Source organism: Echeneis naucrates, chromosome 12 (assembly GCF_900963305.1).
Source record: "Echeneis naucrates chromosome 12, fEcheNa1.1, whole genome shotgun sequence".
In the NCBI taxonomy this organism is placed as follows: domain Eukaryota; kingdom Metazoa; phylum Chordata; class Actinopteri; order Carangiformes; family Echeneidae; genus Echeneis; species Echeneis naucrates.
In genome coordinates this window covers 15,841,361-15,985,539 of record NC_042522.1, presented here as the reverse complement: position 1 = coordinate 15,985,539, position 144,179 = coordinate 15,841,361, and the positions used below count along the sequence as shown (strand labels likewise).

At 41.5% G+C, this 144,179-nt stretch overlaps 1 protein-coding gene across 1 annotated transcript; it reads left to right on the top strand.

The window, feature by feature from the left end:
* The first annotated feature begins 49,668 nt into the window (after positions 1–49,668).
* Positions 49,669–134,710, top strand: fibcd1b (fibrinogen C domain containing 1b). The gene is made up of 8 exons (XM_029515023.1): positions 49,669–49,740; positions 71,469–71,552; positions 75,999–76,478; positions 83,592–83,751; positions 89,110–89,246; positions 104,113–104,209; positions 132,038–132,217; positions 134,445–134,710. The coding sequence occupies exons 1-8, from the start codon at positions 49,669–49,671 to the stop codon at positions 134,708–134,710; spliced, it is 1,476 nt and encodes a 491-aa protein (XP_029370883.1).
* Positions 134,711–144,179: the final 9,469 nt, after the last annotated feature.

Genomic DNA, 144,179 nt, shown 5'->3' with positions numbered 1-144,179 from the left:
TAATGATATGCTTTTTTATGTAATGTAATGCATGTTGCGCTATGATATGAAGTAAAACAATGTGAAAGACTGACAGGCACGCTAATAGCTCTGAGACGTTGTACTTGAGAAGAGTGCCCAGTGCTAGAGCCAAACTCCGACGGACCCAGACGTTAGACTGCAAACTCGTTTAAGAGAGACAATTTTCATCCTTTTGAATTTAACATCTAACTTGTAAAACGACAGCAATGCTATTTGCTCTTTCAGAGGTTGCATGATCTCGCTTTAAGACTGTAGTTTATTAAAAAATTCTATCACGCGGTCAAATTTCACTTGATTGATCCATCACATGGGAGATGCTGGTATTTGTAAATACCAAACTTTAGTGGATTGATATTTGCGATTCTGTAACATAAAAAAAAAAATAAATATATCAGACAGCCAGGCGTGTCTCTACTTTACAGATTGGCTTTAAATTATCCATTCCCAATGAATAATTGAACAGAGGTCAGTTGTAGCCTTTTTTTTTTTGGTGGTCAACCACATGGCCTCTGGTGTTAATGCACATTGTCACAAAGCACAATTAATTATGCAAAAATATGCAGGAGCAAAACTAAAGCAGTAGACAGGAGATGTACACTGACATCGGAACCATAAAAAGCAGAAAGCATTGGAAGATTTGGTCAAAAGAAAAAAGATCTCATTGAAAAACCGCAGAAGCCTTCCTGAGAGAAGAGGCAATTTCTAGAGAAAAGTGTTTTCACTGTGGAGACATACAGCAGTATTTGTACTTAAAGTATGTGCTGCCATATGTGAAGGTATTTTGTCTGCTAACACATGGAAAGGGGCGGTGGGGGGGTGGAGGGGGTATTAAAATGGGTTTCGACGGTGAGGGAAAATATATGAGAGGAATTTTGGACATGCATATAAAGTTAGATGGTCTGAAATTAATTTTATTCACTCACTCATTTTATGGTCCATAACAAGTGGGCACTTTTGTTACTGTCCATAACATTAATGTTTCACCGGGTCAGACTCTGACAGAATGTGTATTGCGCTAATGGTTTGCTTTCCATTGCGCCTGAATACTATTTAATGGCGTTTTTATGGTTTTTGTTTGGATGAGTTACAATGTGTTTTCCCACAGAAAGTAGTGGCTCATGCATAAGCACATTTCACCGATGTCCTGTTGATCAGTACGAGAGTTATTAAAACAGGGTTGCATCAGAAGTCATTATCCACCACTGACTGTGGTGTGCTTTTCTGCAGCGAGAAGTATAAATAACCGTAAATACGCGTGGAGTGCTTGAAAGAAAGTCGAGATGAATGTTTTCATCACACACTCCATTGCAGCAGGGAAACTAAGACGACGCACTGAGCCTCCCAGCCGGTGACAGGCGGTTTAGATAAATGTAAGTTGTGTGTGCAGTTGAGGGTAAAAAAAAAAAAGAGTTGCGTGATACCACCGGTAGTTCCGGTATGACGAGTGCGCTTGATGAGGTGTGATGGACCTCAATTCAAACCTCATCAGGCAGATGGATGGACAGCCGCCTTCACACAGTGTTTGACTTGCACTTGTTTAATCGCCCTGTCCGGGTTTGCGCAAGCACACGGATCAAAGTACTGTGACAGTTTGTGTTCGGGAACAATCCTTAAGTATATCCACTGAAGGTTTCTTTTCTTAGTTTTAAGTGTAATGCAAACATTTCAGTGTTTGGTTATTTTTGTCCTGAAGAGAGGAAGTGAAAAACGAAATAATAATAAAATGAACAGAAATATACACTAGTCTAAAATTAAAATTATGAATATAGCAACTGTCAGTAAAAATAGATGTGTACATCAACAGTAACATCACACACACACACACACAAACTTGTGTGTAATTGAGCTAGTGCCATGTACTGGTGCAGAACATTACACCTCTGTCTTTTAACCAACTGAGCAGAGCGAGGGAAATGAAATCAGCAGGCTAGGATGTGGGCTGTCTGTAATCAGGTTTCGCCACCTTTTCCCCATCGACTGCTGGGTCAAGATCACATAAGAATGCTGCTCTGTCTGTCCACCATCCTGCCATCTTGTCCGTCTCTCAATTCCTGCGTCTCCTTCTCCCTCCAGTCTGTAGTTCTGCTATTTCACTTTGAATATTCCAGCAAATAAAATGTATTTTTAGCAGCAATCAGAGGCGGAATAGGATATAATTTAATGAATTATGAACAAAGAGACATGAAAGCTCTGCTTTTTGTTGTTTTTTATTTATTTATTGATTACTACTTTGTATTATGAAGACTGTACTAAATGCATTTTGGGTAACACATTGAATAGCATTATTAACAGTCTTACAAAGACAACTTTGCACCCTGACTGAGGCCATTTCCTTGCACAGATATAACATCGGAAGAATTAAATTGCATTGTGAGAGGCACTCACTGACAACAATAGCAAATGAGTGTGATTATATACATGTTGTGATATTGCGTGTTTCCAGTGAGGGATTTTATAGTGCACAGGAGATGACATAGATTCAGCATGTAATGAGCCTTGATGAAACTTAATAGCAGCATTGTGATATGGGAAGCGCTCCATTTCACTGTGATGGAAGAGACTGTCTCTTAAAGATCCATTTGTGTCTTACCAAGGTCAGCGTTTTGTCTTTAATGAGTGTAATCTAAGCTAGGTACAAAAGACACTGGAGGTGTCACCTGCCACACAGCTATACCCAAAAATGTATAAAATAATATATCAGCGCCACACAAATCAATGTACACAAAAGTAAATGGCTGTGCGGGCGAGACCGCAGTCACAAATAATTTGATTTTGAAGCACTAATAAGAATTCGCAACTTTCAAATTTGTACATGCAATGACTCCTTCAATCTCCCCTTCAATGTTTACAGCAGTACCAAACTATGATGTGGACTGCAGGTCTACAAAAGTAGGTCAGACCTATGAGCCTCTTTGGTGTAAAGAGTCTGTACAGCGACATGAATGTGAAGCAATCTTAGCATGTGTCATTTTTCACACCGCATTTCGACATCTCACCCTGATAGTACTGAGACAATGATGTCATAGTAGGAAAAAAACTGTCAAAACACTATTCGATTATTTCATTACAGTTCTCCTCATGGTGAGATATTATGGATACATGCATCTGATATGAATACAGGGAACTGTCAAAGGTGATCTCATTAACGGAGTTAAGCATCAGCTCTGCTCTTGTTATGGAGCCAGCGAGCATTAACAGGTGTTTAACCTACCAGTTAAACGGGAACATCAGACCTCATTCTCTTACGTAGTTCCCTCCAGTGGGGAGGAAATTATGCCAATTTTGCCTCGGCTGAAGTGACCATGCAAAGCAGCCAGGCACTTCCTAATGGTGACTCAACAAAGCCTGCAGTCTGCCTTCAGGAGATGGCATTGCTCAGAGGATGTATTGTGACCTCTGGGATTAAAGAAAAAAAAATAAATCAATGACGGCCAAAGTTTTCGTCAGGCGACAAGCTAATGAGTTTGGTTGTGTTAAAAGCCAAACTGAGTCTACAGGCACGCAAGCAGCTTGATGAAACTTTGGTTTAGATGTGATTTGAGCTATAGGCTAATATTATTCATTCATTTAGAATTTCATTACTGTGGGCTTCATCTGATCCAACTTAATTTATCTAGCATCATATGGGTCAAATAGTGATGACTTGACTGGATAAATAAGTCACTTCCCTCAGACTTTACTTCGTTTAATTGCAGTAACTCTTCAGATCCGTAGAACACATTTAGGTTCCTCTAGCTATTAATACAGAAAGCGTCCAAATGACTAATAGCCCGATGACATGTTGTGTATATATATCATGGTATATGTGCAGTTTTGCTCTAATACAAGCAATTTAAAGATGCATTTCATAACTGCATATAACGTCTCCCCTGGGGGAGCAATAACGTCACTGAGACAGAGTTTGTCAAGGTTATTCAGTCCACCTGAGGATTTTCTTCAGCGAAATAAAATTGGCAAGGTATCGAGTGACGTCTAAATCCTTCTATAAACAGTGAGTGATAACACAGAACAATGTGTATGTACAGCCATGTCGCGACTCAATTATTCTACGAAATACTTTAGAGAGTATATCCAGCGCCAGTCTGAGCTGCATGGCATACACACACTGCAGATTCATTTCATGAGTGCCACTGCACATCGGTGTGTGTGGGAATAGTATCATACAAAATTCATGAAGCAGGCTGTGTGTAGAATTTCTGATTCCTATTAGTTGTGCTATGGCAAGAGAGATTAAAACAGAACAACCGTCACAACAGTTAATCTGACTCTGGGTCCCATTGAACTCTTTCTCACTTTCATGATGTTCCAATCCGTGATGAGAAATCAAGCACTTTTTTCACAACTGTGCTCTCATACATAACTTGGCGTACAGGTTAGAGAAGAGAGTTACATTTTTGGGAGTTGTATTGTTCAACTGGAGGAATAAACTGGACATGGAAAGCAAAAAAAAAAGAAACAAACAAACAAACAAAAAAAAAAACAACAAAAATCTTCATCGATTCTGAGGTGCCATTGAGCAAGGCCATGAAAACACATCTACTCCAGTGGAGCTGCTCGGTAGCCATCAAATCAGACTCGGCTGTGTTGCAAAAACATCCATGTGTGACTGTGTGTAACTGTGCAGATGTGTATTGTGAGTGTTCCTGGAAAAGACAGAATTGCACAGAACTAATTAAAATAGCAAGAAATAAAATTACACACAAATGTTATCATCTTGACTTCAGATAAGCAAAATTGGAAAAAAAAAAAGCTTTAAGGATTTCAGCTGTTAGAACCGACTTAGTCATTCCAAATAGATAGATAACAGTTTCGTAGTAGGTTGTGCCATGAAATCCTGGAGTCTCCGTTTGATCTGAGGTTTAGAAGATAAAGCAGTGTGCAGATTTTTGAAGCGAAGATCACCTCGTCGTGTCACCGCTGCTGCAAAAGCACTTTAAAAAAGAGGCAGCCCTCATTCCTCCCAGACTGCCTACCTGTCACCTGAAGCGCCGTCAAACGTGCTGTGGCAGACTGACACGAGAGATGTCTGGAAGTTGTCTTCCAGCCAGACAGTCGTGTCATCCTATCCAACTCTGGCACGGCAATCGGGGGAAGCAGGGGATTAAACCTAATGTTAACTCCACAAGCAAAGAGCATGGCAAAGACGACACTGCTGGGGGAGACAGCCCCGTAACAAGTGGGGTTTGTTTATAGCCGTCATGGTGGCGTGTGCAGTGTCAATGACATCGTCGATCAGAGTCATTGCAAGTGTAATGACCCGTGCCGATGAGCCTTATCAACACGATTATAACCATTTAACAGCTTTAAGGATAAACGACAAAACATCATTAGCGCTCATACAATTATTTCTTATTGATCCTCCAACGAGCCAAATAACCATTTACACACACTGCACATAGCAAAGATTAAGGGTAGCATGTTGTAGTTGGCCCTTTAAAAGTGATTACGTCCTGTCTCGGTTTGGCCTGATAGGCCGTGCTGTGTCGCAGCACCTGTGCAGCAGGGAATACAAAAAATGACAAAAATTAACTGCAGACATGCAACAAAGTGAATAAAGTAATTGCTTTACTGATGATCAGTCTCTAACACGTCCATTTGTCTTGGAAAAAAAAAAAAAAAGGAGGAAAAATGAGGGTGAAACTCGGGCCTGACTACAGTGAAATGAGCCACCATAGCTCCCTCTGAGTGACTCAGCATCAATGAAATGAATTCTTCAAGTCTACAGCACGGTCTCTGTCTGTCTCTGTGATGGACTGACCCCGCCCCTCGCCCAGAGTGAGCTGGGATTGGCTCCAGCAACCCCCGTGACCCGGAAACGGAGAAGCCAGAGGAGATGAATGAATAAAAGTCTACACCACACTATCAAATAACGCTGATGACTTTTTTTTTTCTTTTTTTACATATCCATTACAACGTACTATAATAAGCCTCAGACCTGCTTCTGAAACCATCATTACCATGAAAAATGAGACAGACAAACAACTTGCACAAGAAAGTCACACAACAAAATGACGCAGCAGGAAAGTTTCATATTAAACCTAAGTGGCCAAAAAGGAACAAATTGGTTGAAATTAGGAAATAACAGACTAATATGTAATTATTTCTGACAGATCTGAGCCTGAGTTCAAAGCAAGTTTTAGCAGAGGTTAGTTTAGGGTGTTTTTCTAGGCAGTTAATTTTCTTGGTGACAACTCTGCTGTGAGTTATGCCCATTTTTGTAGCATATTCCCCTAATATTTTTAATTTCTATGTATATACTTTTCCTTTTTTATTTCTTTTTGGCTTTCCCTTGGTTAAGACAGAAACACCGCAGTCAAATTACTGAATTTCTGATTCTGACACCACAAGACAGTTTAATTCCAAACAGCCAAATTTCGGTACACTTACTGCAAAGCGGGACGTCCCCTGAGGAAGGCGGCACCGTCTAACTTTTTGTCATATCCCATCTGCACCAAGCTTCTCAAAATTCATTGAACTTAAACACATTTCCCCAAGTGCACTCTCATTTCCTGAAGTTGCCTGAAGCTGGAGTACCCTGCCCTCGCCACACGTCAGCTGGGATTGGCCCCAGCGCTCGCACCACCTCATAACCGTGGCAGATAAATTATACAGATAATGGATGGCTGAATGGGTTTCCATTACGGTTGCAAGCCAAAGCTTCTTGTCTTATACGATGCACTTATACTAAATCTGCTTTGTAATGTCATTTCCTTTCGTTCTTTATTGTTCTTGGTTCAGGACAGTTCCTCTCTATAAGCTGCTTGCTAAGCTTAAATCAAACATTTGGAGCTCTGTCACCGCAGCAAAACAGAAACTGCAACAACACCTCAATTTGAGGTAAATTCACAGACCTGTGTATCTGCTGGTGATGGATTTTCAGTCAGACAGTTCTCTGTCACATTGAGAAACCTGACTGGATAAAATCGTCTAATTGATTAGAGGAAGTCAGAAGAAGACAGAAATGTCATCATGGGTTCCCTCTCTTGGAGAGAGAGACCGTTTATTCGGAAAGACAATTTGAAGGGCTTGTTATATGATGCTATAGCATAACATGTTTTTAATTTTGAATGTTTGGTTGATCGCCCATAAGGAAGGAGTTTGGATCAAAGTCTTTGCGATCACTAGAATATGTTTTCCACTAAAAATGCAGGTAAGATGTTTGATCTCTTCATTCAGGAGAAAGCCCAACTAAAATGTCTCAGTGGAAAACTAATAAACTCTCTGAGCTGAGGTTTTAGAAGTTGTATCTTCACAGTCCTTTTTGTAAATAGCTTGAAAGGAGGGGAGCAACAAAAAAAACCTCTTAATGGTGTTGAATAAGAGCCTCGCTGGCACTCAACTAATTGTTAGTGCCATTTTTATTAGATGAATTTTAAAGACACGTCTCTAGGGTTGAAATGACCAAAAAAAATAAACAAATTAATAAAACAAAGACACAAAAGATGACAAAAAAGAAAGATAATTTGACTGAGAATGACATAATTCTAAATGCATTTATCACTGAGCCTGCTGATCATGTATATTAAAAGTGCCATTAGGCACCACAAATGATTGTTCATTAGATGTGGGAGTTTTCTGATAGCCGTGTGTGTGTGTGTATGTGTGTGTGTTGTTAATATCTCCCATGCTAAACAAGTTTAATGCACTTTGTCAAACTTGGATGAACTTGCTTTTGTGCTTTTGATGTAACTGCTCTTCCAACAAAATTTGCATGCTAACCAGCAAGCTCTGATCCACTTGGTCCATCTAGTGGCTACCAGTCACTGAGGGGTGTACTATGGCTTCTGTACATGCAATGATGGTGGAAATCCTTGCCAAGTATGGGAAATAAAAAGTTTTTTAACCCTCTGTAGTAATAATAAACTTCATATAAGAAGACAGACAAGCTGCAACAGTTTGCATGTTCCAAGTTATCCTGAGCTTGACATTTAACCCAGTAAGAAATGAGAGAGAAGGATGTTTATGACCTGGAGTCTGGATGTAACATAATTATTGTTGTGCAGAGCGCAGTGTTGTTCTTCTTTCTCCTAGTTAAAATTGGACTCTGTATACAGTGCAACACATGCCAAAGGAGACAAAAAAAAAAACAAAAAACAAAAAACAAACACTGAATATTGTGACAGTCTTTCTCCTTTGCTCTTCATTCCAGTAACTGGGGGCTTTTTCTGTCTTTCCAACACGCTTTACCATCCACCTTTTATCCAAGCACTCATCCACTCATCTTTCAAGCCTGCTTTAAGGTTGTGTTGCTGTTTTCCAAGTCCTGTGCAAACAGTGGAGCTGGAATAATTCATATGGCAACTGGGATGCATTTGGGTATAACGCCTCCTCGGGCTCTTCCTGCATTTGGGTTCCATAGACTTTACTGAACATGCAGCTGGAGAGTGAGATACCCTTCCAGCTCATTTCCACACTCTCCATTCCTCTCCTCTCTCCTCTCTCATCTCTCCTTTGTACGTAGACTCGAATTTCTTCACATTTTTGCAGCACCGTCATCTTCATGAATCTCACGATCTCTGCTCTGGAAGCATTCCTTATCTGTATATTTTTTCATAACAATTAGATTTTCTGCTAACCTGGAGATTTTTAATTCATCAGGTACTCCTCAAACTTTGGTCTAATTGCTTACCATAGGGAAATAAACCCAAATATGCACACAATCTTATTACGGGTGTTACACTTTTTGTCATCATGACAGCATGCGTTCATGCTTTATTTGGCTCAGTATACTCCCATTGTAGCCAATCCAATCATCTGAGAGCAATAAATCAAAGGAGCCAATATGAATAGAGGTCCCGTGTTATTGAGTCATAAATTAAATACACATTTCCTCAGATTTCATCGATGCTCTGAAAAGGACCTTGTATGTTATGCATCATGGACGTGACAAAAACAAGTAAATCAATTTATGGCAGTCTCTCCTAACATGCGTAGAGGGAGCCAATTCATCTGTATGCATGCATACAGAAACACTACGAGATAAAGAAGGGTAAGCATCACCAGACCTACAATCTAGCAATTTAGTGAGAGTAATTTCGCCCATCTTAAATTAATCTCAAAGAGGCCGGTTTTGTTTGTTTGTTCCTTTTTTCCCAGTTCATTTATATTTAAACATTTCTTATATTTATATTTAAACCACTCATTAACATCTATCAGTCAGACATGAAGCACTTATTTTAAAGTGTACGTAAAAATAACTTTTACGTGACAAGGTGCTGGTTTAGCCATGGCGGGTACGACACGTACTTATTTATTTTGAAGGGAGTTGCCGACCCTAGTTTAACCACACACAACGCTTCTCAGAGCAAACAATCGCATCGTGGAGCTGTGACTGTCCGGCAATGCTTTCAATTCACAGCTCAACTCACATCCACTCCGAAAGCTTTGATTTTCCATACCATCCATGAGATTTTCATAACATTTCTGGTGTAGAGCTCTGATGGTGAGGATCCAACTGTTTACATATGAAAACCACTCCCTCAAAAATTGTAAGCATATCAATAACTGAATGCCAAAATCACAACTGAATACAATTTTCGCACAGACCCTCAGTCATGGGCTGGTGATAACCAAAAGCTATCAAGGATTACGAGTTATTTCTAGAAAAAGAAGACACCCTAGGAGAGACAGAGATCTCAGGACACCAGCTAGTGATGTGAAGGTCGGCAAGTTGTGCAAACTTCTCACCCTGAGAAAGACGTATGAAATGCTGCCAACGGTCTTGTGAGTTTGTGTTTGTGGAAGACAATCAGCCGGTGCTTCTCTGGAGCCCAGTCCAGCTTCTATAAGTCTCCATTGTCCATGTTAATCACAAGGTGTGCACATACTACTTATACACATGAATGAGCACACGATCGCACAATTCTGAGTGCAATAAATTCTTCTGTCACCGTACTGAGTGTGCTCATTAAACACAGGAGAGTATGAAGCTGAACATGTAGCAGGGGATGAAAATTCAGCCACCCATCCCCTCTGTCTTCGATTGCAGTAACAACAGGAAGGAAGGAAGGAAGTCCCGGTCCACTGGAGGGCCATCAAATGCAGACAAACATATTCACATTTAGACCAATTTAGTGATGCCAACTAGTATTTTTATATGTTTGGACGGCGGAAGAAAGTCGGCGTACCCGGAGAGAACTCACACAGGCGAAAGGGAGAAATCACACACTTCTCGTTCAACCCAGAGCCTTCCTGTTGTGTAGAGGCAATGCAAATTACCCCAGAAATACCTGTTTTACAGCGGTATTAGCAGTGTGTAAAGCTAAATTACCCAACAAGGTCCTACAGCAAAAGACTTTTCAAAATCAACATTTCCTTTCACAAGACTTTTTTTTTTTTTTTTTTGATTCAGTTATTTTCTGTCAGTAATATTAAAATCCTACACAGGAAGGCTTTAACTGAAGAGCTTGATTGATGAAGGGAGATTCACAGACGCGTCTAATAGAAATCCTTGTAGCAATTTCATCACAATTCAAGATGCTAGCTGTAAAGTGAAAAGCCCTTCTAAGTAGAAAAATACAGTGACCCGTCAACATTGTTTTGACTGAGAGAGTATTCAAAAGGATGATGTTGCTTTGAAGGATAGAATATTAAAATGAATATGTAATTCATCTAAATGTGTAAGGCCTTCATGAGTTTTTCCACTTAGAGTGAGAACAACTTGTTGTCCTCTTTTATGTGAGCTCCTAAAGTCACACAAACACACACGAAAAGCGCGGTTTAATTTGGATTTCATTTCCTTTAAAACAGATATTTTCAAAGAGTGGTGAGTGACTCGCTCTCATCTTGAAATCGTAGCAGGCTCAACATAATATACATCTTCAAACAAGCTCACGCAACTTCACAGCACTGATAACAAAACATCTGACACATCTGGCAAAGCCGAGATTTTCATGTAGGATTTTTTCTCTCATTTTTTTTTTTATTTTGTATTTGAATGGACTACTTTCATACCGCACACCCTCCATGTTCCAGGCTTTTGTGGGAGACGTCAAGTGATTATTGTCTGCTCCAAAACAAAGGATATGCTATTGGCCCCTCTCACTGTTGCCCTGGCAATGCTACACTATTATCGATAGAGTTGATAAGGAAATGCTTGGGCATGCACCTGACAGATTAGACCTGAAATCCCCCTGGGTGGGGAAAACTAGACAACAGATTGTGCCCCTGACAATCAGCAGCTCCCACAGACGTTTGGCTCAAGTGCACCCCAGGAGAAGAATGTAATTTTCTGTAGATTTGTTTGCTCTGGTTCGTCTTGTTTGTAATGCTGCTTTTAGATAAGTGTTTATGGCAGACGTAGAAGGCGTGAGCTGAAAAAAATGGAGAGAGCGCTTTTGTTTGCTTCGAGAGCATTGATTTGACACAACCAAGTATTGACTGGAATTTGAGAAACAGCTCAACAACAACTCACCATCAGTCTAAAGACAAAACAGACTCGAGATCTAACTAAACTAATGTTTACGTTGCGTCCCCACCGGTCCATGATGAGAACTTTCAGAGGCAAATAGAGCAAAGCCATGCGATTACTCACATAACAACACACCCGACTGGATCTGTAAAAGCTTTTCTTTGAGCTTTGCCGAATCACCTGCAGTAGCTTGTATGCAGAGTAATAGTGAGTATTGAAAATATCTTTGGAAGACATGAATTATAATACTTCATGGATTGGGGTTATAATTTGTATGTGCCCTCAGAATACATTGTAAATGTACAAAGGCAATTGCGTGTTTTATTAAACATCCCAAAAGGTATCAGCATCTTTGCAGAGAGCGTAGGCAAAAATTCATTTATACTTCAAAACGAAAAAACACATAAAACATTGAATATTTTCAATTCAATTATTGAATACGTTTCACAATTAATCCGCAACATCTTAAGCAGCCTGAGCATGAAGTATGGCCTTGTTCTAAGCTTTGTGTGTAAAATCTATTTAACTTTGTGAACTGCCGCAGAGCCTTGGGCAATAATGAACCCATTTCACTTTCTACTGAAAATCAAATGAATGTCCGCCAATCTATAAATGTAGATAGGTATTTCATCTGTCAGTCATGCTGTTGGTTTAATGACGTGGTTAGTAAAAGCGAGTCTCGGGCATAAATATTCAATTTCTTAAATGGTTGCAAAATATTATGTGCAAGTGGTTTCAAGCAGAAAATGGAAAAGTAACTAACTTGAAAGATTGAAAGAGGTGACAGGTGACTTTTGTTTTAGTGCGGCTTTTTGATGTCTTAGTATCACATGTGGACCGCAGCAATGTTTCACAGCTCATGTGCTGTGACCCCAGGGGTGTGATCAGCATATTCACGCAATCATGTATCCAGGGTGAGAGCCGCTTATCCTTTGGTAGCACACCAAATACGACACACACTAATCTGATTTTGTTACCAGCAAATATTTTAGTAATCCTGTGGCGTGTTAGCAGTGGGTGTAGGATCATGTCTTAATATGATGCCAATCATAATTAGCAGTGGTTATTATTAAATACTAACAACTGGGCTGGAGCAGGCTTTTATTTAAATTTTTTTTTTTTTTTTTTAAAGTAAGTGAAGTGCACATTCCAAGCGAGCAATGATAAATCACAATTTGCCATCGAACAGCAGATTTTGGAAGTTAATCAGGAGCAGTTTCTTAAGAAGGAGGTCAGTGTGCACGCCGCTGCTCCACAGATATTGTATCCAGGAACTGGTTCATTAACGTAGTATCATTTGCTATCAATGATCTCAATTATCTGCACTATAGTCCTTAATTCCCTCACAGTTATTAAGCATCTAGCTGTCATCGATTCATTAATGGCTATTTTCTGACTCCCTACTTTCATTTTTCTTCTTGTGAACACCAGAGGAGGTAAATTACAGCAAAATGCAGCAGCTCAATCCATCATACTTAGCAAAAATTCTTCCAAGGCTGCAGAAGAATTTGTTTTGATCGCTGCCCCTGCAGGTTAACAACACGGATTGTGCGTTTTTACAGGTTTTTTTATTTTATTTTATTTATTTATTTTTTTTACAGGTGTTAGTTAACTTGTATTTGAGCAGCTGCGCCCTTAACCAACCAATGCAGAGGTGAAATCTTTCTGTGTTAAGGTACCAGTCCAAGATGCTTCATGTCTGATTCTTGATAGTCTTGAGGGATGTGGGGCATAAAGCCAGGCGAAGGCCAAGCATTTGTGGCAGAGCAATGAGGTGGCAGGTGTTGTGTGGTCTGGCAAGAGGACCCCGGGCTGTCTGCCTGCGGGTGTTGATTGACAGATGGGTAAAACAGTGAACCCTGTCTGGAGAATACCCACCGTGTGATGGATGGAGGTGTGACTGTGGAGCACTGGAGCACATTTGGATGCAGGGTATTAATCTAGTTTGACAGAGGAGGAGTAGGAGTCAAATCTGCCAGCTAATATCGCTGTAGTGCTGGCTTTAAATCTTTTATATTTCACATCTATATGCAAGTTTATCCATTCCATTAAAATATTGAGACTATGATATAGCCACATTACACGTAAGCAGCATCTTCTACTGTTTCTTAAATCAAGAGGAAGGTTACTTGGATCCCCCATAGCATCTTGTACATCTTGCCTGGTGTTTGTTTGTTTGTGTTTTTTCTACCATTTCTTATATCACATGCTTTGATTTTATGCATTTTACGCATTTAATTGTGAAACATCTTGTGACTGTGCAAAATAAAGTTTACTTCCACGTATCTCTGGCAACATAACTTATCAACGTCAATGTCATTTTTCATCCTATTTGTCCCATCCATGCAGTCACATGTCCATCCATCAGCAGCAGCCAACCAGACAGACAGCTGTTTGCTGTGTGCATGCAAGCTCTCAGGCTATTCATTAACTTTTCTATTGAGCCTGGAAAGAAAGGCAGGACTCAAACTTGAAAGAACACACAATCAATATTGAAAGCAATAATATAACCTCACCAGTGGTGTGTAACTTATATATTAGTCAATTACATGGAATGAATTACTAAATAGTTTCTCTGAGCACTGTTTTGAAATTCACATTATAGGACTATATCACCTGCTGGCTTAAATTATTCACTATGACTTCAATCGTTGCACATTTCTACACAGTTTAAATCCAGAAATGAACATTTGCAAACTTAAATTTCCTATATCCTTAGAAGAGTACCCCATCTGTAAATATCTCTTATAACTTTAATCACCTTTGAGGTGAAAACTACCAGTACTGGAAAAAAAAAAAGAAGAACCGCACACAAAAAAGAGAAAAACAAAAAACTGTTTTGTTTTGGGGTTTTTTTTCTACTGCAGGTGTGACAGTATCTGTCTGTGGAAGGGATTTGACAAAGACACTCTTCATGACAAAGCCACAAATGTACTTTTTCTTGATCTTGTCAGAGCAGACAGAAGGTCTCTCAGCAGGATCAGTTTCCGACGGTTCACCTGTCTCCTGGGTGGGATGGATGTGCCTGCATCAGTCGACTCGGCAGATGGGGATTCCCTGGGTGCTTTTGAAAGAACACGGTGCGGCCGAGCCGGTTTTATTCATTTTAATTTTCTTCACGTGGGATTTAATCATGTGAAAAAACACATTCCATTCCATTCCATTATCCTAACGGGTGATTAGCCCGTATTTTGCAAAGGCATTGTTAAATAGCCAGAGTGACCATCAGCTGTCACAAATCAGGGAGTCTGTGCTGTGACGTCGGTGAAACTGGCTGGTGAGACCCAGCAGCTGATCAACTTTTCCTGGGACGGGAAACTGGAAAGATATTTCTTTCTTACACTATTTCCACAAGATGTATCTTGCATTTGATTGTTTTTGTATTTTGAAGCCCCTCCCAGCTCAGACCGCCAAGACCAACTCATCCCCTCATCTGAACCAACCAGCAGGAGTCACTAGTGCAAAAGATGAGGACATCAATGTGTTTGATCAGGATGGGGATGGATCCTGAGATGCTGCGGCAGGGGGTGTCTTTTATCACCTGGGAACACTTCTGAATCATCAGAAGTTTAAAGGTTGAACTACTGGGCTGCACATACACAATTACAGCACTCAAACACAAAATAAATGAAATCGCTGGAGATAAAAAGAGATCTGGACTTATAAAGCTGAGGACAGACAAATATGACTTTGAATACATCAAATAGAAACAGCAGAAAGTTTTAAGAAAAGGCACAGCAGAGGAGGGAATAAATTGCTCTTGGTCCACGCATGAATTTTAAGGATTGTCTCATGTCTAAATCAATGTGAATCAAACACAATGCAGTCCTCAAGCAACCTCACACTGCCTTATCATTACTGCATCAATGCAATTAGAAAAATGTAGTTGGGTCCAATTGATATCAGATGCAGTCGTACCCACCCTGAAGTTCAACACTCTACATCACAAGGTTGCATCATTTTTCATGTCCTTAGGAATTAATTTAATCACCCGACTGTGTAGTTAATATTCAATCTCCAAAATAGATCTTTTCATAAACCGCACTCATATATTTGTTCATTTATTTATTCGCTCTCACATATGAAGATCAATCGGAGCCTGTTTACTGTTTATTCAATTAGCTTTAATTGAAAGATCTTTCAGAAGATTTTTTATCTGACATGATAATCTGAAGGTTCGACTGTCAGTGAAAACTTATACTGCATTCTGTTAGAGATGACAGCATGCATGACATCATGGCAATCAGAGCTATGATAGCTGTCATTTCTAGTAAACTAATAAAAACTCAACAACAATTTCTCCATCAGCATGAGCATGGTAAAACTGATTACTGACTTCGGTCCGGTCTGGATCGTTTCTCAAAGTGACAGGCTTATTCCAAGCAACGAGCGGACAAAGTCCAGCTTCTTGTCCTTCAATATGTCCGTTCCTCGCCTCCCCACTTACTTTCCATGTTGTCCTGTGCGATCCCAGCAGGATATAGTGTCGCACAGCAATGAACCTTCCCCTTGCACAAGCTTCAGCTGATTTCACGGTGTCTTGTACGACACCAGACCACGAGCCATCTGTGTCCTGCGGTTGGTTTCAGTGAGGTGGGCAGAGACCACTGGCCGTGCTCGGACTACTGAGGAAGATTAAACCCTTCTCCCTTTGATCTGGAATCTGCTGCATTACACTTGGAAAAGCAGACAACTGTATATCAGCCGCTATTAAAATTAATGAGCCAACTGTCCGTGGGTCTTGTTGAGTTTTGATTGATTTCTGCACTACTCACCCATTTCCTTAATGCAGTATGAAACAACTGACCCTTGTTAATATTCTCCACAGCGTCCGCCCCTAATGCCCTTCTGTGCACGCAAAGCTTCTTAGTAGCCAAATGAGAAAAATATCATGTAATTTTGATGAAGGTGACTCCAGGCTGTGCGACCTCTGTTTGGTGTGTCAATGAATCTCCATCAAGATAAAACACTTATTTGTGTCTTTCCGATGCTATTTAAATTTTCTCAATTCAGGATCCAGTATTCTCCTATTACTAATGCTGACACGGCTGCACACAGCGCACACAGAAACGCACAAGCATACCAGAGATCGTTAGTTAGCCTCTCTGTTATTTTGAACCACTAATACGAGGAAACATTTTAAGTTTCTGAAAGACCATCTAACAAAAGAAAAATGGTTATGTCTCTATTCAAGGGTCAGTCCAGTTAAAAAAAAAAAGAAAGAAAGAAAGAAAGGAAAGGAAAAACATCTTTCCTGGATGGGTGAAGGTGTCCTCTATGGCTATATCAGATTGCCTGAACACGTAGGCAAATCACACAGTCTGTGAAGATCTGATTCTACCTGCTGCCAAAGTCATTATTCAGGAAATACTGTGTGATGAGGGTGCAGGGAAAGTTGATATAGTGCTGTTCACTGAGAAAACAGTAAATGGCGACATCAATGAGGTGGCCCAGGACGTTTCACTTCAACTTTTGTAAGCTTTGGGAGGTGATATTTAATATTGTTCCTGAATGAGAAACAAAGATGGAAGCACTTGTTCATATAATGTGTCTGAATGACGAGCATTTGTAGGATTTGTCACCATCCCACAAGGACAGGACAGTCAGTATGGTATACACACTTTTGTAGAGATTTATTAAACATGTTTACTGATCAGGCCTTCGCTGGGAAAGGAAAACGGATATCTGGTGGATAAATAAATACTTTCCACATTTCCTCTCTGACAACAGGTGTAGTGATTGCTTTCCATCCCCAAAGTGGTTCTCAAAGATGTGGGAAATTAACCAAGAACACATTGCTCATTGCCTCATCGCCATTAAAAGCACTGACAGCATTCGCAGTAATTTCCTGTGATGACTTCTAGTGCGCGATCTGACGGTTGTTTGGATTAGTTGTGCTGTCTCGTGGCCCTAGCTGCTGTCCCTTCATCACCTCCGTCATCATCATTGTCTGATTCCTCAAACAGATTGGAGCTGATTGGAACCGGCCTTAATCGGGGGGATCCACAGTACAAATGCAGCTGCTAGCCGGCTCCCGGGGCTGGCACCAGCACCTTGTAATGACCACGACAGCTGCTGGGGTACAGACTCACAATGCCTGATCGTTCTACAAGGGACTCAACCTTGATTGCTACAATAAATCAGAGATAAGATAAAAAGTACAGGTATGCAGTTCATCAGTACTGAGCTTGTCCTTTGATTTTACTCTCCACCCATTAAATCCACTCTCCTCCTCCGTTCTCTCGGCTGTCACGGTGCATGCCCTCTCTTGGACTGCGCCGCGGCAGATGCTTGCCGGGCTGAAATCTGGATGGATTACAGGATCTAACAGATGCTGCTGCTGGTTCTACCAGGCGTGGCGGCTCCTCAAGTCAATCAGAACACACACATGCACACGCCAGTTGTTCAAAGGTTGTATATATTGAATGTGATAGTAAAATGTAGTATATTAACGAAACAATTGCACAAACGCATCATTATTTTTTTTCAAACCTCGAACTGACCTACAGGAGTTTCTCTTTAAACCCGCTACAATCAGCTCCATCAAGAAGGGCGTACATACCCTCATCCTCATGCTTACTGTAATCTCGGTCATTGCCTAATTAGTTTTAACCACAAAAACTAGTTGATTATTATCCTCCTATTACTCTTTCCAGATTTGATTGTCTTTGTTGTCATGGTAACAGTAATAAGAAAGATTAATTGTAATCTATAATGCATACAACATGAACTGCTACTTCCATATGGGCATCGGTAGACGGCGCCGCACACAGTTTGGAAAAGGGAAGCAGAAAACGGAAAAGCAGAAATGACCGTGATTTTAAAATAAAAACAAAAATGGCCCAGGATCCTGTTTGTTATTCCTGAAAAGCAGAGGCTGGTTTACACCACGCACGGCGGGTAGTTGAACTGAGTGGTGGCTGTAAACAACAAACCGAGGTGATGTGACAGCTCCTGGATATGTAGCCTGACGGCTAACAGCATAGTCAGGGCGACGTCCTGACTCCCAAGCCTCAGAAAGACAAAGTTTTAGAAGAAGACGGCGGCACAATCGTCAGTCTCGTCCCTTCACACCGCTTGTTTCTGGGGAAAGCATTTCTTTCCCTTGTTCCAGCGCAGTTTAGAGTCCCCTGCAGTGAGAGCCGTGTATTACAGTGCAAACACAAATACAAAACGTTGTTCTGATCTTAATACTTTCATCCAGCGTCCCCCTTCATGCAGTCCAACCTTGAAATATGAGAATCCTGAACCTCTCTGCCTCCTTCCATCCTCTCACTTATTTTCTATTGTTTTCCTCTGAGAGAGAAAAAAAAAAAAAAAAAGAGGCAACACTGGCCACTCAATTACAGTCCATGTCATCCTTGGTTTCAATTTTTCGAGCCTCTCCTAAAGTCTCCATCATACCGAGGGAGACTGTGAACTGTAGATCCCGTAGATTTAATGCAGCCTTCACACAACAATCCGACAAAGAGCAACTCATCCATATTCATAACCAATTTACACATTTGAGGATGAAGAACTATCTGAGAGCACATAGAGGACATATGAAAACCTTATTGTATCATATTAGTGTGATCTTCACTACGCACTGACAAATTTACTGAAACAGCGCTTAGCAGTTGTTTTTTTTTAAATCGCTTGTCCTCTCTCAATGGTGTGTTGTGTGCTGCAACAACTGAACCATCTGAGTTATACTGTTTAAGAAATCTGGTAATAACAGAGGAAAGCATGATGGCACAGGCAGTATTGATCGCCTCTACACACTGGAAATACATTATGATTTATAGGAGCGCGTGTTTGGAAACAATTTGTGTCTTATCTGCTGCTGTTATTTTCTGTGAGAAAAATTCATTTCACAATCCAAAAATAACACAATGACAAAAGAGATAAAGAGAGGGAAAAAAGATAAACCTCACAATGCTTATATTTTCAAAATAAGCCGTTGGAGAATTTAAAAACAAGAAATTAGGAAATCTTCTTGTTGAACTAAATTTCCAATAAAACTTTTTTGACTCATCCTGCAGCCAAACACACTTCTGCTCTTTTCAAAGTCAGGTTTATTTGTACGGTGCCAATCCAATTTGCTTTACATACTCGAAAGGAAGCTAAAACTGCAAGAATGTGCCTATACACAGAAACTAACATGTGCCTATACATTTTGGAAAAAGATTAACAAAAAACAAAACAAAAAAAGAAAAGAAAAGAAAACAATCCAGTTTGGATTTCAAAAGAAGAGGTTAACCTCAGCAGGCAAACTGTTCTCTCTTGTAGATGCACACTGAATGCCATCTCACCAGACTTAAAAAGTGCTCGAGGCACATGGAGATTTCCAACAAGTGACCTGAGAAATCGGAAATCAGCCATGGATGGTACACTGACAGCGAGTTTGATATGTTCTGGGAAACCGATCATGGACTGGTTTGTAGACCAAAAGGAGTATTTTTAAACCCTGCTCTGGAAACAACAGGTAGACTGCGGAGGTTCCAGGGAACCGCTATGATCTTTTCACCCCTGTTTCAGCTCCTGTAGATGAGGTGTAAGGCGGATTCTCTCGTTTTCTTTCTAAAATGGAAATCAAATATTGCTTGGAGAGGAGTTGCTCTGATATAGCTTTCCGTCTGGCTCGCTTTAAAGCTATGCGGCCAAGAGAATGTGTCACTCTTCCGTCATGATGTCGGCATTTAGCGTTCCACTTTCCCACCCACTGTCTTAATAGCAACACACTGAACAGCCCCCGACAGATTACTGCTGTCCTGATTCACCTACAGTAAAATGTTGCTTGGGGAAAGTAATTTGCCACAAATAGCTAGATGTGATTTTAGATTGAATTGCTAAAATACAATTCAGGGAAACAGATACAGAGAGGAAGAATTGCTTGATGCTGAGATATAGCGGATGTGCTGGCAGCCAGGAACATTTGAAAAGGCTTCAGTCAGGTTATGTGCATTTTTGGGTTGGAATGAACACTGCAAATATATGTTTTGAACATAAAACTATACAACTGTGTCAACCATATTTAATTGAGATGGCATAAAGGGTAACAGACTGATGGTAGAATAACATTATCAAAGTATTTATTTTATTTATTATTTATTTATTTTGGGACAGGTTTGATGCATTTGCTTTAAATCCAAGTTCATTTCCAGGATGCAAGTTGTGCGTTGTCAGCCATCTAACAATTTCCTTAACAAAGTTGCTATACGTTCAATGAGCATTGTAAATATTCATGGAGGCTCTAATTTCTAATTTGCATTTAGCAAGAAATAATCACTTCTGTAAATGACAAGTACTGACATCCATGCAAAAAAAAAATAAAAAATGTTGTGAATTGCAGCTGCCTGAGGGTCCCTGTGACAAACTGTCTCGTTGTGCTTGCCTGGACATTTCATATGAACAGTAAAATGTATAATGCATATTGGAATAAATTCCAAGTCTTGACGTACTATTTTATAGCAAATCGTATAATGTGTACGATGTATGCCAGATAGATCCTATTCCGCTCTAGTGTCCTCTCAGTCTGGTGGTTCATATAAAATCAAATATTTAGAGCTAATAGCTCGTATTCTCTTTTTCTGTGGATCTATGCTGGCCGAACGACTGCGAGGCAAAGAAAGCACCCTCGTCCACATATGTTAACAACAAGTGTACTCAGAAGAGAGTAGGAGGGAGTTCAGAAGAGACGCAGCAGATGCGTTGCCTGAGATAAATCAAACTTTTGACTGATATGAGGAGAGAAGAAAGGAAAGGGGAAAGGGACAGTGTGAAAAGAGAGAGTCTCTCAGCAGAGACTAGGAACACCTGTTATGTTTATATGAACAGCTGTCCCAGCGGCAACCTCTGGGATAGCGGAAGCCCACAGGCTTTTGGGACCGAGTTCAGTTCTGTTGTAAACATCTATAATATATGCACCGAAGGTGTGTCTCAAAGCACAGATTACAGCCAGTAAAACATATGTGTGGGATAAATCTGGGGTTTTGGGTTACAGCACACCACAGATCGTTGAATACAATGCATTGATCTTTATTTGGCCTCGTTTCCCTCGTCTTCCTGATTGATTTAAATCACAGAAAAGCTGTTGTGCAGCTGGTTATCCGAAATAATTATTGCATTAAATTATCACAGATGCAGTTTTATGCCCACTCTCTGTGTAGTATGAGTCATTGGAGGGTGACAGTTATAGAGAGGGACAATTAAAATTTAATGCTACTGCTAATTCACTCAAAGAAAGAAAAGAAAATGTTTTATGAATTACTGGCTTTGAGCCATTCCATTGCATGAACTCAGGGCGCTCTTTGTTTTTTCAGGGTGACCATGAAAACAAGTTGTTAATTCAGAAATTGTTAAATAATGAAACTATCTTGGACCTGAGGCTTCACAGGTAAATTGGATCTTCGGTGTACTTCACAAAAATCAAGGCGCAGATAGATATCATCCTTAACACTCTGCGGGCAGATGCCACTATTTATTTTTTTTACCTGTCAGCATCTGTGTGACAGCTCACCCTCGTGCTACGCATACTTCAACCCTCGTTTATTTCAAGTTTAATGAAGAGTTAAGTGATTGAAGTTGGAATTTCTATCTCGTGTGTCCAATGTTTCATGTCCAGCTCTTACTTTTTTTTTTTTTTTTTTGTAGGAAGGCTGCAGTCTTTTCAGTCGCTCTCCACTTTTACCACACAAACATCAAATACCATGTCTCACTCTAACAGACCAATTACAAAAAGCTGCATAGTTCTCCTCTATCATATTCATTAACTGCAAACTGCCCTCAAGTGATTTCCATTGTTTTCTGCTTTTCCTCTTCCAGTATTGCTTTTGTTCCCTCTCCATCAATTTTTTTCCTCGTTATTTTGGAATCCTCATTCAGTTTAGCTTTTATAAATCACTTATTATTGTTTGAGCTCTCTGTTTGTGTTTACATCTTCATTCTTTTCCCAAATGTACGCACGTACACACGCAGCACAAAAAGTGGATTTGAGCCAAACAGGTGGAACCTGCTATAATGCCTGCTCTCCGGTCCCCTTTTGAGCTTCAATCAGGTCTGACTCATGGAGAATAAAGGCTTGGAGGACAAATAGAAATCACAGTGAGCCGTCACATTGACAAGTCTGACATCTTCTTCTCCTGTAATTGTCTTTCCGTGTCTCAGTAGGTCAGTGGAGGCACAGCTGAAACGTGTCATGTCACATTTATGTCTCCCTGACATGTCCAAGGAGGGAGTTCAAAAAAGGTGATGAAGAGATTTCACTCACATCTGCACATCTAGCAAAGATGAACTTTTAACCATAAGTGCTCAGCTATTCAAATTTTTTCCACACAATTACAAGCCATTGGTGTCAACGAAGGACTCAGGATGTCTGTATGCGCTAAGATTCAACGTGACAATGGTGTGTGATCAAGCAGCTCTTGTTGAAAAACCTCTGTGATCGTGTTCATTTGTGATCCAGGCAGGTAGAACTTGTGTCAGATGGCTAAAACTGGCTGCCGATTTCAGTGGAGGAGCAAAGCCTGAATAAATCCATTAAAAGTGAGCAGAGGCACACTGGTCTGAGAGCCCGGGTGTGTCCAGAGTTAGGGTTCAGGTTAACTCTAACCCTAACCCTGGGTTAACCCTAACCCTAACCCACGGCATTACAGACCCGGTTAACAACCACGACGGCAGCAAGCAGTTTTCTTAATATAATCTTACTTATGGTCTTTGCATTTGCTTTTGTTTTCAGTAAGATTTATGGATTGTTTTTTTTTTTTTTTTAAAGTCATAACATTTTTTTTATTTTTATTCTGATCTGAATAAAAATCAAGGCTATTTGTAGAAAAGTATATATATACGCTGGGACCTTCACCTCTCTCGTTTCTGCTGAAGTGATGATAATTTGGCATTACAGTTGAAGTGTTGTGAAGGGAAGGCAAAGGCAAGGCCAGGTGTGACGCTGATCATACATCAATATGAACACAACTCCTCTGTGATTTATAATGCGTTGAGAGTTTGATTTCTCCTGTGAAGGAGTGAAAGTGAAGTGAAGAGGACAGAATACAGAAACATTTTATGAGATGAAGATGATTTATGCACCAATTAAAAAGAAGATGCTGTGGTAAGGAGCTTTGAAAGAGAAAGAGAGAGAAGTTGTGTCCTCCTGAGAACGGTATGCTGTGATGAATGACGAAATCTGCCTTTGCAACAGTCCAGGAGGTTTTGAGGGACTATCGCTGTTATGATTGACAGATCTTAAGTGAAGCAGTAGGACAGTCAATGTTATACTATAAATAAAGAATTTAAATATAATGATCTGAACGAGGAAACACCCATCTATTGGATTTTGAAGTGTTTATGGATAGGGTAAAAAAAAAAATGGCTGCTTGCTCAAAGAGCAAAGGTATGATAGCATTTTCTTTGGTTTATATGAGACTTGGAAAGTTATGATGAGATTTCAGAATTATGACTTAACACACACACGAGACGTGATCTGATAAATTAATGAATAATAGATTTACATTAAAAAAAATAAATAAATAAATCACAAATTCACATCAACTTTCCCTCCAACCTCTACAAAATAAGCATAATTATGGTGTATGGCTGACCTTTGACCTTTCATTATTTTTGACCTTTAGGGCTACCTTACAGCATTATTTCAACACTAATGGCTCCCCAAATACGGGACTAATGCCACTTACATACTTAGATGTCTCCCACCCATGACTTTATTCAGGAGGATTGATGGTGCCAGCATTTAGGCGTTGTAATCATCAGCCTGTGATTCACTGTGATTTAATGGAAAGGTCGATAACGGATTAGACTGACCCTCTCCACACTGTACAACCAGCAGGTGGCCCAAACCTCTCTTCTCTCTCCCCTCTTTGCTTCTCCCTTTCTTCTTTGCTCTCTGAGCTCCTTCCTCTCTCTCACACGCTCTGCAGTGGCTGCAGCTCACTTAGATGTTACCCCCCATGTCCTTTGCCATGGAGCTGTATTCATACGGTGGCTTTTGATCTTATGATGAAATGAATCCTAAATGTCTTCACTCTGTGGATGCCTGGGATGACTCTCTGGCTGTATCTCTCCATCTCTCCTGGCTTTGGGATTTCTCTGGGTAGATGATAATGGCCCACGACTGTGCATCATCAGTCTAGTCATTACCTCTGAAATCTACCATAAGATGGATGCCTTACCTGACAACTTTTGATGCTTTCAGTATATTACGATTCGCTGTTTCACAGGCCAGTGAATCCTGCATTATGTGGGGAGATAATTTTTTCTCCCGTTTTTATTTCATTAACAAAGGAAAATGAAAAGATTTGTTCATTCATCTTCTATCGGTTTCCGGATCACGGGGGGTTCTGTAGCCAATCCCAGCTCATAATGGGCGAGGACAACAATTCAGAATTAACCCAGACATCATATCTTTGGACGGTGGGAGGAAACCGGAGTACCTGCAGGAACCCCACGCAGGCACGGGAAGAACATGCAAACGCTGCACAGAACGGCCCCAGGCCAGGAACTGAACCTACAACCTTCTTATTATGGGCCAACCACTACGCCGCTGTGCTGCCAAATGAAAAAATAAGAATGAATAAAATTATTCGGAACAGAGACAAAGCATTTCCGTCTCTGGTGCACACACAGCAATCTTCTCAGGCTGGAGGATCAGAGCCAGATTCAGCCCAGATATGGACACATAAAGGCCAGGCTTGGGGAGAAAGCCCAGATATGTACTGGGCCAGAATCTTTCAGCAGACAGATTTTGCTGTGAGGAAATCACGCTGCAGCAAAAATCAATTAGCAATTCCAGTTACATTGCTCATCACCACAGTATTTTCATTAGTCATCATCTGTGCCTTCAAACAACTCCAGAGCCTCCACACTCACTCCGCAATGGCAAATGTGCTGTGTCTAACACATGGATCCAGAAAAGGAGAGCCTGTGATTCAGTCAGCTGCCAGCCAAAGTACTAATGTTGGTGGCGATGACTGCATGCAGCAGCAAAAAAACCCTGTTATTTAAAGGGAAGAGCCATCCATCATTCTCCTGGTAAGACAGCAAACGAGGTAACTCCCAACGATAACAGAGCATTACAGAGATTAGTTAGTATACAATAATTACTAAATTTCAAATTGTAATTAACTACACTCCTTTGCTGAAAAAGCAATCAAAAAACTTGTCAAGTTTGTTTCTTAAACTTAATTAAATTGCCGAACACCACGCACCAATTTCAAGAGCAGAAGCTTTGTTATTGTAAGTAGTGAGTCATTACAGCCTTAAGCAGCAGCGTATATAGAACAGCTGCTGTCACAATCATTTCAATTAGCTGCGTTGTATGTGTCACACATTGGGATATTAACAAAATTGGGATAATAATGGCATAAATACAATCTTTTACTCCAATTTCAGTAACTCGTTCACATCACAGAATCTTACTGGAGCAGCACATATGGTGTTTGACTTGGTGTTATTGGTGCTTTAACTTGAAGTTGACAAGTGTTGGATCATCAGAGGGATTCAGTTCTTATATTTTGTAGTTTGGAGTGGAGCTGAATTGACTTTAGTTCCACTCCATTTTTTTTTTCTGTATGAATCATCCGCTTGTTTTGCTGAACACATAAGAGATTTGCGTGGGGGTTGATTTAGAGGTCTGAAGCCAGGCAGCTTGGGATGAAATCTGTTGCCACACAGTGACACAGGATATTCAAATCCACCCAACTTGTCCTGAAGTAGATCGGAGAGTGGAAAACACAAAAACTGTACGAACTATATTGAGACTGGCTCTCCTTATTCACACATTCTTTAAAGATGTCTTGCTTCTTAAAAAAAAAAAAAAAAAAAAAAAGAGAGATTTTTGTCTAATCACCGTGCCCTCTGATATTACCCATCATTAAAGCATTTGGCTCTAACTTACTGAGAAACAATACTAAACCTGGTAGTTTTTCCTCATTATTAGGGTTTTAACGGCAAAGCCTTGAGCTCTGGTCTTCTCTGAGTACAGCTTGCATGTTCTCCCTCTGGTACACAATTACCTATGATGCCAAGAAACAACAAACACTTCTGCCATTGGAATTTACAAAGGCACTTAGCTTAGAAATGGAGCAGGTCCCTCGGAGCTGCCCGCAGCTTTTTAACTATTAGGAGGGTCAACTGCAGAGAACAAATGTTATCATGGGGGTCAAGAAACTGTAGTTGACTCCAGCGCCTATCATTCTACAGTAATAACTACAATTTACTTTACATTAAAATTAGATTTAATGGACATTAGCATGATTTAATGTTTGTTATTTATTATTTTACTGAGCTACTTGAAAATAGTAAGAAATTTAGTAGGACATTTCCAGTGGTCACTAGTAGCATTATCCACAGACACACTATATCAGCTTACTCCTCAGCCAAAGTAACACACACACACACACACATTGCAGTATATACACAGTTGTGTCAATCCGGAAGGATCAGAGGGGATCAGGCCAAGGTTATCAACATTTGTCTTACACATTGATCAAAATGTCCCACTGGGAAATGAGAGGTCAGGAGGTGGAAAACTAATTCAAAGCCATATACGTGACAAAATATGGGGAGCAGGTAGCCGGCGCGAATTACAATAAAATTTGTGAAGTGACATGGGCTCTGAGACCAATTAAGGTTTGAGGCCGCAAGGCATCACTGAATATGGCAGACGTGTTCCAGGTCAGAGAGAAAACAACAGTCAAGACAAGCACATACACATGACCACACACTGAGGGACTGGAAAAGAAAAACTAGTCTTATATCATCCAAAATATATTAAGCATGATTTGTAATGAAGAGGGGCAGCACGCCGGCATGGTGCTTAGCGCTGTTGCCCTACAACAAGAAGGTCACGGGTCCGGTTCCCAGCCGGCGGCCTTTCTGTGCTGAGTTTGCATGTTCTCCCTGTGCCTGCGTGGGTTTGCTCCCTCCACACAAAGACATCACGTTTGGGTTAACTGGTGACTCTAAATTGTCTGTAGGTCTGAGTGTGAGTGTTAGTTGGTCTCTGTCAGTCTGGTGACCTGTCAGAGTGACCCCGCCCACCCAGTGTGAGCTGGTCTTGGCTCCGGAACCCCCCCCACAACCCAGAAAGGGATAAGCGGCTGAAGATAAATGAATGAATGTAATGAAGGGGCTGATTTAGGGGTTTTCTCTGTAAGCCTGTTTTTCACCTGTACATGGCCATTACTTTTTCTTTTTTTTTCTTTTTTTCCTCGAGTGGTTCATATATTATTTTACAAGGAAACCAGATTATTCATTCAGACATAGCTGTGCTACAAAGCTTGTGATTGATCGCAGCATATGAGGTCCAACTAGATGTTGAAACACAGCGCAAACTGCTTACCATCAGGGGACGAGGGCAGATTTCTTCAGTTAAAGCGCTGTATCACATTACCATCGATGTTTCTCAAGGGTCACAAAGTGACCCAGGGCTATGTTTAACATCCGAGGGGAAAAAAAAACAAACAAAACAAACAACTACTTTTTCAACACGCAACTGTCTTCTGCTATAACAGGGAAAGTGAAACATTAGTTCATATTTCAACCTGCACACCCTGCAGTTTTACACAGACACAACTATCCTCTCCACGGCAAGTTCTCAGGTAAAATTTGAAAAACTAAGACAAAATAAAGTTTTCCTGAAAGCACCATGCATTAATTACCAATGCTGTCAGAGGCTATGCAGGTGCTGCTGACGACAAGTGCCCCCTCACCCTTCTCTCTTACAATACAACAGTGAGCATGACGCATGATCTCAGCTGAAGAAGGAACCCCTTCCGAGCTGAAACAGAGATATTTTTCTCGAACAGGAAACAGGAAAATAACACGGTCCCTGTCACCAAGTGACAACCAGGGCAGGATGGGAATAACACAAAATGACATCCTTGTGACATTTGGTGTCAACACATACAGTTACCCGTGCCTTGGAAGTCACCTCAGCATTTTATATCAAGGATCTCATCCAGGAGGTGACAAATTTGGACAGTTACTGAAACTATGGAGACAATTGGAAAAAGATGGATGACACTGACCCATGTTCCTACATGTGGCTGCTAATCTTAGACGGTGTGCAGAGAGGTGACACTACATCCTGTCTCGGGGATGCGAGGAACGGAGAGGCAAATTTGTGAGCCGCGGAAAGTCTTTCACAGATTTTCCCTCATGAATGATTCGATTTTATAACCATGAGTCAAGACCTGCAAGACGTGTGACAGACAAACTGGCAAGCAACATGGGAGTTCTGGGAGTAGTGATTGGCGTGTCTGCCTTACCTCCAAAAGCCTGAGCCTGAGGTAACAGAGGAGGAGAAATCGTTCACAGGCTCTACTCAGATAAATCATGATTGTCATACCTGTAAATGTAAAAGGATTTTCACGATCATTTTTTCATGTATTGCTGCAATTATTTTTGGTCCATTTTGGCAGTATAATCCTAGAAAGTGAGCAAAGTTGATCCCCGGGGAAAGTTACTGACGGGGCACAGTTTGGCATCTCTTTGCCTCAGCATGTCTCACACAGTTGGAAAGACCTTTGTGGCTTCCCTTCCCTCTCTAACTTGAGTTTCATATCTTCTCCGGAGCAACATGCATGTGCTCCTCCTGAGCACACCGCACAAAATGACTGGGATTAATGCTCATCAGGGCAAGAGGCCAGCATCGATCTCAGACTGCAACCACAGCAAAGGAAGTGAGGAACTCAGACCCTGCTATAACGTCATACACTGATATGGAGACAAATCAATTGTACTGAGATGCCTGGTATGCTGATCAGGAGGTGGAGGAGTTGGGACAGCCACTTTTAACCCCACCCATTGGAAAAAGGAAGCCCCCCCCCCACCCCACACACGCTGCAAAGCTATCCAGGCACGAGGATGAATCATGTAGCTGGGGCTAATTCTGCCTCCAAAGAAGGACTGGAGCACAAATACAATGTACAAGATATATGAGACATACACCTAGAGAGCCCACAAACCTGCATTCTGCCCCTCATGTGCGAATCTGAGTTCATTATGATAATTTTATTATTATTGCTGTTTTCAAAGCTTGCAGGTGGGGACGGCGGGCCAAAAATGCCTTACTCGTCATTTGCGGCAGAATTTTTCACTGGAAAGTAGGCAACAATACCACCGTGTTTTGAAAAATGTTCAGGAAATGGTTCCCTTCAATAAACTGCATTCACAACTGCTTTTTGCTACCGCCTTAGGCTGGTACAAGTGTTATTTCTTGGGCACACTTCTTGCTGAAAAAAATACCGTTCACACCCATACAGCGCCTTTAATAGTGATAAAACTCAATAATAACCATGGTACCTAGCTATTTCAGCAAATTATTGAGTGGTTTTAAAAACAGCCTGTTCATGTAAGGATGGGATTATGGGTTATGTGCCATAGATCATAGGAAGGACAGAAATGAGATGAGTAGATCAAAGGATCAACGTGAAATGGGACATAGTCAGTCAGCAGAGATCGATCTTTGGAGCTTCAGCAATCACAACGCACTCCTGTTGGCATGTAAATGTAAAGTATATCGACAGACTTCCAAACAATCCCACACATTGACAGAGACGTTACCTTTAAAGATCAGTCCAACAACTCTAATCAAAGTTAGGACAGCAGTTATTCAACAACGAGCCCTTTTGGTTGGCGTGTTGATTCATTGATATTCCTGCACATAAAAACTGCCCTTGGCTTTCAGTGGCTGCATTTTATTCTTTTTACTGTCCCGTCAGATCAGCTGCTGCGTCCTATAACTAAACAGATTTCAGCTCATCACAAGCCAGCTGACACCTTTTTAACTGATGAGTTGAGCCTGTATGGTTCAGTGCTACACAACGCTGGTGACAGATGCAGATTTAGATTGCAGATGAAAGTAAAGAACTCAGATCAACCAATAAAACTCAAGCGCAGTGACTCAAAAATTACTTTGACAGGGTTGTAGAGAGGTGGTAAAAAGTAACTCATAACATAACACACTGATAAGAATTACCATCACAGGCCACAGGAGGGTGTTGGCCAGGTGGTTTGGCCAGGTCAGCCTTCAAAACTACTGTGTTAATAACATTGACCCTTTTTTTTTTTTTTTTTAAGATTAGACCCTGCCCCCTCAGGTAAAACAACCTCTATCCACACTGTAAAAGGTTCAGCTTGTCCTGGGATCTCAGGATCATCAGCAGTAATTAAGGGAAATTAACACTTTTTTTTTTTTTTTTTTAATGCAGTAGGTGTGATAATCTAATCTGTTTCTATATGCCAAATCCTGCAAACCTGTCCAGGCTGGATGCAGCAGTCACTGCAATGCCAGCTGGCTCCCCCGCCACCTTGACAGATAACGGACAGACAGACGGACAGATAGACTGACTCATAGGAAGTCTAAGTGGGTAATATAATCTGTCCCTGACGCTGTGCAAATGGGAAGTCTGGTAGGGAAACCTTAGGGACTAGAGGCCTGTTATCTGTCAATCACCGTGCCACACGTTACACAATAGACTACTTTCCCATTAAATGTCACAAAAGAAAACTTGGCATCTTGTTAAAATTTGGAGATTTGTTTCCTTTCTGCAATCACCATAGCTATGACGGCGCTCTGTAATTCTTTCCCATTCAGAAACCTGGGCAGCAAACACAAGCAAGTACGTCCAGAGGCAGGGGAGGGATAATCTCTTCCATAAGTAACAGCATTCACTGGGATGAATTTGGCATTGGAAGAACAGCCCCGGACTCCCATTGAATACATTAAAAAAAATATCATTTTCTGAGCATTAGGATTTCATTTAAACTCTGCAGGTGCACATTTGGAGTTAGCCTTTGAAAAGCAAGTGACACTGACAAAAGCAATTTCAAGAGAAACCCCACCCCCTCCAAAAAAAAAGCCCTTTTCTTGATTTAGCAATTCATGTGCATCATTGGACCAAAAGAGAAATCATTTCAAATGTTGCAGGCATGAGCAACTAGGTTATTGTGCAATGTGAAACAGAAGTGATGCTTACGCACCCCTGATATGGAGAATATCAAAATGTCATCAAAATGTGATGAATTTTACGACAAATGATATCTTTTAAAATAAAACTCGTGCATAGACGGAGGTTTTCTGCCAGTCGGCAACAGGGTATAAAAATCTGGATAGTTGTATATGGGTCACTGTGAAACAGAAATTTTATTAAAAAGTAATAAAGCCAGCCCAGTGTTGACATGAAGTGACTGTCTATGGTCTTTGTTTTGTTTTGTTTTTTTAAGACACAACCAAACTATTTTATAATGTGCTTATTACTCCAACTATATCTCTGACTGCTTCTACCACAATTTTCCTTTAACCTACTCTAAAAACCAAACTGGCACATTTCATCTGACTCAAGTTAATAGTCTGTTGATGCACCTCAGAGCTGAACCATATTGTATCAAGGTTCAACAATAGTACACATTAGGGCAATGCATCTTTACACACTGAGTCATCCTCTCTCAACCAGCGTCTTTCATTAGCCTCTTCTTTCATGAGTTGTATGCGGTTAAAGATGAATCAGGCCATTAGCTGTTTGTAAAGCTCATGAACATTTATATTTGTTGACAGCAAACAAAATGTACATTTTTCCCACAAAACTCCATACTGTATAATTATGTGCATTACTGTGTTATTAATATGTCATGACATTAGACTGCATTTTCTGATGTTCCCTTTCTTCATACTATCAAATAGAAGGCTGAAAACTTTTGTTTCTTTTATTATGCTTGTGGTTGCTCAACATACAGTGCCTCTGTGTTGCTCATGTGCTCATTGTATACGTGTGGCCAGGTGTCTGCGTGAAATCTTTTAAAAGTGTTATAATGCGTGTCTATTCACTTGCAGACAGTAAGTCTTTGGAAAATGTGATTAGATGTGAGTAGAACTCATCAATCCGTGAAGATGAGACAGCAACCCTGGAGCAATGAATTAAAGCCAAATGAGTCAGTCTGCGGTGGGAAACAGCACCAAGTAAGTCCAGTAACTACTCAACTACCACTTTGTACATGGCTCCATTGCCAGCTGAGTCATCTAGTATTGATGTCGGTGTACCCCCAGCTGAGGCTCTTTGGACCGCCACTGGACTGAGATCCCCCATGAATCAGTCACAATGTGAGCTGCTATATTTGAAACGCCTTTGCCTCCATCCATATTTGTCAGTCTGTAAACCAGCTCAGTACTCGAAGGATTAATGTCCGCACTGGGCCATTACACACCTCGAAATTTACATTCAATGCCAACTCTTTATGTCAATGCGAGGCGGCAAGTTGGTGTGACTGTCACACAGGAGACTGGGCCACAATTTTCCCGTGATTTAGCTGCCTAATCTCAACCATAGCGTGGTCTTAAATGCACACAGCTTTGGACCACAGCAGTATTACTGAGCGATGATGTTGTGAGCATTTTTTGGTCTCCGTCATGCAATCTGCATGCATCGCTATGATAAAGAGATGGTGGTAATGTGGGCCTAGAGGAAGAAGACTACTTTTGTGTAAACATATGTAAACAACGTAGGCTTTGACTGCTTGACGAGGTGCATATTTAGGTCCAAAAACATGATCAAACCTGAACTGAACTCGACAGTTTCTGTTAGGTCACCGTTTAGTCCCATCTGCCCACTCGAGCCAACACAGTTTGTGTAAGCTGAAGACGTGTGTTTGTGTTACCCTGTTGCTGTGAACACACTGCAAGCCTGTTTACACGTGTGGGTTCCTTTTAAATGAACATTAAAAGGCCAAAGAGAATAAGCCTGACCTGAACATGAACAAGTTTTGGTTCAAAAAGCAGCCCGACCTATTACATCCTAGCCGGTCCTGTTGGACTCAGGTCAGCAATCCACCCTTCAGTTTGCAAATGCATTCGAAGCAAGAAATTGCGAAGGCGTTCAGCGCATTTGTGGCTCCGAAAGGCCACACTGTGTTTTCACACCTAGTTTATTTACAAGGAAACTCCACAGAGAACCTTTAAACTGGCTTGTTTTAGTTGGCTTACTATTAACCCCACCCCACCCAAAATTCACCCTTTCAACCGCAAATTTTCCCCCAAATATTAACTATACTGTTGTTGCCATTGATAAATATTGTAAAAAGTATTATATTACAAAACAATATTCTAAAAGTTGTAATTAAATAGTATCTGACCTTTTCCTCAACATTTTCACTAAAGTGCACCGAGTTTATTTATTTATTTATTTATTTTTACTCTTACAATGTGCCGACATATTTTATTAATAATTTGAACACAACTTTATCATGATCATTCTTCCTGGCCTGACCTGTATATAAACAGCTGGCTTTCGAGACGCACTGTGGGCTACCAAGCAACTCCATTTGTTGCATCAAATGACCCCGGCTTTACTTTAGATTCAGCACCATCTCACTGGATTGAATAGAGCATAGGCGTTGAACTCAAGGGGCCTACAGAGCGTGGAGTGATTGCTTTTAACATACCTAGTCTCACTTTATCCTCTCTGCAGTGTTCGGGGAAAGTCAAGAGCTTTCCATATGTCCAGTAGATATACGGCTGAAAATTGTTTCAGAATCTGCAAATGAAAAAAACAAAACAAAACAAAACAAAACAGACAGCTACTTTGGAAGATTATAATGAGGTGTAGGTTTCCCGTTCCATCAGTGCTGGAATATAAATATTCTAGAAAAAACAATATATTTTTCTTTCCCTTCTTTATTTAAATTTTATTTAAAATTCAGCTGTCTACGAAAAACATCAGCATAACGCTTTCATTTCAAAAAATTATTTCGCATCAGAAAATTTCCCTGCTAATAGAAAACAGTTCTGCGTCCTGATGAATGCCGATCGCTTGATAAAGATTACAGGAGCACACCAACGTGTCAGAAGGGCGGGCCAGAAAAAAAAAAAAAAAAACAGAGACAGGTGGAGAAGAAAATGGGTGAGAGAATAGGGATTACTGAAGAAAGACAGCAAAAGCAAAAAATAATTGAATGAATAAATAAAAAAAAATAGTGAGCTGCTCAGTAGAGCTGATTTAAAGAGATATATGACAGCACCCAGGGGCCTATTTACCAAAGGGGGGGCTGAAACATCAGCCTGGTTTGGCTCTCCACATCCACACATTTTAATCACTGAACTATTCCTGCCTGCCTGCTCAGTTTCTACACTTGGATCCTCCTTTCCTGTGCTTCACATGCACCTGAAGTGGCATGTGTCATTTCATTCTTACGGTCCCTGCCCCCGCTGGGAGGCTACAGGTCATAGACGATGGCTCAATCATACAGCATCAGCTGTATATCTCTCTTTGTTCATCGCCTCTGTCCTCATCCTCATCCATCCATCCTGATTACACCTCTAATGGTTCCTCTTCACAGCAGCCACCAACTGTAATGGAATTATGCTTGAATGAACAGCCGTGTCTCAGTGCTGCTCCCCTTGTCTCTCCTTCTGCCCCCCTCAACCCATCACAGGCACGCCCTCACGTCTTTCCAATCCCGATTTTCAGAAAGCTGTTTGCACATTAAATACCCCAATGCATTCAACGGTATTGGGGTATAGAGCGGAGAGAGCAGAGAGCTGCATTACTGTCGAATTTTCAGATTTAGAGTATTTATTTTGTATGCTTTAGTGAAAGGATGAGAGACGGCAAACACTGCAGAGGCTTCTCACACATATCCAGCGTGCGTAAGACTCCTCTCAGCGGCGAAGACAGTTCATCCTCTCCTTCCTCGCCCAAAATGCTTTTATAATCGCTCAAATTTAGCATTATTCTTCGATTTCATCCCTCCACCTCCCCCTGCGCGTCTGTCTTTGCACCTCCAAGTGTATACTGTGCCAGTGTAGAGTAACCTCTCGTTCTCCTGAGGGAAAAATCATCTTTCCATCTTCCAGCCGCACCAACTTTATCAGTGACAGGGGAGAGATGAATAAGGGATCAAAAGAGCCTTTTCTCTCCCTTTTTTCACACTGTCAGGGTATATTTACTCTGGGTCCCAGTGGCTCGGCACAATGCCATATACACCAATTACACATGACAGGCTTTTTCATTTCTGGGACCTGGGGTGGTGGGGTGGTGTCGTTATTGAAACCTTTCCACCAAACATGTTCAAGGGCAGAACAGGAAGATACCTATGGAGTAAGGGGTAAATAACCTCCTCCAGAAAGTTGCTTTTTTTTACGATTACGAGTTTTAAAATCAAACATCCAACCCTGTCCGCTTTAAATTGTGATTCTGTAGCGCTAGACTGGGGAACATTTTTGCATGTTGGATTTTGTTGAGAGGCAAACTTTTTTTTTTTTTTTTTTTAAGTTTAAATAAATTAATAGCAATGGAGGCAGCAGGAGTTTGTTGGAATGGGTGGTCAGCATACAAAGCGTACAACTGTCATACCAGAGAGCAGAATTTTGTTTCCAGAGTCCAGTCTGTCGCACTTTGGTTGAGCTTAGAGACAGATTCAGTGTTACACAACTGCTACTTTTTAGAGACTCGGACATGCTTCCCCTCGGGGCATATTTTACAGCACACTAAGGCCAAAATGAGTTCACATGACAGGATGTAATTGATTTAAAAGTACAGCTAAGATACCTCATGTGAGACCAATTATCATCTTGAACCACAAATAGACAGCCTGTTTGGCAGTGTGATTCTTCCATGAATTCTATTCTGGATCAAACAAACCCTAGTGCAGAAAAAAAAAATCCCAAATCCCATAAATAATTTAAAAGGAGACAATAGCCAACAACAGCAGGGAAGCCAATGTAATGACCCATGTCTCGTTCTTTTTTCCTCTTTTGTAAAAATCCATACCTTCACCACATGTCCCAGCACTGCACATCTGATGTGGTAGCCGCTGCTGTTAAAATGGGATCAGAGTTAATAACTAATCCCTGATAAAACAAGCAATTTAGCGTTTGCAAAAACTAAAACAGGCCAAGATTCCTCGTGTGTTTGAGTGTTTACCCAGCCCCCATTACAATGCACTAAACCCTTGGCTCTGGTGTTGAGGACTGGCAATAACCCACCACTTAATGAGTAAGGCCTACTGCTGCTCCTGCCAGGCGATTATCTTGTCTTGGCATAACCAAATCAAGCATAGAAATGTTCTTATCAGGAAGTTACAGCAGACAACCCCCCCACAAAGCACCCAATGGACCCCCGACTTAATTGATTTCCACCATCCAGCTCATTCCGTGCGTCAGACTATTTTATTTACTGGCCTGCTTGTTTGGGTGCTAGATTGTTTTCTGCCTGCTCTCTTGTCTCGTCCGATTTGATGATGTGATCCAGGCCTTGATAGTGCCAGTGTAAAAATAGCTCAGACAGTTATTTATTTTTCAGTTTTACGCAACATTTTCTTAAAAAAAAAAAAAAAACTTCACTTTACATTGGCAGTTTATTGGCTTACAAAGTAACGCTCCCAATGGAATTAGCTTCACAATGCACATCAGCGTGTGTGTGTGTGTGTGTGTGTGTGTGTGTGGGGGGGGGGGGGGGGGGGGGGGTGTTTCTTCCCTGTAAATGATTTCCTCCAGACTCTACATTGTATGATCCAATTTGCAGCAACACAAATCATACAATTCTTAGCACATATCTATTACAAGACTATTATGGATGACAATCATTTTAGTTACTGAGACATTATGTTTACATGCTATTACAGGCCACAACCACAGTTCAATACACAAAGAGATCAGAGGCAGAGATAAAAAAAAAAACAACAACTTGGTCAGTCTATAAGCAGTCAGGCAAGTTCGGCAAACGAATCAAAGAGGTGAGGCAACACACTGAGAAAGAAAGACGAACAAAGGCAGCACTAATTAAAGACACAAAGAGGGCGAAGACAATTGGACACGAGTGCAACGATTTAGGGGCAGGGTCAACAACCGCAGGAAATGCAAAGTGGCAGAAAGCCTAAATCTGAAACGAGAGGGAACATTGAGACCTGCCACAATAAAACAGAAAACAGAAAATGTGTCTGCACGAGACGTGACAGAGCTGTGTGGTAATATATTTCAGGCACTTTACTGTGTGTGCTTTCCTGATTAATGTGTTTAAACTATTATTGGAAGAGATTACGTTCGGTGTGTTTTTCAACATTTTCCATTAAGCATTTTAATTCTGATGTGAAATCATTACAGCCAGCATAAGATCACAGCTCATCAGATTTGTCTTCCCAAACCTTCTTCTTCTTTTTTTTTTTCTTAATTAATAGCTCGTCCCTCGGGCTAGCATTAATCTCATCATATTTCGCCATCATTTTGGCGATTTCAAAACACATTGCATAGTTTGAGTTGAAGGAGATGGCTGGGTAATGGGTCTGTCTTTTCAGAATTATGAAAATTATATCTGGTTGTGTAATAGCTTTCTAATTGTGTACTGTCTAATCGTGTGCGCTTCTGCAGCACTCGGAGAAAGACAGTGTGAAAAGGCACACGATTTTGGTGCTATTATTGTTGTCGTTGTTATTATTCTTGGTATTATTGTTTGTAATGGCTTTTTGTTTTTTCAGCACGTTTAAATGGTGTATAGAGTGAACAAAAAGCAATATTTGGAAGTGATGAAGCACCACATCTTCTAAATGTGTAATGGCTACTTCCACCTCTCTGATAGTCCTCGTCACTGCAAACCCCTGCTGCTGGCCTGGAGACAGACTCTGCCTGTATTAAAAGGCAGAGGCATCACCTCGAGGCGATATGGCTTTCTACTATTACAAGAGGTCTGTGCTCTCTTCGATATCACAGAACAGAAATAGCACTCCAAGGCGCGAAACTGTGCAGCCAAGAAAAACATGCAGTTAATTTCAGGTGACAGGCAGTAACATAAATTGATTTAAACTTTAACATTAACTTAACATTAAAACGTTGAACGTTAATTGACTTTGTGGTCTTGCTGCAATGTTAATGTAACTTGCTTTCTGTTTTGAACGACAAATAGCACTTTACCTTTTCGGGTAGAAATTGAAGAGACAGCATTTGAGTCATGAACAGTCCTTCTCTTACAACATATGAGTTCACTTTCAGCAGGCGAGTGTAGGAGTTGGATAATTGTTGTTCCATTACTCCAAACTCCATGTCTTCTCAGCAGGTTCAGCTGCTACGCAGGAACATTTGTTTCCTGAAAGTCGTTTTTTTTTTTTTTTTTTTTCCACGTTGCTTAATGTCATTTCCCGGTTTGTCGGATTGACAGTCCATTATGGCAATTTGGCTGTGTAACAGCCGTGTCAGCAGTAGGTCATCATTTCCTGCACTCCTTTACCCACCATGGAAAGAATGAAGTGGAGTGTGCGCCAAGTGAAGAGAAGAGCTGGATACAGTTTGGCATGCTGTTGTTTACCTCGCAGGAATATTTCCACATACAGAGATTGAAATTTCCCATTTATACATTTAATTTGAGGCAAGGCAGTGTTATCTGCACTATGTGTGATAAGCCAGAGGAGTGTGAGCGTGATGGATGATAGACATACAGTATTGGGTCACCACCTCCAACCTATCTATTAAATGTCTGTGTTTGAATAATAGAACAAATTACTATTTTTAGTGTTGAAAGTGATTCTCTATTACAAATGCACCACCTATTTGTCTCTTTGGTTTGCATTGTTATTCTCTCCGTCAACTCCAATTCTGTTGTTTTTGCCAACTGGGCCTGCTTTCGTAGTATTGTGTTTGGAGAGAAATAGCTCTAAAAACTAATTTTATCCAGAATGGGCTACACCTAATGGCAGACAAACAAAGTTAATGATTAGCCAGTGAACAAAGCAGAGCATTTAGCAGCTAAAGTGTAAAATTTCACTCATAGGTCAGTGGGGAGTTAAAAGGTACAAGGTAAAAGAAGAGCAAATATCGGACTTGCATCCGTCAGGAGGACATTTATTCCATTTCCAGCATGTTCGCATGAATGTTAATTCTGCAGTATCTCCTGGATGTGTAAATGTAGAAGTGCTTGTTCACAAGTTAACCATATTAGCTTAAGAAAGTGACAGAAACATCATCGTGTCACCTAACCTCTGCCACTCCTGCTACTAAATAAAAGGTGAGGTTTGACACTAATTTTCATGCAACGCAACACTAAGTGCATATTGTTGTGTTCTGCAGTAACATGTATTAAATATTGTTAAAGACATACTATACAGCACACGCCACTGTGAATCATGTACATGTACCATATTCGACTGTTGCAAAGAATATAATATATATATGTGTATATATATGAAAATTCCAATCTTTATGTTAATAACTTGCCTTTGTACAATGGCAATGCACTAACCCTAGCCCTTTTTCCTGGTACACAATAGGGAAAGGCTGATGGATCAAGCAAAATTAATTGCAATGGATATTGTGTATGTGTGTGCCTATTTTTTTATTTATTTATTTTTTCCAAATACAATTGTCATCTGATCTTTCTCTGTCTGTGCCTCAAGAGATCCCATTTAGTTTTCATTTGCTCCTGCGGGAAAGGAAAAAAAAAAAAAAAAAAAAAGAAAAATCACACTTTTTACGAGTAAAAAAGCAAAATGTAGATGAGACGAGACATTGTGTTCTCATTCTGTCCCTCTGACAAAGCATTTAACAAGGGGGACAGAGCCGTTTGCAACTTCCCCTGTGATAAAATGAATGCTGCTAGTGACAGCCTCGTCTCCTCCTGATACTTGAAATGCATCTTTTATCTTCCCTTAGCATTGTGATCAATTCTATTTTTAGATTCTCTTCCATGTGCTACCGTAATATGCTGTCACTGTGCCATTGCTTGGTCTAATTGGTCAGCTACATCTTTATATGCCTCCACAACCAACATGAAACGCTTAATATTAACATTAAAATAAATCAAGATTATGTATAATGAGTTGGGACACGTCACATCAGCATGCAAGACATGTGATGACTACGATTTAATTAACAGCAACCGCATCCGGGTTTCATTCACCTGTCTCAGTGCAGCGAATAATAGCTCCACTCACTTGTCGCTATCATTAGTTGCCTTTAAAGCCAAAGGGAAGTAACTACAAATTTGGTCGAAGCTGAGTTAGAACCTGTAGCTCGTCTGACTTTTGACACATTTTTACTTCATTAAAATATTACATCTTAGAAATTTTTACACAATTTTGTGCGCTTTAAATTTAAATACAAGTATCGCCAAACACAGAAACATTTGTCATGTTATGGATTATAACAAGTCTAAGGTTAAACTGCCCAAAGAGGATTCCCAAAGGATTTTAGGATGAGGTAAAGCAGAAGGGTAATAGCAGGGGTTAGGGTTAGCGTGCAGAAAACCTTCCTGTATTTTTCGGTAGAAAATTGTTCCATGGCACTGAACAACCTGGGAGAATAATCATCATAAAAAGATATAAAATGGAAGCAATGCAGCCTTTTTCTTGATTTTACAGTTTACTTTCCAGCCTAAGGAATTTTAAAGCCTTGATTTTGAACTTTAAAGCTTTGTTAGTTACTGCGATCTAACTTTGTTGGGCCTTTGAATGTGCAATTTATTGAAGCTGACCGTCCATCATTGAAATGATTTCTTTCTTCCTCCTCAAGTTGATTGTTATTATTCTGGTTTCTAAATCTGATTTCAGCAGCTTTGGCACTCAGGTTCCTACTAAGTGTCTCTGCAGCACCGCAGGTAATGATATCGTCTTCTTTTATATTCACACTTATACTGCCGAATAACCAGGAGTTGTCATGTCTTCTGCAGAATGCCTCGCATGTCTCTGCAGTGATGTCTGAGCTGGAGTCATGAGTACAAGGACCTGGAGGACACCTTGGCTGATCTCGTAACGTGGTGTGCCATATTCTGCTAATTGTGGGTAACACAAAGCAGGAAAAAAGTTGCATGAGCCTGAAAGCTCATGGCAGACTCCTCCTGTGTGGAATAATTAGGCCTAGATTATGGTAGGCCAATTTATAAGTCTAGTTGGTGAGCTAATATAGCTGGCAGCCTAAACTAAGGCTAGGAAGTCCCAATAGCTCTCAAATCTAACAAGCTTGCCTACTGCTTTCTAATACTCAGTTAGCAAGCTCATCAGCTCGTTTGGAAAATGTACACAGTTTCGAATTAAGTAGTACCATCGGCAACAGTCTCATAACTGTCTGAGCCAGGCCTCTTTAGTGGAGCACTTTACTCCACTGAAAGAGGGACTTAATAAGACAAACAAAGAAACACCACATCCAAAAAAAAAACAACAACAAATGGCACAATACTGCTAATAAGCTATGCTTCATCCATTTTTGACTTGGGCTCTCTGACGCCTCAAAGGTCAGCACTGTCAAGACGGCTTGCTGTTTGTCGACGTCGCAAATTTCAAAGTTCACTCGAGTTGAAGTCCACATGGAATATTTGCATGGATTTGCATTGTTCCAGTGAGGACTGAGCACAACAAAGAATTTATTTTGCCATGAAATTTTGTGTTTTCATTTCTGGGGGTGACCCATCCTCCCGCGGTGTGGCGTGCGTACACAGCGAGGCTCAGCAGCATGTGAGGTTTTGGCGGTATCGTCTAACGGGAGGCAGCGTGGCCCGCTAATCGGTCTTGACTGTTTGATCCATCTCTTCCAAATGATGGACTGTGCTTTCAAAACACAATGAATTGCAAACAACTACCTTTCAAAACAGGAATATCATTAAATGAATATTGCTACATGCACACAAGGCAAAATGACTTTAGCCTCTGATAACAAGTCCTGTTGTGTTTGTTGGTTTAGTCACTGCAAAAAGACTCCTCAGTTGCAGGCTATCAAAGGGGCACGACGAGACATTAACCTGAACTAAAAGCGTTAATTGGAGGACCGCCAAGAGATGGCACATCGCCAGTCTGTTGATTCCCGTTTACTCATTGTACTTTGGCATGAAGGAAAGTAGCGGATGGTTTAAATGTATATATAGATCACTACATTTTACAAAAGGCATTTATTTCAATGAAAAAATATGATTGAATCTGAATCTCATCATTTGCGATAATTACGAAACATATCGATCAAACTAATTCTTTCATTTATACTGGATAATACATAACTTCATATCTTGAAAGCTCAAATGCCGGAACGTTGCTGTAATGCCTGCTGTATGGGGTGATAACTTTAAATGGCTTCCATCATCTCTATGGATGTGTAATTACTGAAATTGCTGCTAATTTAATTCCTTTATCCATGTCAAGCACGTTTGCTTAATACAGAGATTTGTGTGTATTCTCATAAAAATGAGGAGTGGGCTACGGCGTCTCGCATTTTGTTTATAGCATATTTATAATTGCGTGATTGTAACTTCCGATCTGCTCGAATGAGTCTCATCTTGTGGGTTAGTGTAAATATTACTACTTGCTTATCACACAGGCTCACGGCTTCATTGCATTTTTTTTTATGCAGTTATATTTTCAGACCCACAAATAGCCCCCTAATTTGTTTAGCAAACACAGTGTTGCATGAATGCTCCTCATGATTCAGTTGTCACGAGTGAATATTGATGAGAAACACTGATGCTTTATAAGAACATATAAGCAGAAGAAATCAGACAGTAAAGGCGGAAATGTTTCATTTAACCATATTGTTGATAAGGAAGGATCCTGGCTGTATTACGCTCCTTCTCCTAAAAAATGTAGTATTGAGCTCACGTTTGAACACAGTTCTTATGGGAAACACTGACTATAACAAATATCTAAAATGTTTATCCGAATATCAATTATTCAAAAAGTTAATATCCTTTGTTGGACTTGTATACTAAACTGTAAGATGAAATATTTGGCTTTCCAGAAGGCCAAATATTCTGAGGAGCGCTAATGCATTTTACAGATCACCTCCCCTTTGGCCATAATTTTGAATATTTGATTTATTTTTCTCTTTTTTGTGAGATTCAAAGATGAAAGAGTCACTTTCATCTATAGCTACTCAACCCACACATCCCACTTCCATCTTGGTACCTTTCTAACCCTTGCTCTGCAGCCAGGAATGAATTCAGTGGGTTGACATTCACCAATCTGCCATCAACTCAAATAGCGGCAACATTTTAAGCAGCAAGACTGTGATATTATTATTATCATCGTATATCATTTCCATTCTTTTCTTTGGTTTCACCTGAAAGTGCAGTCTGAGCGGAGTAGTCAAATTTCTACTTCTGTCTTTGTTTTTGTTTTTTTCTCCATTCCAGAGCTGCGGGGTCAGACAGTGCAGCCTCATAAAATTCTGAGAAACGATCACAAACTTTCAAATGCAGATTACATGATGGAGACGCAAATTACGCACACATTACATTCCTCCTCAATGATTTTGAAGGATGATTACAACAGAGCAGGAGGCAGAGCACAGATTATCATTTGGAGACCGGTTTTCCTTCACAGAATACCGTCCAAAGACAAATCCACAGGCGCGATGAATGTGATGACAGGACTGTCACTGGCTGCTGCTGGTGCATACTGGTGGCAAACATCAAGTGAGGTCCGTTTAAGATTTGCACAACAAGCCAAAGCCAACATGAATCCAGCATCAGATAAAAACATAGAAATTACTGAAAGAATACGCAGTTATTTGCTTTCATTTTAGTGCGTTAGATGAGCCGTCTTCCTATAGTTTTATACCTCATGGTATAAAGAACCTTCCAGCTTTAATTACTCGGATACAATTTTTTAATTTCAGCAAGTTATATCTTGTCAGATGTAACAAGCTACAGAAAACGTCAAGAAGGAAAAATGAGCGTGGTTCACAACACTTTCCACATAAAGACAAAAGCCCAAAACAACAAACCTAATGTACATGGTTTGGAGCATCAGAGTGATTTAATAAAAACCTAATCCATCCGAATTAAAGGTTGGGCTGCACTACAGGTAGTGTGGTGTCCCACCAGGGGGTAAAGAGGCTTCACGGAATTATACAACATTACGAGAACAAGTATTTTTGGATTACCTCTTGCCTGCTTAATTTCCAATCCCCTAAAGAGGTAGAGATAAGACTTAAACCACAGTGGGAGTGCAGTCCTACAGGAAATGCAGCATTAAAGACCTTACGCTCCTCGAGAGGCCAACTAGATCACAGTTATATGCTGTTGGTAGGTAAGCTTGTTTGATGCCGTTAAGTGAAGCAGGGTGAGAGGTGAGGCGGTTGGTGATTACAGCAGAAGAAGAGTAAACAGTCCACAGACAGGTTGATTTCTGCCGTCTGCATGTTATAATAACCCTCGTTCTTACTTGAACTTTCTTTTATGATGTGTGTATGTGTGTGTGTGTGTGTGTTCTCAGCTTTTCTGCCTGCTTTCCCAGCTCCAACAGAAAAGGGTGGGTGGAGCAGTATATGCTTGCAGAGGTGCCCGGGAGCATTGCCCATGGGAGGCCTGTGGATAATTACAAACCATTCAACAAACACAACTCGGCGGCTCACAGAGACATCCTGACGGTGTGCCAATAGGCAAACACCACCTCGAACAAGGCAGAGAAGGCAAAACATGGAGTACATCATTCATACAGTTTCAGCAGCCGGATTGGAAACAGACGCTGAAGTTACAAGGGCAACAAAGGAAGAGGGTGGATGTAGAGAAGGACACGTGCTCCAAAAGTTAGCCCATAAATCTATAAATATAGTAATATCACAAATAAGGAGTAAGACCATACTTAACAGCTTGGAAACAGTAATGAAGAGGGTATGCTCGTCGTAAAGGGTCGAAACTCCCACTATATTTTCATGCTCGTAATCATTACAATTGCCTCTGATCATCAACACCACCACTTGTGTAATCCCATCTCCCAGTTTTAACTCTAATTACCCCCATGAGTAAATGTCACCTCTATCAGCGACAACACACTGTGTACTCGCTGGACCGTCAGAGCTCGAGTACGTTGGGTTCACGGGTGTGCGCTTGATGAAATAGCTTTGCCCCTACAGGGTTGATATTCTAACTGAGAAGGGAGAGGGCAGTGCAAAGAGCTCGGCAAAGAATCTGATGTATCAGTAACCTCAATCATGTCCCACACCTATAGCTCACCTCAGGCTAAGTTGGGGAATTAGCAGAGCAGCCGAAGAGAGATGCAACACCGCCTTTGACTTTGCACTTCAGAGGTGCGAGCACTTCATCCCTCCTCTGGAGATTCTTCAGAAGGACCATCATTATACATTAATAACACCAGAGAGTCCTCCCCTCAGTCTGCAATGCCTCTGTTTGTGTCCTCTATTGATTTTTCACTGAATTCTTTTGATTAGAGTGCAGGTACTGACACTTTGATTACGTTTACCGCTATTTGGTGTGTGTTTGGCCAGCCACTTCAGTTTCTATATGGGTGTGTGCGCCTCCATGTGCATGTAAACTTCTGATTCGGCTGAACAGATGTTCTTTTCCTCTGCTCGTTTTATTGGGTGTCATTATGTTCAACTCATTGCTATTCTGCACCATCCAACTATCACCCAGCTCATAATCTTCATCAGCTCGTAATACCATCGCTCTCCTTTCTTTCACTCTCTGGTTTATTCGCTATTCTTTTTCTTTCGTTACTCTGCTGTTTCGCAAATTATAGGCTTGGTATTTTGGGAAGGGCGGTTCACTCTGGTGGTTCTTCACAGTTCTATGCATTTGTCCTGCTGCCACACCATGCATGAAAATTCAAAAAAAAAAAAAAAAACACAGCCAAAGGGAACAAGACGAGGGGGGAAAAATCTCAGAGCAGCACTGAACCAAGTGCAGAGCTTTGACACAAACCCTTGTTTGGATATCAGGTCATATAAAACAGCAAAGCCAATAAAAGGCCATATTGTCTGGGCTAATTGTAGAGATAAGCAGCTCTTCCTGAGAGACCTCCTCTCTTTCTCTAAATTTCTCTGGCTGATCGGGTTTCAGTGACATTCAAAGATGAGGCCAGAACTGAGCAAGCACTTCAACGCACAATGACACACAATCAGCTGGAAACACACAACATTATCGGACAAATACATGACCACCGGTTCACTGTATATTTGGCAGTCCTCCCTCACACCTCCTCCTTTGAGAATAAAGTCATGGCTCAGTCACTGTATTATTACAAAATTTTGTCAAAAGGCCACAAAGATATAGGCCAAATTGAATACCTCCGCAGTTTGTCAGTAAAATGTGCCCTGTTTGCACATTTTCCGTTTTTTCATTAAACAGGAACCATGACCTCGGGGTAAACTGTAAAAAGACATTTGGTGTGACGCGCCCTTTGTTCCAGGGTGGCTAAGTCAATAACACTGCTTCTACATATGATATATGGCCCATTCATTTAGCAGTTTTTACAAATTCCCTGCAAGGGAAGTTAAATGCCCCCCCCCTCTGTGTTTCAAACAGAAGTCAATAAGAATCTCTGAGATTGGTTTTTCAAAATTGTCAAGTTACTCTGCCAATTTTTGTGTCCTGAGACAGTTTTCCTGAATGAGTGCTTCACTAGAGAAGCAGAAATGCAGACACAACAGACATAATGGACATAATGCACATTGTGAACTGACGAAGCAAATGACGAGAAAACAAAATAATAAAAACGAAGTTTAGCTATAAGCATAAACCCTAATATGGCCTGTGTTAAATAAAAAACTAGAGGCATTCCTTTTCCATTCCAACCCTCATTGTTATTCTTCAATTGACTTCGTTTGCTTTCAGTTGAGAGAATTGATTCCTTTAATCGACCCGAGGTGCCTTAGACTGATAGAATTTTTGCCACTGATCTTTCAATTATTATTTAAAAAAAATAAATAAAAATGTTGCTGTGATGTTCTATGGAAACTGCATCACCCAGATATGTGGCAAATCATGAAAGCACATCTGTCCTGCAAAAACTTTTTGGTCAAACTCTGCACAAACTCGAAGTTACAACAGTTGAAACCTTTTGCCGTAAGAAATGTTTATATGTCCATCTCTGCTGCTGTGGGATGGGCTTTTCTGGGAAAAGGTTATAGCATATATTGCAGGATTTACTGATTTACTGATGCATTTGAATATTGTCACTCACTTATGCCCACCCAGATAAAAACCCCTTTCCCAACAAGAAAAATAATAATAGTGTGATAAAAAAAAAAGGTAGCGACATTTTTTTAAGAACTTTAACTCTGAGTTGCTGCTTTTACTATTCATGAATATATTGTGTTATCAAGAAACAAAAACAATATAAGCCAGGCTGCCGATTTTAATTCTCTATCTGATACCCTTTCTTTATCAAGCTGTTATTTGAACGAAAAGCGCCACAGAGCTGCTCACTACGGCACAATAAAGCTACGTGTCAGAAGATATAATTTGCTGTTTTCTACAGACTGTCAGGCCTGACAAACTACTGCACCTTAACATCAGAGCCTGAAGCCACTGGTGGATGTCAGACCTGCTGACAACACACTGTGCGCCGCTCTGACCCTAATTTGCATCACCCACCCACCCACCCCTCTTACCCCGCTTCAGTCCTCCCTGGTGTGAGTGCAGGTTCATCACAGGACTGAGTAATTGTGCTTTGGTGCCTGCACCGATGATTAGACCTCTAATCGTCTATCTATCAAACTACCTTGACGGAGCAAAAACACAGCCACTGATGTGGGCCACATTATTGACAGTAATGAGTCTGTGCATAAGCGGGAGAGATGGGGATGGTGTTCAGGGAGGAGGCGGGGTTGAGTTGTCCTGTGCAGCCTATCAGTTAGAGCTGAGTACACAGTGAAGTGTTGAGGTGGGAATGGATTTCTTTAGGAAGCTGTTTGTTAATTCATACCTTGAGCTCAAGAGCACAAGTGCCTCTGTTAGCCCAGCTGACTTATTCAAGCTCCCTTTGATAATCTCTCACAATAATGGTTTAATGCACAGTAGGGATTTTTTTTTCCTGTTTGACAAAGAAGATCCAAACAAACCCTGCTTCGGAGACATCCACCACAAAACCAAAGCAAACAGAAAATAATAATAAGAAAGAAAAAAAAAAAAAGAAGAACAACTGCAGCCTGGAGTATTCGCCTTGATTGCTAGCTGTAATTATTTTGCTTCTGAGCTTTCTGTAAATCTGGCTCACCCACTTTCTGCTCAGTGAGCTCAGAAATCACCTGAGGTAAACTGAAAATCGAGGGAAGGACTCTGGTGTCTTATTCATTTATTTATCTTTTCGTTCAATAAATGAGGCAGATTCTTCAACTTCATATTCTCTTTCATCTTTTTTTTTTTTTTTTTTCACTTTACTGAGGTTCCTCTTCTTTAGACCCTCCAAACAAGCAGCACTTCTTCTAAAGGCTGTCACTCATATTAAGAGTGCCGGGTGATGTCACAGACAGTAATTAACACTTGGAGGGCATTACTGAACCCGGTCAGGTATCCGGGTTTACAGCAGCCTATGGCAATATGTAATGCGTGCCAGCCTTAAGTAGTTTAGATTTAAACGCTAAAACGCCAGCTTGTCCTGCAGGAAGATGTTTTTTTTTTTTTTCTGGGTTTATGTTACATGAAGTCGTTACGCAGTCTGTAGTCTCCACATTAGGGCTGGCAGCTGCCGTGTGGGTTGCAGTCGGTGGAATAGGAGGGTCCACGGTGCGGTGGACGTGAAGCAGCAGTCGAGGGGCAGGCGGGCGCAGGAGAGGGACGCCGGCTCGGAGCGAGACGCGCTGATTGACAGTCGGAGGACGGGAGCGCAACCGCGCAGCACGCAGAGCCGGAGCGCGTTAATCCGCCCCGCACCGGTCTTCTGGAAGGCATCTCCGCGAAACAACAAACAAGGGAGGCTTCATCCATCCCGTGGGCTCGGTGTCCAGGAGAGGGACCGAGGAGGAGGAGGGGGGGGACTATCCCATCCCGTCTCTACCTGTGTCGTCCTAAATGGTCCCCGTTTGGGCTTGACCTGGATGGACTAAAAGCTCGGGTTGCACTTTTGCAATCTGAGCCGAGGCGAATTCTGTCGGTTTCTCTTCGTGGAGTAAAAAGACTGCGCCCGGTGTTTTCGGTTTGGAGCTTCGGTTTTTCTTTTTTTATTTTTTCCTCCCCTCGGTCAGGTGTAACTGCGATGCTTTTGTGAGAAAAATGACAAAAACCTGGAGCCTCTAAACACTCTGCCCCCCCCACCACCACCCCACCACCCCACACATTCCTCAAAGTGGAATAACGGCCAGATAATCAGGAGACTCTGGGGAGGAATCTAAGTTCCATTTTGGTGCGTAATTTGTGCGGTGGCTGAAGTAGTTCTTCCCTTCTTCTATTTTTTTATTTTTTTTTATTTTTTTACCTCTAATACCCCGTTTTTTTTCATGGAGTAGGTTCAATCGCAGGTAAAGACTTTCAAAGCGCGGGTTTATTCTCTCTCGCCTGGAACAAACAGGCGGATCGGATGCGCAGATTCTCCGTAGGATGGTAAATGACCGATGGGGAACCATGAACAGCTCTCCTGAACTCGAAGATGGGACTCGGCATAAAAACCAGGTATGTTCCAGCGACAACGCGGGCTACAGCTGCGCTCATTGGTCACGGCTGGGTGAGGAGTGGTGCATATGTTGGTGCAGTGTTACCACGCTGACTTTGGTGATGTGGCTCTCGGGCGGTATCTGCACTGTGGAGACAGTGAAGCCGCAAGATGAGCCGTGTGTGTGTGTGTGTGTGTGTGTGTGTGTTACCCCCGGACTCTCTCCGGGGTTCCGACACTTCTGTTCCTGTCAGTGTGTCTTATAAACCCAGCCGCGGATCGCACGCTCCCAGCGGGGCACTTCTTCCCTCCCAACGCGTTAGTTAGTTTGTTAGAATAAAGCTGAAACCACGACAGCGGATTTGAAGGAGGAGGCCGATTGATGCGCATCTTTGGTTGAGCCCCCCCCCCCCCAAAAAAAAAGAAAAAAAAAAAACCTTCCTCACATTTCATCCACAACCTGAACCCGGATTGTGTGCGTTAATTGAATGGGACTGAATGGAAATCGCAGTTGTGTTGCTTGGAATGTGAAAGCACTGCGCGCGCGCGCGCACGCACGCACGCACGCAGGCACCTTCCAAAGAGCTGCTGTTAACACTTCAGAGCTCTTTAGGTTGTCTACCCGCCCGGATGAATTGAGACAGCAGCGGACGTGCGTTGTCTTGCAGCCAGGCGAGCTCACTTTGGGGAGCAGTCGATGTGTTTTCACAAGGTCAGTGGAGGGGTACTGACAGCCCAGGAGGGAAATGGCTCCTCGGGAACGCGGGGTATCGCATTTCGGAGGGGGCCACCGTCAAAGCTTTGCGCCTTTTGGAAGCAGAAAAACGTGATTTGTCTCTCTCAGCGCCAAATGAGATTCAGGATGGATTTAGTTATTAGGGGACATCACTGGCAAATAATGCAAAGGCGAAAACTTCCCCACAGCCCCCTCAAAAAAAAAAATAAAATAAAATAAATAAACGTTTATCCAGAAGTGGACGACATCAGTGAGATATTTTGGGGACTTATTTTTAGTAACTGATGCAGCTTTTCTTTGCTCCACCACATGAACAGGGATGAGGTGCAGGGAACACAGATACCTGAGGAATGATCAGTTTGCTTTCACCAACAATTGTCTCACACCACACCACACCACACCAGCCCATCCCAGGTTAAAAAGAGTTTCAATGGATGCATTTTCCCACTGCTGCTCTCCGGCTCCAATTTCAGGTGTGTCGATGGTGTCAGTCAGCCGATGTTTGTTAGAAAGAGATAAGCTTGTGGCACATTTCTTGTCATCTACCAGGACTGACAGGCGTCAGAAGATATTGATGCCCCTTTCTTTTGCTTGCAATCAACCGTGATGACATGGTTCTTTCGGAGTCATCTGTATGGTGGCACTTTGAGCCGGGCCTGTGCTTTAGTCCTCCGGGAGGAGGAAAAAATTACATTAATATCGATTAACAAAAGGCTGCAGTTCCATTTTTTTTTTAGACAACACAGCTGGCTGATTTTCACGTAACCTTTATGCTCGTGAGATGGAGCTGATGTGTGACTATATGGAGGATACAGCCAACATTTTGCCTACTGCCCACAAGCTGTTTTGCCAGTTTTTATAACCACTTAAAGGTCATGTGAATAGTGAATGCATCATCCCTGGGTTGAGTATCCAGGACACAGAGGATCCTCTGTCTCAGATTCATTTAGATGGATTTTTCCCAAGTCTGCGTTCTTGAGGAAAAAAACTCTAAATGAATTAATGAGGCTCTAATACAGTTTGTGGTAAGCCTGGAGGGCAAAAAATGCAGATGTATCCCATGACCCCAACACTCAGTCTGCATCAGACAGCATCAAGGGATGCTGGATGGGAGGAGAGATTGTGGGAAATGGGGGTGGTTAATGCTGCTGTCTATCCCTCTCCTCCCTTCTGCACTTGTTACATTGCAATCACACATAAATGATCTGTCTGTGTGCGCGTCAGACGCCGCCCCCCCACCCCTCTGCCCCCCTTCTCTCTTTGTGCAATCTTGAACAGCAGCACTGAACCTTTATCTGTAGCCTTGTGCTATTGACAAAGTAATTCAGATCCAGTGCGGAAGGATTGGGTTATAGAGATAGCTTGTGCTCCCTTGTTTGTTTTGATATTACAAAACTTGCGCGCACAAATTGTATAGTAACTGTGCAAATTTGACTGGTGTGCTGTCATCTGTGCCCTTTTCAAACAGATGGACTCCAGTTAGAGGAAAATGGAAATTCAAGTGAAAGTTAAAATCTGTATTAAAATCCAATCCACCAAGCAACAGGGAACAGACGCTGGAGCTCCAGGGCCAGACATGTGTTCAGTACCCATGTACGTAAACACATGTTTAAGAGATGAAAGAGGCCACTTGACACTTAAGAGTAAAAAAACTAAACAAAAAAAATGGCTGCTTTGGGTTTCTGCAGTGAGTGGATGAACATGTCTTATGAACGTGAAAGAAAAAGAGCCAAATCAAGGTTGCCTTCCATTCTTGCTGCAGAGATGTGAAGAAAATTCAATTGAGTTCTGTGCGAAAAAGAATGTTCCATTTCTTATGGTTTCTAATTTCATTTGCTCAAGAAAAACAAACAAAAAAAAAAACAATTAACAAAATCACGTGGACTGTAATTCCCTATTCCTATATTCCCTATTCCCTATAACATCTATTTATTTATCTTTTTTTTTTTTGTTGGATATCTCGTTGGGCTGTTTGCTATAGCTGTTCCATGCATACATGCACCCACCTATCACATCTATCACACCAGGTTGTGCTCCTGTTCGCCGCATGTGGCCCGTGCTTGCACACACAGCCAAAGACGCACACAATACAACACACTATACACACACACTCAGTACGGCGAGGAGTCGGTGAAGCCCCAGGGGGTTTCCCACTCGGGTTGGAGGTAATCAATAGCACACTGAGAAGTCTAAAATTCCACCGTACTGAGAGGATAGTTTGTGTACGAGTACACCATCATACACAGCTCACACACTCAATTACACACATATAAACAGAATTAAAGATATTTTAGAGACAATTTGTTGAGTTTTTATGCCACAAGCCTCCCTTTAAAACCAAGGGCCGACACGAATACATCAAAGCTGTGCGAATCAATGTGTCAGCAAATTACCTAACTGCAGTCAGGATGTTTATATATCTCCAAAACATCAGTTGTAAAAAGGATGAAGGCTTTGCCTCGACAGCACACACACACTGAGGGGTTCACATCTACCAACAGCGCACTTAGCAGCGACCTAAGTTGGGAAATGATATCATGCTTGTCATGGCGGACACACACACACTCTCCCACATATGTGCCTACCTCTGTCAGATTTGATCAAAATGCACTACATCTCACTCCCACGTGTGGTGGCTGTGGTTCCTACAGGACCTAGAGGGCTGATCATCCTTCATCAACACATGCCTCTACATACTGTGTCTTGCAATTACAGCTGAACAATCGTGGAAATAGCTCGTTGTTGTTTAAGACCTTCCCAAGTTCACTTTTACTCCAAAAAGAAAAAAAAAAAAACGAACAAATGTGTGTTTTGTTTTGTTTTTTATAGCAGACTGAAGACACACAAAATGTTCCTCCACTGCTTCATAGCTCTATCCGCGAAGTCCAGATTTACAGGCTATTGTAGTGGACTTTTTATGGACAGTAAAATACACAGGCCATTCTTTATATTTTCAAAGAGGGAAAAAAATGATAGTTTCCTCTTCTTTACAACAATATTTGGTTGTGAGTGTGTGTGCAGTCATGGTAAAATGCAGTCCCAGGGGAATCTTCTCCAGCAGGAACTACTACAGAGGCAGGTTTGGGCACTTTGGAACGTGCAATAGCATCACAATAGTGCAAAATGTCGTGAAACTTTACAGGTTTGCAGTTGACATCTAAATAAAGTTCTGCTGCATGATTCCTCAGTAATTACGCAACAATGTTGTAATGACTATCAGTCATGAGTAGGAACGTCAACATGTTGGTTGGCTGGTGTCATCCTATCTCAGTGGTATCCAGTTTCACTTGTGTTGTTTTGCCTCAATCAATAATGTTACTAACTATAACAGAGTAGAATTACAGTTCTCATTTCAGCCAATGATATCTACTGCCACCAGTTCAAGCTTTAACTTTCCACATATTACTAAGGCACAGTTTCATAAACTGTAATCAAAGTGGCAGCTCTTGCAATTTGGAAATTGAAACCTTTCAGATTTTGATTAATTGCGTAGCCTAGTTAATTATGCTGTACTTTTTAAGCAGAAGCTGTTAATGGTTAAATATGTGTTTCTTAAATAAAAGGTTTGAGCAGTATGTAAGACGCCCTTCTCGCAGTCAACTACTGGGTACCCCTGACACTGGCTATGGCTTTTCAATCATAGTATAAGAGCGTGTTGAGAGGTGAAGGCTGCGACGGCGAGATGAGGGCTGTCTGGTTTTGTGGATACCCTTGTCGAACTAATGAACCTCCTCAGCTGACTGGAGGTATAGGAGGTAGTGTGGACTGAGGCAGAGCAGAGAGACTTCCCTGGTTCACTGGGCCTGTGATTTCCCTGTGGGGGGGTCTTTCTATGGCAGCAGAGCAACTAACAACTTCAGTTTCTGTCTAGACCGCGCTGGGTGGCATGAGGGAAACAACCACCAGCAAAAGTTATTGAGCCCCCCCCCAGAAATTCTCCATCCATTTGTCAGGTCATATACCTGAATATGTAGCCAGCAGATAGATGCAATATATATTTAGAAACTCTGTACTAAGATGCAACATTATAAAAAATAAACTCATAATATGCTCTGTATTTTAGCCCGGGAGGATTCGCATGTACAGATGTAAACTCCCAGTATTGTGAGTTGTGTAGTTCATGTTGTCAGCTGTAAAGTAAATCAGCAGGGTGTCTGATATATTTGTATGGGTGTACGGATACCTAGCTTGTGTGATGATTAGCTTCTATCGGTCTTGCATTCCTTTTAAACAAGGATATGAGGTTGGGAATTGGGGGGGGGGGGGGGGGGTGTCATTGATGTCACTTTCATACTGCTCCTCATACCTAATGCCACTTTTATATCAGAACCCTCTGTGTTGAATTTCAAAGCTTTAATTCGTCTCTGTTTTCTTTCTTTAGCTGGGGATGTTTGGTTCACACCTAGATGCTTTTTCTATTTCCTCTCTTCTTTGCTCTGGACATGTATGAAAGCCTGGCAAGGCTGAAACCCATTTGCTTTGGCATTGTTAAGTTGTGGGATCAAAACCTAAGTGGTGAACAGAAGTGTAGGCCTATTGTTAGAATGAAGGTATGAATGTGCGAGAGGAGTGTGTGTGTGTGTGTTGGTGGATCAAAGCAGTAACGAGCCATTACTGTCAAGTTGTTACATAAGTGAAGAGTGCTTTTACATTGAAAGTGATTTAACGTGTTAATGGGGTGGCGTGGTATTTTGTTTAGGTTTTCTGCTGCAGACAGATGGAGCCATTTTCAGTCATGTGCATATGTGATAGGCTAATGAGGACGGTCTTCACTCTTCTGAAGGTTTCTAATGAAAGCAGCTGTCCCGCGTGCTCTTGGCCTTGTGAATCCTCTATCCGGCATTTGTTATCCGACCCTTATTCTCCTCAGTGTCTTTTTCTCGTTGTCTCCCACTTTATCTCCCTTGCCGACAATAGGCGTTGGGATATTTCAATATCAGATTTCTGGTGCTACGAGATGGTTAGAAGGGGCCTTGAGAGAAAACTGGGCAGGGGCAAAGAAAGAGAAAAAAAGAATGAAAACAGGACTCGAAAAAGAATTTTAAAAATGAAGGCCAAAGTAGAGGAACAAAAGAATAACCCATAGAGTGCAGTAGGGAGACACTAGAGGTTAGAAAGCATGAATCAGTAGGTCTCAGATCTGCACTGAGCAGATGCCGGGCTAGCTGGGGGCACATGTACCTTTTACAAGATGACGCAGATATATTCCAGCTGCTCAAAATCCCACACACATCCAACAAAAGGATTTCTATCAGATATACCACACACTGCTTTTGGAGGAAATGCAGTCTTGTTCCACTGTCGACTCTTGGATTCGCTTCAAGTCTCATCATGGAAGCCCCAAAGCATTTCCACAGGCGCCCTCGCATCCAAAACAACAGATGCAATAGAAAGTAATTGCAACTAATTGATACGTGATTCTTGGTAATTGTGTTGATTTAGTGCACCAAAAACTCTTTCAGATTGGTACGCTCATGTGTGAAACCATGTGTATGCACACACACACACACACACACACACACACACACGTCCACGCACATGTGTGGGTGAACATAACGTTGATGGCCACACTGCTGGTTTGCCTGTTTCTTTTTGTCTTCGAATGAATGTGAAGAAGTAAAGCTGAGTAGGAAACATTAGAAAGGCACCGCAGGGCAAGGTTATACTCTACCTCCCAAAGCATGTATTGACAGATGTGTCAGCAAGCTGACCTGATGGGCAGGGTTTCACAGCAGTAGAGCTAAAAGTGTGAGTGAGGGAGAGTGCAAGAGTATGCAGGGTGAAGCATGCGATTTCCATCCGCAGGATTCAGCTCCTCCTGCATGTTTGTCTGCGTGTGTGTGTGTGCATGTGTGTGAGATATCTTTTCAAGAATAAAGAGTCATGAAGAGTCAAAAAAAAAAAAAAAAACCACTCAAAAGGCAAATGCATATATCCCCTCAGCTATTTTATCCAGGGAGACTGTAATATTGCCTTTCTGCGATTTATAATTCACTTCCCAGCTAAATCATCATTAAAAAAAAAAAAAGCATTAGAAATCACCTGTGAGAGGCAGAGGAGAGGCATACAGAGCTGGGGAAAAAAGAGGGGGGAGGTAAATGAGGCAGCAGGGTGGTGGAGGGAGGGACGAGATGCAGACGTGTTCCACAACTCTGTCATCCTGATGGACAACAAGCCAGAGCCATTCCACTGACGGATTGGCCACTATCTCCATATCTCCAATGAGAAGTGGCCGATATCCTCCTGGTGACTTCAATCTGAGAGTTAAAGAGGGACACTTGAGTCTTCATCAAATAGAGATGCGAGATAAGGGCTCAGCTTTTAAAAGGGAACATACTTCCCACAACATAATAGAATCTCTCTTTTTTTTTTTGGTCCCATCATCATTAATCAGCGCTCACAAATACTGTCGTGGATACAAGTGTGTGAGCACAACAAATCACCTACACGAGAGGAGAACAAGAGCGCCGCTCCCCTTTTGCGATGGGTTACGTGTCTGACTAAGAACGCAGACTCAACAGTAAATAATAAGGGAATTAATTAGACCGTGAGAATTCCAGTGAATCATTTATGATGAATGGACAAAGTTTAATCAAGCAATCAGTCGAATCAAACCACCGCATCTGGAGCAGGAGAACATCGTGGGACAGGTGGGGTGACGGAGGAAGAGGAAGCAGTTTTAACTCAACAGCAACCAGTTTAGTGCGCAATCAGTCTGACAACTGCGGGAATACAGAGGGGCCATTTTATGTCTAGGTGTATAAATGCCTGTGATTGAACTGCATTGTTAAGTGTCTTACACTTGGTGGTGTCTCCAAAATGACATTATTGGCTCTCCTCTCTGCCAAATGGAGTCATCGCAGCTGAAAAGAGGCTTCATATATTTACCTACTAATGACCTGCTAAAGTTAACAGAGGAAACATTAGAGCGCCATTATGGCCCAGGCAACATTAGGCGTCTGAAGGTTAACAGCAATATTAATTGAGCAGAAGAATGAAGGCAGAAGAATCCATGACCTTCCTATTAAGAAGTATTCTACATATGAATTAGTTGCATAAAATTAAACGATTTTTCTCCGTTCCCTGTTGCCACATTCAGTGAAATGTAACAGACAAGCTCAATGAATGGGCTGTTTTTGCAGATATATTTCCAAGCTCTGGGATAACTTCTAACAACTCAAACATTCAACTTTCAAATAAATGTGCCACACCAAAAGCCTAACTTGCTGAAGGTATGAAGCGAATTTTCAGTATTAATCCATACTCCTTCACCTGAAACAGAGATGGATTTTTTTTTTTTTTTGGTGATCAACAGACTGAGAAGAAAACTCTAAGAAAGAAGTTAGGTGAGTGATGGGAGAGTGAGAAAAGAGTGAGGACAGTTTTAGCAGGGAGATAAAGAATAAATGAAATGAAGCATGGAAAAATATCCAAAACTGGAGAAACGGGGCGGCACAAAGAGACACAGATGTATTTATTACAGCTGTCCTATTAAACAGTTATGACAAACTCATGGCTAATATATTAACAGACTTATCCACCAGCATCCATTATTAATTTATCATCAAAAATTCAATCTGGCAGACTGTGTGCCATTATTCAGACGTGCTGGGGGAAAGTGGCACATTTGAATAAATGAGAAATTGTAGGGCTCACTCCTATGGCTTGTTGTTATTCCAGAACCTTCCCTTTAAATGATTGATAAACATCAAATCAATCAAAAAATGTGGAAGAAGGATTGATGTTGGGGGGAAAAAAAGAATCCCCTCCAAATGTATTATATCGCCGGAGGAAACATTTTATTGTTGTTGATCCATTTAAAAAAAAAAAAAAAAAAAATCCAACTTATCAAAACTATTGGAAGAGGCTGTGTCGTAGACCATCTGGCTTGTGCTTTTCATTAGCAGCGAAAGAAAACATTATGCTTTCTGCACATTTCAACTTGCATCTCATTTCAGGGCATCTTCTGAGTCCATGCCACGGCTGCACAAGTGCAAATTTACTATATTTGGTTTGTCTTGTTGCCTCTGGTGAAAATCTGCACCTCTCGGCAATACCTAAGTCTGAATGAGATTGGATATGGAAATGTAGAGTGCTGCGGATCAGCAGTTTCTGCTGATGTTGTGGAACTGGTGGCAGCATGAAGAACAGGACATATTCCTCAGAGAAACAAACATTCACGTGCGCACACATACTTTTCAGCGCAAATAGACACATGAAAAACAGACGCACATACTCCTCAGTTAATGTAATACATTACGGAAAAAGGAGCCGCTGTAGAAATTCTACATTTGAAATGCAGCAGAGATAGCTGAAAATGTCAACTGTGCAAAAAGTGCTGGAGGAGGATTCACTGTAAAATATGAAAATCTATCAGTTGTGTTTTACATTTCAAATTCTGAATTAATCTATTACTTAGTACCTTCTAGTAAAACTAAAGGAAATAGGTGGTAATGTGAACATTGGCTATGTAGGAATATTGACTTTCTCAGAACTCCTTTGAGGGGATGAAGTTAGCCAATATCATTATTTTACAGTCAGAGAGACAGTCTGTGCAGTTCCAGTATTTCCCATTTACTCATACTTGTACTTCTTGCTTGTCAGCTTGTCCATGGTATCAAATTGAATACATAGAAGTCTAGAAATGCACAAGCTCTGAAGACTGTGAGCTAAAATATGTCATTTATAAATAAGAACACAAAAAAGGCGAATGAGCCATCATGAGCAGGCTTGGAGGGTGAGGAACAGAATCAACGGCTCCCAGACATCAACTGTTTACCCAGACTTGTTCCGCAGTAAGGGAGAAAAAGGTCAGTTTTACACAAGTGTTACAATTTATGTCATCATAAATACAGTTTAACCTCAATCACTGGAAGATTAATAAATCATAGCATGCCATGTCAATGGGGACTCCCATTTAGCGCTCGTATTAATTCATGTAGTCACGGCCAGAGTCATTATCTACTGTCCATCTTTTCACCCTTGTGCTTTTTTTAATCTCCTTTGGCTAATCAGACGTTGCGAAACAAATGTCCGTTGAAAACTACAGTTTAAATTGTCGGACCACTTTCTAGTGGAAATCTTAAATTGATATACTTCCCGGATTTTGTCAAATTATCAGGTGCCTGCAGTTGCAGTCTTGGTTAGTCTGTTATTGTAAAGAGGCTGTACAGAGCCTGTCAGCCCCATACAGCATATCAGCCATTTGTCTGCCACCTTTAGTCAAATCTTTCTTAAAAATGCAATGATCAATAGATGGTGTTTGGAAGAGAAGGACGGATTACAGAAATTGTGAAGGAATTTACTTAAAAATAAATAAATAAAGTGTTTGCCTAATGTCCAGCAATTTTGAGAAATGGGCCATGGAGAGTAATAACAAAAACAAAAATAAATAAATAAAGCTGAGGAACCCCCCAAAAAGATGGGATTTGTGACTAGATGGCAACAATAACTGTCCCATAATCACTAACAAACTGCTCTTTTGCTGCATATTAAACTTGTGTTTGCTCTCTCATCCTCCCTATAGGGAGTGGAACCTGGCCGACTCCTCACGGGTTTCCATGATGTGCCAACATAAGAAATCAATCAGACTCACACTCTGTACAGGCCCTCAGCACCCACTGATTTATTGCAAATGTGCTGTAGATGAAAAGAGAAACTCTTTAGCACTGTGGGGCAGGTTGGTCAAGGGAAGTAGATTTGAGGGGAGACGGGTGACAGCACAATCACAGGTTTAGGTGGGGGGTGAGGGGGAGGAGCGAGCAGAGAGGAGGGAGGGATCTGCGGTCCACTGCCCTTTGTTGTGATAGGCTGACGCTCACCTCGGGGTCAGCGCACTGCCTGTCATCAGCCCGCCTGGCAGAGAAAATGATGAAAGCGTATTTTATATTTTAGAGGGCTGTGATGTGTTTGCTGTGTGCTGCGGTTTTCCAGTATATGGGGCATGACAGCTGCTGTCAGCCCGCGGCGGGATGGGTCAGGGGGTCACAGAGACGGTGTTTGCTTAGGTTCCCACCAGACACTATCAGTAAAATAAGCTGGCAAACTTCTAAACAAGAGCAACATGCTTTTTTTTTTTTTTGTTTTTTTTGTTTTTTTTTTTTTTTTGCACTGTAGCGCTTCATCTTCTTCTAAGATAATGTTTACAAAATGTGAGTCACTTTAGTATCATAATCTACTTAAAACTGTGACTTGACTAGCTTGGCTTTTTTTTTTTTTTGCCCCAAACATGCCCCTGATTTATAAGTATCACTATTGAAAGGTGGCCTCTATTTAAAAATGTCAGCTGTTTTCTGAACAAAGTTATTACCACATTAAAATTGTAATTTGTAACTAATGCATTCTGTAATGGCTTTTTGACTGTTGTTACTGATTTGAGTCACTTTCAATCTCAGATTTTTTTTTTGTTGTTTTTTTATTTTTGTTCAACTCAAAACAAATTATCTTGCCACTGCCACTCAATTATGATTCAGAGCAATTTCATATTTCATGCTCACACAGCTCAGGGGGGATATCTGGATGGATGCCTCACTATTAAATATTGTTTCCTATTTTATACATCTCTGGAGTGAAAGGCTTGTTTATCCGTTTTGGAAAAGATGACTGTTGGAGGGGGAGAAAAGTACGTAAGAGCTTAGCAGCAATGTGGTGTACGTTCATTTAGAGGCACCAAAAAGGGGGCTGGTGGTAAGGAGGATTGAAGTGGATTACTGAGATAGGACAGCACTTGTGCGCAAGAGAATGTAATCTTATTTTTATTTTTTTTTTTTTAACTACGCTTCCATGAAAATACACAAGCAGGAAAACATACGTCTGTCCGCGGCCATATGTGGCCCACTCAGCGCGAGGGCTGCCAGGCCGATTGAAGGGGTTAAAGAGGAGATTAAAGCGATAATGTACATCTCTAATCTCTGGCCCTTTAAGAGGGCAAAGAGGAGAAAACTGCCTCCAACCAGCGGAGCCGGACATGATACGGGTGCATCAGTGGTCTGTCAGGGTCAGCCATCGCCATGGAAACAGATTATTCAGAATAATTATATGCCATATGCGCCTTGTCACAATTAGAAGTTGGCTGTGAGCTGGGTCACGGGTCAAACGCTGATCAGCGTATTGGGTGGCGGCGAACACTGTTTATTCGAATAAAGTGCAGCTTGCTTCTCACATCTGTCACATGAGGGGTAATCACCCAGCTTCCTCCTCTGCTTCTTAGCAGACAGCCGATGCTACAGGCTACCTCCCTTTGTGGCAGCGGCTTCCTCTAAATGTCATCACGTCCTGTGCCTACTCAGTTGTATTTTACGCCCCCCGATAATAGATCTTCAAAAATTTAAATCTAGAAATGAGTAAAATGGATTTATGATTTCAATCAGATTACTGAGATCCATGAATCAACTTTTTGGTTGAATAGCAAGGAAAGGAGATGACTGTGTGACGAGAGTGAGCAAATGTGGGCTGACAGAAGCTCAGGGGAATGACAGAAGAAAAAAAAGAAAAGAAAAGAGAAAAACTTTAGTGGTTTGTTCCGAGCCTTCCATTAGGAGTCCCGATGTTTTGACTCATGACTGCAGTTGTCCCACAGGAGTTCACACGAGTACGCTGGGAAAAGCGGCAACAAGGTGCAAAGTGGTTTATCCATTATTGTGGACCATTCATGGGGTCACTTTGGCTCATGTGTGAAAAGTCATGTGATTTGATATAACCTGCTGTGCTGTTTACCAAGCTGAAAAAGGGGACACGCCCTTATCAACCTTACAAAATTAATTCAGGAAGTTATTCATCCCAGCAAAGTGCAACAGCCAAGATTCTGGCTTCTTCTGCTACTTCGTAATTTCCTACAACAAAAACTTCCTACTGGTCAACTGTGGAAATCTTTATTTCCATCACATTTAATCGTGAAATCAGTATGAGGCCCCCACCTGAGGAAGTGGAAATGATTGTATAACACACAGGATATCTCAGGCTTATTGGCGCAGCTGTCAGATTGTACATAACTCAGCGACACAGCTTTTTTTCTTTTTGCTTTCCTCAAAATTGTCACATCCTACCAGGCAGGATCATGGGTTGCAGATACTTAAGCCTAAAACACCAATTAAGCCCCATGCACAACTTATATCTGTGGTGCATTAGATTGTCACCCATCACTATTAGGAGACACAAAGAGCCCTCTGGCATTCTGGAAGAATAGTAATGTTCTTTCTGTGTCATAATTACTGCCTTGAAAGCATCTCCTTCGTGCACTGACATAGAAGGCTTTTTACACTTCCTTCATCTCCCCAGTCCTCTCTCCCCAAGCTCTGCCTTTCTCAGCTCTTGTCTGTTGTCTCCCTAGACACTAATGAAGCGGTTTAATCTGGTAACTCCAGAGGAATTGTCAGCAGAGGACTGCATTAATTAAGTTCCTGTGTGTCTTTCGTTTTAAAATTTCCACATCTCTGGAATGGACCTTCGCACATAGACATGCTCACCATTATCATTACAGTTGCTTTGTGACAAATGCAGAAAATGGAGACTAAGTATCCGTGTGTTTGTTTCATGGCGACACGTTGATTAAATAGTGAAAATGAAACAAATGCAATTTAGTGGCGTGAAAAACTGAATGATTTCCGATTTGCAAACAGCACTCAGCTTCCAAAATGTAATATGCATTTGATTGAGGAAAAAAACAAAACAAAACTGAAGATATTCTCATTTAGTTCACCTACAAATTTATGATTACACATTGAAGGAAGTTGGTATCAGAAAAAAAAACTAAACAAAACAAACAACTGTCAGACTCGAACTTGTGAGGCAAACATGGTGAATAGCTTAGCTCTCTTACATCCAGAGTGTGACTTATGTTGAGCACCTGCTAACCACAGTCATCTGGTCTATTTATGCAGCAACTCCACTTTGATTTAGTCGTCGGCTCCCCTCTGATTCTTTATTTCTCTTACATTTTTTTGACATTTCCTTACTGCATTCGTCTTTTTTCCCCCAAAAAGAACAGCCGCCAAACAGCAATACTTCTGCTCTCATGCTTGCCAGCCCCCCCCCCCCCCCAATCGACTCCCAGGAATTCACGCTGTTAGCTTTTCAGAGTAAAGTGTGCCTCCATTTTATATCTCTTCTACGCCACGCTTGTACTTCGCTAACTATTCTGGGTTATAATTTAGCTTGCGTTAACTGTGCCTTCAGGAAATGTTAATGTCACAGCCTTTCAGATTGTGCTACAGTGCCTCTTCAAGACATCAGACAAGTGGAAGTGCTCGCTCGCGGGGTGATTTCTGGATAATGCCATACATCAGATTACAATCCTGCACTCACCAACAGTGAAGGTGTGCAAAAAAAATTTTTTTTTAAATACATTTCCCAAGAGCACTCATTAAATTGACTACCTGGCTTTTCTGAGCCGCTGCCTGAAAAGAGTGAATCTCATGAGCCACAGGTCAGAACGACACCAAATTTGGCAGGTACATGAGCCTTCATGTAGTTTGTGAAAAGTTATGATTCTTCAAATGCACAGGCCGAAATGTTAGCAGTTCTTTGGTGAAAGGAGGAAAAGAAAAGTGTAAAATATTATCTCCTTTTGGATCCGGGAAGTGCATCTGCCTGGCAGTTAATTTCACACTCTTTTTGACATTAATAGTTTCCACTAAGGTGGTTTTCCATTGCTTTCCTTGAGAAATTGAAAGCAGCACTTATACGTGCATGATTGTTATTTATCCTTGCGGTGTGATAAGGGCCTCATGCAAGATGCCCTATGACTTTTTGTTTGTGAAGTTTCAAGTTGCGGATATGAGAGATAGCGAGAGTCGTCTCCTTCCTGTGTTTGCTCTTTTATATCTATCTGTCTGTCTTTTCAATTCCAAAACATTTATGTGTTAAACTCACTTGCATTGAAATATACTCTGAAAAATACCCAATTTCATAAATATTTCCATGTTGCTCATTCAGCCTCTTGAAAAATCTCTCTCTCTCTCTCGCTCCCCCATCTATCACACACGCACACTCAACATTGAGAGGCCTCTTCAGGATGTGCACATATACACATTTGAGCGTAGTAGGGAATGCTTGTGGAATGCTTCCATTATACTGAAGACCCTTTTGAGAAAATTGCTTTTGTATTTACAAGTATAGTGTCACTACAGTTGCTGCACTGCATTGCTGGCATGCTGGGTAGCTTTATAACTGCTAACCAGCTTCCAGTCAGGTACACGACTGTCACAGGCCCTTTCAGGGCCACAGCAGACAGGTCCGTTTAGAAAGCACAGAAAGGTGCCATATTGCTGTAGAGTAAGGGAAGTGATTTGTTTATTTGCTGGTTTGTGATCACACAACTTCGCCAAGTTGAGTCTGTATAGAAACCCATGACCTTAGAAGACCAATATCCACCGCAGCACAACCTCCCCTCAGGGAGAGTGCGAACACACAGCACTTGCCACCCAATAGCCCTCAACCAATGCATTCTTTGGTCACACAGTGCCACACACACGTGCACACACACTGACACCCAGACGATTGGACACACATCCACCAACAGAAAGTAAAGGAGCAAACATAGCATTTGTCTCGCGCCACCAGCATGAAAATTGGACCTCTTCGCCAAGGTCACACCACCAGGTGTAGGGTATCCCCTGCATACACTTACAGTCAGACACACACAAAGAGGCAGATAGAGATGCAAACACACACACAAACACGCTGCCATGATAAGCTACTGGAGCTACGACCATAACTCATTTTTGCAAGGTAGCTACACGATGAAGTGCGGACACCAGCATCCATAACATACATGTATTATTTATGACCAGCTGCCCGATTTGCACAGAGCGATGCATGCAAATGTACACATTAAGGGGTGTATGCCTTCTTATCATGCCACTATTAAAATAGTATTGCTATAAGGTGGAGGCCCATCTTGTCTTTTAATGGCGTGTCTGCATGCGCAGCGCATAAACGCACGCGCATGTATGTGTTTGTGTGTCGAGGTACGAGTGGATCTTGTGCATGATTGCGCGGGTGCACTTAACTGTGCTTGCAACTGCAATCAGCGCTGTAAGTGGCCCACAGTTTCAAAAGTAGAGATTTAAGTGGGGACTAGAAAGGAGGTAGAAATGTTGTGAGATGAGATGTGAACCTGTGAAGTTGAGATGAGAATCATTTTGACTATTCCATACAGAAGACCAAGTAAACAGTGCGATAACCAGCTTTCTATTACATGTAAGAATAACTATGTGGTTTTATCAGACCCACGTCATGTGTCAGTGTGTGATGAAGCAGCACTTAGCATTTAGTATCGAGGACACTTGCAGTGAAATAAGAATATTTTCACGTTCACGCAAATGCTTCTTTTGCATTTATAAATCCTTATTAGAGCGAGCTGGGATGGTTTCTGTTTTTGGCATTTCATGCACTCACACTCAAATTTTCCTTATTTGGCCCTGCGTCTTGTGCATGAAAGTTGAATTTCAAGTCAAGACAAGTCAAGTTTATTTGTATAAATATCATATTCAATGTCTCAGTGAGCCCCTTAAAAGCCCCCAGTAGCAACAGTTCCTAATTTAGCTCAGGCTCCTTAAAGAAGACAAGGAAACAACTCAACGATAAAATGAAAGCAATAAAAAGCAAATGTTGTTAATGAATCTTCTGATAGCAGGATTAGTATTTGGAGATAAGGCCATCAAAGATGATGAAAAAAGAAAAAAGAATAAACAGAATCAGGAGAAATATGTAGATGTAAGGGGTGGTTGAGGTATTTTGTTTTATGTCTTAGTGTTTGGAAACTTGACTTACTCAGGTTTTAATAAATGAAACTTAACGGGCAAGCGAACATGAGCAGGAGCAGTCTCACATCACGTGTCAATGGGAGAGCAGAGGTAACAACATAATCCGTAACACCCATACAGAATTGAAAGCCCTCTTTCAATCTCGCCGTTTCACTTCACACTCACAAAGCAGCCGTTCTGGCCTCACAATGATTGTGCGCTTTCTAATCGCGGATGTGCTGATGTGTTTTTGCATTCCGGTGCGTATACACGTCTCAGGGACAGCGGGTGACAGACTTGCTCCCCATGTGTGGCCGATTGCGGTGCAAGCTCCAAGGACAAGCAGTGGAGGGTAGAGCGGGTCATTTGTCTCTTAAGATTGAACTCATCTCCCTTGGCCTCCCACAGACCACCCCCCCATCCCTCCTCTTTCCCTACACGCTGTCTTATTTTGAAGGTGAAGAGCATTTCTCTCACTGTTTACATGTGTACATTTCGGCAGTTCATTGTGTTTGGCGAATCTAGCACGGTTTATATCATGTATTCACTCAAGGACGAGTGTACACAGAGAACATTCAGATTCACACATATCTGCCGAGTAAAGCGAGAAATAATGATCCTTGAGATTTTCCTCCTTGGTCTGCTTTGGACATAATTCAAATACAACGCCTCCTGCGGATCTCTTGGCTTTTACATTTTTAAACATAAATCCAGAATCCTGTATTTAGAAGACCAATTCCCTTTAGTTTAACAAATACCAACAAACTTCATGTATTTTTTCTTAGATTTGGGTGTTGTAACCCCACTGCCTGTTCAAACTGTGGCATGTTTAGATGTGATTGTTTTGTTTTGGCCTGAGGGCAGTCTTGATAAGGTGTGCTGAAAGATATTTTATTTACACCTGAACTATCTCTGAGCAGATGCAACCAATCAGTGAAGGAGAAGAAATCCTCTGAATGTAGAAACAGAGAAAAAACAAACAGCCTTTTAAAAACACTCATGAATAGATACACCCCAGTTATCCCCTCTCTGTGGCTAATAAGCGAATAAAAAAATAACAGTAAGTACGAATTGGACAGCTGAGAAAATAAACCAGTGATGGAGCCGCCATTGCCGGAAGTGTTACTTCGTGTGTTTACTATTATGGGCAAATGACAGTGTCTCTCTTACATTTAACTATTATTTGTGTGCCAGTGGCCAAGTAATCCAAAATAAAGTGTCCAAAAACTGTCGTCAGCCATCCGTAGTTGGCTGAATAGTTCTTTTCAAGTGGGTAAAAGTAGCAGTTTCGGCCATCACAGCCTCAAAGGCAGTGTCCTCTGAATATCCATACCCAAACGTCTGCGCTCTGCAGGACAGAATATAGATGTCGGCAAAGTAAATACCCCTCTCATTATATTCAGCAGTCTACACACGGTCCTCTGTTTGCCACCATTGTTTGAATTTCATTTTGTTTATGGAGAAGGTGGTGAAGGTTATATTATTATTTTGACTAAACTGCAGGGTGCCATTGTGTGTATTTTTTTAATGATTCAATGCTATATAATGCTGTATATATGAAAGTATAAGTTAACTTTTAGGCTCTTGGTTTGGGAAATACATCCAGCATACCACACAAATGTCACATAACTGCATGTTATGCCCCCCCCACCCCACCCCAATCCTCAAAATCTAGGGTTATCTAGATCTATCATCTAACCATCTATTGCAACTCTTGGTTAATTGGTTCGGCTTGTCTAAGTGGAACTATAAACTATTCATTCCTAATGAATATAAATTAAAGAACTCATTAATAGGTTGGTAGCTATATAGCTATTTGTGAGTTTTGGTGTTGCTACATAGTCGGTGTTAGCATCAATAAGTCTTTACCTGTCCAAGGACGCTCTCCAAGTTCAGACCGGTTCACTGTAGCCCCCAACCTTTTCTCTATAAAGTCTTCTCTTTCTGAAGTTAGCCTCGACCTGTCTTTTCACTTCCCAAGAGTTCTTCACGTTAGCCTCTATTATGCCCTAAAGACATATTGTTGCTCAGAGTGTATTATAACCTCCAGGCTTGCTAATCCAACAATGGCTGAAGTTCTTGAGAAAACGGTTGCCGCAGTGTGTTTCAGAGAAGTGCACCAATTAACAGCAGCAAGCTAAACTTCAGCGTCGGTGACCTTAAGCATCACACTAGATGTTCCACCCTCGTAGAAAGGTTCAGTGTGAAATTCGCACCCTATCCTACTCTGACCAAAACTAACTGATTCCTGATTGTTGGTTTGCCGGTGAAGCTCTTAGAAGCCAGTTAACACAACACACGGCATATTATATTTATTCTTCATTTGCAATGTGATGCTTGAAGAACTGTATTAGATACACGCTATTTACTTCATAGTGAAGTGTTACATTTCCATCTAAAATTTAGAATGTCCCTATGCACGGATGTCAAAGAAGTAACAAACTAAATTATTCGTCTCTGGGAATACAGAGCACCCCGCGGGTTTAGAAATGAACTCTCCAGTTGCATTCAGTCAGTACAATACCAAGGTAAGATAAAAGTTCCCCTGACATGCTGTGAATTTAAAGCTGTTTCAGCGTTTATCAGAACAGTTTCATTTATAAATGGCGGGCTGAAAATCCTCAGCATTTGTTCTGGAACAAGAGATCCATTCATTCCTTACTCAGTGTTAACCCTTCTGTTTCCTGGCGGCTCTCAGAAATCTGTGTGGCCCTCTGATGAACTGTATAAGGGCCTTCACGCCTATAACGGGATGTGCTCGTGCTTTATATTCCACCCCCCTCCCTCTTTTTTTTTTTTTTTTTTTTAAGTCCCTGTTTTTTTCTCATGCTGCCAATCTTATTCCCCTCTTTTAGCAGTCGGCAAGGACCGTTAAATGATTAGTAAGCCCACAAGTGAATATGTGCAAAGCCTCTTCCACTCCATCGGATTAGTGAGCAGTAGGCTTAAACACACCTTGCTAAAGACCTTGTCACACACACACACACAAAGTGAGCAAATACATTCCAAAAACAACAAATTCAAACAATCCAGTTTTTAGATAGTGCTGGGATTCCTGCCTTGAAGGTTTGTGTCCGCACATGCATACAGACACATAGGTACGCTCATTCAAAAAGAGAGCACGTAGTTGTTCAGTCACACCCAGGATGCGTCTGAGCCCATCCTGTCTTCTGAGACGTAGCTCATCAGATAGGATTTTGCGTGTAAGGTCCAACCAATAAAAAGCCCAAATATTCTATTAGGAGTAAATCCTCTCTGTGGGTGGAGCCTGTGGAGTCAGATTAGGACTGAACAAACACTGCCAAGCAGTTGTGACCACCCTGGGACCACGGCTGAAAAGAAGTCCCCACAGATATGGGCGTGTCACGACGAGTGCGTGTTTGTAGGTGCACGTGCGCAGACAGCAAAGGACCCCATTGCCACAGAACGGCATTAGGTAGGCGGGGGGGTGAACAAACTGAAGCTCTGGTACTTGCTGCTCGGTGTAATGGGAACGCTGTGGTGTCAGCTGCAACGCACAACCTTTGTTCTGCCCGCATGTGCTCATGTGCGTCAGATGGTGTGTGTTATGTTTTATTTTGCCATGTCGTTGCTCTCTTGTAGTTGAGTTGTATAACTTTGCTCCACTTCTCTATTAGAGCACTCTCTCACACACACACACACACACACCTGCGGACTTCCGCAGCAGTGGAAAGGGGAGGCAGCTATTTTCAGTGATGGTTTTTAAGACATAAATATTCGTCCCGTTTTACTCAACTGTGTAGTTACTTGTTAGTCGTGAGCTCCATCACTGTGGAGTCTCTTGGTATAGTAGCTCTATAGCTCCTCTGTGTCCTGCGAGCACAGACAGCTGCAATGTTTTAAGCAGACCAGACATAGATTTCTATTGCTGACCCTAAGGCGGCTCATTAGAATTCAACACAACTCTCCTAAATCACCCAACACCAACCTCTCCCTACCTCTCCCACCGTACTCTCTCTTGCTGCCTGCTTTTTCTTTTTTTCCGCCACTCTTTTGCTGTCTTACGCGTTGGAAGAGAATGAATGCTTAAAGCAAAGGGGTGAACTGTTGGTCACCCATCATAACAATGACTATGTGAGCCGCATACGTAGCGATTCACACTCGCGCTGTTAACTGGCAAAACCTGCAAAGACAGCCACTCCTGCACAACTGCATCTGCGTGCACACGCATGCCCACTCGAATGTGCATTCCCACACATTTGGAAAAGCTGAATATTTGTGACATTAATATTTAATCAGTTGGCCCAAATTTGAAAGGGGTCTCCCGCCTGCCTGATGAAATTAGAAATCTCTATCATCTAAGTCAATGACCGACGTTCACCTTCATTCAAAGTGAGTTTTTTTTTTTTTAACCCCCCCACCCCCTCTCTCTCTCCTAGTGGTTATAAATAATTATAATGTTTCATGTAACAAGTGTAAAAAGCATATTGAGTCTCAGAAACACACATTCACGTACACACAGATGTGGTTGCATGGTTGGGTAGAAAACATATTGTGATGTATTAATTGCTAATGTTAGCTGCATTTATTCATAAGTTGGCAGTTGTTTAAGTGAAATTTTTGCCGACACGTGCGTGTGCTTCTGTGTTGGTGTTATTGTCCCAGGCTAATTGAGCAATTCCACAGTGAGAGCAGCAATGTTTAAGGTCACGTAATGATGTGCTCTCCTGGAGCAGTTAGAAAGCCTCCACGTTCATAATTACTCTGTTTTTATCTCAGCAGCAGCTACAACTACTCCAAGAGACATGCGCATACAAGCAAATATTGTCTGTTGATGCACCTCCCACCAAATATATGAGAGCGCTTTATCGTGTGCACGTGCATTCATTGAAATACTGCTTTTCATTTCTCTTCTTTGGAGTTGAGCAAAACCGCACTGAGGGTGTGAAAAGGTTTCTCTGGAAAGACGCATTAAGCCTCTCATAAATCATTCGATTCAGTTCCATCTTTGAGATGCACAAGTGCCTATTTGGAACATACTGTAGTTGTACAGCTTTGTGTGCAGGTGGTTTTAGTTTATCAGCATCAGTATTCATTTCTCTCTTTACAATGATCTCATATTAAATTAAAGGGCCTGGTGTTGAAAATGTGCTCAGTGCTTTGAAAACCTGTGTCTCTCTGCATTTGTGCATGCATGCATGCATGTTTGCGCGTGTGTGTGTTTGTGCCCATGTGCTTGCATGCTTGATTGCACATGCGACTTGAACAAACGCCAACACTGGTGGCCCTGTCTGTTTGTCCCATGCAGACGTTCTGTGAGTGTGTACCCAGCTCCTCCCAGCTCAAACATCGCTGGTCAGACTCAGAAACAGCCAGGGAGACCCCAGCCAAGGTAAGGTCCTGTCACCACAACGTGCGCACACACGCGCACACACACACACACACACACACAGGTGCATACATGTATGCATGCGTGCATTGTTCAACACAAGCTGTACACGCATTTTGGGGCTTTATTGTAATGAATGTGTCATCATGTGTAAACAACAAATAGAAGATGGATTTAAATTTATCTGTAACAAATCACGTTGTATCATAATTGTAAAGGTCCATAACGTATAAAGGTGGCATTTCTGTCTTTTTCAGTTATAAAGCAGATCTACAGTTCACATTCAAAAATTAGACAAAAAGACTGTAACTTTGTGATATCTCAAAAGCATAGCATCAGCTGACAGCCGACTTCTTCAACATTTGTAACACACTTATTTTAAAGTGAAAGAGATTTTCCTGGAACGACCGTCAGGCTGTACGCTGTAGGCTGTTAAAGGCCCCGGGTACCAGAGATGGATGACTGGTTGGATGGATGGCAGTTTTTCCAAACCAAAGACAAATATGTGTAATGTTAAATATCCTGGCATTAAATCCTTTGAATGTCCTCTCGTCTGTACATCCTACTACCTTCCATTCAGTGAAAACAAGAGCATGCTATGAACAGTGACTTGCTCACCTGTGGTGGGGATTATGCATCAGTGGCAGTGATTTCCATTACAATCTGCTTTCCCCCCTGCCTCGGCGATGGCAGTGGATTATTGCATATTATGCGTTACATTTTACCGCCAACCAGCAGCGATGGGACAACCTCAACTCGAGGACCAAAACACATGAGCTTTATCACACAGCAGAATTTGAGAAGAAGCTATTTGCTGAATATTGATGAGGGAGTCCTATTAAAGCTTGAGGTGATGGAAATGGAGAAGGAATTAGTGAAAATATGTCACTTTGAAAGTGCGTACCCATGCATTGGGCTTGCTATTTATATATACGTATATGCCAGTTCAGCAATTAAAGATGTTTATGCATTTATGTGCATCCGTTGGAAAGCACCAACCTGGACATCTTTGTGCGCATTCATCTGTTTGTGTCGGCGTACAGGATGTGTGTGCGTGTTTGTGTTTGAGAGGGAATGAGACAGATAGAGAGAGACAGCTTGCAAGACTCCTGCTGCTTTCTTGCTAATCTAATGAGCAGACAAAGCCTTTCGTCCAAGAACTGCCTGCCAATGCTCTTGCGTGGGAGGACATCATCATTTCCACCGAGAGGTATTTTCTCTCATTCCCTGCCTCTCTTTTTCCATCCCTCCATCAGAATCCCCCAGGTGTCCTGTGCAATCCTGCGTGTGGCATGAGTGCAGACAGGAGTCTTTTTGAAAGTCAGCCGCTAATTACAGAGTGCGTTCCCACCGCGAGATTGGGAGACTCATAAAAAAGAAGAAAAAGAAAAGAAAAACTGTGCTAAGAGGCCACTTGCGTCCCATTCTCAATGTGATTACCCCAGTACGACTCTTGAGAAGATTTGAAAGTCTGGGGACCTGACACATGTTCCTCTTGCGTTTGATCCTCACTCGCAACTGAAAAAGCAAATTAAGCGGCAAAGCGGCAAAAAAAAAAAATCCTTTTATAACCTTTCATTCACTTCTCTCAGATATTATGTCGGTATGATGCCAAGAAAAGGAGGTTAGAATTGAATTTTTGGAGCACGAAAGATCATCTCTGGGCTGGTACCTCAATTACATTATGGGAGCTTTGTGTACCCCTGCCTGAGTTACCAACATCATTTTCTCTCCCAAGTCACCAAGAGGCACTTACAGAATTCATGTTGCGTGGTTGTTTCATGCACAACCAAGGCACTACAATCAATACAAAACTTTAAACGACCTTAACCTTACCTTCACTTCTGTCTGAGTTGGTGCCCATTTTCTATCTTAAATTATCATAACCTACTCTATGATGGCACAACTGGTTAATATCCGTGGATAATCGTGTGCCTCTGACAGACTACAGTAAATTTTCATGGCTTAAAATGCACCATTCTTATAGGCGAGCATCTTGATGTCTTTCAGCTGTGTGTGTGTGGCTGTCAGCATAACAGGGGCCATCATACATCCTCTCCATGTTAAGTTAACAATCAGTGTGCAATATAGTGGGGTGCCGATGATGGCTTCCACTGATGTCTTTGGCCGCTGGCGATAGAGCTCAGCGGAACAGTTTGAATGTTGCATTACTGCCATTCTGCCGAGTGAGACCATTATACACATTATGTACAGCAAAGTAACACACATATATTCACACACAACCTCAGCCGAGTCAGATTCTCACACGGCTGCACCTGCACTCGTATATGCATGGGGAAAAAAAAAAAAAACAAACAAACCAAACCAAAAACACTGTTTGACATGCAAGGAGAGATTTCACAGTGCAGTCAGTCTACGTGTTGAGTTAGAACAAGGAGACCAAAAAAAAAAAAATGTTATGTGCGCCAATACTCCCCTGGAGCTCTTCTCTGTGATGATGTATTTGGGTGAGAAAAAAGGTAGAAGTGGGAAGGTTCGGATAAAGCAGTGCTCCAGTTTTGTTTTTTGTTTTTTCCCTCTCTTATGTGTAATATGTGAATGTGCTTGCCAGTCTCTTGCAAGCATTTGGCAGAAAGGAGCTGTGTTTAAATTCCACGAGTATGTGTACATGTGCATTGGAGTTTTAAGTGGCATGATGGCATGTTGTATCTCTGCGTGTCATTTCATGTTTGTGTGAATATGAATGTGTGTGTGTGTGTGCGCATCTGTGTACAGTGTCATTCGGACAAACACAGCCCAGGGCCAGTTTTCAGCGACAGTGGCTCCATACGCGCCAATGATGTCCGGAAAAATAGCGGTAGCGACAAAGCTGCCTAATGTGGGGGCAAAAAAAAAGATAATGCATGACTTTAATCAATCGGTACATCCAACCAAATGGCTTTTTAAAAATAACATCAACGAAACATGCAAGGTCGTGAAAGTTTGAAACGCTCTGTCAAAAATAGTCCAGTTCCTCTCCAGTTCCCGCTCAAGCTTCTTGTTTTCTTTTCTTTAATAGCAGCATAGTGTCATAAGTTTTCTTATTTTTTAACTCCATATTAAGTGAGTGCGTTTTATTTATTTATTTATCTTTGTTTTTGCTAAAACAGCATTTTTTTGCAAGCATAACAGCACACAGAAAACTGCGGAGGCATCCAGCAGGGATTCGCCCGGCTCAACAAAATTTGCTCACTTGGCTCAAAGCCGTATATGCGCCCGCCTATGTTGGTTGTGAATGAGGCTGGGGTGTTTGAAATGATGCCGTTGTGAGAAAATCGCGCCCTAACATGAACTCCTTTTTGTGGGCCCTTCCTTAGATAGGAGCATATTTTACAGCAATGGACCCACACTGTGAGCGCCCATTCACACTTACTGCCAACTGATCTCACAGTCTAACCCTCCATAGGCAGGTTGTCGGGGCACTTTCACATCTTCAAACCCATAGACAATGGATAGGAGTATTTCCTGCCCAACACTATTGATTTTCTTCACATTAAATAAACCATAAACCTTTTTCTCGTAAAGCGGGCCATTAGCTGTCTATTAGTGTGCTTCACTGTGCTTGTGCTGCCAATTTACATATTAATGAGCTCGCTGTCCCTCTTACTTCCACATGCAGACCAATAACAAACATGCAGTCACCTGCCCACACATTTGACCAAGAGAGGACATCCTACGGTGCAGAAAAAAAAATAAATAAATCAGACAGACCAGAGGGGAGCCAGGCATTGTTAATCATGCAGAGGTGGGCCATATTGCTCTCTATTATCCATGGCTTCTTCTCTTGACCTGAGTGGAAGAACGGTTCCACATCATAAAAGGCCATCATATAGACCTTTTACAGTCCAGTTGATGGAGACTTTGTTGCTGGTAGAGGGTTGCTATTTTCCTCAAGGAGGATCCTGCTCTCTCGTCATACATTTACAATTTATTGCCTCTCTGAGTCACAATGATTTTACTTCCTCCCCCCACAAAATGTGTTTCACAGCATTTTTTGCATTTTCCCTCCTGTATGAGAAATGTCAAAACTGTACATGGTTACCTTTACTGCACCTTTCCCAGCAGCTTCCATCTTCCCCAGCACCCAGATGTTTGGAGAGAAATTGCCTGTTTTTTGTTTGTTGTTTTTTTTTTCCCCTGAGTTTTAAAGAACTTTGAGTTTCATGAGGGCTGGCGGTTGGATGAATATGAAGTCTGTTGCAATATAAATCATTCAAAACTACCTTCTGATAGATGAGAATATGGTTATATCACTGAGCACTGAGCATCTGGTGTTGAAATATCCTCAGTGATGGATGAAACTCATTCTTGAATAAGGATGGAGTTATTTTGTAATTTTGTATGTTCTAGCCATTGTGATCTGAATATCTCTTTCTCTTACACCCCTCCCTCCTTCCTTCCTTGTTTCCTGACTCCCCTCCTCCTTCCCTCCTTGTGCCCTACCTACAGAGGATGAGCTGCAGCTACCTGCTCTGCACTATCCTGCTCTTCGTGGCCGTCTTGCTGGCTGTCACTGTAACTGGCACCATCCTTTTTATGAATCACTACCAGGCCCCACCCATGTCCGATGGCCTCCCCCACATCTCCACCAATCAGGATGAAGCTAACGCCCTGGTCACCGTCGAGAGAGGCGACGGCTCTCGCATCAACATCTTCATCGACCCAAACTGTCCCGACTATAACAGTAACTTTTTGCGCCTGGAGGGCGTGCAGACCTCACTGCTCCACTCACTGACCGACCACGACTCTGACCTGAAGTCGGTGAAAGGGCAGGACCGCGCTCTGCTCGTCAATCTGGCTGAGGAGGTGGCCAAGCTGTCAGCCCATGCGGGGCAACTGAAAATGGACTACGAATCTCTACGCAGGGGGCAAGGTAGCCTGGGGCAAGATCTCAACACCCTGCAGACTGAGCAGGGACGCCTCATACAGGTGAGTCGCACACAAACAGACAGCAGACACACATGTGACTGGAAATAGATACTCTGAGTAGATATCTAATGCAATGGGTTGATTATCTGTTTGTTCTCTTTTGCCAAGGCTGAATTTAATTAGGCAGTGATTGGTTGAGCACTCGAGATGGATACATTGAATCTACTGTAAGAGTCACCTCTGAAGTAATGACTTTAAGTACTACGCAGCGGTGCTTGAGGACTGGATTGTGAAACATCTATCAATATGTATTGATTGCAAAACCACTTCAAGATGCAAGAAAGCTCATTGAACTTGGGAGTTTTCTCATTGCTGGGGTTCTACAGCCCCTTCCTTTCTCTGACTGCACAATGAAAACACAATCATTCACCAATCCAGCACAAACTCGACCGTGTTAATTTCCCTTTTCACTGTATGTGCTCAGCAAAAGCTAGATTAAAGTGCAAATAGGCCTCATGTTCCACAGAGTACAGCTTACTCAGTGTAATGTTTGAAGATGAGGTCACCAGAGACAAAATGCCCATCATGATTCAACACACAGACCAAGTTGCACATTAATGCAGTAAGATAACATAATGTTTCCCAAGCTGAATTAGGCAGACTCCACATTGGATGAAAACATAATTAGACCCCGTTTAGATTCACACTGTCCTCACTGATTTATTGACGATCCATTTCCTTGATGTGCGTGGAAAATCTTTACACTACATGTTCTTCATTTGGGCCCATCAAGCTCAGTCTCTCCATTCTGCAGTAAATAGATTTCATAGCTGCCAGCCGTACAGCTCAAACAACTGAATGTCTTCTACCCGTGCCAATCCTTTCTTTAAGCCAGACCTTTTTAGCTCGGGGTTCAACATTGTCTAGAAATCACTCCAAAAACTCGCCGGATTGGTGCACTCTGCCTCCAAGGGCTGAGAAAACCATGGGTGATGATTGGAGGACCAACAGAAGTTGAGAGGACTAGTCCCCTTCAGTGTTGTTAATGTGATGTAGGTGGAATGGAGCGTTGGGCACCGAAGCAACAGGGAGGTGGCACTGGCAGCCGAGGACCACCAGGTGATTGATTTTCTCGTTTGAGGCAAGGCATGTGGTGCGCATATCCGCTGTTTCTGCCTGACACTGTGGTGTGACTGTGTGATCTATGAGCCACCTGTGGCCAGGACTTCTGATTTATACGATGACACAGAGCTGACTATGGCACTGTTAGTAATGGCTCTGTGTGCATCGCAGCTTCACCCCTGCCACATAGACGGAAACGCTGAGGTGGGGAGCAGGACAGTCTGATCACTGTGGGTTTATGACCAACCAGTTTTGATTTTTCAAACAGCAAAGATTGAACTTTTTTATTTTTTTGAACAGCTCGCTAACTCAGATGGAAAAAGATTTTTTTTTTAATCAATTCAGACAATTTCAATCAATTCAAATGAACAGGGTGGTAAAAATGGCCTGTAAAATTGTGACATGTCGAGCTGATGGGTAGATATTGGAATAACAAACAGGGTAAGACATCTTGAATTCAAAAGCCTGTATTTTGTTCTCTTCCTAAATTGGAAACCCAGTACAGCAATATGGTCTGGCTGCAAGCATTACTATTCTCCAACTGTGGGTACCCCCTCCCTCGCCTTCTTTTCATTTCTTTAAACCAATCACAATCATCTTGGGAAGCTGCAGAATAGTGTCAGAGGGGAGCTTGTTTTGTTTGCACACGGGGAAGAAAGCACAGTATCACTGGAATGACTACTTCCTCGCTGAAAAATAAAAAAGGAACAACAAAAAGCGAATGTTAACGTTGTGATTGTACGACATCTTTATGAAAACTTGTCACTTTTAGTGTGGAGGTTGTTGAGGCTGAGCTTGTTGTTGTTGTTTCCTGTAGCAAATGAGATTTTGAACATGATTAACAACCAGGGGAGGGGGAAAGGGAGGAGAATGCCACTTGATGCTGGCAGGCTTTATATGCTCAGCCTATCCAGGGAGTCGGAGTACTGCAATTTAAATTTGGTATTACTCAAATTTGTTATTCATTAATATGTCTGTGTTTTCACTCGAGTCAGATACCCTTAAACCTCAGAACTGAACCCTCAGATTTGGAAACAGCAATGGCAGCAAGAATTACCCATCATTTTTAGATAAAATCTCAGACCTGGACACTTTTCCTGAAAAATCATTCAGATAAATGTCATTTGAGTGCTACAATGCTACCTTGAGCCAATATAAATCTAGTCAGAAAAGCATTAAATCCAAAAAAGAAGTTGAAACAAATCTAATCAATTTATTTCAGCACCTTTCAGAAGCCTCTGCAACCAAGGACACAGATTTTTTTGCATAAACGCGAAGCAACAATTAATGGAAATTTGTGCGGCCTTGGCTTCACATGGTGCATGTCAAGGTCTGAAAAGTGAGATGTATGCCGTTTACTCTGCTCATTGTTGACACTGTGCAAACCTACAAATGGGTTCCCTTAGATGGACTCTTGGGTTGCTATTTCCATTAAACTGGCTTGAACTCTTGACAGAGCTATGAATTAAACCAACAGCTGGTAAATATGGTTTTGTTGCAGCGGTCACTGACAGAAACATGCAGGACCCTAACCCTAATGCCCACTCGCCTCGTGTGAGCATAGAGGTTCTGTCATCTGCACTCATGCACTTTGTTAAAAAATGAAAAAGAAAAAAAAAATAATAAATAAAATAAATTAAAGGGCTTGATTTTCTATGTGAGAAGTGCAACTGACAAAATATAGCTCATATATTAAATTGACTTGACATTCAATTCTGCAAAAAGACCACAAGAAGATAAAGGCCTCTGGGAGGACATGACTTAATGATTTCCTTGAACCACAGTTCATAGTTTAAACTGAATCATGAGTCTGAGGAATATTAATGTTTCTGACAAAAACACCTACAGTCCGCTAAAGATCGAGGAGCAAACCTCTTCTTTTGTACAACACAAAACCGCGTATTGCCTCAAGATGTTCGTTCTGGTCGACACAAAGCTCTTTGAGGACTTCAGAGAGTAATATCGACAGAGAGCTTATTCAAGCATTTCAGCCAGGGTTGTTATACAAAACAAAAATTGAATTCAATTAAGAAAATGAGTAGCTTCAAAGATTTGGCACATAAAGTCAAACCAATAAAAGAGCATCATTGTTTAGGGGGATAAACAACACAGTAAATAAAGCGAAGGCAGAAATATTGTGGTCCGAAAGTATTAAAAAATAAGATTTTAATCTTTTACTAGAACAAACACAACACCAATAGGCATCTAACATGAGCAATATCCTTCTTTCCTCTTGTAGACCCGACAGAATGTGTAGCATACACACACGTGACCAAAACTCTCCAAGTCAGAAACTGAAGACCGAACGCATTGATGCAGGTGTGATTGACTATTCCAAGAAGGGCACAGAAGCTTTAAAGCTTCATTCCACCATTTTGTTCATGAATACTAATTTCCTTTAGAGAACTGGACTCGTTGCCCCCTATCTCTTTTCCTAAGGTAGGCTACGCATGGGCAAAATCAAAACCCTGATCAAAGAGCATCTCCGTGTGATATGAGACAGATTTGCTGTGAAAACATTCTCTTTATGTGTGAAGGTCCTGTCCATCATCAGGGTAATCTTTTATTCATTGTTCCTTTGTTTCAGAGCTCTCTTGTATGTCTCAGCTGTTTAATCAGACGGATGCAGTGAGGCAGAGGTTGACCTAACATTCATGTCAGGTCAAGTATTTATTTATTGGAAACTTAAGGACAACTGGATTGCAAAATCCAACGCTTTTATTATCAACCCCTTTGAAATTTGAAATGTAGAGTAGGCAATATTTTTGTCCAAATATTGATTTGTGATAGTTTTCAGTTTTGTTATTGGATATTTTTGAGTCCCGTTCAGGCATTGCTTATTGGTTTCAGAGAAAGAACACGCTGGGGAAACAATTAACAACCCAGAGACTCTTGAAGAGGAGGTGGAGGAGATGAAGATGTGAATCTGCATCGCAGCTGCCAAGTGATGAAAAAGATGGTGGGGTGCTCTAAAATGCAGGATGGGGATCTTTGAGCCGAGAGGTGGCTCGTTGTCTGGCATCTGGTGGTGTTCATAAGCATCACCAGCGTGAATTCACCGCTCTATTCCAGCATCTGGCAGGACTGAAATTTGGGATCAGCTATCACAAAATTAAGGCGACAAGTAATATAATTTCACATTTTTGTCTATTCATCTGGTGAACAGTCCAATACTGAAATGGCTGACTGAATCCAGAGGAAGACAGTAAATCCTCAAAGCTGAGATGCTGGAGCGAGAGAATGCTGCTTTCACAAATATATGTAAAATGAACGCTGTTGATTTAATAATTTCAGGTCTGGCAGAATGTCACTAACTAGAATTGGAGAGTAAATTTTACAATATGCAGATTGTGACTGAAAAACAAGAAATAATAATTTGTCTGTTTACAAGCGTTAGTCGGAGATGGGTGGACTTCAGTTTTTCTCAGCACCTTTCCAACCTTCGCCAAATATGCTGGAGGGTTTAAATTGTTGGAAAGGCATGGTGACTTGTGACTTCATGGCTCCGTTCACCTCTCCCATCTGCTCTCGCAGGGCTCAAGTTCAATGGAAAGCCTCTCCCTGTGAGGTGAAGATGTTCTATTGGGCAGATGGTGACTGAACGACTTCTGTTCTCTGACTTTACCCCACTGAGAGCCCAATGCAACACGTGATTTAGGCCAAATGAGCAGCACAAACATTGCTGTGAGCTGTAGCAGAATATTTCATGTCATGTGTAATGTTGTTAGGCTTCACAAAACATTACACAGGCTTTTAAAGCCCTATTAACAACAACAAAAAACTGATTTTAAAGTGCATGTACAGTGCACATTACTGTGTGATTTAAATTGACGTTTGACAGAAGCATTATTTCAGAAAATTAATTCAACCCATTTTCATTAGTGGGACATGAATCTGTTAAAAGCACCCAAATTTTGGGCCTCGTCTCAGAGAAAGAGGCCCCTTTTGTTAAGTGCTGTGGTGTAACCAATGAAAAGGCTGCCTAATGAGAGAAAATTAGTCCATGATCTTAATGGATGTGTCAGTCAAGGCTTAGCATTAAGACCGCAGACACCCCTCTGCTTTTATCTTTCCCTTTGAACGTACACCAACAAGCATCCAGTGCAATGACCACACTTGGAAATAATGTTAACTGTGCACACAACAAAGTCGGTGATTTCGTCACATCAAAACCTTTAAAAATCCGTCCTACCCCTCCACTCATACACAAGCAAGCTGTTTGATTAACAACGATTCATTCACAAAGCATAAAACCAAGTTTCCTTTGCCGTCTCTTGCTAAGCTTCTCTGCACAATGGGTCGTTTCTGTTGTGTCTTTAAGCATGCGGTTTTCTTTGTGCCTGCATGCGGGCATAAATGTGTCATGTTGTTTGGGTGTGTGGGTTAAGGCTCCAGTGTCCATGTAATATGATTGCGGTGCAGCTTCCTCTGCCTCAGAGGTGTGTTGCATAGTTACTGAGGCCAGAGAAAGGCCGGTGGAGTTTCTCTCTGCTCCAAATCCACCACCTGAATATAGCTGTTCAGACAAACCTTTGATGGGAGAGTCTGAACCCCTTATGCATGACTTTGAGCACCACTTTTTTTGTGTGTGCCTCAGAGTGCATGGAGGAAGAGCGAAATATGAGAGAGCTAGAGCCTTATGTGCAGGAGCAACACTTCTGAAACCTTCAAAAGTACCGTATGTGTAGCCTACATATGCAGCCTGACACCTGGCTGTGCATCAGTGTCGGCCAACTAGGGCAATATGTGAAAATGACCCCTTCCGAGCAGCACATGAAGGGCTGCAGGAAACAAAGTGACCACAGCAGATCATAGAGGTTACGCTGCTCTCTGCTAGTCCAAGCACACACATTCATCACAAGCCTCCCCACAGGGCTCTTTGTGTTTTGCATTTATACCCAGGGTGCATTATGGGATTGGAAGCCATGTGGTGTCTTTGCACCTGTGTGTTTCTTGAGGTCCCTAAAGGACTCTGCAGTACCGGTGGTTATATAGTGCATGCTGTCGTCCATTAACTGCAAATTAGTACATATAGGTACAGTATGTTAGTATTGATTCCAAGAGGTTACCACAATGTCATGAATAGATAGTTCCACCTTTCAAGAAACCTTCCTTTGTATTGCCCAACTTTTTTTTATTTATTTATTTATTTATTTATTTTTAAATCACTTTATCATGGGGTGATGCAGTTGCTGCTACTTTGAAAACTGTCCTTGCTGGTGTGTTCAAGGATGTTCTGACAACTAAGTTTGCAGCTAAAGAGCACTTTATGCATGCCCTAAACAACACCTCAGCTCCAGAAGATAAACGCTGAGAAAATGTTGGCATTGGGAAATAGATTTGTGGATTTTGGACTTTCATTGCTGTTTTGTTCATTGTTGAGAACATCATTCTTATGATCCTTCCTTCATTGGTGTGTGGTGAAAAAAATAAGAAATAAATGTTTCAGATTGCTGATCTGGATGTCATATATCTTTCCGGACAGGAAATGCACTTTGGGCAGCTGCTCAGGGGGAAATACGAAAGAACAAATATGAGCAAATCATGTGTCTCTCTTGTAGTTAAGACATGATGAAAATTTTGATGTCTTCTGAATGTTACTTCTGCTACACTTGTACTTACACAAACATGTTTCAAAATAGAAGGCGGGCTGCTCTCCTATACGAAATGACAGACTACTTGACAAATGTAGCTCCTTTGAATCAAACATCATTTGAATTCAGCGCAGGCACCAACTCTGCCACTGACAATTTAATTTAACGGTTATAGAATAAAATAAATGCTCACCATTTCATGTCTCAAAATTGAGTTTGATCTGGCGAAAATTTGAGGAAATCACAACTTCAAATGTCATATTGGTCTGCTTTATAAATGTAATGAAATAAATGGAAAGACCCATCTGCTGGAAGATTTTAAAAACCCTTGGTGCACTGAGAGAAATAATCACTTAGTAATGCGGATAAAAGAAACAAACAAATGGGGATAATTACAGTCTTAATGGCTTTAACACTGAATATGTGTTCTTTCTCTGCCTCTGTGTATGTGTGGCAGCTGCTTTCAGACAGCCAGATCAACATGGTGAAGGTGGTGAACTCAGTCAGCGACGCCCTTAATGCCATGCAGAAAGAGAACGTGGGGCTGAAGGCCCGCGTCAAGGCCGACTTGCAGAGAGCACCAGTGAGAGGGGCCCGTTTCAAGGGCTGCTCCAATGGTAAGAGAAGCATTTTGATCTTATGTTCCTGTGTGAAGCTGGACTCTCTCTCTCTGTAGACTTGTCTGCCTGATATTCAATGTTTCCATCTGTTTCTGTATATGTAATTAATTCAGACGTCCCTGACCTGCCACTCCATTCTACTTCGTGTCCTGATCCCTTCCCCCGTTAAATGCATCTTCGCTACTCTGTAAAATTATATTCCTGCGTGGTCTGTCCGTTATCCACCTTAGCACATATTCATTGAGCCCAGCCTCTCCTGCTGATATCAGTATGCCTCCCTGGGCTATATCTCATCCACATTATCCCGTGGCCTTGGTCGGGATGAGGATTTTTTTTTTTTACTGTACATAGCATATGGCTTGCATGTCCTTTGCTCTGTGATTTTGAGAGGCAGAGAAGGCCCCGAGGCATCATCCCATTGGAAGGCTTTTAACCAAGCACAGCGTACCCTATGTCTTTCCCCAGTGCATTTGCCTTCCATAGGTAACCAAGAAGCTCAGGAGTGGGGGCCATTCATGCATGACATACGGTGTGCATAACAGAAAGGGAGATTCTCTCCCGCTTCTCTGTGGGAATACAGTAGAAGTTTCAAACATCTGCAACTGTTGAGGCGTAAGCATGTACTCGGAATGGTATACAAGACTGGGGAAATATATTCAAGGTGCCAGGCTGACTTTTACTTGAGGGCAATGTTGTTTGATACGTGACAGAGAGTTTTATTAATATCCTGTCTTACACACAGTTTAGCCCTGTGGCATCATCAGCCTAATTGATGCAATTGAGCAATTAACTGCCACACCTGCTACCTATCAGATGTTGTCTGCAAAAAATTCCACCTGCACTAGACAATGGGCCGAAAGTAAAACTGAAAGCTTGAATGTGTCTGTCTGAAACCGCTCCTCTCTCTCCTCATTCTCAACTCTTAACATCTGCTGCTTTCCAGATGTTTGACCATACATGTCTCATTCTTTTATAAACGCCTTCGCTGACAATCGAAAGAGGGGTCAAAGGGCAGTATGACTGTTCACGCTCATACTTACACCTACAATCTAACCCTAACTGGCACGTCTTCGGACTGAAGGAAGAAGCCCATGCAGCCACAAGGAGAATCCAGAACTGTCTTAGTGTGAGCTGACAACGCTAATCACTTGAGCACTGTGCCGTCTGCAACATCCATTTTTCAAATTGAAATTAGTCTTTAAGCCCACGAGACAACCACTAACTAACATGCCATGTAAATATGGCACATCAGCAGTGCAAAATTGTATTAGAATTGAATAGAAAATCCACTTGTGACCAAAAATATTCCGAAAAAGTGCCGGTTGTCAGTGAAAACAACCCATGACCAATATTGGTTATCTAAAATTTGTTCTGATAAAACTTTTCCTCAAGGGTGGAAGGACGTTTATAAAACTTGACATAAAGGAGATTAGTGATTCTCAAAGGACAGTGCGGTCCACTAGTAGCTCTATGCATCATGTAACACTCCAGATTTTTCCTGCCTCAACAGTTACTTGAATCTTTGCTGAATTCTGGGTGGCAATAAATAATAAATCAATCAAGAGAGAGAAATTATCCCTCAGATCGTAGAGGAATTGTTATCTCACAGTAGGTATCACAGCCCGATTGTGGAATAATTTCTTTGAGCTTTACTTTCATTTGTTATCTCCTGGCTATATAGGAATGACACCGACAACAGAGACGGATAGACTTTTTGGTTCCCCATTGGTATGGAAATCATTAGTCAATTTATGAGCTGCATAACATTTCCTGCCTTATAAGCACAGCGTAAGGGGAGAACACAATTACAATAACACCTCACAATAAAAATGGCTGCAGTCTTAACAGAATGAGTCTCGTTGGTAATATTTATTGCCCGGCTAATGTTTTGCATTGTATTAGACTGCACATAGTGGGGACAGCGTCTGATGAAGTGTCCTTAATAAGGAATAATTATGTACTTAAACTCTATGTATTTTCAGACTGTATATTGTAAAAATGTACAGTACAAGGTTGCACTGATGATTGCATCGGCCCTGTTTTGGCCGTTGGACTGCTCCTGTTCTCATTATTTCACAGAGGTTGGAGCAGGTGTCTGGTTCAATCAGCGGCTGTATCTGGAAGGGGTTGCAACCCATTATTAATGTTTTTTTGGTACAAACGCAACACTCTCAGTTGCAGCAGTTTTATATGAGGGAGAGTTCCTTTGTGTGACTAAGTTTTATAAGGAATATTCATGAGCACTTCATTGGCTGTGAGGTAACCTCCATGCTCCCGGTCTCAATCCACTCATCTTTCTGACGAGAAGGGGAATAAATGTATCCTTATTTATCTTATGGATCTATATGTGCGCTCTCTTGAGAGTCTCCTATATACTGTACATGTATTTCTGTATGTTGCCTAAGGATGACAACGCGCAGGAAGGAGCCTTCATTTTGAAACTAAATTGACATTCACATTTGTTCTTATTGGTAATGCTCTCCGTGTCGCTCCGTCTGTCAGGGATTCAAAGCTTTTTCCCTTGGCTAATATTTGTGAATAGTCTTCTAAAACAACAGGCTCTTTTTACGCACTCCTGTTCTTACAGCCGGTATATCACACATGGCAGGTCATTATAGTGTCTGGGTATTCCACAGGCAAAGGAAGGAGACGATAACAGCTGAATCTCCTGCAGCTTTTCTCGCCATTTACAATGCCTCCCTTTTGTTGCTCAATCTGTAGATTTTTGCTTCAGCAAAGGGCTGACGTTAGTTCATTTAAGACAAATATTTAAGAAATTAGCGCCCAATTAATCTGCAATCCAGCAACACTGGCTCTCTTGTGTGTGTATACATGTCTGCTATTTGAGAGACGTCTCTTGCCAAACATTCAGCACCAAGGTTCAGCACCACGGACAGAGCCGCACTCTTTAGCCATCTCTTGGTGATGACACACAACAACATAGAAAACTACACAAAACTACAGCAAGCATTAAAAATAAATCAACTAACCACACAACTGCAAACAGCTATCTTACTTTTCTTATTGTCATTGTCCGTTTTGAGTTACCTTTGTAAAAAAACTAAAGTGCCACAGTGTTTTAGGAACATTTGATTAGTTGATGAAACAACGCTGAAAACACACACACACAGCATTAGTGTAAATGGACAGGTAGAAGCAGACTAGTTATGTACATACAGTAAGCAGCAAAAATCAAGTCATAGAATTCCAAGTGAGTAGGTTTTCCCTGGTGCAGTAATTTTTTGTTCGATGCATCACAAGGAATGAAAGATGTGCTGTGTATGTTCCGGCTGGATCTTCTTGCCCCTAAATCAATGGCCAGATAGCTCAAACTCAGAAAGTACCAAGTGTATGTTCTCTGCGGCTGTTTGTTTTCCCTTCTTGTGTACAAACACATTGCAGGGTTGTTGCAAGTCCCCTTCTCTGCAATATTACCAATTAAAAGCATATGTTTGCAAATTTTCTGCATTTTCATAAAAAAATAAAAAATAAAAAAAATGTCAGCAGGGACCAGCGAGTGATGAGAGACGGACACGATGTGTTTGACAATTATAAACAGAACAGAAAATCACCAGCCTTGTCATTTAAGTGGTTTAAACAACATGCAAACAGGGAGATAGCAGGTAAATAATGTAAGAGGGGCAAAGCAACGAGTCGATGCAAATCTGATCCGAACATATTTTGCCGAATGTAGGCAAGTTAAAAAAAAATGCCACCTAACGTCAGCTCCTCCTGCAAGCTCAGTAAAAGCAAACCCACAGCAAAGACGGATTCAAATGATAATGACTCTTTTCAGATTAACGGAAAATAGATCATGGTCGACAAAGTCAGAAACAGGCAGCAGGTCAACAATGCACAACAATCTGACAGGAAGCTGAGGGAGAGTTGCCGGTTTATTATATGAGTGCTAATTAGAAGATTGTGAATTTATGAATGTGGGAACCAGGTGGTGGCCAAAGGCAGGAGACACTGATCTTTCTATGGAGCTAATACCTAATGCAGAGTAGTAGTATAGTGACTGAAATGAAAAGGCAAATGAAATGAAGGACTGCTTGTAGCCACAATGGTACCAGCGTTCTGACAACATGTCAGTTAAATATTGAGGGTACATATTGATCATTCAGTGAAAAGCAACGGTGGGGAAATTACCAACAGATGATTAAAAGTGTGTACCCGCAAAGTCAAAGAGAGGAAGTAGACAGTGCAATCAAAAAGGTCCATCGAAGAAAAGTAACCCGCCTGTGAGGGACCAGATCATTAAACTGAAAAACTTTGAAAGCCTTTGTGATAGAGGTCCAAATTCTCAAATAATGATGATATTGTCTTTTTTTAATGTCCCACGATACTTGGACAGTTTCAGTCTAATGAAAAGAAGAAGGGAGAACAGCCAAGTCAGAGCTTATTAGTCAAGGCGTACTTGGAGAAACAGAAAAGCTTCGGGGAGACCAAACATTTCAGATGGTGTGGGGATTGTAATATTTAAAAAAAAAAACAAAAAAAAAAACCAACAACTTACATGACCTTTTGGAGAGCTTTATGGGCTGTTTTAAATTCAGGAGTTTGACCTAGTGAAGAGCTGGAATGCATAATCTATGACATTGTCCTCATCTGAGAGTTCCTCTCCTGCTTCCTGGGGAATAGATTTTGTGTCCCGGGTGTAAAATGGCTTTCTCAGCCGCAGACAAGGGTGCTACTGTTCTGCTGTAGCGTACAAGCTCCCCTGTCTCTGTCACTTCGTCTCTGCACCAACTCCTGAATTCTCTTTCTGCCTGCCTGTTAGAGACTCTCTCCACACTTTCTGTCTCTTTCTCTGCATTGTATCACTCAAATGCATACATTTCCTCACCGAGGAATACGTCTTCGTCTCTGACTTCTGTACATCTTCTGTTTCCCTTTTCATCCTACAGCTGTTGTTATCGTGTCTGCATGTCACCCTTTTCCCGCCCTGCCTTTATACTGACCTACTTGTACACCATTTTATTCCCTGGGTTTATCTGCGCCGCACTTAGACTCTTTTGTCCCACTGTGCCATCTATCACCCGCCCATCTGCCTCATCATCCATCTCCTCTTTTTGTGTCCTCCCTGTCAACATAGACATTCCTTACCTCCTCAGCACTCTATCCTTTTCAATAGCCAGTCTTTTGGAAAGCATTTCTGAATATACACAGGATGACTTCACAACCTACTGCCATGTTCTCTCTACTCGCGTGCGTCTCTGGCATGACAAGCAAACAGGTGTTTTCTCATGTTTTCCTCGCTGTCTCTTTATTATCTGATCTCAATTTTCTGAGCCGTGCACTCTGCCGTACTGGAGCTCATTTATTTCACATCTCCTTATTTTCACCTCTCCCCAGGCTCCCGTCCCCGTGACTGTGGTGATCTGTACGCCAGTGGTCAGAGAGAGGACGGCATTTACTCCGTGTTTCCCTTGCACCACCCCGCAGGCTTCCAGGTCTACTGTGACATGACCACAGATGGAGGAGGTTGGACAGTGAGTCAGAGGAAAACACACACACACACACACGTGTCACGGTGAACAGTCAGCTATTTCATTTTCACCAGGGTCATAGTCAAGATAAAAATTAAAATAGATATCCTAAAGCTATGTAAATGTCAGGGGTAAAGCTGTCGAACATTCAGACTAGTCTAATAATCGGCAACAAAATACAAATGATTCATTTGACTTGAATCTAATTGATCCATCAGTTCAGTTTAAGTAAAATTCATTAAGTAAATAAAGTATGTTTTTCCTTTCTTTTTTTTTTGGTTTGTTTTGTTTCCAAACATCAGTGATTAGGCATACCACATTAAGAGGCCATCTTAAGAACACGTTTCAAGAGAACATGTTTGAAAACAGTATTTTTTTTTTGCTTTGTTCATTTAGAAAGCAGAATACTAATTAGTCATAGCTGAAGTGGGAATGTCAACAGGTAGAGTGCTGAAAGGGAAATGAATTATGCAGGGGCCACGACAAAAGAATGCAGCAAAGGAAAAAGAAAAACAGAGAACAGCAACAACAAAAATGAAATCCATCCGATGAATCATGGTGACAGTTTTTGTTTCGTATGGGCTAAGTAAATGGAGATGTAATAGCAGGGGTAGAGCTGCAGAAGCTGGCGTAAGCTGTTTCTGTGACAGCTGATCGCCAAACATAACTAAGTTATGTAAATTTTATATCTGCTGATGTCGAGATGTCTTACCTTATATAAAGAGGGGATATAAAGATACGACGTAGGACAGTATAGGCCTGACAAATTCGCTGCTGGCTCTTAAAATATAATCTCCTTTCTGTGTAGTTTGTCATTGAGCTTCAAACTGACAAAATGAAAGTGTTACCGTGATATCTGACAAATGTCTGACCTGTTTATGTTTTGGTTCTAAAGATCTCATGGATTCCATCATTACATGGATATGCTCTATACAGACAGAAACAGATGGAGTGTCAAAAAAGATATTTAAAGTTTCTTTAAGTTGGAATTTGTTCCTTGATCAAACAACTGCCAGTTGTCTGGCCTTCCTAAAGTAAACACAGTTGTTTAAGCGAAGCTGTATACTGGAAGTGCTGTGTCTTCTGGGAATGAGAGACAGCGAGGTGAACAAACATTGACACTGAGCTGTTTGAAGTTATATTTGGCAGGGTGGTTTTAGATTTTACAGCACACATGCACGCACACACATCATCCGACTGGTTGGAGCCATTTATTTCTCTTTGTTCCGAAGCGTGCTGTAGCATTCCTCAGGGAAAGCAGAGCAGTCCTTAAAAGAGAACTAAGGCCTTGTAATACTTTCAGAGTTTGAAATTTCAGCGCCACAAATCTGTCACGAGTGTTTCTTGACAGGTTGTGAAACGTTTTAGTTAAGATTTCAGGGGATGATTTTAGAACCTGTCCAAAACTATTCAAGGCTTCATTTGTAAAATTTCAACAAGTCATTGTTATGGAAATTTCTTATTTTTCTTTTCATGGCATGCAAAGTGAGTCAGGCTGCATAAAAAAAAAAAAATCCCCCCATGCTAAACAAATAAATCTACTAAGTGAAGTCATAAAACTGGCCTTGTCATTCTCTTTCAGTTTTCAGGTGTGATGTTGTCATGCAGGCAGGACTTTGATGGATATTTTAAAATCTCTTCAAATACAAATTTTGCAACTTCCTCTTATGAATGTGCTAAAATGTCACCGAGGTGTGAACGTCGGTGAACAGATCGTCTCGTTCTATGTACCTGATGATGACATGCAAATCATACATTTACCTTACTGAGCACAACTGCCGCTTTAACACCTCGACAATAACCCACATATTATCAAGCATAATAGTCTAAGAATAGTGAAGCTGTATGAAGTGTTAATCCAAACATTTACACTGTTACTACAAGCACGTGTCAAACTTTTTACATTGGCATGACGGTGAATTGTGCATGGATGTGTGTGTGCTTGTACATCGGTGACTAACTGTTTGAGAGAGGCAAGGTCGTACCCTCCTATCATCAAATAAAGGGAGACTGTCAGAGCGACAGAGTGCTTACAACAGTGTGATAGAATGAAGCTACCTACCAGCTTGTCAGTCCTAAGAACCATGTATAGATGTGTGCGAGTTTCACAATTTTGTGTGCATTAATTAATTATTGTGTGAAGCTGCATGCAGCCACACAGAAATAACCTGTGAGTGTGAGTTTTACACCCCCCCCTTTTTTTTTTCTCCTCATTTGTTTGTTTTTGTTATCCAGTGCAACACTGTTTAGCCTCTAGTCTTTGCATTTTGTCTTTAAAAGGATTTACAACGCCACTCAGATTAATGTGATAATGTAGCGGTTACTGATCCTGCCAGGTGTGTAGAGCTGATTGTGATAACACTTGAGCCTCATTAAGAGATCAGCGTGCCGTGATCCAACAGGGGCAGGTAGGGAGACGGGATGCTGGGCGAGCTGAGTGGCTTACTGTCTGTCTCATAACTGAGCTTAAATAAGGAATGAGCCATACGCTGCCACCTCATTAGCATACTTTGACATGGCACAGCACTGTTTCAGAGACTGCTGCAGACGGACTGACAGACAAGCAGGTTACAGAGAAGAGAGCGGGACTGAAAGCAGTCACAGAAAAGAGATGTGGCGAGAAGAAACTGAAACCCACTGACACATACCCTTCGAGGCCTCCATTCAGGATCGCTTCTGAGACCAAATCTCTCTCTACTCTATTTTGTTTGCAGCAAATATAGGATTTTTGGGAGACTGGAGGATAATGCAGACATCCGAAGTAATGGTGACAAGAATAGATGTCAATCAGCAGCACTGTAGCATCAGTAATTGGTGACCTTCAACATGCTGCCCAGGATCTGTTTTTAGAAGTGTAAGTGTGTCCCTCTGTAGGTAAATATGATGATACATGATCCTCACGCCCAACAAAAAAAAGCAACATGCAAAAGCTGATAAATTGACTCAAAAAGAAAATCCCACCAGCGTTTGCAAAAATGCAGTCAAAAGGACCATTTTCCACAACGCTCTCAAACGAAGCAACCCATTACAACCTACAAAGACTACAGTGTCTAATTAGCTTTCAACCTATAAACGCTTGCATTTTCGCCCGATTATCCATATTTTAAAGTTACTCAACGGCACGTCTCTGCATGAATTTAAACGTTGCCCCACGTTTTTGCTGAATGCCTTCAGGTAGATCCGTTTCACTCAGACTTGATGAGAGACAAGAGATGATGTGAGTTCCACCTGTCAGGGTCTTTCAGAGAGAGAAAAGAAGAAGTTTTATGGCTAAAGACACTTTGATGTGCAGCAGAAAGGATGGCAGATCTACATTAATGGGTATAGCCACTGCTACCGGCAGTGCTAATGCAGCATTTGAGCTCTTTGCACTGATTGCTGCTTACATCGCCGAAATCATAAGAACATCCTCAAGGACATAATGACTCAGAGAATATATGAATGTACGCTGATCTTTTCCCTTTTTGAGGGGAAGAAGCTCGACAAATCAAGGTTTCTAGCAAATTCTCTGTGACTATTGCTCGCAAACGCTGCTGAGACAGTGTCAAGTGGAAAGTATTAGGTGCATTCACACTTACCTTTTTTCACATTTGTTATGCTGCAGCCTCATGCCAACATTGTTGATCCCCCCCCTTTCATATCAATCTACACTTACTAGAGGTTTTTACTTGTCTGTGCTGTCACACAGATAGGAGTATTCAAACCCTTGACTTAGTAGTTCATTGAGGCACCTTTTGACAGCCCCAAGTCTTTTTGGGTGTGAAACAACAAGCTTGGATTTGGGGATTTTCTGTCAGTCTTCTCTGCAGGATCTTGTCAAGCTCTGTCAGTGTGAATGGGAACTGTGGGTGGACAGACATTTTCAGGTCTCTCCAGAGATGTTCCTCTGGGTTCAGTTCAGGGCTCGGGCTAGACTAGGCAAGAAAATTAACCGATATACGCAAGTGACTCCCTAATTGTCTTGGTTGTGTGCTCTGGGTCAGTGTCCTGTTGGAGAGTTAACATTTGCTCCAGTGCTGAGCACACCAGACTTGGCTTTAAGGATTTCTTTGTACTATCCAGCTTTTCCTGAACCCCTTTTAGCCAGACACTCCCAGAGCCATGCTTCACCACTGGGATAGTATCAGACAGGTGAAGATTGGTACCTAGTTTCCTCCAGACTTCATATTTAGAATCAAGGTCAAACTGTTCAATCTTGGTTTGAAGAGTCTTTAAGGTGCTTTCATTTGTCTTTCACTCAGGAGAGACACCTTGTCATAAAAGCCAGATCTTCAGGGTGCTGCAGGACTTCCTTCTGGAAGTGTCATCCATTTCCATACAGATTTTTATTCTAGTTTAGCCAGAGTGATTATCAGGTTACATAGTTAGATCTCTCCTCCTCTTCGCTCCCAGCTGCTCAGTTTGGCCAGGCGCCCAGCTGTAGGAAAGTCAGCTCTTTCACTATATAATAATATATATTATAATAATCTATATAATAAAAATTGTGCTCCTGGGAATCTCCAATGCAACAGATTTTTTTTTCTAGCTTTCTCCAGATATATGACTTGACACAATCCTGTCTGTGAGCTCTGCAGGCAGTTCTTTCTTTCTTGGTTTTTGCTCTGCTCTGTCAACGATGAGATCTTATATAGACAGGTGTGAGCCTTTTCATCTCATTTCCAATAAGCTGAATCAACGGCAGGAGTCCAACCAACGTGTAGGAACATCTCAATATGAACAAAGCAAACGGGAGGCACCTGAGCCGAACGTCAAGCACCAAAGCAGAGAGTCACAATATTTCTTCTGTAATACTTCTTATAATAAATGAAGATAGTCGACCAGTACACCTGTTTAATAATAAACAGCACTAAAGAGTTAGACAGCAATGCACCATAAGGAAAGAAACTGAATCAACACATTTCAGAGTTCAAGAAAAGACAACTAATTTGGTGGATAACTCTTAATGTAAACATAACCTGGCTATTTCCAGGAAAACTCACACAGGTCACGTTTATGCAAATTCAAAGCACTACTGTCCTGTAGTTACTATTTTTTCCTCAACGGTGGCTTCAGCTTTGTTAAGGTTTTATAGTCTCCCTTCAAATCTTAATTGGACAATAATTAACAATTCACCACAACTCAAAAGGAAATGGCAAATTGTAACTTCAGACAGAGTGAGATTCAAAGAAATGAGAGAGGAGAAAACACATCGAGCTTGATGTGGATGGTTGCCAGAGGAAATTGGTCAGAATTTCTCCACTGACAAAACTCACTGACCACAAAGGAAGAAGAGATGATGGTGGATGGGACATGAAAGAAAACATCTGCCATCACTGGGCCCTGAGCTTCCACCACTCCAAAGCACATTCTGCCTAGCTGGGACAAAAGTATGTTTGCATTCACTAAATGTGTCTTCATACATGCTTAGAGACGACCCAGTGACACACCAACATACACACACAAGCCTTTACTCAGATGAAGTAATCCTCTGGGTGCAGATGATGTGGTCTACGTATTTGAGCAAAGGGAGATTTCAAATACCATTTAAATACAGGCTCATGCCTTAGGCTAATGTCTTCTATTATTACTATTTTATTTGTTAAAAGGAAGGGGCTAAAAATGACCACAGCATAAATAATGAATGAGAGTACATATATCGGAGTGCAGTGTGGAGCTGCATTATCAAATGGTGCTTTTATCAGAAGTACTGCAATCACCCTCAAATATTAAATTCAGCTAAGAACTGAAATGTAAAAGTTTCAGATTGAATGTACCATTGTGCACATTTTGTATCACTCACTTTTGTGGCTTGGAGTGCCTTTTGAGCATTTCAGAGTGGACAGTATGGGCTCTTTCGTTATTTCTATCTGACTCAGAGGCTCTTTAATATTTCATATCTGTTAGTTTATTGGTTTGAAAAAAAAAAAAAAAAAAAAGGGAGAAACCCCAGGATGGATATTTTTTGCAATTGTGTCTTATCTGTAAATGCTGCAAGGTAGGTAGAGTGCAATCCAACTTCTGTTCAAAACATATTTGTTTCCTATAATGTTTTGATTTAGTGTACTGGCCTGTGAGTTTTCTCATATTTCTTTATTTCTTTTTTTTTTTCAGATAAATGTATACATTTCTTTTTATTGTTCCCTTTTCTGGGGTGGTAACGTAACCCTCATTAACTGGAACTATTATGCTGCTGAAAAGAGAGTGTTAAGTCTACTGGTAAGATTCTCACGTGTAGTGTCAGACATGTCCTTTGGGATATTAGCACCATTAGCCCAGGCTGGTTGCAGGTTATGTGAGGAAAGGTTAGACAGCTGTGCGAGGTCTGCTGCAGGAACATTCACTGATGTTGTATTTCCACCCTGCTACATGAGCAGATACTAGAATAGGTTTCGCTGCAATATCACTGCTGCTGGATGTTTTATATGCCATTAGAGTTTTTTCTTCCCCCAACTAAAAGCTTAAGCAGTCAGAAGAAACACATTACTGCTAAAACTAAGGCTTTTACAATATATGTGCTCTGTCAGATTACTGACTAGCCTAGGCAATTTTGGTTTATAGTTTCCATATCTTGTGCTTTATTTCACAGCCACGCAAGCAGCACACAATTGGTCTAATAGGATGGTCCTGATCAAACTACCTGTGAAAATACTGCATGTAATATCATGAAATATTGTATTACAGGAGCCAAATGCTAACAAAGAGGACACAAAGGGTGATCCATTGTAGCTATGGGGCAGGTGATGGCAGGGAGGACGTGCAGGTTGATGAAAAGACTGGCGATGACTGGCAGGTGGCTTGCTGAGTGAGAAATAAGATGGCTGAGCGGTGGGCTGAGGAGACATTAGCGGAGATGGCTTGAATTCGCAGGCACAGGAGAAAGAAGCTGGTTTTGTGAGTGGCACAAGGAAAACCACACGGATCACTCAAGTGTCTGTGACAGCGCCCCTGATGAACGGGCGGAACAATCTGACGATGAGCTGAATGAGAGCTGCAGCTCTTGAACAGTGAGATGATGAAGTGATTGCCGACAGATGTGGTGTTGAACCAAGTGCCAGATGAGGTAAGCCGCGCCCCGTGACATGCAAACGCAATGCAGACCGAGGAAGAGGATGCACAGGGGAAAACAAGGAAGGAGCATTGAAACAAGTAGAGAAAAAAAGAAAGAGTCACAGCTTGAGATGGTCCCCAGAGGATGAATCCTTCTGACTATAGTAATCCCTGACTTTTCATCTTGCACCATTTTGGGTTTTGAGTGAAATTTTTTAGTGGCTGGACAGATTGTCAGGGTTATAATTAGCAAATGTTGGCATGCTAGTGTTGCTCAGCTAAAAGTGCACGGTAATTTCATGGTAAACGTCAGTGGTGTCAGTCGGGATTGTTGCTTTTATCCTACCGCACCGCAGGATAAGAGAGTTATAAATCTTTCACCACACTCAGTCTTTGTCTCATCCACGCACAGATTTGGGGGGGGGGACATGTCTCTGCTGAGATCTACCTGGAAACCTACTTTCACTTAATCCTTTAACCCAATAAGGAATACCATGTTTCATGTTTATGTGATGCTTTAAAAATCAGGTTACCGCTGAAAGCAGGGATAATCTTTTTACTTAAGTCCATGTAAATGCAGAAATTGTGTTTGCAGTTGTGTGTATGTATGTGACTGAGAGAGCAAAGCAAGTGTTTGCAGATGATTGTGCTTCTCCTTCTGTTCTCGCTCACTGCTGTTGTGTTCGGAGCACATCTGTCTTTCTGATAGGATTATAAAACATTCACCAACAGATGTTGGCAGTCTTCTTTGAAGATAGAAATTCTGCCGACTGCTCTGGATTTTACAAGTGCTTTCATTAGCCGTTGTTGAATTTGTCACCGCATCATCAATTTTCTTAACAATGCATTCAAATTGTTAGCAATCAATTGAAAATGGTGCGAGGCATCCTTTGGAGTTGTTTCTGTTGCTTCATTTGTTTGTTTTTTTTTGTTTTGTTTTGGTTTTTTTTTTATCAGTATTTTTATCGCTTTCCCAGTTCTGCAGTCAAACCTCTCTGTTTTTGGTGTCTCATGGCTGGTATATTAATGGCGCTCTGAAGATGTTACCAATTACGTTCAGTTTGTCAGTATAGAGCAGCAGCACAAAGTGACATCTGCTGCCAAAGCACCAAACATATAAACATAGTGTGCTCACAGTGTGTACATGCCAGGAGCTAACAAGCTATTGGCACATTTCCTATTTTCCACCCAGTCGTATGCCAGACTGTAAATCTGCCCCAATCAGCTTTGGAGTGCTTGTGTGGCTTCTTTGCCGTGCTCTGGTCTGTCAGTCAGGGTGTCCGTCTGTGCACGCTGTGGGCTCCCAGTAGTTGACAGAAAGCCTGCTGAAGAGCTTAAGGCAGCTTGTTAAGTAGCCTTCATCTACTGCCGAGATTACAGCCCGCTTAATGTGACCGTGCCAATGCAAAAGCCCTTTAGCAAGTTTTTGGCAAGATGGTCATTAAGGATAGAAGATTTTCTTGCTAACACTAGCTGTATTTTACTAAACTTGAGTGAATTTTGGTAAAAAAGGTTTACATAAACCTCGTGCTCAACATTTACCCTTCGTCGGTATTTATTTACTGGAGAGAGAGTTATTTCAATAAAAAAAAACTTTTACAAAATGCTTTGTTTTGTTTTTTTTAATCCCCAATTTTTCAGCGACGATGTCTTTGCTTCTTGGGCAATTTGCAGCATATTTGTGGCCTAAAACTGTCAAAGATCCCCTAACTGGAGACAAAGAATACAAGAGACTGCCAATACTTTAGTACAATAGTTTATGGGGCCTTGCTGACACCAGCACTCTGACAAAACATGTTACAGCAGCCACTGCCACCCCCCCCCCACCCAAAGGTGCTTTCCTTCATGACTATGGCCCTGTCTGCCTTTCTGCTGTGTTGTTTCACCATGCATCAACAGAGAACTGGGAGGAGAGAGAGAGAGAGACACAGAGCTGTTTTACTGTTTAGCTTTTGCAGCAATTTTCCAGGTACTAAGGAAAACTGAGTACAGATGTTTAATGTTATCGCTGGAGATAATTGCATTTTGTAAAAAAAAATAAAAAAATAAAAAAATAAGCAATGACAATCGCAAATGTTAAGATTGAAAAATTGAAAGTAATGACCAGAAGGCAAGAATATACAGAAGGATATACATTTATTCATTTGTGTCTTGCCAACTGCTTCATCTGGACAGATTTCTTCTCTGTCAGCAGGCACCAGATTGTGAGCAACTGCAAATTGTGTTGACAATTTCCTTTATGATGATATAGTTTATAGTTTATAGTAATTTATAGCAAGTGTATTCTGATGGAGACACAAAGATAATTCTGGGAAAGAAAAGCTTCATTTGAGAGATGGGTTGTTTCGGCTTTGTGGGCCATGTTCTACAGCTTGTTTAAAGAATTCATTATCTAAGATCTGCCAGGAAAAAGCATGAAGCCGAAACACTGAAATATGGAGGAAGAGTGATGTAGGGTGTGAGAGCTGCACGATGAGAGTCAAGAGAAAAACTGAGAATAATTTTTTAGTTTTTAATTTATAGTCTGGTGCTTCAAAATTGGAAATTTTTTTTTATCTGATTCTTTGAAGAGAAATGTTGGTTCAGTTTTATAACAATTAATAATCCATCATGTCATGTACATATACAGCAACACATTCCAGCTTTTTCCCCAATTACTTTGCAAGGTGTCTGCAATTTTGTGCCCAGTGGAACAAAGATTACATAATGAAGTAGGCCAAGCATTTTTTTTTTTTTTTTTTTTTAAACAACATTTGCAACAACTAAATCTCAGTCCGTGTGGCTGCACCGGGTTCCATTAGCTGATATTAGTGCATTTGCTGCTGGGATGTTCATTCCATTATGAGCAGAGCCTGTAGTCACTATTGATTTTGTAGCCCAGTTTTTGGATTGTTCTGTACTTTCTGTTATGAAGCCCTGCTACGTGAAATGGCTGCTGTGTCACAAATGCAGTGTCAGTGTATGCATGTGCGTGTGTGACTACAACATCACCTGCCCCAAACCCATATGGAACAAGTCTGTCAGCTTCTGACCTTGGCAGAAACAACTTTAATGTCAGCCTCTGCCCTCTAGCAAGACACTGTGTGTAAGGATTTGTCAGCTGGGATGTTAAAGCTCAGTCCCAATGGAAACTGTGTCTATGTCTCTATAAGCGTGTGTGTGTGTGTGTGTGTGTGTGGGGGGGGGGGGTATGATGTGAGGTGGCATGGCAGCTAAGTCTCAATAAAAAAAAAAAAAAAAGAGCCGTTTTTGTCACAGTATACATTTGTGTAACACTCATGCACATTTTTGAGCAGACACGCACTGAACTGGACTTTTGCTTGTTCAAACAGGGAGTTGAAAAAGCTGTTGTTTGGTGGCCCCATCGGTCTCAAAGACATCCTTTCTGCCCCTGAGCTGTAGTTTGGTGAGGAGCAGTTCTTTATGAGAAACTATAATGGAAGAGTCAAGCAGGGCGGCCTGCTGGTCTGTTTCCTGGCTGCAGATTTCTGAACCAAGCACAGACGCTCAATCACTTCGTCTCATTTAAACAGAGGCAGTAATTCAGAATTACTGTGACCTGTTGGGCTTTCCTTACAGCCGACACACACAAGCATTGCCGCCGCGCAGACAAATGCAGCACACACAGCCAGTCACACATGAGTATCACCGACAGGATGATCACCCTCACCCAAAGCCCTGCGCTTCCCTCCACTGCTCAGTTCACTGCCTTTCCCTCTTGAAAAGCAGAAATATAATGACATCTGTCTGAAAATACACATATCTAACAGACACACACACACACTGACCTTCAGTGTCAACTTGCAATTAAACCTTAGAGAGGTTCTCCAGTCTTACAAGGATGCGGGACATGGAAAAAGGGATGGCCAGCAAGACACCATTGTTAACCCAAATCTGAAGTGAACGGCTTGCTGGTTAACCTGCTGCTGTAGAGAACCGGCTCAAGTCACCGCCGGCCAGTTTCTCCATGCTGCAGTGATCCATTTAGTTATTGCTGTGGCGCATTGGTGGGTCCACTTTTTCTGTCAGGGCAGACGCTCGAAATTTCAATGCGAGCGAGAGAGGTTATCCAAGACACTAAAGCCAGATTCAGAGGTGTCTGTTGGCCTTCGCCACCTGAGCTGATAAAATACAAGAAAAAGTCTGATCGGCATTGCCTGCATGAGAGCACATTATTCTATCCATCTCCAGGCTATCAGAGATCTCTGTCATGTGTCAGGTGGCTCTAAAGCATCTCATCAGACAGATTTTTTTTTCCTGAGTTGTGACGATGTGGGTGATAAATTGTTCTGACAGGCCACATATGACTTCAGTGTAAATTAGAAGCTTTAGGGTTTTTTTTTTTCAGCTTTTTTTTTTTCTTCCAGATTTTTCATAAAGGCTGTCGGTATTCTGACACAGGTTTCATTTTCTTTGGTGCAAGTTAAAAATATATTTTCATTCTGAAGTTTTTCTGGGGACTTTTTATTTTTGGGGGAGGAAGGGGGGGGGTAGCCACTTTGCAATTTTCTAGCCTCCTGCTGCTTCTACACTGAGCACCAGGGGAGAGAGAAAAAAAAATGAAGCATGGATAAAATGGAAAATCCTCTACCTCATTTTTAACATAGAATTATCAATTTGCAGTCAGGCTGTAACATTTCTTCTTCTTTCTAATGCCCAGGTGGTTTGTATGCTCTAAATGACTGTGGTGCAATTAGCACAGAGTTGTTGTTTTTTTTGTTGTTGTTGTTGTGTTTGTTTTTTTCTTGCCAGAGTCATGACAGAAATTTCAGCCGTTAACGCCCTCACAGGCCCTGCTCCCTGCTTACATCCGCAACATGATGATGGTGTATTGTTGAATGCCGTTGAATGCCACAGATTTTTTTTTTTTTTTCCACTCGGGGCTTTTTGAGTAGTTTAATCAGAACATTAATTCATTGCAGTAAATTCCCTTTTAATTGGCGAGTTATTTATAATGTTATCTAATTTTACTATGAAAGCATATTGCCAAAGTTTTTTTGTGGGATTGTTACCATCCAAAATGTTTGATTTTGCATGTGATATGTGGAATTTTTATGATTTTTTTTTAATGTGTGTGTGTTTTTCTCTCGAGGGGGCAACCTGTCGATTTACCATCTGTCACTTGATTCGCTTTTTTATAATTATCATCATCACTAACCTGCTTTCTATTTTCATACTCCAGTTTTGTTATCAATCGGACTGAAATAGTAGATTACGGTGTCTGGTTCCTATCTTTGGCTACCAAGGCTGTAAAATAAGTAACCCAGGATTACACAGAGCTATTCCTTGCATTAATAGCCAATAATAGAGACCCACAATCCACAATATTAATTAGTTTTAAGTGGAATGCGAGGAGTCAAATTCTGCAGAAACCATCACCAGAGCTTTTAACGTCAACTTTGGGAAGTTATGTATAATCACAGGAAACATCACAATTAACTGGGACACTAGTCTGATGGACTAATGCACTGCGACAGGAGCAAAGCCAATGAAAGCCTTATGCAACAGATGATATAAATTGTGTATAATTCACAACTTCTTGCAATGTTTTGAGTGCCATAAGCTTCATGCAGGCCACAAGATTCAACTCCAAGAAGACATAAATTCATCCTGCTCACAGGTAACATACGCAGCATAGGCCGCCTTTAAATCACTGTGAGCCAAACAATTTAAAACGTATCAATAACCAGGCCTTCACTGTGCTTTTCTTTTTTTATTTTTTACTCCAGGCTAACTAACTAAAATTGGCTGGCTCATATTTGACAGTATTTACTTGGGCTGGTTTATTTAATCTCGAAACAATGCCACGATTATTTCAAACTTTTACTTTGAGAGCAATTACTGAACAATATTTTTACTTTTTACAATCTCTTCTTGTGTAGCAATGTGATTGTGGTCCAAGTGATGAAATAAAATGGTGTTTCTCATTTTAAGCCACGTTGCATGGATAACTGGCAGTTGTGACTAATTCAACCCCGACCAGGAAGTGGGGCAGGTGTCGGAATCTCCCTTTCTGCCTGTGCTGACTACAGCTCAGTCCTGGTTTTTAGAAAAGGATCCAGCAGCGATTCCAAAAGTTTCTCCTTTAATGGATCAAAAAATTGCGTGAGGATATAAATGTGAGCTTAGTTCTATCTTTCACCCTGTGAAATTTCCCCACTCACAATGTATCTCTGTCACAAAATGAATAAAGAGGAGTTAAAAAGAACAAATCTGCAAAAGTGTATATCAAGATTGTTTCGCAAAAACTGCATTGACCACATAATGAAGAAATCAATCTTTGGAGTTCTGTTGAAAGGACTTGGAGAGCTCTGAACGTGAAGATGAGCAATCTGGCATCTTTGTAGAATAAAATCCCTAAAATCATTAGATGGTGTTGATAGGTGATGATGACACAGTAATGATGACTAAGCTGATCATAATGAACAGTTCTGGGGATCACACTGATGGGATTTTTTATTTATTTATTTATTTTTTAAATCTGTACTGATGTTAAAAGCAAATGTGGCTGTTGGTGCCATCTGGTACCTTATAGTATGTGAGGGGGATTAGTCATACTAAAAATAAACTGTCTCAGAGAATTTCCTTTGTCATTTCAACATTAACACAACCTTCCAACAGCGAGTCCTCGACTATTTTCCATCTGCATGCATTTCCTCTTTAGGAACACATTTCCAATTTCCTTTGATCCTCAGCCCGACATGAGGCACGTCAGCACTTCCAGTGGATAGAGTATTCCATCAGGCGATATAGATGCTAGGGGTGCCCCCCACCCCCCCAAAAAAAAAATATTCATATAAGAATCGCAATTCTCATTTACGACGATTCAGAATCAATTTAAAATGTATCCAAAAAAAAAAAAAACATAATGGAACATACGAATGTGCAGTAAGCACCAAAACAAGGAAACTGCAATAATGGAGGAAAGAGAGATTCAACTGCAGGGGTCTTGTCTGGTCTGGTCTCTGAAGGGGTGCCATCACCGGTCTGGTCTGGTCTGGTCTCTCACTGTACCCCCACTCCATTAGTCATCACCAATTAACCAATTAACCTAGACATGTACAGGTGCCCCACTGGGAATTGAACCGCGCCTGCTACGCTCAAGTCACCACATTCATTCATGCATTATTAGTGACTCCCCACGGAGCATTTTCCCGACAGATACGTTCCTTTTTATCCTGGGGGGGAAAAAAAAAAAAAAAGACATAAAATGTTGGCCAGTTTTGAAATATTTTTTGGATCGAAAATCGATTTTGGTTCGAATCGTAGCCAAATCAAATCAAATCATGAGATAGTAAAAGATTCCAACCCCTAATAGATACAGCAACATGGATTCACACAGACACACACACACAAGCTCAATTGTTTTATATCTATTACTGACTAATTTCTTTGTTTCCCCCTTCTCAAAGAATGGCTATAATTTCTACATACACCAATACTTTATGGAATTTCACGAAAGAAGGACAACAGAAGAAAAATATTACTCCTCTCTGTCTCCCTCTAGGTGCATTTAGGATTATTGTTATTATTGTGACTATCATCTCTTCTCAGGGATTTCAATTAAGTATGCAGATTCAGTGGCGATTGGACTGGAATTCAGTGGGGATTTAATGATTTCCTTTCATTAGCCTCCAACAAATTGCCTTTTTAGTTGATAGAGCATCTGCATTATTCATTTTTGAAAGAGCGAGCATCTATGAATTCATCTAGTTCAGTTGTAGATGAGCTCAGCAAACCAGCAGAGGGACTTTGAATGACTCATTGCAGCGGAGGATGAAACAGTGTGCGTGATGAATCTCATCTGACCCTTCACCTCTCGCCTTTCATCTTGGCTGTGTAGGTGATCCAGCGCAGGGAGGACGGCTCAGTCAACTTCTTTAGGGGATGGGAGTCCTATCGGGAGGGATTTGGCAAGATCACGGGTGAACATTGGCTTGGTAAGTGCCTCAATTGTGTGTGTGTCTGTGTGTGTGTGTGTGTGTGTGTGTGTTTGGCTACACATGACTCATGCACATGAGGATTGCAGCCTGCGATTCGATGCCAAGCTAAACCTTGGAAAGTAGTTGTTTGTTTTTTGTTCCCCTCCACACAGTGCTGGTCAGCTAGACTTATCATCCCATCAACAAGCCAATGGCAGCCAATATGACATGAAATCACAATTGCAACTCTCAAAGCAGAAAGAAAACAGAAACACTTGTCACAACTAGCAATGGCTCGACAAAAAAAGAAGTCCAAACAGGGACTGACAAAGAGATATTAGGCATTGTTGGCCCTTCACATTATCAAGCATTTGGCAATAAATGTAGTACACTAATGTGACACTGAAATTCTCTTCACTGACAGTGACTGCGAATATTGTGGCAAGGGGGAAAAAAAGAAAATGTGTATATATACACACACACACACACACACACACACACACGCACGCACACACACATGTATGTATGTAAGTATGGGAATCCACACCAAGCAACCGTGCAATTTAAATATGTTTTTACATTTCACATGACAAACATCAACATTGTAAATTCGTTGTTTGTTTTTTTTACCTCACAGTTGCCTTCTGCTTACGATTTTATTATATTTTTCTGTGCGCTTGTCCAAACCCTTTTTTCTTTTTTTCTTTCCACTGGCAGCATGACACATTAGTCCACAGCTCCCCTCAAATTTGACGGGAAAAAAGTGCCAACAAAGGAAGGAATTCAACTGTGAAATTATCAACTTTTTCAAAGCCAAATCCCTCGTCTTCACACCACTTCTCATTAAACGTACCAAAATATTTCTTCTCATGAAGGAAGAAGAAGGTTAGTCCTCAGCGCCATCATAAACGTCCTTGTTGCTCGCCTGTAGCTGCCTGCTCTTGTGGCCGTGACAGCACTCAAAATATATCCAGGGCATTTTGATTGAATTAGAGTTTCATATGACATGACGCGGCTTGATGAATTTCAATTTCATAAAAATCCTGCCATTTAAGAACGAAGTTCCACAGGGAGCCCTAGGGGAAACCTTTGGGTACAGAAAAACCTAAAAAAATAAATGAATTAAATTAAATACATAAATAAAAAGATGAGTTTTTGCAGAAATAGAGCTGTGACATGGTAATTACCAGAAATCTACAGACATCTTAAAAACCTCTCATCACACTGTAGCTTACTCCAGTTCAGATCAGCAAAGTAAGTGGACCTTGACTGTGCAATGCCACAGCTGAGACATAAAGCACTCTTCCATGCACAAATATTCTGGTAGCAAGAACTGTATCTGTGAGCAGCTCACCCCCACCCCACCCCCGTACACAGCCCTAATATTGTACAATAATGACATCACATGGTAGTGGATTTGTTTAATTTTGTGTGTCGTCTTTGTTTATAACTTTCATTGCAATCAAACCATGAAATTGTTTCACTCAGGCATTCTTATGAATGTCTAATGACGGAAATGGGAGAAGTAATTGTGAGTACATGATTTTTAGACGGCGATGCACTCTGAACAAACACATCTAGTAAGTAAGTAAGAAACATCTACTTGTTGAAGTGAAGTCGTTAATAAAACAGGGCGTCATTGTATCACATCAAAACTGCAGCAGAATTAAAAAAGACAAATACAGATTCATTATTCATTTCTGTTGCTAGACATATCACAGCCATGAACTTAAGAAATGAATAATTCACAGAAGGTTCAGAACAGCAGGCCTGAAACATTCAGGACTGCGATAATGCCGCGTGCAGTTTTTGGGTTTTTCACACCCCCACTCTGTGTCCTTGCTCGACATAGGGACGTCTGTATATACTGTATAGAGTTCTAGACTTTAGGTGAATTAATGTAGATCTAGGTCTCTCCGCTGACCTGAGGCCATTACTGAGTTGAGCCCATAATAAAAAAAAACGTGGTTAGAGTGTCAGCCAGCTCTCCCTGTGGTACGCTGTAGGGACATGGGGGGAATATGGAAAACCCTGGATTTAGCAGAATGAATTTGAATGAGGCAGCAGGCTACTTTTGAACCTTTTGCAGTTCTTTTGCTCATTCAGGGTGTGCTGTTGTCTCGTTACCTCCATCATCGATTACCCCGAGGGTAAAAATGAAAAATGGATTCATGCTTGCCTGCAGCCTGAAAGGAAATTCGTTGCAGCTACCTCCTCCAGACCAACACTGCTCGCTAATGCAATGGACCACCTCTGATGGTCTGTCCATCTTTCATTATCTTAAGAACACATTTCAGGATTTTTGTCATCCGTACACAAAAAATCTAACAGTATGATCCAAATTAAGAGTTCTCCAATCTCTGCATTTTTTTTCAAAGTCATTTGAAAGATATATAAAGGTGTGCCTGGTGCAGTTAAAAATATAGAGATAATTCACAGTATGTTTCGTGCAGCATTCATGAGGGTGGTGATCTTTGCTCAATTTAAAACCAGAGAATGAGGCAGTTCTGGGGGGGGAAAAAAAAAAAAAATCAATAAAGATATCTTATCATTCTGACAGTTTGGCAGCTTATGTGTTAATTACATGAAGTGCCCAAAGATTTTAATTGGCGTGCCAGTTCTTTTGGGGGTAATCACAGCCTCTCTCCCTCTCGATCAGAGATTCATTCTACTTGTATTTATGATAAAGCTGCCAGGGCACCACTTTGATTTAAAGCCCTCTGATTTCACTACATAATGAGGAAGGTACGATTTAATAGCAAAGTTGGGTCTGCAACTTCGCTTTCTGTTGATACGCAGCAGGTCGCTCGCTCTGATGAAGAGCACAGGTCTTTGATTTGGCACCTTTTTTTTTTTTTGCTTTGCTTTCTTTTACTCTTTGAAATTGAAGGGCATTGTGCATCATTAATCTGGACTTCCTTGTTGCATTTCATGTCAAGCAAGCAAATAGCAAATATTATTGGGGTCAGATGTATTTCCAGCCTGTGTGTAACTGTAGACACGAACATACTGCTGAATAATCTCTCCCAAAGGTACACGTAAAGAGTGTAAAACTGGGTCAAGACAGTTTCATTGTCACAATCTAAACTATTAGACACGTGGTCTCTGAGGCTCATGTACACTTGTCTGTCTCTGATATAGGTCCCGACACTGCCAAAGAGGCTAACCTACAATTCCAAATGGTCTACTACAATAATATAACTTGGCCTGTAGTGTTGAAAGCAGGAGATTGATTGGATAGATTGGTATTGTCATATTCATGTCCATTGTCTTGTACAAAACAAAATATAACAACACGAGAGGCATCACTTCAGCTGCTCTGCATTGTGGAATTATAGAACAAGCATCTGACGTTGACATAACCAGATTATATTGACATTTCTGTCCTTTCTTTTTGTAAAACTTATCATCAGGGGAGTGGCATTCAAGAGAAATGTTTCAGTGTGTTGAAGGGTATTTGTCAGAGAGTTTATTTTCTTTTTCTCTTTTATTTCAGAAGGTCATTTCAACACAGACTGTCGAGTGCACAGCAGAATGTCTGAAATTGCACTCAACCAGACCAGCGTATGTCAAACTTTTTCATACCAAGGACGACCAAGTTCTACAAACCAGTAGGACGTACCCTTCGTAGGAAAGTCCACTGTAGAATGTCACCTTAGGCAGACTATCAGCAGCCCTTGACTTGAAACGCTGCAGCTGCAACAGGTGCCATCTGTAAACCATGTATTTATCTGGCAAACACACAAGTCTCAGTTACACTACCAGTAAAACTTGCCTTTTACGTCAGAAATGTTACTTCATATTCATTTATTTAATTGACCGACTGAGTCTTAAGCTATAATCTTGTCTGTTGTCTGTGATTGATGGTTAATAGTATGCTGATGATGGTTGATTTTAGGTTTCCAGCGTAGGATGAAACAAACCATCTATATTAGGGAGAGTTTCTTCATCATAGTTAAGGCAAGTGAAAAGATCACACACTGGAGGCTCGGCCGAGTAGAACAGAGGAATCATTGACATGATTTGAAAGATGGGGCCTTGATTCTGGATATCACTGAGGGCTTTACTATCATAGCATAGATGTTATCTGTCCTATCCGCAGGGTGGGCACAGCTGTGCGTGCTCTCTCACTAAACTCTCTCACTTCTTTTGGGTTGAGCGAGGGCTTTAGATAATTTCCTTACAATCTGCATTTCCTTCTAAATGTCATCCTCATTATTCTTGACAAAAATCCTCCAGCACAAATCATAACAGGTGGATATGTTGCTGCTATTGAAAAAAAAACAAAAAAAAAAACGACCGATTTAAACAAGAGCGTTTTTAATTTACATTCGAGATGTGTTTATACAGAACCTGCACACATTTTGGAACTTTGTGGTCAGACAGACAGTATTAGAAATACTGAATTTAAATCATGACACTGAGGTTTTGCTTGCAAACCACTCTGGGAAGGCAGGTTGCAGGGGGTGCTGGACGGGGTACGCCTTGGACAGGTCGCCAGTCCACCGCAGGGCCCTCCCCTTCAATTCAGTTTAAAAAAGAAGAAAGAAAAAAACTTTTCATACTGCCGTTATTTCACCATGGAAATTATTTTTCTGCCACCGATACACATTTGAAATATGCAGTGGTTTACTGTGTCATTTGAAGGCACTTCAAACAGGAATCATGAGGAATCTAACAAAGAAAAGCCCAAACTTGAAAGGAAAAGCTTTAAATCCTGTTCTCAAGTCACATTTTTCTACATCTCCAACATTATTTATACTTCCATTGAAGCAAAAGGAACATTTAACTCTGATTTTTTTAAACTTTTCAGGGAAACAATCTTTTAAGCCTTTATTATCATTTTAAATATGTCTGTCACATACAGAGAGTTCTCGTGAGGCTGTAGTTTGAGGCGCAGAAGGTTTCGGCATGAGACATAGCAGGCAGAATGTGCTGGATGCTGGACGAGCTCTGACGGTGGGAGATTCACCTGTTCCTGAGTATATCTGATGATGAGACTTTACTCTCTTGGCAATAAACCAGACAAACTATTCGACAGAACCAGCAAGAGCTCAAATAAACCTGCTGAGGTGAAGCCGCTGTAGATATTAAAATATACCCCATCTGCTTTCTTCTCTAAGGAGTGGGCTGGAAACTGGAGCTGGCGTGACAGAAAAATTAGGGGAGAAGGAATCTGCTTTTATATCAGCGTACGGTGTTAAAGGGAATTTGTTGCCCACACCTTCAAGCTCTTTTCAAAAACACTAATCCGTTTTATTCACCATAGGAGTTTTTCCTCCTTTATTCTGCCCAGTGTTTACATCCTGCCTCGAGCCTGTGTGAACAAGGCGCTGCAGTGCTTGGCTGACCAGATAACCAGTGTGGAGCAACAACGCCAGGCTGGCGTCTCATTATTCTGGGGGATTTTAAAAGAGTGAACCTCAGCAATGAACTGCACAAATACAGACAGTATATTAACTATCCCACTGAGAGCAGAACACGGTATTAAACGGCTGCTTACTGCTTTGGCCCCCATGCGGCTTTTGAACCCGCAGATCGCTCATCTTTGCCCAAACTCGCAGGAAGAAACAACTGAAATCCACAGAGCGCATGGTTAACACTGTGGGAAGAGGAGCCGACAACCTGACGATAAATTTGTGAGGTGTCAGCACAGATGGTGAACATGTGTCCCCAGCAAGACTTTAAAGTACAGCAATTACAACAGTTTTACAGCCAAAGTCGCGCAGCTTCATCAAGTCATGTATAAGGGCTTCAGCAGCTGAAAAGAAATCAGAGCACACAAAAGAAGCCACATTGAGAGGAAAAAAAAAAATAAGAAAGTGTCCTCTTTGGTTGCAAGGCTCTCACTACACTAAAAACTACAGCTAATTTCTCTTCTGAGGATCTGTTCTGTTCGAGCCTCAATAGCATTTCATGTTTCTGTAGTGACCAAATGCCTCCTGCCTTTACCCAGATCCTCATCCGTTTTCCCCACCTTCAAAGGCTCCACCATCATAAACGTATCGCAGGAACAAAGACTACCAACTTAGCAACTTCACATCAGCGCTCACAAAAAAAAAAAGGAAAGAAAGAAAAACTACCGTCGCCCACCGAAAGCAGATCACAGGCCCCCCGCTGAATCCCCTGCAGTTTGCCTACTAGGCAAGCACGTTGGTTAATGAAGCAGTCATTATGATACCGCACCGTACTGCAACATCTCTGCTGCCTATGGAGTTACTGTATGCATGTATTCTTATCCTTGTCCTGGAACTTCTTAATAGTCTCTCAACTCGCAGACATTTTTCCAGCTCCACCAGTTGATCAGCAGCTTGCTGACAGACAAGAAGCATCAGTACAGGACATATATGTTATACCCAGTCCTGGGCTCCCCAGGGATGTGCTTTCCTACGACACAAATAGCTGCACCGCTGGGGATGCTGATCTTATCTGAGACTCGGCTTCCTATACAACTCCGTGCCCTTATGATCAGATCTGTTCACTCGCTTCACGCAAATGTGATCCAGTTAAACAGAGCAGATTACTGGCGCCGACCTGACGACCCTCCAGGACTTGTACATCACCTGAGTCAGCAGACGTGGTTTTAGACCTCCTCAGCTTTGGCCTAGAATTGCTTCACTCCTGCCAGGTGCTTCAGATTAAAGGTCTTTGTGGAACTGTTTATACAATCCCACATTAACCTTCTCCTGCAGGATTTCAGGCATTACTGCCCACTGCTGCAGATGTGCCTTGATACTCCTCCCTAATCTTATATAGATGCTTTTTTTTCCTACCGCCCACAATAGAGTTTTATGATAGAATTCTATTTGCTCCATGTAGTCCTTATGGATTGTTTTAATCTAAAACAAAAATGCTAATACAGTCACTCAGCTGTTTAATAAGACAGCTGCAGACTATATGAACTGAAAGTAAGCCTTATTAAATCCTTAAAAAAAAAAAAAAAAAAAAGCTTCAGCTTGAGGCAGTGGGGAAAAGCAGATGAAAGTGTTACGGATTGTGTCCTTGTTTCTTTGACTGTTTGTCATTTCTCATCACTTCTCATAGCAAGAGATGCAAACCAGATGCTGTAACATCAGACTTCAGAGCTGCAGTGATAATGTTGTTCCCCTTCAGATTTGGCTCACAGATTACAGCTCCTGCAAAAATTTTAGTGCTGTTTAAAAAAAGAATTTATGGCTCCAACTGCAGTACTTGTGTACAAAGGGAGAAAGGGATAGCTTGTAAACAAGAAGGGCGGAAAGCCAAATTGGAACTAATCATCATTTCATTTGTGAAACTTCACGAGGTGATGATGACTGGGCTAATCGATCTGCTTCGGCTTCTGTAGCAGCCTCCTGATTCAGATCACCGTGCACCGTAATGAGAGAGATACTGAAACAAAAACCGTTGATAACTCGGCCGCAGGATGTCTCAAAACAAGAACTGCCCAGTACATACGATGCTGCTTCCTCTGAGCACAACATTCATCCCCTGTTATAGGCTGTGTATCAATTTCTACATCCATTGGCTCGTCCTTTCAGGTTACTGGGAGGCAAGGCTGGGCTGGAGCCAAATCCCACAGCCTGGAGAGGTTGCCAGTTCAACTCACACAAGCTTGTTCACTTCAATTAAAGCTGAAGATGACCCTAAGCCTGATTATTTCTTTATATATATCTATATATATATTTTTTTATTTTTTTTTTTTTTTGGGGGGGGTAATGTATGTTCCACAGTGCCTGGAAAAAATCCACACAGGCACAAGGAGATCATATATCCAACCACACAGAAACGTCTCAGCCAGCCGCTGCACCATTGTACTGTCCTGATATGTATCCAATTAAACCTGCTTTGTGCCGCCATGCACATTGGCGCTCCCTGTATATAGTCATGAATTAAACCAAAGTCCCATATTTAGAGTGCTTGACCTGAATATGGTAATATTTCTTTTCAGATTTGTCATTTACAGTAGAAAGCAGTTGGTTTTTTTTTTCCATTTATGCCTGCCATTGCATTATTCTCTTGGAGAGACGCTGACAACCAGTCAAATTCCTTTTATGTCTAAGCACACAAGCATACCAGATAAATAGCCTTAGTTCTCTGTCTCTTTTTGGCCAATTAGCATGTATATTCAATAAAGGAAAAGTGATAGCCCAATAGGTAAAACAAGTACCATTATGTTTTCTATTGTTACATTTCATCACCACATAGTATTTAGTGCCTCACTTTTCATAGAAGATGCCGAGAGCATGTCATATCCTCTTTTTTCTGAATGTCCCCAGCAGTGTGAGAGGGGAAACTGTCTAATAAGACCCATGTGTCTTGACTTGCTCTGCCTGGAAGTTGTCCTCTGCCTGAAGACTTCCTTGTTTTTGATTTAACATTCCTCGACTGACTGCTTCATTAAAAATACACTCACAGCTGCCAACGAGGAAGAAACCAAAAAGCAAACCTTTATTTTTCCTCCTCTGCAGTCCTTTCTCTTGCCTGTCAGTAAAATTGAAGAAAACTCTGCAGAAAATAACAGCGTTAACAACTTTACACACTGCTCACCTTTAATAAGTAGAGCATATGCAAGTGCTATAATTGAGCTCTTAGCCAGCCCCCAAGTATTGTAAGCTCGTGTGATTATAGGGAGGTGAGCCACAGAAAATAAGATAGTGGCGTGTTTGTGTGTGTTTACAGTGAGTGTGAGGGTATAGATGGGAGCCAGGCTGGGGGATGACTATAATTTGGAGATGGGCCTTTCACTGGATTGCCTCTCTGTCGGTCCTGAGTAAATTGAGGGCCACTATACGTGAAAAAGGCAGCCTGAAAAGACTGAAGAGAGGAAACAATGAATCGTGAATTGGAGAAACGGGAAAGCAAAGCTTTTAATTCAACCACCAACTCGTTTTAACAATGACAAACACACCTACGCTCATATTCACACATGGTAAACCAATAGTGATTGCTAAAAAATGCCTTGTCTCTCTTCATCCCTACGCCTGGTGTCTTTCCCTCTTAGCCTACCTGGGTTTCTCAGATCAATGTGAAACACCCCCATCTGTGGCAATTAACTCCCAGGCTGTAGAAGCACTGCGAGCTTCCAGGAGCAGAGGACCCCAGACACAGCTGGGAAACCCATTCATCTTCAGCCCGGAGAGAACGCACTGTCACTGCACAGCAGCACTCATGAGAACTAGCATACAATGGTAGTGAGAGATTAGAGGTGCCCAGGCTAAAAAGCCTCAGCGTATTCGTTGGCTTTGATCAAATAGTGTTCTGTGATAGACAGAGAAAAACAACCTGTGGTTGTTTAACTACATGAAACATTGCAAAAAGGCTCATGCCATAATAATGTTGTGATTTAGCTGCTTTGTTAGAAACTCTTTGAATGCCCTGTATTGAGGTGTTTGATCATTGTTTGGCTGCCCCCCCACGAATTCCAAAAAACATGCAAAAAAAATTATTGTAGCAATGCAGCAACATTGTACCAAGTCACCCTGCATGTTTACCACATGCAGCTATTTTTCTTTTTTTTTTTTTTTTTATTTCATTCCCCTTCATCTTTTTCTTTCCCAGTGACCAACACACAAACACATCCTTGACACACACGCCCCATAGCCTTCCATTACCACAATGCAGCATCCTGAGGTTTGTGTTTACAGTCTTGTCATGTCGCAGAAAACCTAAAGAGGACTGTATTTACAAAAGGGAGCACAAATCAAAGAACATCACAACTCCTGTGAGAGAGACAGCCCATTCTGCCTTACTTTTTCTATTATTTTGTCTGCAGACCCTCATTTTTGTGCAATTGAATGATGCCAGGGAAGGTCAGCATGACCATGAAAAGACAGAGTGAGGGTTTGAATGACCATTCATACTCACGGGGACCATTCATAAACAACCTCCCTTTTGTCCAGTTTTTCCTCTACATAACCCCGAAGATCACCGCCGAATGAGATCCCAAACCCACAGAAATGTCCGTGTTAGAGAGCAACAACGATTTCTCTGAAAACACGTCTGTCAGAGAAATTGAAGAGTAGAAAACTCAGCTGGTACTTTTAGCGGTGATGTGCATTGACACCCCCCCCAATCGATAGTTCATCTGGGGGGGGAATCTACCAGACGCTATAATCACTGTTTTGCTGCTCCTTCCCACAACATGGCATCAGTACCACAGGCAGCAGTAAGGTCAAAGGTCAGCACCTTCCACCGCCCCCAGGCTCCTGAAGAGGAGGGGGAGGGATGAAATGCCAATCGACTGCTCTTTGGGAGATTTATTACTCCAGTCTCGAATGGATAGGCAATGCTTGTAATTAATTTAAAAGCAAGACTTTGATTTCCAACGTGGCCATGCAGTGTTTTATGAAAATCCAATGTATATCGACATATAAAGGGGGACAGCCCAAGACGACAGGTTAAGACATTGGAGAAATAATAAGTACAGAAAAAAAAGGAAAGTTGTAAAAGGCAACAGATGACTGATTGTGGGGAGGATTTGTTGGCGATTAAATTGAGACACGCTGGAGCGGAAAGCAGGAGGCATGGGGGGAAAAAGAAGGGCAAAAGCTAGACAACTCCGTTAAGAACAGTTGGAAATGATATTCTTTATACCATTGTGCGGGCCTGCACTCAGGTTATTTTGACGATTCCCACAGATTTTCCAAAGAAATTTAAATTCAATTAAAAAGATAAAGCATCTTGGTTTGAAATCATTTCAATATCCAGCTGAACTGAGCTGCTGGCCCAACTTTCAAGGTCTTTTCTGGGCCATCTAAAATGGCTGTGTGTGGGTGTGTGTGTGTGTGGACTGAAATCATCAGTACTCACAGTTTAAGGAGGAAATCCAGCACCTGAAGAAAAGGACTCCAGACGAGGGATCAGCCGATGGAAAGCTTTCTCTCCAGGCCAAGTGCATCCAGGTGGAGCAGTCATCCTCCTCCGCTGTGTCTCACCTGGCTTTGGCCTCAGCGGACTGCTTGACCTTGGCTTGCCAAAGAGGAGGTGGACGGCTGTTTTCCTATTTTCCAGTCTTTCTGAGCTGAGGTGGTCCAATGTTGGCTGACACATGTGCGTCTCGTGGGCGCTCGACGCGCCTCCGCCGCCGGGATGAGACGCTGCGGGAGGCCAGGTAGCTCACACAGGTCACCTCCTCCGCTAAAATTCATCATAAACAGGGATTATTGGCTCCTTTAATCGGCCCACCGGGTGTCTCCCTGGTGCCGCAGTCATATCGGACCAACTTTTCTTAACAAATGGCGCTTTAACCAAAAACCTCCGTTTGGTGCGTCTGCGGTCTGGTCGCCTCCTTTGGGCCGAGGAGCCCGCACAGTCACTCATTGTTTGCCCAAATGTTACCGGCATGGAGTCCGGCGTGCCACACCGGAGATGGCCGCAGCAGCTCATCTGTTCTCCGGACATCAGCACCTTTTTCAGCCGGTTGCCGCTGCAGCGCCCCCTCCCGCCCTGATGGGCTAACTTCTTTACCCTTCCCGATTCCTCCCCACTCATTTATCTTTTCCTGAGAAAACTGAAGCCTCGGTTACGACCACAGTTTCTGCCAGCCGTTGTTGTCTGTGGGATGGAAGGCCAATCGCCAATGAGTCTTTTAATTTCATGCCGCAGTCCTCTTTAATGTTCTCCCTGTGTCTGTGGTCTCTCACGTTTTAGTGCCATCACTGTGAGCATTTTCGTCCTGTCCCACCCTTTATTAGTGACCTTCTCACCCCTAACATCCTTCCTTGCACTCTCAGATCTGATGACCAGCTTTTACTCTAAGTGCCAGGAATAAGACTTGAGACGGAGGATGGTAGAGCATTTACAACACGGACTCCTCGATTATGGAACACCCTACAGCACTGAACATCGAACAAGCTATCTCAATGTCCTCTTTTAAAAAGCTCTTAAAGCTGTATCTTTATTGGTTAGCTTTTAACAACTTATTTCTTGGTTTTATTGTAATTGAGTTGTGTATAATTGTTTTGTTTGCGAAGCACTTTGCAAACACATTTTTCCAAAGATGCCATATAAATAGATCTTATTATTACTTCAATTTTTGCACCAATGCATGGATCCATATACTCGGCATGAACGCAGTATTACATTCACATTTGGTTGAATAAATGTGAAGAACCACTAAGACTAAGTGAGCCCAAGCTTATATACATGCAAAGCCACGGTGTGCATAAGGGGCTGACGTGAAACTGGTGTCGTGTCAATAAAGGCTGCTACCTTGCAGGAAGGTCACAGCTTCAAGAAACTCGGTAGAAGGCTCTACACAGTCTCCCCCTGAACTCTCTCTGTTCCCGTTAGTGGGAATAAATAGCCTCATTATTCCTCCAGGCACTCACCATCAATCCCTGCGTGTCACTTCCATTGTTTCCGAAATACTCCCATCACTTTGTTGTGAAAACTCTTCATTCTAAAACTCTTCATTTAATGGTATTCTAGGAATTATTGGACTTTTGAAACTATTTGCAGTTTAATTTGCCATTTTGTCATTTATACAATGCAGAGCTCACTTGCTTTGTTCTGCCTGAGCAAGTAAAATATTAAATTCCAAAGTGTATGAGCTGTTTACAGCAGGTGACATTATACTCCCCAGACTCCTCTAGATAAATAAGTTGTCAGATCATATATCCCACAACATATCAATGTGCTCTTTTAACTCTGAGCTGGTTAGCTGGTACCCTTTTTTACTTTTAATTTCCCACCCACATCATCATGTCGCTGCTGTAATTATAAAGCATTGACAAAATTAATCTTGATGTACAGAAAATTGTATGATAAAAGATGCCAACAGTGTCCCAGCTGTCAACAGCAACTAATATTTATTCTACCATCTCATAACCATTCATCCCGTAGAAGTCTGGAATTCAATGAAATATATGTTTGTTCACATACAAGACATGCTGCAGTGCTAAGCTTTAAATGCAAACATTTTTATTATATTGGACAGCCTTATGTAAGGGCTGTAGCCTAAATACATAAATTTAACAGGAATATTGTCATGAAATTTGAAATATGGCTTTAATGGAATGATTTCCGGATAACACACATACATGTTTCCAACATGAATTTAGAATAGTGCATTTATTGTGCTTAACATTTTTTATTCTCCCTGAGGTTTTGGGTCAACGTGGACCCATTTTCAGCTCTAGATATGTGAAACACAACTCAACATCTTCTGGTTCAACCTCGCCTTCTTTGCATCATTTAATATTACACACTGAAAAATTCTGCTCATATTCATTTTTCATTTTCTTATTTATTGTAATTATTAAATAAATGCCTATCAAAAAAAAAAAAAAAAACCCAAATACGAATATCAGCCTCTAAAAGATGAACAACATTTAAGTTGGAGCAGTCTTGGAAATAGGTGGAGGGAGACTTACACATGGCATGTTGAAGCCACTCTTAGAATATGTGAAGACTTTTTCTTTTTCTTTTTCTTGTTCAATAATGCCATTTGAAGCCTTGTGTGATACGTAAGTAACTAAAAGTAAGTAAGTAATTAATACCACTGGAGGCGTAACTCATTGGGTACCGAATACATTATGGAGGTTAAAGGACCATTAAGTAGGTTTTAGTGGCATATAGCTGTGAGAGTGCAGATTACAATCAATTGAACGATCACCCGCCTCTCTCTTTTTAGATGTGAAGGAATAGCCTTCTCTCAAATCAGTATTTGGTTTGTCTGTTCTGAGACGTGATAGAAAAATAGCAGGCTCTAGTGAAGCGACCTGGGAACGCTAATTGTAAGCTGATGAGAAAACATTGATTCTTGGTCTGAGGTAATAATGCAGTGACGAAAACATAATCATGAATGTTTTATTACATTTCCACAAAAAGAGCCATCTAAATCTTGCACCCTTGTTCTTTAACCTACTTCGTTCTACGGGAATGTAAAGGATTCATTGTCTTTTTCTTTTTCTTTCTGTTTTTTTTTTTTTTTTTTTTTTTGCTCAATCCACAAATACAATCTGACTTAAATTCACTGCAAATAATGTTATTATTATTATTATTTTAAATATTACTCCATAATTGCAGAACTTTTCACAACATCAACTTCAGCATAAGCAAAACAGTGCTTATTGCGACCATCAGGAGATGACCCCAGCATCAGGAAAACAGTTGTTTTTTATGCCTGGTGCTGCACTTTACAGTTAATGTCTGCCCACACACTGTATCCATGTGGCTTATACTGCCTGTTGGCTTTCCACCCTGCAGACTTCCTCCCTCCAGCAGCACCCCCTGGTAATTATAATCGAGAAAACCATTTCATGTTGCAGAACAACCTCAGCAGTTTGCTAACACTACATTTAATTCTTCACCATGACAGTGTACAATTTTAAGAGTGTTTTGTGTAATTGCGGTATTTATGCGTAATTTTAAAATTGTTTTACAAAGCCTCCACATTATATGGGTCTCGGGCCATTCACTTCACACTCAAATTATCTTTTAGGGAGGTACAATACCGTAATGCATATAGATTGGTCGGTGATAAGTGTTTTGTCTATGTGGTTTTGTGGAGCGTGTTACATTCATGCATGCATAATCTGGCCAATTTGTGGTGTCCTTATGCGTACGGTAAAGCCCTTGAAAGAAGTTGCCTTTCAGGGTATTTTTCTCATAAGTTTGCTGTTCATTATTACTCTAAACCCATACAAAGTGACATACACTGAATCGTAAATCATAAAACAGAGAACTTCATATTTAATATTTGATGCGTGTTAAATACACATATTTAAAAATGCCAGACTGCTAAACGTTTCATTGGGCAATTTGTCTGCAATGGCAAAAGCAGCAGATACCTGTTATTGCAAAAATGATGCTGAATGAGTCCTAATTACGACTGTGGACCAGTCAAAAACATACCAGGGGAACTGATTGAGTGATGTGTGTGGAACCCAGCTGTCAGGAAATGCAGGAATATATGATATGATACCATATCCCACATGACAAAGAGCAATATAAACTACAATCCCCTGTAATCTATTATTTAGAGCACATGTAAGTGTTTTCAGTTTAAGCTCATCCAATACTGCATTCAGACCCGATCAATTATTCAACAGTGTGTTTCCTCTTCAGTGAGTCTGACACACTGATGTTGGCTGCCCAGGGATCCAGCCAGCCAGCCAGCTGAGGCTTCGCCAATCAGCCCTGATGCTGACACAATGATGTCTTGGCCTCCAGTTCTGCCTTTGCTTTATTCAGGAGGGTACGCTGTCTCGGATTGGTGTGGCTGTACCCTGGCAGACACTCCATCTGCACTAGATTGCACTGCTGGAGTGGAGATAGCTGTAATTTGCAGCAATTCTGCCAGTAATTTCGATATGTATGAGGACCAGAGCAATTCATAGCCCTCTCCACAAGGCCCAGGTACTTTATTTGATGCCTCTCATCCTCAGCCTACAGGTATATTCCTCCACCTCCCAACTTGGGCTGGTACCAAATTCTGGTTTGGCTCAGACGGCAAAAAAAAAAATATAAATAAATAAAAAAATAAAAAATAGGCTCTTTAAAATGAGGGGAATTTTATTTTCCAGAAGATGTAAAAATTTATGAGCAGAATCTTTTCATAGAGAAATGTTGAATGAGCACAGATGGGATGATAGAAAATTTCATTCAGGAATTATTGAGCAGATCTACAAATGGTAGTGACATGGAATTCTTCAACAGTGGACTCAACTTATTACCGGAAAATTCCCTTTTATATCTCATTTGATGGACTAATTAATTACATCATTTGTCTGCAGTTTCTTCGGGGCTTTCAATTAAAAAACATGTTATGCTAACAGTGAGTTCATACTTGCTCAAACATTATGCAACATATCGATGAATTTTCATAATTTCTAATGCTGCTTTGACTCCTCTGAGCCAAAATCAGCACACACCGGTAGCTGTGAAAAGCACGTTTCTCTCACTGAATTATAAATATGTCTGACACCCCAGTGTTACTTTATGCTGCACGCAAAGTTTATTATCTCTTTTGGAGGCACTTGACAGAAGTGTTCTACTCAACCTTCGATGCCATTCTTTGCAATATTTAGATAGTTGTTCATTTTTGCATATTTTTAAATAGCACATGCTGGCTTCCTTTTCAGTCTGGTTTCTTCTATCCATCATGTGCATATTTTTAGTCCTCTCAATTGCCACACACAAAAAAAAAAAACTGTGTTGACACTATTAATATTTGAAGGAGAGCATCGCGACTTAAAAAAAAAAAAAATCATAAAATACTAACGATGCCTGTCGCTTAATTAGCGCTGAACTCACACCAACCTCATTACAAGCAAATAGCACTGGAGGGTCTGAAGACGTGCAGCCCAGTTGGGCACTCTCCTTCGCAAGTTCCTCATTACTTTGACCTCAAACTCAGAGGAGGGGCTTAACAAGGCCTTTCCTTGTCCAGCCTTAATGGTACCATGTGCCCATGATCAAAGTCCTCGAGGCAACAACAAGGTTTTGCTTTTTTTCCCAGCTCATCACTTCCAGCTCCGTGGCAGCTCCCTTTCCCGGCTTTCTGTCAGGGTCTTTCCTTCTCATCCTTCTTACTCTCTGCTCAGTCTGCACTGTTCTGCCCAGCAATACTTTTTACCGCATTTACATTTTCATCATTTATCCCTTAACAGGGGAGATTAGCAAGTCCATGGTAGAAGTGTTTTACCGGTTTTCCCAACACCTACAGGAGGACGAAAATTCAACTGAGTCCAGGCAGGTCTGACTACAGCTGCTGGTCTCAGGTCTGTGTGGTAAAATATTTAATATCCAAGTGGATCCAAGGAGATTATCTGTCAGTTCTGTTCATGTGGTGCATCATTTGCACAAAAGGAGCAAATGAATGTCTTCCACAAGACGGAGCAAATTACAAAGTTGAGCTAAAGGCAAGTCGTTAGCTGATTAGGACTGGAGCTGGTGATCCAACCAGTAGTTGTCAAGCCACTTGTCAAACCTCAAAGTATTAAACTGGTGGTTCCAGACTAAAGGAAGAGGAGGGAGCTCACAAAAGTTTGTAGGATTTGCCCTCCAGATTTCGCGGCAGACCATGCAGACAGATTTCATGCTCAGGGCCAAGCTGCTAGCACGCCAACGACCGATGTGTTGCTGATTACGCTTTTTGGATTTGCTCTGCCACAGATCTGTTTCAGGTCTGGTTAAAAAATAAATAAATAAATAAATAAAAAGTGCCAGTGAAAAACAACATGTGTATGGTTAGTCAAACACTGGATGTACTGTACTGCAGCCTGATATTGTGAAGTTGAATTGTTTTTATGCAAATTCATTCACTCTCTGAAACAGTTGTGTCTTCTACCGCTGAAGCGTGAAGCTTTGTGTCTGTGTGACTTCCATATACCCCGTGGATCTTTGTGCCCTGTCAGCTGCCAGTCATTCCCATAAAGCTTAGCCGATTTTGCTCATTTTGTTTTACCTGAGAGCACCTCTAAATATTAATGTGGTCTCTCTGAATTACAGCCTCACAGGCTTGGCAGCTCTCTCAGCATTTCTCTACCTGACTCTGACTCCCCTCCCTTCACCACTCTTGGCTCAGTCTTTCCACCCCAAAGGTTAATTTCTGATGGTATCAGATGTGATGGGTTGTTGGCTCTCATTCTTCTCTCTCATGATTTTATGACTCTAATCCTGCCACTTGAGCAAAATCCCCTCTTTTATTTTGCCCGGTGGATGGCATTTAGAAGCGTTTAGTTTCACAGAAGCATGAAGTTGAAAGCAAACCTGACGTCTATCCGAGCGATCTAGTATCAGATACATTAATAATACGTGATGCTAACCTACATTGAAATCTGCATGACTTCAGCGATTTAAATTTGTCGTGTCACCCGTGTCTTACCTGCCCTTCTTATCACTGACAGGTGAATCAAGCGTGAGTTGGATAAACAAGTAAGCTCAGCTTTTGGCTAGGACAGGAGCGGCGCCTCTGGGGATTTCCATTCGCGACATTGCTGGTTTTAAAGAGCATCATGACAATAGGATAATATTGAGCACACTTGCTGTCCTTGAAATCCTCATCAAACATGATAAGGAGCACTAGTGAATGTCTCCAAACAGATAAGAGCTTTTAGATAATGTTTAGAGGTCTGACTTCTGATGTGAGGTTTCCATGTCTGTCTTTGTTCATAAATTAGGTCTAAGTTTTCCATTAATACAGTTAAAGTATCAGAGTGCTCATTTAAAGCCACAGAACCTGTGACTGAGTTGTTAAGATGGCCCAAAGCCGGGCCCACATGGACACACTGCCTCGGAATTGGCTTCTCTATTTACAGAAATCTGCCATATTCTTATTAGACCATCGAATATAGCCGGAGTGCTGCTGATGATACATGAGCTTCAGAGCGAAGCCTGAGAGAAAAACTGTTAAACCAAATTTTTTTTGTATTTAAAGCAACAAATATATCTTCCTGCGGATATCAGCACTGAATATAAAACATACCAAATGATATCATTTCAACAGTCAAATACACATTTGCACATGGAGAATATTGAGCCTTTTAAAAGTTGTTTGTTTTTTTTTTCCACTTATGACTACTGCATCATTATAGATGCATTATAGACTCGTGCTTTCAAGTGCACAGTTAATTTATCCTTCATTATTCATTTACCATTTGAAAACGTGGATCCACATGGCACGTGCAGAATTACTACCATCAGCAATCACAGTCAACTGTCACTTTGACTTCCACCACAGTGCTCATTTATGTTTGCATGACTTAATGTGAGCAAAGGCAATGTTTTATGCATAATATATTGTAACAGGATGGGGATTTTATCAGTGAAACACAGAGATGATGACAGGGAAGTAAACATGGACGATGTCACTGATGCAGTGGAACAACTTTTGTTTAAGTTAAGTTATAAGTTGAAATAAAGGTGTGTGTGTGTGTGCGTGTGTGTGCTTGTTTTTAATCTATTGTTGAGCTTGTCATGGTTGCTTGGTTATACAATGATGGAGATTATAGTTGTTGAGGACTTGGTTATTTTTAATAAAGTCTCATACCAGCCATACATCGCTGGATCCTGCCAATTAGCTTTACCGCTCCCTATCAATTAAAATGATGTACCTGCTCATTAATAATAGTCATGGTGGAAAAATGTGAAAGGGAAGAAGAAGAGGTGTCATCATTGGTGCCCAGCTGAACCGTACAGGCATGACATTAAATTGTTCAAGCTGCATTATAAACATCCCGAGGAAGATTGTTGCCTCCTCCATGGCTTTGTGTGAGCTAACGCTGCCAGCAGCAACAAGCGACAAAGCGACCAGGGCTCATTCATTTGAGATGAGTACTGGGAGCTGTGGTGCAACGGATATGGGAGCGACAGTGGAGAGAGAGATTTCAGCAAGTTGGCAACAGGAGAAGGTCGGGCAGAGTCGTGGTGCAGTCAGACACTTGTAAAACAAAAAGAAACATTTTCAACACCTACAGGTTCTTACTGACTAACTAAAGCTTAAAGTGCTTTCAAGCTGTGATTGTCAGTCAGCGGCACTGGTGGCACAGTTCTGCAGTTTCCAGGGGCCATGAGGAAAAGTTGGGGGGGAGTTCAACCCTTTTGAAAACGTAGGAATTAGGATTTGATTTGAAGGAAATATTTATCGACATACTGAGTCAGCAAGAACATCTGAAATCCAAAGGCAGCAATTGAGAGTTCATGGCAACTGGTTAGAAAGTATTTTAAGCGCTCCCAAATACGCTTGAACCTTTAGACCAATTTCATTCACATACATTTCTATTGCTAAACTGTTGTGTCACAACATATTCCTTTTGCGAATAAGCTTTGTCATTGCCCTGAGTTGGCTCTGAATATATTATATATTGACGTCCGCGCTGTTTTGGAAATATATTTTAAAACAGGATGTTCTATCAGTCTGTCCTGTTTTCATCTGGTGGATTCTGTTGCTTGTGGTCATCAATGCTGTTGGCCATAAAAGCTTGCACATTGATTGAGGAAGATACTGGTCGGTCTACGAGGATTCATGCATCCATTAGCTATGGCGCTTATATGCGGAGGGTCATGGGGGCAGCTGACATTGAGCAAAGGCGGGGTATAAACTGGACAAATCTCCGGTCTATCACAGGGCTGGTAAGTAGAGAGAAACAATATTTCATGCTTATGACTGGGCAGGCAGAGGGAGAACATGCAACAGCACACAGAAAGGAACAAGGCCGGGGGTTTAACCCTGTGACCGAGATGGCAGTGCCAATCCCTGAACTGCCATGCTGCCCTGTTAGGCATTACTCATGTTATATATGTTTTGGGGTGGGTTGGAAGCTGAACAGAATATGTGTGGGTGTAAAACATTCCCAGTAATAAGAGTGAAAATCGTAAAAGTCATCGAGGTAATAGTAGAGCAACTGATACTTATCACTCCCACTTGCAAGCCCCTGCTGATTTATGTAACAAGGCTGTTAAATTATTGTATTTTGTTGCTGTGAGCATATAACATCCACCATACCGTGAAACTTTTTTATTGAAGCCAAAGTTGTCCCCGATGCAGAATTTTAGAACAGTGTATACATGTTTCATGGTGGATTAACATTTAATTATACCTCACATTAGAACACCACCATCATAATAACTTTTTCCCCTCCGGTTGTCTCTCTCCATCGTTTAATAGCTCGGTTGGACTGCCTCACACACGGCTGTGCTCTCAATAGCTGCCTGCCGCTGTAATCCTGTATGACTTAGCTCATACACTGGGCTTTTAAATATGACCCCTGATCATGAAATGCTAATGAGCAGAGGCCCAGGCACTGGACTTGATTTCGACACATGATGCTCCCATCATGATTATAGTATCAACATCTCTGAGTGCACTGAGGGGTTGCAAAATAAACCAGTCACAAATTAGTTGTGCAATTCCCTCTTCATACTGCCATCCTACACACCATTCATCACATCGACAGCGATGCGTCTCCACACCTGCAGTCGTACTAAACCACCTCCAACTGCGGCGCGCCAAGAAAGCTCCCATTAAATCCTCTGGATTTGATGCAATAAAAAAAAACAAAAAACTGCTGGAGGTCTGAAATGTGCGACTCAGCGAGCTCTTGTCTGTTCAGAAACCCATAAGGATTCAAAAGGGAAACAATATGTATTAATAATATTTTGTAAAACGTATCTATCTTCAAAGATGAAGTGACTCTGGAGAGCAGTAATGAGGGAGCTGTGGGCAAAGCGAGCAAACATTCCCAAGATCATTATTCCCAAGTTAGACTCTGCCTGGGGAACGGCGCCATGTGTTTGCTGCTGAACAAATAGCGTTGGTGAATACTCCACATTCAGTCTCAAAATGATTTTGCATATAGCAGAATGAGCCTCTCGTGCTCCTGTTCTATCAGTGAAATGCAGGGCACTTGCACATCTGCACAAACACAGCGAAGCCAGAAGAAACATTACAGCCCCCACGCCTGTTTTTCCCTTTAAAAAAAAAAAAAAATACTCCTCATGAAAGACCAAGTTACCATCCATAACAGGCAATATCTCATTTGATCTACAGCCAGCCAGATCCATCACTATTCACAGTGAAAAGTGAGTGGGAGTGATTCAAGATCTTGCACTCTCTATTCTGTATATAATTGTGTGACAGGAATCTGGAGTTGATATTTCAAAGCATACAGTATAACAGAGTAACATGTATCAAAAACAGTTTATCCTTCCTTATAGATGACATTAAAAATCAAAGTTCCTCACCAGGGTTTAAAATATCCGGCATAAATCGACTGTCTTGAAAGGGGATTTGCGAGATGAAACTTGCAAACAGGCGCAGGGACGTCAGAGATGTGACAGTTAATCTGAAAACTCTTTGCCCCGCCAAATGTCACGGTTGACTCCAGGGGAGCAGCGAGCGAGAGAGTTCAGCACACACCTGTGTCTGCTTTTCTCCCTCTGCTCCTATCTTTTGATGACAAGAGGAAAAGCAGACGACAGCGAGCCTTTTCTATTCCCCGCGAGTAGACGACAGCAAGCTTTTCAGCTGACGCGTGTTCACAAACCTGCTCAACCGGCCTCTGGCCCGCAGTGGCAAAGGGCACGGTGAACGTCCCTGTGGTTACGAAAATGGCCCACCCCGGCTCTAACTCCTCCCCTTCGCAATCTCTGTTGAGTAGAACGATCTTGACAGGAAGATTAAGCGAGAGGGATGGGAGGGAGAAAAAGATGTACAAAAAAGAGGAAGGGGTTGAGTTACGGTGAGGGAGGAGGAGATGGAAGACTGTTGCTGCTTTTCACTTTTTCAGCAGTTTCAGGAGCTGCCCCGCCCCCAGCAATAGGGAGAGAAAAGCATGATGAATAATTAACTTCAAGAAATGTCACAAGCGGCAAAGAGGAGTGTAATCATTTCTCTGATGGGTTTAGAGATCTGTTTTTTATTCTTTTCCTTTATGCCCTGTGGTGCTGCTCTGTGCTGAGACGGTGAGCGCAGGCCGGCAACTCGTCCCCCTAAAAGCATCCAATACATTCCCCTACATACTTTTCAAATAAAAGCAAATAAATCATTAATATTTGAACCTTTTAGCTGCATTGCAGTGACATCTCACAGAGGTCTTCTACATTTTTAATCAAGTCATTGATGTCAGTCTCATTAGCTGTAAAATCACATTTAAGAAGTAGGAATCTCTGGCGGTAATGGTTTAATCAATGTCACGAAGGCTTGAGCTTTGTTTCTTTTTATTGCTGGAGAACACAACAAGCCCTACTCAGAATGAATTAAAGCTAAAAAATGAAAACAAAAAAAAAAAGAGTGTCTTCATAATTACTGCCTTCATCTTCAAAACAAGCTAAATTTGTCCTCTTTCCTTTAGCCCTGAGAGTGCTGAAAATGAGTTATGGATTACCATGACCTAGTTTAATGAGGTAATTGCAGATATTTATCATTTTTATTGTCATTTTCCAGAGATTTATCACCGAAGAGGACCGACAGTTCTCCCATATGTATAAGTTTGTTCTAAATATAATTGTGGCCTGCTGTTGGCATAACACACAGAGGACTATTGTGGACGCGATTGAAATAAGATTTAGCTTTTACTGTAAGACCACAGAAGTCACTCCACTTTCCAGCCTCACGGCTCTGTTGTTGGTAGAATGTATAAAGGACAGATGATTTAATGGCAAAGAAACCTTAAAGATTTGTTTATATCAATGTGCTTGTTAATCCGCTACAGTCCAAATGAGATTCCTTATCAGTAAACACATTGATTGTTCAAAATGAGATGCTGATTTCGCCGGTCTTATTTATCTTCTCTTGAGATGGCACCGTGTATTTGGGCGTCTGTGCTATTCGCAGATTAATATGTTGAAAAAAAAAAAAAGAGAGGAAAAGAAAGAAAAACAGATTGCCGCCCATGGAGAATTAGCTTTTTAAGTATTGGATAGTCAGGCGTCTAAAAATGTTCACTCACTGTAAACTTAAAAAAATTATATCTCAGGGCAGAGCTGGATTAGCCGGACAGACAGAGAGCAGTGGGACTCTTTAAAGCCACCCCCTCCTGACACACACGCACACACAGACAAACACAATTTGCCCAGAGTCATTGAAATCATTTGGTATTCCTGCCCCAGGTAAGTTGAATAATTAGTTTGTGATAACTTGACTAAACACATTGGTTTAAGAATGTGCGCTATGTCGGAGATATTAAGTGTTAATAAAACAAGAATTTGATGCTGGGTCACGTCTTCAGGGTGGCCAGCTCTGCCTTTACTGTTGCAACATGGTGTAATGAATACCCAGACAGCTAGGTGCTTTCATGGGGCCCCTGAGGGCCTGGTTTTCTAATACAACTCAAAGCCTATGAGACATATGTGCAGCATAAACAGTTGTGTTATTTGTTGTTCAAACTATAACTTTACCTTATCATGAATACATCAAACGTCAACAAAGCAGTATTTTCTCGAGCATTAGCGTTGCGTTAAGTGCTAATTAGCAATAAACACAAACCAGAGATCAACTTCCTCTTTGGTTAACATATGGCTGTCCACAGTAACCAAAGTCAATGAGAACGTACAAACCTTGATAACTCACTAAGCCCTCTGTCTATGCAGCGATGGAACAAATTGTGTTACTACAACGTCTGACAGGAAAGCGCTGTACTGCAGGACAGCGGCACTGTGTATTCTGTCAGAACGGTGAGGGGGGGCGGCCGGTAACAAAGGAAGACAGACCGGTTGGTGATGGGCTTGTCTGACAACAAAATAATGACCCCAAATGAGGGAAGAGTAACTCAATCTCCAGACTTAAACCTAATCAGCGTAGTTTTGGGAAGGAACTGAAGGCATAGCAACCAGAAAGTGCATTTGTGGGGAAAAAAAAAACATTACATACAAAATATATTAATAAAAGTAATGATAATAACAATGACCACAACAATAATAATGACAAAGTGAAAAAGAAAGCACCACAGTGGTAAAGAGGCGGTAGACGGTGCACCACAACAAACAGCAATTAAAAACAATGGGCCTTAATACGGGCCAGATATGAAGCTCGCCAGAATAAAAGGAGTAAAGAATAGATCCACTAATTGCCCGGCTAAACTGTGTAGGAGGACAGGAGCTTTTTGACTCTCTGCTAAGCTCCCATTTAATGGCACATCAGTAAGAAGAGAAAAGAGTATCTCCCCAGTGGAGCAATCAGCATGTTAATACTGAAGCAAAACACCTCAAAATTCTCTCTTGTATTCAAACCCATTTTAAATAATCTAACAATAGCATTTAATTAACAGGGAGTTACACCTGAGCATTTAGATTTCAACCAAAGAAGTCTCTGCTGTTATTTCACTTGTCTCCCTCCTTAATTATTCTGAATTATAGTCTCGCTGAGATTCTCTGGGGCTTTAATTAGAGTGTGAATTAAAGTTATGTAAATACAGTTTGAAGCCACTGAGTCTTTAAATAGAGTTGTGTTGCATCTGGTATATTTTTCTTTCTTTCCTTTTTTTCTCTGAAAGAGAAAACAAGTCTTTCTTTTGAAGTTTGTCAAGTCACTCCAGGGTAGCTTTCCCTTCGGTGTTTGGGTGGATTGATACTTTTTCTCAGGGGGCAATGACAGAAAAACTATTTCTGCAAGTGAGACTTTTTTGTTTCTGTGAATGTGCATGGAAAACGTGTTGCATTCACTGTGTGTGTGTGTTTCTGTGTGCAGCCCTTCCCTGCATACGTGCGGGAGTATTTATATTCTCGTATAAGAGTAAACTGGAAACGGGCGCGCGTGACGTTACTGTAGTATAAAAGTATTAATGGCTGAATCCTCCTCCAATTCACTGATCCACTGTGAAAATGAAAAGAGCAGCATCAACCTCCCATTGGCGCTAGATTAAACCCAAACTAAGTGCCTGGACCAAGACTCCAAACCGCTGCCTCTGAATAATAATGGGTTCTTTCAGCTGTGTTTGTCATCAAATTAGCCTTCAACTTCAGACAAGGTGCTCTCAGAGTGCAATCCTGGACAACGGTGGAATTCAAATTAGGCAGTCAGTTTAAGGTTTGTAAGCTTTAAAAGGGAGAATGAGTTTAATTTGTGAAGGTGATGATTGCCATAAGAGGCAAAGTGACAGTGCTCAGGTCCATAAAAACACCTTCGGTCCTGCGGCGCAGCTGCTATCGTGCTGAGACAGAAAAACAGACCCGAAGCCGGCCATTTGCAGCCTACGGCGTCCTCTACGTGCTTTAAATCCAGGCCCTCGTTCTTAACCAGGAAGCCTTTGAAGCATCTCTTTAAGTGTGCGCATTCAAATGCTGATCATTTATAGTCTCACAAACAAACACTCCAAATGTATAGAGTGCATGTGAAAGTTTGGAGCAGGGCTGGTTAATACAGTCTGGAGGCTAAGTTCACTCTTTGTTTGTCTTCCTGTCTCGGATTGGATTCCGCGTTCGAGGGAGACCAAGATTTAGTTCCTCCTGCTCAACTCTGCCTGACACACAATCCCTCTTGAAGCTTTGATCAGCCCAGGAGAGGGGAACTTGCCCTGGGAAGCACCATCACTCCAGCACAGCAGGGGCAAACGCAGCGCAGGAGGAGGCAAGGAAGAAGGGATGGAAACCCTTTTCTTTTCTTTCCCCTCTGGCACTTTCTGTCTTGAACACTTTCTAAAAACGATTGAGCAACAATTAAAAGATCGGTGCAGGGGATCCAATTAACTGGTTTGCAACAGCTGCGACAGGTGGATGGATAAAACGACAGTCGTGTCAAGTCAAAAAAACAAACAAACAAACACCTTACTGTCTTCGTAAATTAGAAATGGATTTAGGGTATACTTGATACTATGATATGCAAATTGTGCTTAATTAAAGGTGTTTCTCCAATGAGCTGGGGCATAATGCTTAATTATGTGCGCAAACCCCAAAGTGAATATTTTTTATATTTTTTATATTTTTTCATGCATAACCAAAAAACTCTTGTCCCTATCTAATGTGTTCATCGTCTTACTATAGAGAAGTTGCACTAATAATGACTCTGACCACATGTAAGACCTCGTATTCTGGCAGAAAATAATCCATATGAATGTGCAAAGTTGTTTTATTTCTCTCGTGTGAACTGACCTGGAGGGGAACTGAATTTATCACATTAGTGCAGCAGAGGGAGAGTAGTGTCACAGATGTTGTTGAACTTTCTGTTGAATAGCTTTCCCATTAATATTATAACTTATCAAGTCAGGTCGCGGTTATTAATGTTGAGAGACAGCAAGCAGAATTCATTTTGAAATAATTTTTTTTTTTTTTATGGAATAGAAGAACCTTCATGTTTAGAGTGATGACATTTTATTCATGATCTCTGTCTTGGATAAAACTGTGAGTCAACGAAACAGCCACAGTCATTGAATTGCAATTGTTTTCTCCTGATTTGTAATCTTGCTAACATGCACATATGTCTTTTATGACTCGTGACAGAAACAACATGAGTGCGTATTCTCACATCGGAAAGACAGTGAACCAATAAAAACGGATTGAGACAGACAGGACCAATGAGACCAGGCCCATTGATTTGTGGGGGGCGGGGTGGGAAACATAAACCAGAATCCATGCCAACACAGAAAATGAGAGTTTGTATTAGCACTATTGCTAATAGTGCATCAGCTACTGCCAGCTCTGAGCTAATAAACAACATAAACAACATGTTCATTATCCTAACCAGTGCACACGATGCCAGTCACTAAAACCTTTTTAAGTCCAGAGAAGAAGAGCTGGCATTTGCTCAGCCACTGTGTCAGCCATCACCATTTACAATATAACAAAACGAACCGATTCAGATTTCTCAACAAGGAATTCTTCGCCTCCTGACCAGTTTCATCAATCATAGTGATGCTGATGAGGAGCTTCAATGATCCACTGAAGTGTCTTCGTCAAGTGAAACACCAAAACATTTAGTTTTTTGATTTGTTTACATTTTTATTTCAAATGTACCTAAAAACAGTGATTTTTCAAGGATGAAATAAGAGATGATCAGACATAAATTTATCACCACAAATGTATGATTTTAACACACTTTCTTATTGTTGATGTGTGTCATGTGAAAAAAAAAAGTCATAATTTGTGTCATTACCTTCTCAAAAAAAAAAAAAAAAAAAAGACCAAGAAAATGACTGAAATTGATTCAGGGGTTTGAACTTGTTCCCGCCTCTCTACAAAAGGCAGGGTGAAGCCGGAGATGCTCCGCGCACTTTCAAAACCGTAATCTTGTTTGGAGAGACACCGTACATACACATGCATAGGCAGACTGTAAATGGGACAAAAACCACATTACAGCTCATTTACTGAAAATGTGCAGCGTTGAGAGGCTTCTGAAATAGCCCCATATTGTTTGCTGAGAACAATGCAAGTACTTTGTAATGGATTGTTTTGGTCTGTGTCTGGCTCTTTTTTTTTTTTTTGCTGCAGGGCTGAAGCAGATCCATGCCTTGTCCATCCAGGGGAACTATGAGCTACGTATCGACTTGGAGGACTTTGAAAATAGCACGGCCTATGCCCAGTATGGCACCTTTGGAGTGGGCCTCTTCTCTGTGGACCCTGATGATGATGGATACCCTTTGACTGTGGGAGACTATTCTGGCAACGCAGGTATGTAAACTCAGCAGTGAACTAGTTAGACTTCGCATGCAAGAGTTTCTGTGCTGATACTGATTAGTTGGTGCTATTTTAGCGTTGTACTTTTTTTTTTTTAACCTAATTGTGATTGCGCCACAGGAGTGCAGTGCACCCCAAACCAACCTCCAGCTCACACTGCCTTCAGCCCGTTGTGGTGTGTCTGCTAGTTAAACCATGCAGACAGCTGCAGACAAAGAGAGGCACTGCTGGTGTCTGAATCTCTGCTCCCAAACCATCAGATTCCAGCCCGCTACCTGTCACCTTGATTAAATTACTGCCAATTAATTGCACTGCTTGACCTGCAGCGTAAACAAAAACCCACTGCCGAAATGAAGAAGCAATTTCAAGCACCTTTGGGGAGCTCTGCTCTGAGACAACAGAGAGAATGGGGACAGATATGAGAGATAGAGCAGAGGGGGGTGGAAGAAACTAGGATGGAAGAGTGAAAGCTGCAGGTGTGGGAGGAGACGACGGGGACAGAAGGGAGGAAAAGGTAAATAAGTATGAGGGTAGAGGTGTCGAAGGGCTGGAGCAGATGATGGAAACCAGTGAAGAAGGAAAACTGTGTTTTATGCTAAAGACCAGTAATAACACTGCAGGCCTGGCGTGGCCTGACCATGAACTCATCGGCTCGTTAGACATTTGAGTCCGGTCAAATTAAAGGTACTCAAACTCTGTATGCTTGTGTCCTCAGCTCGGCTTCCCTCTGGGCAGTCCTACTGTTATTGTTATTAGTAGTACTTGCGAGTGCTCTGCTGTGGCTGCTCCCCGATCAGCTAACAGGTGCTCATTTGGGCTGGGAGCAGCTGGATCTTAATGGGCATCTGCCAGGCTCCAGCCACCAAGGTGACATCCCGTGCTTTGAGCTTTCAAGGCTTTCTTTTAATTTATTTTTTTTTTACCTCCACTTTCTACTTTTCTACATCCTCTGGACGTCATCACATTGTTGGCACCACTGAGCCATTATTTTTGTCCCCCCCCCCCCCCCCCCCCCTTTTTTTTTCTCTTCCAGTTATCCCTTTTCTCTTTTTATTGAGCAGCACACAATAGACAATGAATAGCAGACATGCCTGTCAGATTATTTTTCCCGCTGACTGGTTACCATCGTAATGCCAAATGGAGAGCAGAGAAGGACAGAGTGAGAGAGTAAGGAGCTGGACGGCCACCTCCTGGGCAATTAAAGGCTGTTTGATGCCCTGACGAGCTGTTCGCCCCCACCTGATGGCTGTTGAGCAGTCTTTCATTCTGGTCTCAGCTTTATCCTTCTGTTCACTTCTGGTCACAGTGTGAAGTCCACTTTAGAAGCAAAGGAAAGAACAGAGAGTGAAGGGGAGGAATGGGGAGTTTATTGAACATTATGAGCTCTCTGAACATCCATTTGCTGAAAACTTTAGGTTTACTGCAGCGTCTGAAGGATGCTGCTTTCATTTCACTTGCAGGCTTCTTAGGGCAGTCACTTGCGAAGCATTTATCGATGTCGACAATTTGCTTGTGAGAAATCTTCATATAGAGTGTAAATTTTTTTTCATCTCGGCTGTTTAATTGTGCAGCTCAGCCTCACCAATGCAGACCCGTGATTAAAGGCACTTTGGTGATGCAACTTGCCTGTGCCGCATTCCTGCAGGGGTCTTACATCACTGTCAATTTCACAATAACAGGTTGCAGGAAAGAATGTCTCCCTCAGATATTTTTCATATTTATACCACTGCCAAAAAACCTCAAAGTTGCACAGCTAAAATGAGAATGTGTGACAAGGTTTAGTAAATATGACTTTTCCCTCCTCTTGTAAATGTCTGTCCATTCGTTGACAGAAATCGTGATTAAATCGTTGGGGTGGATGTTATTAAAAAGGGGAAGATAAAAAGGTCAGCAAAGAACCTTTGATAAATTGGCTACAAATCCATCTGACCTCCCCCTTTAGATAATGAGACAGTACTCTGGAGAACTGTGGCTCTTTTTTTATTGTATTATCTCCCCCCGTCTGGAGAAATTATTAATTAAAGAGTCTTATGGTATTTTGAAGTTAATCCCTTGTGGATATGTCTAATTACTGGCTCCTGATATCAGCTCTAAGAATATGTGAATATGATTCAATAGCTGTTAAATTTTGTTGTTATTTTTTTCTTTCTATCGTTCATCCCAATTAAATGTTGTCTTCTTCTACAAGCGCTGATGTATGCACATGATTCTCCACCCCTAGGTGACTCTCTAATGAAACACAACGGGATGAAGTTCACCACCAAAGACAGAGATAATGACCACTCGGAGAATAACTGCGCCTCCTTCTACCACGGTGCCTGGTGGTACCGTAACTGCCACACCTCCAACCTTAACGGCCAATACCTGCGTGGGCAGCACACCTCTTATGCCGACGGCATCGAGTGGTCCACCTGGACTGGCTGGCAGTACTCACTCAAGTTCTCTGAAATGAAGATACGACCCGCCCGCGACCCTGAAAATAAATGAAACTGAAAAGAGGGGGAAAAAAAAAAGAAGAAGAAATTTTTGAAACATTACAAACCAGACAGCTAGGCAAATTTACTTGTCTTGATATTACCACCTTTGAGTTTAGTTGATTCCACTGTTTGCCTCCTGATGTCTCTCTTCCTTCTTCCTCCTCTTCCTCCATCACCCAGCTGCTAGTCTGCCCCTTCCCTTTCCCTCTTAAAAAAAAGAAAAAAAAAGAAAAACTATTCGTGATCGTGATCCCCTTATTTTTGATCACTCGGTTCACAAAAACTGCAAAGCAGCACCCTCAGCCCCACAGTCCGCTGCGCTAGCTTTGCTCAATCTGACATGGTGGTCCAAGCGTCCCCTGCAGAATCACACGCCAGTGATTTTCCTCCTGTCATGTAACTCTGGCCTCCCATCTGTGCTGACATGGCACTCAGACGAGGGTTCAGTTTCACTGCCTGTTGCCATGTAATCTGTGAATGGAGAGGATTTCTCCAAAAGTGGTCGAACATGAGCAAAAATAGATCCTCCACGAAATATGAGCAGGCGATAAAAATTCGACTCTTTGTTTCTTCCCCTTGCAAGAGTAGTCTAGCGCTTCACCAGTGAGAAGCGGCAGCGCAGTGGTGCACTACCAGTCAAAAGTTTTCACACACTTTCCTATTCATTTGAATGAGAAAGTGTGTGCAAACTTTTGACTGATAGTGCACATCCTTGTGGATCAGATCCAGCAGGGTCACGTTAAGAAGTGTGAGGCCTCAGATAATGAGAGAAACGGCGGCAGGGGGGGGCGGTGTACGGCAATTTGGTGAGGTTTGAATTAGTCTAAAATGGAAATTGTTGCAGAGGAAAGATTGAATCAAAGTGTTCGTAGAAGAGGAGGTGCTAGATGGGAAAAAAAGTGAAAAGAGGAAAAAGAAAGTGACAACGGAGAATCTCATTCATCTGACTTGGGCCATTAGGAAGCATATTGGGCACTTTGTCTGATGTGCCTGCCAGCTGACTACTGGCCAACTGATGCAGCACTCACAGATGGTAACCCAGCACTTTTGGTGTGTGTGTCTGTGAGCGTGTGTGTGTGTGTGTGTGTGTGTGTGTGTGTGTGTGTTTGTGCGTCCAGGACGGAGAAAGACAGACAGACAGAGCTCTCTAATACAATCAATTTCCTGTCATGAGTTCAGCAGAGCGTCTCGATTGGCTACAGCGTTTAGCAGAGACTGGCTGAACGTGATGCATGGCTGACATACCGTCACTCTCTCCATCCAAGTAGTTAACATGAAATAACAAAGCCTCTAATCAACGCACATGTCGTAAGAAGGGAGCGACACTGACAACAGGACGAGACTGTCATGATCTACCTTTCTTGGACTTGTTCAGAAACTGCTTCAACACAACAAACACACCGGCCCCTCCTTCCATTCTATGGTTTGTCACTTATTTTTTCTCCTCTCCAGGTGATTATTGTGGGATATTTGTGTGTGAGTGTGTGTGTGTGTGTGTGCGTGTGACACAGTTTCACTTGTCATGCAGAGTAAGTTGCTGCATGACATCTTAAGATGCTCCCAAACAGTCTTTATTTTTTCCCCCTTTCAGTAGGAACTCTACGATGTATTATCTCAGAAACTAAATTGCCTAAAGCAAACAAAAAAAGATTGTAAAAAAAAAATAATAATATTGTGAAAAAAATATATATAAAGGCGACAAGTGGGTGGAAAGTAGTGCAGTTCCAATTTTTTTCCGTCTTTCGATTTCTTTTTGTTTTTTGTTTTTTTTTAAGTCAGTGAATCAAAATTTTTGCAGTTTCACTGAGTTACTTTGGATGTATTAAAAGCTTTAAAAATATCTGTAGATTTTATTGTACAGCTTGTCTGACTTTTAGAGCATGTGAATCTGTTTTCTTACTATGCCAAAACACAAAGAGAACTGAAGCACACAGACTTTATGAAATCCAAAAAAAAGAAAAAAAAAAAAAAGTGAAATGACGTGTATTTACAGAACTTTTATCCCCTTCCTCTGCCTGAAAGTACGGGTGGGAGGGGCCTGAGCTGCTCTGAAAGTTGAATGCAAATGAAAGCAAAGGAGGAATATGATAATCCCTCAAGCACACGCCTCTTCAAATCTGCAGCACAAATATGAATACTTTATGAAGGCACAATACCGGAGACACTTGGATCCTCCTGGCACAAGTACTGGACACTTTCAAAACGTCCTGAGTGGCGCTGGGAGACAGCTCTGAATGTGTGCTGACAGGAAGTTATCGTGTAGCACTGAGCAATGTTGCACTCAATACCTCGGACACTGGAAACAGCTGTGAGTTTTTCTCTGTCCTTACCGGCGCCTGGAAGGATCTCCCACTGCTGCGTGTGTTTGTGAAGTCAATGTACAGCTACGGGCTATGTCATGTCCGGGCCGGCTGAGTGCCACCTCTCTTTCGACGTGAAAGCACAGACACATGTGACAAACACTTGCTGATGTTACTATCGCACAGAGTGTGAGGCATGACAACAGAGATGTGAAACTTTAAGGGTGAACATGTTATGAAGCCACTTAAGGAGAAGGAAGTGGACAGTGTGTGGGAATGTATGCAAATGTGTGTGTGTGTGAGTGTGTGTGTGTGTGTGTGTGTGTGCACATGTGTGCGTCTACAGTGTCTGTGTGTACACGTATATGCACATGCATTGGTTTGTATATGCCCATGTGCATGAAGCCGGACAGAAGAGTGGGAGGCTGAGTGCGTCTCTCTGCGGAAATTTGAAGTCATGTGATGCTTACGTACAACTTGCCCCCCCCCCCCCCCCCCCCCCCCCCCCGATGTTTGTGTTGATAACAGAGAGATTTACATAATTATAATGAACTACTACTTATTGTGATCGTGAACCCATTAGAGTGGACACCAACTTCTGGTACTGTGTTGAACTGCGCTTGCACCCTAAAACAACGACCCCCCCCCCCCCCCGTCCCCGTCCCTCTCCCAAAGTCTCCCCCACAGCACATTGTGCTCATTGTATATGTTCCTTGTTATTTAAATGTGCAGACCAGTATTATTTGCCACCCCACCCCTCCTTTGTGCGTGTTTATGGAATGAATGCCTTTATCGTCATGCTCTCTGCTGCAGCTTGCTAAAAGCCTCCAATGGAAGAGATGATAAAGGAGTGAAATCAGTGGCTCCGATCATTCGCTCATTACAGCACATCAGCCCCCCCCCCCCCCGAATGATCCCCCCGGTCCCCATACCTTCTATCTTTCTTACTGTGTATTTCATTAATTGCCTTAGCCTCTGCTGCCAATTCCCCCTCACTCACATACCTCCTAATTCTCTCCTCTTTATTGCTCTGCTTGTTTTTGCCCCCCCGTCTCTCCTCGTCGGCCCCCCCGGCCTCCTCGGCCCTCCCTTTCCTCCAGTCCCAGCGCAGAACTAACTCTGTTCTCTTTTTTCTTTTCTTTTACATTTTGGTGAAGTACTATAGATTGTTTTTGCTGAATCTTGATAATGTGTTTTAATGTTCTTGTCAACATTTAATAAACATTCACATTTTATAAATGGGGAATGCCCTGAAGTGTGTGTTCGTGTTTGCGTGTGCACGTGTTTTCCCGCCTTTCCCTCTCAGTGCAACCGTGCATGCATGCAGCAATGTAGTTGGTATTGCTGAGTTTGTTTTTAATTAGAAGATGTGGATCTGATCAATCTGAACAAACAATGAGCGTTTAGTTTAATTTTCTTAATGGACGAAAAGGAAACCTGGTTAATGTTTTGGAACATCAGGCACTATGAACTAACAACAGAACATGTAGTTTAATGTGAAAAGTAGCCAAAGTGCAGCCAGAATGTACGAATGCTTTCAAGCCTCGCTGATGGTTTGGCTTCATTTGCTGACGATGCGGTTTCTAACTCTTCTGCAACTGATGTAAATAGAAATTTGTTGATGCGACTCTGCGTGTGTTTTCACAAACAGTGTCTCTGTCGCTCTGGAGGTTCCAAACAAAATAAACAATCCCAATTAAAGCTAAATGACAGCTCATCCTGCGTTATCTACCTGTGAGGACCTGTCATCGCCGAAAACAAGATTACACAGCCTCACCACCTGCATAGAAAATTGAAAAATATTTAAATAAGGACTGTAACGACGAGGGAAGGACAAATATCAGAGGAAATTAGATAGCTTTTAATTAGCTTCCTCAAAAATCACGCTCTATCTTCATTCATGGATAAGTGGCCTTGGACTTACTGATAAGTAGCAACGTAGGCATGTTTCTTCTTCTGCTTCTGATTTTTTTTTTTTTTTCTGACTTTTCAGGACAATCCAAGGTACCAAACGTATTTTTGTGCTTACAAAGTTGCCCAGAGACATTTAAAGGATGGCTAAGAGCAAATTTAAGGGCATATGTTCAAATAGGGGATTGCTGGAAGGATTTTTTTTTTTTTTTTTTTTTGCAGCGGCAGATGCTACTTACAAAATCTGCATTTTTTCCTAATTTATTTTCATTTCAAATAAGCTGTCAGGAGGAGGAACGATTGCACGAGTTCCAGGATTAGGGTTTCACTTTCTGGCCCACTTCTCACCTTTCGGTCACCACAGATCCAGGACGTAAGATGAAATATGAAGGGATCGGATTTATACTGATGAACTGTACACTGACGTGTTATTTAGTCAGTATGGTGAGAGGGCCAACTGTTGGCGTGTTTACTTGTAGTGGTGCTTCTGGCCAGCAAATCTAAGTGTAATATTCATTCTCATTTCAGCTCTGGCCTGATCTTCACCAAGTCTTTAGGCCTAATGGATGGCTCTTTGGTTGTTAGCATTCGTGGGGGTTTTCGAGCCTGTTTTGCTGTAAACAGCCACCTGCTGCTGCAGACAACAAAGTTGCTGGGAGCAGCGGGATTGAACAGAAACAGTAAAGTGAAGCAATGATCTGGAGGACGCTAAAATGCTTCATAAAGCTGAGCAAATCTACATAGTTGCACAATCTTCCTCTCTTCATTGTGAGCAAACCCTCTCACATTACTTACAATGAATTGATTGACTGTGTGTGAATAGGATTAGTGCAGCTTTATTACTTTAGTGTTTATTTCAAATGGCTAGTTAAATGTTTACTTACACTATTACAAGAACATATCCGATTCTTTTGATTTGATATTTCAAATGATCTTTCTGTAAAGGGATGCACATTTTTTCCCCAACAAACAGCGAGCAGCCATTTCAACATATGATGAATAAATTACTACTTATTATTGCTATAATTACAATGAGCTTTTTTCTGGATTCCCAGGAGCAATATGTCCACTGAAGCCACCTGCGTTCAAAAACTATCCTTGTATCCATCGCAGCTCAGTGTGGACCTCTGAAAGCAACATTAATAGGATGTCATGTGTATAAATTAGGAGTTAAAATACCAGAGATAGTGCAAAGAACAACTATTTACATGCTCATAATTAGCGCCCGCTAATTAAGTCACATATGTTTGTCATTGTGGACCTTTTTTTTTAAATTCTCACTGTTTTCTATGGCTGTGCAGCATCACTTTGAACTGTATAATGTGAGTGCTCAAGTTTGTCCTGCGATGCTGGTCCATTCCTCTCCCTCACTCGCATCAAGGCAAATGCTGTCTGTGTCCTGGTGTGTATATTTTATGATTCTAGTCTTCAAGTCTTATTTGACTGATTTCATGGCAATGCTGCTTTCTGTTTACTGCTTCCATCGCCTTTCATTATTCGGTTTGTAGTGTTGGATTTGGTATCCTTAACCCACTCACCCGAAACAAATAACTCTGCCGAAGCACACAGATCGACAGTTTCATCTTATTTCATATGATATACAGTTCTGTCTGTCTGCTCGAAAATCCAGCTATGTTCTCAGGCGAGTTCTCTCAGCCTGCTGCAGTGACAACGCAGGACTATATAGAACAAAAGGGTAACTGATATTCAGCATCCTCCCTCCCTTCGTGGTTTGCAATTCTGCAACACAATTGCTGTGCTAATTTTTGTGCGTCTGCTTTTGCTGGAAAAAACAGGGCCATTTGGTGCATTTCCTATCGCCTTGGAGGAGCGCGAGTCTTGATCGGATGTGTTGACAGAGTAATGTCGACGAGAGATTGATGTCGTGTGCTCTGGCTCTTCAATTCATTCCAGTTCAAAAGGCACCAAGTGATGTCAGCGACTGGGTTGCTATCTCTGCGGAGCTGCTGGATGCACAAGTCATTCAAGTCTGGTTATGACACTGAGCGTGCCAGCTGCACCGCCCAGGCCCTTCAAAGAGCCGAAGGAAAAAACGAGCAAAAATGCTTTTTTGTGGATTAATGTCAAGATGTATTCCAAATGCTAATGGGGAGAATGGAGAGATCCAAAGGGGGAAGGATGACACAACATCGTCTTGACTACCTCCAGTAGAAGGCGACTAATTTCTGTCCAGTTTCAATTCCCATCTGCCTCCCGTCACACTTAAAGGACTAATCTGAGAGTTAACTGTCCCAATGTTACTCCTCTTTAATTTTCAGCTTTGAGTGTGTATTTTTTGATTTCGATGGGGAGAAAGTGGCTTTGTGTGAAGGGTGGCAGATAAAAACAGGCCATATGTGTGTACTCATTTTGAAATGTCTCCATTTTGTTGTTGCAAGCCAGCAACAACAGATTTTACTTAAGAATCTTCTTTGCAAGCTTCACCGTGCAGTTTTTTTTTTGTTTTTTTTTTGGGGGGGGGGGTATTAGCATTCCTCCCATGTATCTCTTTTCAGCGTGTCAGCAGGGTAGGCATACAGATTACTGCAGAGCCATGAAAACCAACCAAACACCTGGCTGAAATAGAGCGTTGTATTAGTTCAGGCAGAGCACAAATTCCACGGTTTGATAGCCACCGATCTCCACCCCGTCGTCACCACAAAGCGGTCCATTTGAATGAGTTGCTTTACGCCTGATTGTTTTACTGATTGTTGCTCTCTAAACTATGCCATAGATATTTTGCTTCAAGTTAAGGCTTAACTTCCACCTCCCCAGGCCTTTATCTGATACAGTCTACACAGTAGCTCTGACACTGATAACACAGTGCTGTTGTTGCCCTTGCCTCACTCCGTGAACACCCATGGGGGGATTTGCATTACACCAGAGCTATATCTTCAGCATGCTTGCTGGGAAGGCAGGGGGCAGCTTACTGCAGAGGCATGAATGTCAAACGGGACTGCGTTGTTATTTTGTTGCTGTGAAACATTTTATCTTTCAACTGGTGTGCTTTTGTATGAGTTTAATACACAATCCTTTGTGTTGTCTTTAGTCAAGGTCACTGTAGTGAAGTCTGTGCACAACAGATGAACCAATTGAAAATGGCAAAGCAAATAATCACACAACGCGTAAGGTCCTTTGGATTTGTGATATGAAAAATACATTTCACGATCAAGTCAGCGGGAGTTAATAAGCTGGTCGGACAGCAGAGTCTGACTACAGGCGTTGACAGAGCCCCCCCAAAAAAAGAAGCTCTTATACACTCATCCTGGCACTATCCTCCAAGATAAATCAAACTCAGTGGGCGCAGACAAAACTGGCAAATGGCAGGCTTTAGTTTTGTGTCGTGGTTTGTGCAGGCTGTTTTGACACGCTTGTCATAATTTTTGCGTCCGTCTTGTTAATTGCTCACTTGCCTGCAACACGCGACTCAGTTGCTTCCTTATAATCATGAGACTATAGCTGTCGCCCTGTTTGTACGGAAATAATGTGTGCACATCACACACACTCACACTCGCCCAGCTCACAGGACTACCTGGGTACTTTTCATACTCTGCAACTGGCCTGTGTAGATTCCCAAGCAGAGGGCTGAATATTATTATGATTATTATTATTATTATTATCATTATCGTAGCCACCTAACACTATTAGGAGACCTTGCAGAGGGACAATGCAGATTTTTTCTTCTTTTTTGGACAAATTACAGTTAATAGTGCTCAGAAGCTTTCTGCTTTTCTCACAGTCACTGCTGTGGAGTAATTTAGTTTGCATGGCAATTTCAATTAAAGGTTTTTTGTTTGTTTGTTTGTAGTTCCTTAATGTAATTTTGAAGAGACTTTAATTTAATTAGTTGATGCATCCCGTGTTCCCGTTGAGCTAATGACTGTGACTATACTGAAGAAAGTGCCTGTTCTTCACTTTAAAGCCAAAGTTTTTTACCTACATTAATAACTGCATTATGGACCCTTTGCTGCCTTCATCCATTTTTTTTTGTCCAAGCCTGCTGCTTCTCCTCTTTATTGTCAACAAATGCAAGGGAAGACAGCTGCAAGAGACCATTAACGTTCAACCTGATACAGCAACTTAAAAAAAAAAACATTTTTTACTTTTCCTTTTCATCATTTCTTTGCCTCACTTTTAAAACAAAAGTGCAACGGATTTGTCACGGTGTTTTGCCATTTTATCTGTGAGAACATACAGCGCGCTACAAATGCAGTGATGTCTAATCCTCTGCCTCTCTCTTTCTGCTCGGTGTATCAATCTGTTCACAGCCCTTTTTAAACTCGCCCTGTCCCTTAATACGCCACTCAGAATGCATGAGGTTAATTTTGCTCAGTTCGCTGAAAGCACCTGGAGACAAAACTTAAGTTGAAGTTTCTACAATGTTTGCACATACTCAAGAAGTTGTTTGCACCTTTGGATTATACCAGTGTCTGGGTTAAAAGGCTGCATATTGCAGGAAGGCTTTCACGTCTTTTTAAACATTGAGATTTAAAGTTTGAGACTTCGAACAACTTTTCAGGATGTCGTTTCTCCAAGTGCTTATCTGAAATGTGCCATAATCTTATTTGAAAATATTGGATCAGAAGAGAGTGTCGGGGCCTTTCTTATCATTGGTTACTGACCTGTTAGACCTTGTTAGAGCTCCAGAGCTGGAGAGAAGAGAAACTTGACTGAGAAGTTTTTTGGTGCTTAAAAACAAAAATGGATCTTCTTATGAATAATAAAGCTTAAAATAAAGCACCAGGAAAATGTTAAATGGGGGACATTTAACACCACTTGCTTTTATATGCTACTCACCCATTTAAGTTAAAATGAAATATGAACTTTTTGCTTCTATGTGTCTACATGTCCACTAGATTGAACATTTCCTCATCAGGATCTTCCTTTAAAATTGCGCCCGAGGTCACGGATCCCAACGTATTGTGGAACTTTGCAGAAAACCGACTACATGGGAAGCAACTTACGTTTGTTGTCATGTCATTCCAAGAGCTTAAATCAAATTCCTACATGGCCCAGACAATGGCAATAAAGGAATTTCACTGGTGAGAGCTGCAGCAGAGATGTTTAATCATGCCGTAGCTGGAGCTTATTATCAGAGTTGGAGCTTTCATGAATTTGGTCTTTAGAAAAAACAATCCCTTTCTTCTTAGGCTCTACACGATGTAATATCAAACTGGAAATGCCAGGGGAAAAGCCACACACATCCTTTACTACATCTCGTATTCCTAAGTGCTGTGATGGGTGCCAGCTCCTGACGTTTCATCACCT

Bases quoted from the DNA above. Each gene is read 5' to 3' on its own strand.
- fibcd1b (XM_029515023.1), top strand. From the start codon at position 49,669: ATGGTAAATGACCGATGGGGAACCATGAACAGCTCTCCTGAACTCGAA. The intron at 49,741-71,468 runs GTATGTTCCAGC...TGTCCCATGCAG, and splicing joins GGACTCGGCATAAAAACCAG to ACGTTCTGTGAGTGTGTACC. The intron at 104,210-132,037 runs GTAAGTGCCTCA...TTTTTGCTGCAG, and splicing joins CACGGGTGAACATTGGCTTG to GGCTGAAGCAGATCCATGCC.